Source organism: Hylobates moloch, unplaced genomic scaffold, assembly GCF_009828535.3.
Source record: "Hylobates moloch isolate HMO894 unplaced genomic scaffold, HMol_V3 SCAFFOLD_1, whole genome shotgun sequence".
NCBI classification, from domain to species: Eukaryota; Metazoa; Chordata; class Mammalia; order Primates; family Hylobatidae; genus Hylobates; species Hylobates moloch.
In genome coordinates, this window is record NW_026652276.1 from 142,829,762 (window position 1) to 142,973,940 (window position 144,179).

General features: G+C 43.0%; 3 protein-coding genes and 1 long non-coding RNA gene across 9 annotated transcripts; 2 read left to right on the forward strand and 2 right to left on the reverse strand.

Moving 5' to 3' along the window:
* Positions 1-3,170: 3,170 nt before the first annotated feature.
* CBX3 (chromobox 3) lies at positions 3,171-14,685 on the reverse strand. 3 transcript variants are annotated; one of them, XM_032758980.2, is made up of 6 exons: positions 14,544-14,679; positions 13,111-13,163; positions 9,646-9,788; positions 7,941-8,103; positions 4,763-4,857; positions 3,171-4,429 (listed from the first exon to the last, which is right to left on the reverse strand). In XM_032758980.2, exons 2-6 carry the CDS (start codon positions 13,132-13,134, stop codon positions 4,303-4,305), a joined length of 552 nt encoding a protein of 183 aa, XP_032614871.1. In that variant the 5' UTR covers positions 13,135-13,163; positions 14,544-14,679; the 3' UTR covers positions 3,171-4,302. The 3 variants fall into 3 exon arrangements, with proteins under 3 accessions (XP_032614871.1, XP_032614863.1, XP_032614881.1); XM_032758972.2 differs by lacking the exon at positions 14,544-14,679 and adding an exon at positions 14,281-14,405; XM_032758990.2 differs by lacking the exon at positions 13,111-13,163 and having other exon boundaries at positions 14,544-14,685.
* Positions 14,686-15,136: 451 nt separating this feature from the next.
* Positions 15,137-25,982, forward strand: HNRNPA2B1 (heterogeneous nuclear ribonucleoprotein A2/B1). Of its 4 annotated transcripts, XR_004370850.2 has the most exons (13): positions 15,137-15,531; positions 18,254-18,289; positions 18,388-18,498; positions 18,657-18,803; positions 19,102-19,312; positions 19,459-19,560; positions 19,636-19,716; positions 20,214-20,276; positions 22,417-22,536; positions 22,738-22,860; positions 23,530-23,612; positions 24,980-25,113; positions 25,647-25,982. XR_004370850.2 is itself a non-coding variant. In XM_032759015.2 (12 exons), exons 1-11 carry the CDS (start codon positions 15,526-15,528, stop codon positions 23,589-23,591), a joined length of 1,062 nt encoding a protein of 353 aa, XP_032614906.1. In that variant the 5' UTR covers positions 15,137-15,525; the 3' UTR covers positions 23,592-23,612; positions 23,769-24,264. The 4 variants fall into 4 exon arrangements, 3 of the variants coding, with proteins under 3 accessions (XP_032614906.1, XP_058302263.1, XP_032614920.1); XM_032759015.2 differs by lacking the exons at positions 24,980-25,113; positions 25,647-25,982 and adding an exon at positions 23,769-24,264; XM_058446280.1 differs by lacking the exons at positions 22,417-22,536; positions 24,980-25,113; positions 25,647-25,982 and adding an exon at positions 23,769-24,264.
* Positions 25,983-28,914: 2,932 nt separating this feature from the next.
* On the reverse strand, positions 28,915-62,098 carry NFE2L3 (NFE2 like bZIP transcription factor 3). Its single transcript, XM_032759005.2, has 4 exons — positions 61,228-62,098; positions 37,938-38,117; positions 32,285-32,368; positions 28,915-31,507 (listed from the first exon to the last, which is right to left on the reverse strand). The coding sequence occupies exons 1-4, from the start codon at positions 61,795-61,797 to the stop codon at positions 30,248-30,250; spliced, it is 2,094 nt and encodes a 697-aa protein (XP_032614896.1). The 5' UTR covers positions 61,798-62,098; the 3' UTR covers positions 28,915-30,247.
* Positions 41,940-44,622, forward strand: LOC131384560 (uncharacterized). The gene is made up of 2 exons (XR_009215534.1): positions 41,940-42,522; positions 43,953-44,622. It is a non-coding gene; the product is annotated as an uncharacterized LOC131384560 (long non-coding RNA).
* Positions 62,099-144,179: the final 82,081 nt, after the last annotated feature.

Below are 144,179 nucleotides of genomic sequence, written 5' to 3' on the forward strand. Positions count from 1 at the left end.
ACCATCTAAGTACTCATACCCAGCAATTGGTTAAGTTGGGGAGCTGCCATATGATACCCTACTATGTTCCTATTAAAAAAGATATAACATATCTTGATTACTAAACAAACACAAGGCACTGTTCTGTTTCACATGCATACATTTCACCCTTATAGGAGCCCATGAATAACAGATGAGGAAACTCAGACACAGAGAGGTGAAGTACATTAATTTGTTCAGAATCAAATAGCAGATTCCCACCCAGGTAACTTCTCTGGAGTGGCTAGCAGCTATGCTAGAATAGAGTATATTTTAGTGTATTTATTAAGTAAGATGACCCAAGATAAGAATTGGGTGAAATATAAGTTGCAAAATATATTTTCTGTTAAAAACTGTATTTTTTTTGAGAGAGTTTCACTCGTCGCCCAGGATGGAGTGCAATGGTGCAATCTTGGCTCACTGCAACCCCCGCTGCCCGAGTTCAAGCAATTCTCCTGCCTCAGCCTCCACAGCAGCTGAGATTACAGGCACACACCCCCATGCCTGGCTAATTTTTGTATTTTTAGTAGAGAGGAGGTTTTGTTATGTTGGCCAGGCTGGTCTTGAAATCTAGAGATATGAATATCAATTGAACTTTGGGTTTGAAGCAAGTAAATTGATGAGGCGGCCTTACTTCTGTAGCATCTGAGTTGTTACAAGAAGCCTATTACATAGACATCAGAGGGTAGAAATGATAGAAAAAGGGTTTTCTCTTCAGCTGAAGATCTAAGCTCCAGGAATTCAAGAACTTGAATGAATGGTTTGGCTCAATCCTTCCATAATACACCGTGGTAGACAGGAGAGATGGAAAGAGGAAGAGGGAACGGGGGAGAAAGATGATGCAAGATGCTCTATGCTTGCTGATTCTGAAGATGGAAAGGGCCAGGAACCAAAGAATATAGGTGGCCTTTTGAAATGGAAGAGAGAAGGAAAGATTCTGCCATCAAAGCCTCCAGAAGGAATTCCCCTGATAATCTGACTTCAGCTTGCTGAATTTTGGACTTCTGACCTACAGAACTATTTTAAGCCATAAATGGGTTAAATTTGTGGTAATTTGTTAAAGCACCAATAAGAAACTAATACAAACCCTAGAGAGTATAAAAGAACAGTATTTTTTTGTCAAAGTATAAATTCATATTTTGTAGGAAATGTAGTTTACAAAACAGTATCAATCACTACCCCCAATCCAGATGACCCACTTTCCCCCAAAGGGGGACGTTTCGGTCCTATTCCACTGGGCAAGGGTAAAATGATTCAGTAGTCTTCCAGGTTAACAGTAAATTCTTCTCCCAAGGCTGGGGCCGTCAAGGCACAGTCTATATGAGGCTCACCCTGTCTGACCCTGGGCTCGGGCTGCTTGCTCAGTAGGCAGGAATTGGGGTGGGGGTGGGGGTGGGGGCTGAGGGAAGGGTCTAGACCGAGACTTCTGCTTACAGGAGGGTGCTGGGAAAACCCTGCCTTGGGCTGGGGAATCTCCTCTTTCCCACCTTTGGGGAACAGGGTGGGGAGGATAAGTGGGACACTGCTGCCTGGAGGGCTCAGGTCTGAGCAGCAGGGAGCCCTCAGTGCCCATTCCAGCAGACCTATTGGGAATTTACTACCTGAAGACAAATTATAGGTCTAGGGTCTTCTTTGTGATTTTGGGGGAGTCGAAGCATTGGGGGGTGAGAGGTTTGGTCTTAAGGTCACAGTGTGGGAGACGAGTCCTCGGGATCAGAGGTTGTGCAGAAGCACCTTCCCCACCTCCTGCCTCATGAGATAAGGTTGCCAGGATTCCATTATCACGCTGAATTTCTCTGGGCTCACGGGTTAGAGGTCATAGTGGAGCCACCAAGGTAGAAATCACAAATGGGTTGCATGTGTGTTAACTGACAGTGGCCTGGCCAGAGGTCAGGGGGCACTAGATCCTTGGCAAGAAAGCTAAGGGATCAACAGGTGAGATGTGAGACGCCAGGCACGTGGCAGCACACATGTACATGGCCCGGGACATGACAAAGCCTTTGCCCTGGTAGGAATCAGAGGGGCTGCTGTAGGACAGAGCATAATAGATGGGGTTGATTTTGTCCAGATACTCTTCCTCCTCCTCCCCCTCCTCATCCTCTAGATCCAGGGAAACGTCTTAAACAGCAGGTGGCCCCGGAGGCACCGGGATGGGGGACCCCAGGCTTGTGGCTCCAGGGTGCAAGGGTCCTGACCGTTCTTCCAAGGTGGGCAGCTCATGGTATCGAGGCATTTCATGCTCAGTGCATGAGGCGCCAGCGTCAAAGTAGGGGGTCTTGAGTGGGCTGTGCTCCGAGGCCCCCCGAGTGAACAGCTGGGAGGGCTGTAGTGGGAGAGGGGCAGGGAGGTCAAGAACAGTATTTTAAAAATTTTTTGAGAAACAGAGTCCGTCATCCAGGCTGGAGCATAGTGGCCTGGATATATAGCTCACTGTAACCTAAACTCCTAGGCTTAAGGGATCTTCCCAAGTAGCAAGGACTACAGGTGCAAGCCACCACATCCAGCTAATTTTAAAATTTCTTGTAGAGGTGGGGGTCTCACTATGTTGCCTGGGCTGATCTCAAACTTCTGGGATTCAAGTAGTCTTCCTGCGTTGGCCTCCCCAAATTTTGGGATTACAGGTGTGTGCCACCATGCATGGCCAAAGGACAATATATTGTTTTCAGAAATGCCCTTACTAAAATTGAAGTAGGGCCACCAACTACTAATATGAATAGAAGGTTCTCCATCATCTGTGAACCCACCACTGAGAGCAGTGGTAGGTATATAAGGAGGTACTTAATAAACATCAGTTATTTCCCTTTTTCCGTATGGATTTTGGAAATCAATTAAAACGTGTCTATCATCACACTGAGCCCTATCAGAATACTTTATGTTCTTTAGAAGACCGTTACAACAAACCAGATTTTAAAACCTCATTTTAATAAGACAATTGCCCTTAGGGATCACATGAAACTTTTATCTCCCAACTGTGGAAACATTCCTGTGGAAATACATATTCAAGTTCAAAACTCGTAACCTCAAAAGATCTAGGATATGTACTCTAATGCCTTACTGGTATCATCTAACTTATAAACAAAGACAATCCAATGAGTGTGGGCATTTCTATTTCTACTGTAAAGGCATATCAAATAAAGAAAAAAGTCTAATAATTGGATAAAGGAATATAAAACTATTTATTAACCACTGTTCACCAGTATTTACAATAAAGTAAACAATATACAGTTGGATAACATTCTGATTACTACAAAGTTGTTCTTCCTGGCTTTTGCTGAACCAGTAAAGCAAACTGAAGATTGAGCCTACATGTAAGGAATGAATTGGGGTAAAGAAAAAACATGCAGGTCAATGTTAGATTACAAAAGGTTGTTCACACATTTATGACAGCAGGTCCGTAAACTGCCAACATCTCTAACCATCTGATTAGGTTTCTATGAGCCAGGTCTTACACATTCCATTCATCATGACCTTTTAGTCAATGTAGCAACAGGGATTTCAACATTTTGCTAACGAATGGCCCACTAGGGAAATTTTTAAATGTTCATTTAACTTAGTTTTGTTTAGCTAGTTAAAACACACTGGCATTTGTCTAGTTTCCTCATCTGGATGAAGAACTCTGCTGTGATGGCAGCGATAAAACTTTTCCTTTTAGGAATTTTGCAAATAAACCACTGCAATTATAGATGCTTTAAAATTATCCAATTTAAATAGTCCTATTTAGAATTGCTTATTTCACTTCAAATGTATGGCTTCAGGAAAATTTTCAATTTAACTTGAAGTGATTATCTCTTATTTTGCTCGAAATAATGACATCTCAGAAACATGGGTTTACCTGTGATGTTTTGTTTGGGTGAATGCTTAAAAACAAAAAAAATTTACATATGCATTTTATGGATACACACACACACACACAAAAACATGTAAAAAGTCTAGAATGGTCCTTAGGCTTATGAGAACACAAGTTTTGATTGAGTAATGACTATGGACATTTCCCCCAACATTTAGAAAAGCTGTTCTTTAATGAAGAGGAAATAATATACCATGGCATCAAATGTTCTTTTCTGATAAAGGAAGCAACTACAGAAAGCTTTTATTTATTTGTTCAAAGTAACCAGTGCTATGGATGCAAAAAAACCCCCAACAACTCTTCCAACGCTACTTTCAAAACAAACATATCAAACTTGATTTTCATTAGGATGTAGTTATTTCGTCACACTAGTAAATCAAAATCCAAGACCCAAATTTTATATATATATATAAATATATATAAAAAAATGTGAACAATTATTGAGCTTCATCTTCTGGACAAGAATGCCAAGTTAGTCTCTCTTCATAAAAAGCAATTACAATTTGAGGACACTTCATATTTGCCTCTTTTGCCAGAACCAAGTCTGCCTCATCTGAATCTTTCCTGTTTTAAGAAAAAGAAAAATTCAGTTACAAGTCTAAGTTGTTCATGTCAACTGACAGCCATTCATTTAAGAAATAATAGTCCAAACAAAAGGTATTGAAGTGCTCCAGGAGGGTTATATGTTACTTGTTGCTATGTTCTAATAAACTTTATTTTCAAAACAGGCCACAGTTTGCTGACCCTTGCTTTAAAACACTACTAGTAAAAGTAACCAGAATCATCCTCTCAGCAGATAGTTTTTCCCTACCTAATGACGAAAACCATTTCACAAATTAAAAAAAAAAAAAAAAAGGCTACTCTTACTTTCAAATGTAACAATCCCTGCATACTCACCATTTCATGAGAAACATCAATTCTCCACTGCTGTCTGTGGCACCAATTATTCTTTCAGGATCAAGACCTCTGGCAAATCCTCTTGGTTTGTCAGCCTGTTTAGAAGACATTTTTTCATACAGCAAACTCAGAGTATTAAATTTTTTTCATGGCGTATTTTAAATAAAAATGTTCCAGTAGTGAGACGGAAATGACTAGGGCAAGAACTCATATTTGGTAATTAAAAACATCTGATTTCCATTAACTTCACAAGCAGAAAACCAACCTTAGTTTGATACTCAACGTAGAATACTTAAAATTTCCGAAAACATTCAGAATAAAAAGTCAAGAAAATTACTGCGTTCAAGGACACCAAAGTCAGAGTTGTGTGGGCATACAGAAAAACTAACCTCTTTATTTCTGGTAATAATAAAGTCTTGAAAGTTAATATATTTCAAATTACTTCCAGGAATTAGTCTGAATTACTGATACATTTTACAAGCATAAACAAAATACAAACAGTAAGAAATATTAAAAATGTTAAAGCTCATACCAACTATCTATAATCATTCTAAATGATAGGAAATGTTAGAACAAACTTGTCCAACCTGTGGCCCAGGATGGCTTTGAAGGAGGCCGAACACAAATTTGTAAACTTTCTTAAAACATTGAAAGTTTCTTTCTTGCGATTTTTTTTTTTTTTTAAAGCTCATCAGCTATGGTTGGTGTTAAGTCTATTTTATGTGTAGCCCTAGACAATTCTCCTAATGTGGCCCAGGGCCGCCAAAAGATTGGACACCCTGCATTAGAAAGTACTTAATATAAACCAGTGGCTCTCAAAATGTGGTCTACGGATTCACTGGGGATTCCAGAGTCCTTTTTGGGAGGGGGTTGTGTAAGGCCCCCTTTTTTCATCTATTTGTGACTTTGGATTGTCTTCATATACCTCCACCAAAACGATACACCACAGCAATCAAATGTGTTTAAGTAAAATTGCCTTAAGACACACGTTGAAGATCTGTAAAATGTAAAAAGGTACTCAACTTTTTTAGAAAAGTCATTTTAGAAATTTATTTTAATTTCTACTATGTTAGTATTGATAGTTATAACCCATATAAACAAAAGCTCTCTGGGGATCCTCAATAATTTTTTTAGAGTATAAAGAGGCCTTGAGACCAAAAAAAGTTTGAGAACCAATGATATCAATAAATCCTTTATTCCTGTAAGAGTTTTACATCAATGTCACAGGCTGTGGAGTCACACTGCCTGGGTGAGAATGATGGACCTATCCCACTTACGAGCTGTGTGGCTTTGGGCAAGTTAATTAACCTCTTTGTGATTTAGGTTAATAAAACAGAATTTTAGTATCTACTGCATAGATATTTCACAGCACATTAAAAGCAAATGATTTGGCACACAGTATGGCACATGCTAAGGCTCAATAAGTATTGTTAAAGTTGTGCCTGATTTATTTATTAATAATTTTTTGAGACAAGATCTTGCTTGGTTGCCTTGGTCAAAGTGCACTGGCATGATCACAGCCCACTGCACCTTGAACTCCCAGGCTCAAGCAATCCTTCTGCCTCAGCCTCCCAAGTAGCTGAGACTACAGGAGGTGTCCACCACGTCTTGCTGATTCTTTTTTTTTCTTTGTAGAGATGGGGTCTCACTATGTTGCCCAAACTGGCCTCCAACTCCTGGGCTCAAGCGATGTTCCTGCTTTGGTTTCCCAAGGTGCTGGGATTATAGGCGCAAGCCACCGTGCCTGGCCAAAACTACTGCTGTTGAGCATGTGATTTATTTTCAAAACCAAATTTGTAGTCAATCTCTTTATTTCTTCATCTGTAAAATAGTGATTATACCTATGACCTTATACAGAGTTGTCTTGAAGGTTGTACTTCTTGCTTCTAGTTAAATGATCAAGTTTTGAATCATGTTTAGTGCCTGAGCCTAGAACCTAATTTAGCACCAAGATGTTTCCCCAAATTGCCACACTAGGTCAGTACGCAAGACAAGTATAATCTGTTTTAGAGGGTGTAAGAAAGAAGTTACCTCATTTGCCTGACGCCACAGAGACGTAAGTAAAGCAAAGACTAGACCAAAACACATGTATATAGTGAATGAACTGAATGTCTCAATTCAAGCCAAGAAAAGTGTATAACTATTATCAAAGATTATAGACTTCAAAATCAAGGTATTGTATGGCAATACAAAGATGACATGCAAGTACTTTTTGGTGGTCAATGCCATTGATGGACTATAATCAGAAAGTTCTATTTGCGTTGTTCTTACTATAGTGCAAAGGCTTTCAATAATCCAATCTTAGTATTGTTTGTACTTAAGGTTGCTAGCCTTGGATCACAGGTAATTGGTCTGATCAGGGATCAAATCCACGAAACTAAGAAAAACTGCACTAGCACAATCTAAGTGGCATAAGCACTTACTGCACATTTACACAAAGTAGGCTAAACCACGCCCATCCTTACTGTCCTAAGTATTAAAATATTTAAAATACGATTAAAAGACCTTTTATAAAAGTATCTGAATTTTAAAAAAGCAAGCCGTCAAAGCTGGGCTTGGTGTGGTGGCTCATGCCTGTAATCCCAGCACTCTGGGAGGCCAAGGCGGGTGGATCACCTGATGTCAGGAGTTTGAGATCAGTCTGGCCAACATGGTGAAACCCTGTGTCTACTAAATATACAAAAATCAGCTGGGCCTGGTGGCGCACACTTGTAATCCCAGCTACTCTGGAGGCGGAGGTTGCAGTGAGCCTCTGCATCACTGCACTCCAGCCTGGGTGACAGAGGGGACTCTGTCTCCAAAAAAAAAAAAAAAAAAAAAAGCCATGGTGGCTCACTCCTGCAATCCCAACACTTTGGGAGGCCGAGGTGGGAGGATCACAAGGTCAGGAGTTCAAGACCAGCCTGGCCAACATGGCAAAACCCCATCTCTACTAAAAGTACCAAAATTAGCCGGGCATGGTGGTGGGCGCCTATAATCCCAGCTACTTGGGAGGCTCAGGCAGGAGAATCGTTTGAACCCAGGAGGCGGCAGTTGCAGCGAGCCAAGATCATGCCATTGCACTCCAGCCTGGGTGACACGAGCAAGACTCCATCTCTAAAAAACAAACAAACAAAAAGAAATCAAGCCATCAACCTTTTACAAAAGGACAAGCTGGTGGGCAATATTTTACACTTACAGCATCTCTTTTCTTCTTTGATTTGCTGTCATCAGATTCACTGTCAGATAAAGATTTTCTTTTTGTACCATCTTTTTCTTTGCCAGCTTTCTGAGAGTTAAGAAACGCTTCAATCAATTCTGGACAATCTAAATTTTCTTCAGGTTCCCAAGTATTGTCAGCACTGTGTTTAAAAAAAAAGAAAAAAAAAAGTTGATTGAATTAAGTATGATTCATCACCATTATCCATTTTAATAGACACCTGGGGGAATAAAAAGTCCTCTGTACTGCAGATACTAATCATTTCCTCCTTCCCTACATTATCCCACCCCCCAGCCTGCCTCCGCCAGAGACAGGGTCTTGCTTTGTCGCCCAGGCGAGAGTGCAGTAGTGGAATCATAGCTCACTGAAGATTCCAACTCCCGGCTCAAGGGATCCTCCACCTCAGCCCAAGTAGCTGGGACTACAGGCATGCACCACCATGCCCAGCTAACTTAAAACACACACACTTCCTGGCCAACATGGTGAAACCCAGTCTCTGCTAAAATACAAAAATTAGCCGGGCATAGTGGCAGGCGCCCGCAGTCCCAGCTACTCGGGAGGCTGAGGCAGGAAAATCGCCTGAACTCGGAAGGCAGAGGTTGCAGTGAGCTGAGATCATGCCACTGCACTCCAGCCTGGGCAACGGGGAGACTCCATCTCAAAAAAAAAAAAAAAAAAAGTCTTCTACATTACCTATTACACTGCACATGGCAAATGCAGTATAATCATGCTAGTGGCCTTAAGTTTTGGGAGAAGAGGGAGCAGCCCATTCATTTCCTAGTGTTTTGATGGGTAAAAGTAATTTTTCATGTTTCATGGGCTTAATAAAGTATGGACTTATGACACATACTTAATTTCAACTAAGAATACTGAAGAATGAAACAGGCAAATGTAAATCTCCCATTTAACTCAAAATTCCTAAACTGCTATGAATTAAATGTGACGAGCAGGGGAAGGAGATAACAGATATGTGAAGCCCAATCATTCGACTATCATATGCTCCATCACCAGCATGCTCAGGAAATTGATCTCTACCTATCCATTTTTAATTGTCACTGCCTATGGAGCTTTGTGGTGTAAGGGGGAAGAATCAAAGCAGATAAGCACAACGAACAGCAAGCGTTAAAGTATGTAATTGTTGCATGTTCAAGTTATTCACATTTTGTGAATAGCATTATCAAGAATAATGAGAGCAATCCATACCAAAGAACACAAGGAACCAGAGAGCTTAAAACATGCCCAGGCACTACTTCTTAGGTATTACGATATAATAAACCTAGTATAAAACCTAGATTATATGTAATCCTGTATGAGACCCACTAGTCTATATCGTAAAGCTTCAATGTTTTTAGTACCCTCTGTGTGAAGGAAAATAAGGCAGATTAGTCTAATTAGTATAATATCTAACCACATTAAAATATATTACATAGTAAACTACACTCCATAATTTTATAAATTTGACTCCCCAGGGTAATAAACTAGTCTCTAGTCTGCTCAGCTTCGACTGTACAATAAAGTCTTGGTTCTTTTTAAATAGTCCTCAAATAAGACACCTAAAATTCAAGGTGTCTTTATATTTAAAGACACCTATGGAAAAGCAGGTAAAAGAGCCAGGTTAAAAACCAATTCTAAAACCACTTAGCTGCAGTTAAACATATAGTAAAGATGCACTAAAGTTTCTTACTCTGTAAATCCCTTCCACTTCAGGAAATATTCTACTTTCCCATTCACTACACGTCGATCTAGTACTTTTTCCACCACAAATTCTTCAGGCTCTGCCTCTTCAACTTTTTTACTCTTTCCATTCTGTTTTTTTCCCATTTTTTGCTAAAATAAAACAAAAGAGAAGTTAAGAAATATTCTTCTTGAATTTTGAGCACATTTTCAAGGCTCAATTGCTTATATTATTATCACATTCGACATAAATTTTTACTTCAATATCCCAGGGCAGACACCTTCTGGAAAGATTAAAAGTCAACAGACAATAAAATAAAAGAATGCTTTATCTTGTTGATTTAGCTCAAACTTACGACCCACCACCAAAATAATACAATAAAAAACACTATCTGGAAACAGTTATTTTTTTCCAGTCTTTTTTTTTTTTTTGAGACAGGGTCTCACTCTGTCGCCCAGGCTGGAGTGCAATGGCGCGATCTCAGCTCACTGCACCCTCCGCCTCCCCCGGTTCAAGCAGTTCTCATGCCTCAGCCTCCAGAGTAGCTGGGATTACAGGCGGATGCCACCATGCCGGGCTAATTTTTTTTGTATTTTATTAGAAACGGGGTTTCACCATGTTAACCAGGCTGGTCTCAAACTCCTGACCTCAAGTGATTCACCAGCCTCGGCCTCCCAAAGTGCTGGCATTACAGGCGTGAGCCACTGCGCCCAGCCCTGTAGTCTTAAAAGACCAAGTTTACTAGTTTTCACTCATTTTAACAACACAGCCACAAACAACTATGCAGGAAGTACTTAAAGGATGATACAGAGAAGAAAGTAGTAGTGACAGGTCTTAGGTGAACCTATGACAGACTTTGTAGCCACCCCCAGATGGTAAGAGCCCCCCTTTCTCAAATATTAATATCAAAAGCGTCAATGATACAGAGAAAAGATATATGCAGAATGAAAACATGGTTCAAAATCCTGATACCAACTGCAGGGTCAACTATGGAGACCACTAGGAGGTTCAATTAAAGGACAAGATTGTTTTTCCATAATCTCTGTAGATATTTCCTACCACTTAGAAGAAACCTATAAAGCTGTCACTTCAAGAGGCCAAAATGGCAAATTTATTTTAATTCCCTAAGGTGAAAAAAATCCTTCCTTCCTGGTTTCTCAAGAAAGTCTATACTGGTAGCCAAATTCACTTTAAACAGGCATTTTTTTGGTACGACACTATTTAAGAGAAGCAGGAAACCAACCTGAACCAGCTCTTTCCAATGCCTCAAAATTTGCTATGAGAGGATTAAAAATGGGGAAAATTTTTGAGAGGATTAAAAATAGGGGAAAAAAACCCTGAAATGGTTAATCAGAAGATCCTATGGGCTGAGAAGGAATCCATCTTAACATTTCATCTTAAAGCAAATGCTATTGCCGGGCAAGGTGGCTCATGCCTGTAATCCCAGCACTTTGTAAGGCTGAGGTGGGCAGATCACCTGAGGTCGGGAGTTCGAGACCAGCCTGACCAACATGGAGAAACCCTGTTTCTACTAAAAATACAAAATTAGCCAGGCATGGTGGTGCATGCTTGTAATCCCAGCTACTTGGGAAGCTGAGGCAGGAGAACTGCTTGAACCCAGGAGGCTGAAGTTGCAGTGAGCCAAGATCACACCATTACACTCTAGGCTGGACAACAAGAGCAAAACTGTCTCAAAAAAACAAACACAAAAACAAAAAACCCAAATACTATTTAAAAAAGATAAACCTTAATTGCCCAGTCATTAAAGCCATCCCACGAGTAAAGCAGCAAGCATCAAAAAGTTAACACCACCACCTCAAGGCTACAAAAGGACATTTCAAGCTATGCAGGCATATGAAGCGTGCAGTCACATATTTAAGAAAGGCCTCAAGACTGCAAAAGGACATTTCAAGCTGTGCAAGCATATAGGTAACACACACACACACACACACACACACACACACACACACACACACAAAATCCCCTGGAATACAAAAACATGCAGCAAACACCTGACGTTTTTGGATACCATTTCTAAGTCAGGTGTTATGATTCTCATTAGTCAAGATACTTGAGTACTGGGCCCAAATAGCTTTCTGCCACTGTACGGTACAAGAAGGCAGGAATAATGGTGGGAGGAGCAAAGACAAACTGGAATAGACAGAAGTGTATTAGATACCTATACTACATGAAAAAACAGCTACTGCCACAAAGGGAGAAGGCTAACAAAGAGAAAGTCAAAAAGAAATACAGAAAATGAAAAGGATACACACTAAGGTTTACCAAAAAAAAAAAAAAAAAGGCAGACAAAATGCCATACAGTATTTATGCACTACTATGGCATTCATAAGCTAGTTTCAAGTGCTCACCATTTTCTTTTATAGTATATGTTTGGCTTAACCCAGCACTTTTTTCCAAAGGTGGATTTGAGTCAAAATAAATTTCCCATTTATTTAAGTGAAATTACAGCACACATCTCTCACAACACTAATGAATTTTTAAAATGGAAAGTTAAAAACTTTTAAAGTGGCCAACCTGTGATCCTTCACAAAATAAACTAAATACAGTAACAGACCCCAAAGACTATCAATTGCGTGCAAAAACAACTTCTGTTTTCCAGGATATCTGACTTAATGCAGAATCTAATGATGGCACAAATTAAAAATCACCAACGTGCCTTTTTAGTGTGAAACCCAGAGAGAGCATATACAGGCCAAAAACAAATGCTCTACTTTACCTAGGAGACATTGACATTCGCCTTTACATGCTTAAGATTAATGCAATATGTTCAATATTGTGAAAACTGTAACTTTGAATTTCATGATTTTTATGTGAATATTCCAGGGTTTAAAAAAACTTGTAACATGACACGGCTGAATAAGATACAGAAAATCTAGCCTTTTCTCCCTTCTGGCTCATATTTGCGATTTCGATCATTTTGTTTAAAAAACAAAACACTGCAATGAATTAAATTTAATATTCTTCCATATTTTAAAGTTAAAACAAGACAAAGTGACCAAAGTAATTTGAAAGATTCAATGACTTTTCCTCCAACCTAGGTGCACAAGGTACCTTGTTCTTTAAATTGGGCTTTAATGAAAATACTTCTCCAGAATTCTGGGGATTTCAGAAAAATTATGCCAACCAACAAGGGCTTTACCATTTTATGTTAACATTTTTCAACGTTGCAAAAATGTGTGTATTTCTATTTGAAGATAAATATCCTCAGCAAAATCCACATTGCACTGTCCTTCAAAGACTAGCCTTCTTTAAACTAGTTAAGACACTATTAAGCCAAGTCAGTATCTCCATGTAATGAATTCGTTTTGCTTTTAATTTTCCCCTATAATTTAAACCGGGAGAACTGGGAAATACGTGGATGTAAATTTCTCAACCACAGAGATGCAAAGTTACACTGTGGGGGAAAAAAACTTGAGTTAAATCCTTATATACTTTAGGTTTTCATTAACTTACCAATGTAGTTTTATTGGAGGCCATTTTTTTATTGCAGACTTGAAGAGCTTTTACTAGAAAAATGCATGACAGTTAAGATAAGTTTGCACGACACAAAAAAGGTAACTAAATACAAGTTCTGTTTGGATTCCAACCCCCAAGTAGGGAGCGCACATTTCAAACGTGAATACAAATCCAGAGTAGATCTGCCCTCCTACCTACATTGCTTATGATGCACATCAAGTACGTGTCCTAACCATGTGAGTCTAGAAAGACTTTACTGGGCATCTTGGTACCTAAAACAGCTTCACATGGCTTAAAATAGGGGACAAATGTCTTTTCCAATCTAAATCCCATTTATAGTAAAGTCCATGTTCCATCTTTAAAGGACAATCCTTTCGGTTTAAAACCAGGCACAATTACCCAAACAACTCACAACGGTAAACCACTGTGAATCTTCCCTGTTCTGCAATCCTAACTTGGTTTCTGCTCAGAAACCTTCCCTCTTTCCAATCCGTAGTTAAATAACAAAAGGAAAAAACTTAAGATGCTTCAACCCCGTTTCGTGACACTTTGAAAAAAAGAATCACCTCTTGCATACACCCGCTCCCGACCCCCGCCGCTGGAGCCCCGTGTCCCGAGGCCTAAGCGCGGGTGCCCGCCCCCACCCGAGAGCGCGGGCCTCGTGGCCAGCGCATCCGCGGGGAGAAACAAAGGCCGCGGCACGGGGGCTCAAGGGCACTGCGCCACACCGCACGCGCCTACCCCCGCAGCCTCGGGACAGCGGGCCGCGCGCCGCCAGGCCTCGCGGACGCAGGACCACGCGCCGCCCTCCCGGAGGCCCAAGTCTCGACCCAGCCTCGCGTGGCGGCTGGGGGAGGGGGCGCCTCCGCCGGAACGCGGGTGGGGGAGGGGAAGGGAAAATGCGCTTTGTCTCGAAATGGGGCGACCGTCGCCACAGCTCCCTACCCCCTCGAGGGCAGAGCACTCTACCCACTAACTGCCGGCGCTGACCCCGCGCCAGGCCAGCCGCGAGGCCACCGCCCGACCCTCCACTCCTTCCCGCAGCTCCCGGCGCGGGGTCCGGCGAGCAAGGGTGGGGAGGGGAGAGGAGAACCGGGCCCCCGGGACGCGTGTGGCAACTGAGCCACCACCAGCGAGCGAGAGCTAGAGAGAAGGAAAGCCACCGACTTCACCGCCTCCGAGCTGCTCCGGGTCGCGGGTCTGCAGCGTCTCCGGCCCTGCGCGCCTACAGCTCGAGCCACATCCGAAGGGGGAGGGAGCCGAGAACTGCGCGCGGGGCCGCCGAGGGGAGGGGTGGCACCGCCCACGCCGGGCGGCCACGAAGGGCGGGGCAGCGGGCGCGCGCCCGGCGGGGGGGAGGGGCCGCGCGCCGCGCCCGCTGGGAATTGGGGCCCTAGGGGGAGGGCGGCAGCGACGACCCCAGCACTTACCGTTCGCGGCGTGGAGCCCAATGGTCCCCAAAGGGAGGAAGGGGGAGGCGGGGCGAGGACGGTGACCGGAGTCTCCTCAGCGGTGGCTTTTCTGCTTGGCAGCCTCAGCGGCTGGCGCCAAAACCGGACTCCGCCCACTTCCTCGCCCCTGCGGTGCGAGGCTGCGGAATCCTCCAGACGCTGGGGGAGAGGGAGTTGGGAGCTTAAAAACTAGTAGCCCTTTGGGACCACTTTCAGCAGAGAACTCTCCTGTACACCAGGGGTCAGCTCCATAGACGCGGGCCAGGGTTAGGTCATTGCGGCCTGAACAATAATTTGACTAGAAGTTGATTCGGGTGTTTCCGGAAGGGGCCGAGTCAATCCGCCGAGTTGGGGCACAGAAAACGAAAAGGGAAGGCCACTAAGATTTTTCTGGTGGGGGTTATCATAGGCGTAACTGCAGGGACCACCTCCCGGGTTGAGGGGGCTGGATCTCCGGGCTGCGGATTAAGCTCCTCCCGTCGGCGTTAATTTCAAACTGCGCGACCGTTTCTCACCTGCCTTGCGCCAAGGCGGGGGGCGGGACCGTATTCCGAGAGGTAGTAACACGCAAGACTCGAGCCTTCCGCAATTCACTGAGCGCATTTACGGAAGTAACGTCGGGTACTGTCGCTGGCCGCAAGGGAGGGAGGAGTACGCATTTGACGTAAGGGGGGCGTAGAGCCTTCCCGCCATTGGCGGCGGTTAGGACGTTTACGCGACGGCCTGACGTAGAGGAAGACGCGTTAGTGGGGGGGAAGGTTCTAGAAAAGCGGCGGCAGCGGCTGTAGCGGCAGTAGCAGCAGCGCCGGGTCCCGTGCGGAGGTGCTCCTCGCAGTGTTGTTTCTCGAGCAGCGGCAGTTCTCACTACAGCGCCAGGACGAGTCCGGTTCGTGTTCGTCCGCGGAGATCTCTCTCATCTCGCTCGGCTGCGGGAAATCGGGCTGAAGCGACTGAGTCCGCGATGGAGGTAACGGGTTTGAAATCAATGAGTTATTGGAAAGGGCATGGCGAGGCCGTTGGCGCCTCAGTGGAAGTCGGCCAGCCGCCTCCGTGGGAGAGCGGCAGGAAATGGGACCGGTTCAGTAGCAGTGGTGCTTGAGGTTTATGAACGGGGTCTTGGCCGGAGGCCTGAGCGTACAAACAGCTTCCCCACCCTCAGCCTCTCGGCGCCATTTCCCTTCACTGGGGGTGGGGGATGGGGAGCTTTCACATGGCGGACGCTGCCCCGCTGGAGTGAAAGTGGGGCGCGGAGGCGGGAATTCTTATTCCCTTTCTAAAGCACGCTGTTTCGGGGGCCACGGCGTCTCCGCGGCGAGCGTTTCGGCGGGCAGCGGGTCCTCGTGAGCGAGGCTGCGGAGCTTCCCCTCCCCCTCTTTCCCGGGAACCGGATTTGGCGGCCGCCATTTTCATGGCTCGCCTTCCTCTCAGCGTTTCCCTTATAACTCTTTTACTCTCCTAGTGTGTTTCCTCTATCAAGGTATAGAAGTGGTTAACTATTTTTCTTTTTTCTCGGGCTGTTTTCATATCGTTTCGAGGTGGATTTGGAGTGTTTTGTGAGCTTGGATCTTTAGAGTCCTGCGCACCTCATTAAAGGCGCTCAGCCTTCCCCTCGATGAAATGGCGCCATTGCGTTCGGAAGCCACACCGAAGAGCGGGGCGGGGGGGTGCTCCGGGTTTGCGGGCCCGGTTTCAGAGAAGATATCACCACAGGGCGTCGGGCCTTGTTCAGTGCGAGCCATAGGACAAAGAAACCATTTTATATTTTTCCTTTTTTTTCCTTTGAGTAACGGTTTTATCTGGGTCTGCAGTCACTAAAACGGCAGATGAAACGCAGCAAAATAAACAAATTGGAAGCCATTGGCCACGAGGGGCAGGGACGAAGGTGGTTTTCTGGGCGGGGGAGGGATATTCGCGTCAGAATCCTTTACTGTTCTTAAGGATTCCGTTTAAGTTGTAGAGCTCACTTATTTTAAGTAATGTTTTTACTGAGAAGTTTAATCCTTACGGGACAGATCCATGGACCTTTATAGATGATTAGTTAGAAATTACGAGGACAGTGAAATAACGATTTTGTCCTTCGTTGTACTTCGATTAAAACATGGCTTCAGAGGCTCCTTCCTGTAATGCGTGTGGATTGATGTGCAGAATTGTTTTGGGCCTGGGCCGCTCTGTATTTGAACTTTGTTACTTTTCTCATTTTGTTTGCAATCTTGGTTGAACATTACATTGATAAGCATAAGGTCTCAAGCGAAGGGGGTCTACCTGGTTATTTTCTTTGACCCTAAGCACGTTTATAAAATAACATTGTTTAAAATCGATAGTGGACATCGGGTAAGTTTGGAAAAATTGTGAGGTAAGTAATGAGTTTTTGCTTTTTGTTAGTGATTTGTAAGACTTGTTATAATTGTACATTATCTGTAATCTTATTTAGAGAAACCTATGTGCTGACGACAATTAATAAAAACTAGCTGAAAAAATGAAAATATCTATCTTGACAAGTAACCATTTCAAAAGACTGCTTTGTGTCTCATAGGGGCTAGTTTGATCATTTCAGTTATTTTTTTATTTTTATTTTTTTTTAACTTTTACGAGCCTGAAAACTACAGGAAAAAAAATGTGAACTGGCTTTTACCACTATTTTTTAGCAGTTGGGAGCATGTGAATGGAGGGAGAGCTCCGTAGAACTGGGATGAGAGCAGCAATTAGTGCTGCTTGCTAGGAACAAAAAATAATTCTTGATTGAAAATTACGTGTGACTTTTTAGCTTGCCTTATGCAGTTGTAGAAGTTGATCCTGGATATCAGTTCCTCTCGTTTGAGGTTTTTTAACCTAGTTACCTTTTAAGACAGGTTTACTTAACATTCTTAAGTGCCCAAAATACAGCTTTGTAGTACAGCCTATAAAGATTTCAGCTCTGAGGTTTTTCCTATTGATTTGGAAAACTGTGCCTGTCGCTTGCCACGTGGCCGCCAATCAAGTAAGCTTCAGCTTTCAGTAATTGTTATCTTAGAGATTATGCCACGTGAATATTTTATTTATTGTACATATGGTTAAGCTGAGTAATTCATATTCTGTATTGTCGTATATCAAATATAGACATGTCCACCAAAAATCAGCTAAACTTTTTAAGCTTCGAGTGCTGCTGGTCATAAAAATTAATTTGTCATGGTTAAAAGAGTAATTTTAAGGTTATTTCTAATGCTTTAAATATTTTCGTAACTGAGAGTCATGGAGAAACAGTATTTGTTTTAAAAAAATTTTTTTTTTTTGGCTGAGATACTTAGAATCACCACCAGAGGGAGCAATTAAGGGAAAATAAATGATACTTTTCAGATACTGAATCTTGAAATAAAAACTTTGGGTCATAAGCAACGAACCAAGAGTTATTTTCTGATGCTTAAAAATAGAAATCTGCGTTTTTAGGTTATAGGGTTGAAATTTTTGGTAAAGATTCTTTAGTAATCCTTTTGATAACCACGGTCTGCATTTGTTCATTTTTCCTTAGAAAGTTTTTTTTAATTAAGTAATAATTTGTTTAAGATAATCTAATGTTGAGTAAATTTAGAGCAAGCATTAATGACTTTGAAACTTGTGTAGATCAGCTGAGGCAATTTTTTGGTGTAACACAACTAATAATGCAGTTTAACATATGGTTTAAATTTGATGTAAGTTTTTTTTTTCCCCCCCAGAAAACTTTAGAAACTGTTCCTTTGGAGAGGAAAAAGGTACTCTGCCAGCAGGTCACCTCATATTTAAGAATTTAATTTCCTGCATACAAAGAGGAAAATGTAAATAAAAATTGAAATGGTATTTTCCTTTGCAGAGAGAAAAGGAACAGTTCCGTAAGCTCTTTATTGGTGGCTTAAGCTTTGAAACCACAGAAGAAAGTTTGAGGAACTACTACGAACAATGGGGAAAGCTTACAGACTGTGTGGTACGTAAATTACTGAATTGTTACTGGATATTAGTCTTAGCTGTATGTTAAGTGAATCATGGAGGAAATAACTATCAGCAGAGTGAAAAATTCTATTATGACTTTACTTATAAGCTATAATAAGATTAAATGCTAAAGTTTCCCCTTTGGTTTGAAAGGTAATGAGGGATCCTGCAAGCAAAAGATCAAGAGGATTTGGTTTTGTAACTTTCTCATCCATGGCTGAGGTTGATGCTGCTATGGCTGCAAGACCTCATTCAATTGATGGGAGAGTAGTTGAGCCAAAACGTGCTGTAGCAAGAGAGGTAAGCAAACCATGACTGTCTTGTGCAATTAACATGAAGAATGCTGCCCTGCTGAACGTCAGAAAGTATTTCTGAAGTTAGTTTTAACTCAAGATTTTTTCCCTTATTAAAGGTGTGTTGGGTTTCTGGACCATTTTCTTAAGCTAACTTATTTTTCAAAAGCTAGGTCCCTAAAAGCTATTTTATATCTGGTAGTTTTAAGGTGGGTACAAGCCAAGTATGATACTACGGTCGGGTGCTTTGAATCATGCTTGTGTTTTTTTCTGTCGGGATGACTTTTACCCCACCACTATTTTAGGAATCTGGAAAACCAGGGGCTCATGTAACTGTGAAGAAGCTGTTTGTTGGCGGAATTAAAGAAGATACTGAGGAACATCACCTTAGAGATTACTTTGAGGAATATGGAAAAATTGATACCATTGAGATAATTACTGATAGGCAGTCTGGAAAGAAAAGAGGCTTTGGCTTTGTTACTTTTGATGACCATGATCCTGTGGATAAAATCGTATGTAAGTGTCTAACCACAAATGTGCTCTTCTTACCATGTATTAAATTTTGTGTATGTTAATATCTGTAACTTTATTGAAAGGTAAACTTTTAAAGTTGCTTAATATTGTTGATTTAATTTAAAAGGAGTCTGAATTTTTCATTTCAGTGCAGAAATACCATACCATCAATGGTCATAATGCAGAAGTAAGAAAGGCTTTGTCTAGACAAGAAATGCAGGAAGTTCAGAGTTCTAGGAGTGGAAGAGGAGGTAATTTTAATTCTGTTTCTTCTTTATTTTTATTCATATATAAGGGCTTGCTTCTAACTGGGGCATTTATTGTAGGCAACTTCGGCTTTGGGGATTCGCGTGGTGGCGGTGGAAATTTCGGACCAGGACCAGGAAGTAACTTTAGAGGAGGATCTGGTAAGTTTCAAGTTCTACGTGTTTAAAGGATGAGTGTGCTTGTATTTTAAATATGATTAGGTTTTCATTAGTAGAATCAAGAAATCCAACCTAAATCAAAATTTTTCGTAAGGCTTCAAATAGGTTATATCCTAGCAAGCTCTTGTGATTTGGCCAGACAAGAAGTTAATAGGGTTGTATTAATAACAGTTGTATTTATCTGGATTAATAATGTAAAATGAAGTGTCAACAGGAAAGTTTTGACCCCATCGTCATTCTTATGTATAAATAGAACGGAATCTCTAAAATTAAGACTTGTTAAGAGTCCAGAATTTAGGCAGTAATGAGATTTTAATTATGTGCTTTCATGTTTTGTGAGTAAACTGGTAGCACTAGTGTGTGCTTTTCTGAGGTTCTTAACTATTGTGCTGAGGTATTAAGAGAACTGCAAAAATGAGTATTAGCAATAATGCTGAACAGTTTATAGTAAACGTAACGTTTTTTTTGGCCCCTAACAGATGGATATGGCAGTGGACGTGGATTTGGGGATGGCTATAATGGGTATGGAGGAGGACCTGGAGGTCAGTTTCCTCTACGTTTTGGTTTGTTTCTGGGACTAATACTTAACCATATCGTATATTTAGTTTTTTTATATTTTGAGAGATTTTATATTACCCTTTATAAATGGCTTGGGTGATAGTGATCCAGTTATTTCTTTTATAAGTAATTTGCCACCTTAGCTGTTACAGCCTAAGGAATAGGGTGCCATTTTAAATGAAAATGTAGAGATAACCATAGTATCTTTTCTCAAGCAAAATGATTGGATCTAGATACATTTTTGTACTATGCTTCTCTGGAAAATACAGAATATTGGATTTAACAGTAAAACGTAAGGGGGTGGTATATGTAGGAAAAGATGTGAAATATGTCTAAACCTTTAGATGGTAAGCATCCTAGAATAAGTTTCAAAAAGTATAACCTAAGGAGATTTTCCAAAATGTTTAGTGTGCTTCTGGCTGCAGATACGGTTGTGAACTACCGTTAAACATGAAGTGTGATATATTAAATATATCATTGGCGTACAGAAAAGGCTGATACTGACGGATTTTGTAATAAGGGACATTTAAAACTATGAGCTGGTAACAGACTTGATTTCTGGTGTTGCCACTCAATAGGCATGACTAAATAGTGAATCTCACTGTTCTACCTTTTATAATTAAAATTTTAGAGGAAGCTGAGTTCTTGTATTTAAGTACAAGTTAATTTGAGACTCAGCCCACAAGCTGTTTTTTTTTTTGTTGTTGTTTTTTTTTTTTTTTTAATAATGTGATTTCTTTTTTGAGACGGAGCCTTGCTCTGTCACCCAGAGTGACAGTGGTGCGTCTCTGCTCACTGCAACCTCTGCCTTCCCGGTCCAAGTGATTCTCCTGCCTCAGTCTCCTGAGTAGCTGGGATTACCGGCGTGCACCACCACACCCAGCTAATTTTTGTATTTTTGGAAGAGATGGGGTTTCCCCATGTTGGTCAGGCTGGTCTTGAACTCCTGACCTCGTGATCCGCCCACCTTGGCCTCCCAAAAGCGCTGGGATTACAGGCGTGAGCCACCATGCCCGGCCTTTTTTGGTTTTTGCAATATGTGAAAGTGTAAATTTTTGTTTATGTCCCCACTTCTATTTACAGTAGAGAACATACTGTGTGGAGTGTTGGGTCTGTTTTTTTTTTTGAGATGGGGTCTGGCTTTGTTGCTCAGACTGGAGTGCATGGTGTGATCTTGGCTTACTGCAACCTTAGCCTCAAGCCATCCTCCCACCTCAGCCTCCTGGGTAGCTGGAACTACAGGGTGCGCCACCATGACCGGCTAATTTTGTGTGTTTTTTTGTAGAGGTATGGGGATTTTGTTGTGTTGCCCTGGTTGGTCTTGAATTCCTGGGCTCAAGCAATCTGCCCGCCTCAACTTCACGTACTGTTGGAATTAACAGGTGTGAGCTGCTGCACCCGGCCAAGAACATTGTTTTGGTTTTTTGAGGGGGAGTCTCCCTCTCTCACCCAGGCTGGAGTGCAGTGGTGTGATCTCAGCTCACTGCAACCTCCGCCTCCCAGGTTCACGCCATTCTCCTGCCTCAGCCTCCCGAGTACCTAGGACTACAGGTGCCTGCCAGCATGCCCAGCTAATGTTTTGTATTTTTAGTAGAGATGGGGTTTCACCGGGTTAGCCAGGATGGTCTCAATCTCTTGACCTCTTGATCTGCCCGCCTCGGCCTCCCCAAAGTGCTGGGATTACAGGCATGAGCCACTGTGCCCACCTGAGAACATTGTTTTAAGACATGTAATTCGTAGGGAGACATAATAGAAACTTATCTTTTGGGCCAGTAGGGGGAAATGCTGTTTTACTTTCTCTCTAGTCCACACTACTACTCTAGTCTCACAATTCTTACCCACAATATACATGAAGTATTTCAAGATACTTAAGATTTTTAGTTTTGAGGGAAAGCTGTGGCATTACAGGTATTTAAGTGTGCACATGGTGTTATCCATTTGGCTGGGTAACCCGAGCCACCAAATGTTTACTAAGGATAGGTATTCGGTCCTTGAAGCTATTTTAGAGGAATTTCATTAAATATTTCACGTGCAAACTTAGAAAGCTGGAAATGGATGTGAGGAGGCAGTACAAAATGGCATTGAAAATATTAAGTGATTACTTAAAGGCTTATTTTATAATAGGTGGCAATTTTGGAGGTAGCCCCGGTTATGGAGGAGGAAGAGGAGGATATGGTGGTGGAGGACCTGGATATGGCAACCAGGGTGGGGGCTACGGAGGTGGTTATGACAACTATGGAGGAGGTAATAAATTCACCTGCAACCTTTATGTGGGAATTTGGAATTAATGTCTTTGTAACACTTGATCTTTTGTTTCAATGTTTTTCACTAGATGCCCTTAAAATTTGTGGATGAGTGTTTGCTTTTATTTGTTTTTATGGGAGCTTTGTCGTAAATCCTTGGTTTAATGTTCGTATTGTTCTGAGTATTCCAATTTTTTAATAGGAAATTATGGAAGTGGAAATTATAATGATTTTGGAAATTATAACCAGCAACCTTCTAACTACGGTCCAATGAAGAGTGGAAACTTTGGTGGTAGCAGGAACATGGGGGGACCATATGGTGGAGGTAATTTATAAACATTGAGGTTATTTAGGTTTTTGTGATTAAAGGATTAGCCTTTTGTGACTTAAAGGGAAGGTAACATACTAAGTAGTTTGTACTATGGGCAGTGCTCCATGTACAGTCTTAGTGAAAATAAATTTTGCATAAATCTCCTCAGAAGTACTCAGCAAGCAGTTACGTCATCAAATTGGGATTAGGGGTGTTGGAGGTGGGGGTGTTCAGTAGTTTATTTCTGGTGGGGGCTCATGAACAGCTAAATACAGTTGTAACCCACATTGCAAGTGGTATACATTGGAATGAGGGTCTTTGAAGTTAAATCCTTAAACCATGATTCAAACCATTGCTTAGCTTATTTTTGAGGTTTTTAGCAGGAGTAAACATTTTTCTGTGTCTTGGGCTTTTGCTGTACTTTAAAAAAAATCCCTTAGTCCAAATGAGGATGAGGGTGAAAGGACCCTTCATCTAAAAGAATAGGGTCAGCCATGAAATAAAAATGTCTATGAACCTGAGTAATTTTTCTCCCAAGTAACTCTGCTAACTGCTGCAAAGGATTAGGTAGGATCTGCTTGTTTAAAAGACTGGATGGATATAAAATAGAATCAACTGTAGTGTTAGGCTGATCATGGGAAATCAAATTAAGTTTGTTTTTTCTTGCTGTTCCAACAATTACAGGAAACTATGGTCCAGGAGGCAGTGGAGGAAGTGGGGGTTATGGTGGGAGGAGCCGATACTGAGCTTCTTCCTATTTGCCATGGGTAAGTAGCTTTTGAGTTTTACAATTATTATTATCTTGGGAGACATAGCTGCAGGAGTAAAAGCTTTTTAGGATCATGTTATCTTTCCTTAAAATCTGGTTAGATGGATAATTTCATAACCTATTTTTTTTTTACTCTTTACTTCTGTTGAAACAGGCTTCACTGTATAAATAGGAGAGGATGAGAGCCCAGAGGTAACAGAACAGCTTCAGGTTATCGAAATAACAATGTTAAGGAAACTCTTATCTCAGTCATGCATAAATATGCAGTGATATGGCAGAAGACACCAGAGCAGATGCAGAGAGCCATTTTGTGAATGGATTGGATTATTTAATAACATTACCTTACTGTGGAGGAAGGATTGTAAAAAAAAAAATGCCTTTGAGACAGTTTCTTAGCTTTTTAATTGTTGTTTCTTTCTAGTGGTCTTTGTAAGAGTGTAGAAGCATTCCTTCTTTGATAATGTTAAATTTGTAAGTTTCAGGTGACATGTGAAACCTTTTTTAAGATTTTTCTCAAAGTTTTGAAAAGCTATTAGCCAGGATCATGGTGTAATAAGACTTAACGTTTTTCCTTTAAAAAATTTAAGTGCGTGTGTAGAGTTAAGAAGCTGTTGTACATTTATGATTTAATAAAATAATTCTAAAGGAAATTGTGTAATTATAGACTTTTTATTTTAAATAAGTTAAGGAGTGGGTAGTATAATTAAGGTCCGTTGCAAAGCTGTTGTTATATTTGTATAAGATAAATGCTGGTCAGATGTAAGTGTGTTGTCTGCAATTCATCAGGATAAAATTATGTAGATAACTTAAGGGATATCTCTGCAAGGAGAAACACCTTTTTAGATCTTTTAGATGCTGCTTCTTCAATGCAAGGAAAGGAAATAACCCCAGCGAGGTACTCTTCAGGGACACAGGTCTAGTACAAGAGAACTCTTGACGGCTACTAAGTTCAGCCAGTCTTAAAAAACTGTGCTGTTTCTACAAAACTTTAACTACAGTAGTTTATAAGGATGCCAACGAAAGCTGAGGGTGTAGAGCAAAATAGTTCTAAGCTTCAGTTAAACTTCTTTAGGTAAGATCTTATTTACTTTTCCTTTCTTAATTTTCCTCCCTAAAAGATAAACTAATACTCTTAAATGGTCTTTCAGTATAGTGGTTCTTACGTAGTTTAACATAGCTGTAAATTGAGTTTAACAATTTATAAACTCAAGAGAATAATTTTTATAAACCCTGTTTTCCAATCTGTCATTTACTTAAATTATTTTGGTTGTTTTTCCCTTCTTTTCCTTCTTTTCCCACCCCCTCCCCCTCCATGTGAAGATTTGGGTGCTTAACATATCATTTTTTTCCCTGCTGGAATTTTAGCATTGATATGAACCATGGACAAGTATATTCTGCTGCCACAAAGACTAAAGTGCTTCATTTCAACAGCTGAGGCAAGCCAAGTGATCATTAATAAAGCTTTTCTTGGTTCCTTCAGTGGTGTTGGTAGTAAAATGGTAGGTAAAAGTTAGGCTGCAAGTTCAATAAATCATGAGATTTCCCATCGTTACACCCTTGTGTATTCACATTTCTTGGATCAAACATTTTGAGTGAACTAGGGGTTTTTATTAAAGACATTTGTTGTATTACTTTATGGTTGTAACTGTACATGCTTATCAGGATGAGACTGAAGGTAGGGCAAAAATGGTTGAATCTATTTTCAGATAGTAGTTCACTGAGTGAAGTGTCTTGTCTACGTTATGAAGCTTGTATGTATCCAGTACTAAATAGGTGGGTTAAATGTGGTAATTCTAGTTTAGTGCCTTACCCTGAAGAGAAAGTTGCAGGTTGGCTGTTGAAATTCATTCCTTAGATATCATCAGTTTGATTGCCCGGCTTTATTGCCTTTACAGGAATGTGATACTCAGGGCTTACTCTACTATATGCACCAGTGAGTCTTCTTTGATCCTAAGACCACCACTGAAGTTGTTTAGGTTCTTTTGGACAAACATGATAAACTTCTTCAGATACTTTTTTTTTCCTTTGGCAGGAAGGTGTCTTGCTGCAGGTAACTAATGAAGAAGTGGTCAACCACAGAGTCTTCAAGAAATAAGAAATTCTGTACCATCTGAAAGTAGTTCTTGTTGGTGCCTTCATTTAAAAAGCACTCTTTAAAACAAAAGGGAAATGTTTTCTGATAAAACAAACATTTAGTTGAGGTTCTTGATATAAAACAATTACAAAATGAGTGTTGTTTGTAAAACAGTAACATCAAATTGGCTAGAGAGATAAATGTATCATGTTTTAAATTAGGTTTTGTGAGTAGACAGATTACAATTCTATTTTAAATATAAAGTTTATAAAATAAATACTTTTTGTATCCAAATACTTGGTGTAATGTTTACACATAAAATGTGTGAATCTTGTTTCATAAACATTCGGTTGTCTAAAAGATCACCATCCCCTAAATTTTTTAAAGCAGTTTCACAAAGCTATGCATATTTTAATATTAACAGATAAATGAGAAGAGCATTGTGGACATTATTGGCTGTCCCCAATAAAATGCTGTTCATTGTGCACTGTATATTCAGCGTTTGAGTGCTCCTAAAGTTTCTGGCTTTACCTTGTATGTTTAGAAATACTGGTGGCATTTTGAAAATCATGGATTTTAAACGTTAACTGGCTGGAGTGGTCCAGATTAAGTGGCTTTGCAGAAGCACTGAGGCTTAAAATATGTACTGGGTTGTCAAATGTCAATTAGTTTTATTGTGGTTTACACTGAGTAAATGAATATCAGTGTTTTTTTAAATGTGTTTATTTGGACATTTATCTGAATTCAGAAAACCAAAAAAAAGGCCAAGTTTATTGATTGTATGATGTTTTGGTTTTGGTAATGTGAGGTATCTAACAGGTAAGTCAGACTAACAGCAGGTAACACATAGAAAGCAGCTTTCTGTTTGAAATAGCTGAGTTCATCAATTATAGACTTGTACAAATATCCCAACTTCAAGAAAATTTTGAAGGTTTAAAAATGTGTGGATGTACAAAGACGTTGAACTTTGAAATACATCAGGTTGATATGTATAACCTCAAAATAACTCCTATCCAGCAAGGTCAAGGGAATATCACACAAATAGGGGAGAATTAGGTAATTGCACAATAGACTGAAAAGAACTGATTGAAAGAGGGTTTATTGAAGCATGGGGTAATGATGGATATTCAACATAGGCTTATTTCCTGTGTGTATATATTGTGTTGAGCTGTTTTTCTTGTAGAAATTGAAGTTTAAGGTAGTTCTTGGGTTGCTTTGAGACAGTTCCCTAAATGAAGAAAGGTTGCATTTTGCCCAAGGCTTTGTTGTTGCTGTGTAACAACTTACCTCGGTACTTAGAGCAGTTTAGAGAAATAAACTTCAGCATCTATGGGTCAGCAATTGGGAGCAACTTAACTGATTCTGGGTAAAGCTCAAGGTTCCAATCACCGAAAAGTAGGATTGGGGAATTTTATATCCAGAGTGGCATACTAACAGAGCTGTAAAGTTAATGCTGGTTGTCATCTTCCCTCGGTGAGTGATTTGAGCAAGAAAAGCTGTAAAATGAACACACTGTACAAAGTAGTTGTGCCATCTTGCATCCTTTATGGTCACAGAATGTGGTGGGAGGGTTCTATTCCCTGGTACAATTACCAAGCAGGCAAGGATCATTGGGAACTGTCTTAGATGCCAGCTGTCACACTCAAGGGGGTGCCCTTAGTTTATGCAGTAGTGTGAAACCAGATTTCTCTGTATGTGTAAGGTTTTCCATGTAGCCTAATTTGGTAGATGCCAAATTGCTTGACCTAATAAATACTAGTTAGGTATCGGGAGCTAACAATGTAAGGCAACACGTCTCTTCATCACTGATGGTTGCAAAAAGGTAGAAAACACCTATCAGGACACCTGGACTGCATGTTATTTAAATTCACTTTCTTTAAGGTTTGGAACTAATATACTGAGATGTTGACAGGTCCTATATAATTTTGACATTTCCACTATTTAGTAATGCACTAACACTGGCTTGTTTCGGGGTGGTGGAGGGGAATTGGTAACAAATCAGTGAGTTGCATGGACTTATCAGAGAACAAATAGTTCAAAGACTGAGATGGGGAAAGAATTCGTTTAAAGAAGTTAATATCACAGAAAACCCTGTATACTGGTTCTGAAGCTCTGCTGAACCGAAGCCTGCCTTGAGAGACCAGGGGACTCCTAGAAATCTAGATGGTCTTTTTTTGCTTGGAGTTTACATACAACTGGCCTAAAATCTGATCACACTTGTAAAGATGCTCAAGTGAGAGTTTTAATTGGAAAAGGAGATGTCCAACCCACTTGGGTTGTCTTTATCCTTGTCTTCCTCATTCTGATTAAGACGTTAGATGTTGCAATCAAGACTGCTCAACTAGGTAGGTAATGTGGAGGGTCCTAGGCAATGGTCAGCTTTTGGGCATTAGCTTTGTAATCTAGTTGGTTTGCACTGGAAACCGAATGTGGAATTCCCTTCTGCCTTTAAAACTGGACTGCAAGAAAAGCAGTTCCAGTTTATATGCCTTGAATCCAGCATGTTAAGGTGGAGGCAGGGTTATGTCAGGAAGCCAGCCCATAGCCAATTAGATCTTGTGAAGCTGGCTGCTTAATACCCCGATTAAAAGTCCCTTGGTATGGGAGAGGGGGCCATCAGTTTCCGGAACTTCCACAATACCAATATGTGGATGCTGTAGCCCCGTTATATGAAACGTGCATTTGCACATGACCTAAGCACATCCCATACACTTGAGTTGTCTAGGTTACTCAATATTTAATCCAAGGTAGAAGCTAGGTAAATAGTATGCTGCGTTATGTATGGGGAATAAAGTTCAATACAGACACTACCATCTTTAAGTATATTCAGTTTGCAGTTTCTAGATCTGTGTGTGCTATATTTAAGGTTTTTTATAGTTTAAACTTGGGCCAGGCATGGCGGTGCATAATCCGCAGCTCGGGAGGCTGAGGCAGTCCAGGAGTTTGAGGCTGGATCTTTTATTGGGGCCACTGCACTTCAGCCTGGGTAACGAGTCACCATGATTACCGATTCTGCTCTCCACTGTCTTTTCCTTGACTTTTAGAGGTTCGAAAAGAATGCTATCTGATAAGCAGGCCCTCGTGTGAGTGTACTTAGTAGGATTTCCTACTGAAATGTTTTATGTGTTCTTAAACTATCAAAAGCTTAAGACATTTGAAATACTCCTTCTAAAAAGCAACAGACTAAAATGATCACTTGAACACCATGAGTCATTGAAAGGGCAATAATTTTATCTAGAAGCATTTCTGGCAAAATAACAGGCCTTGGGGAAAAAAACTTTATTATAAAAATCCGACGGTATATATAAACTGCATTTCTCTAGCCCAAGATATTTATGTGATAGTTTACACTGTAGCTCCTGTGGCAGAAACTTCATTTTGAAAATTTGGACACATTAAGCATTATAGTACACATCAAAATCTTGATGTTCCCCAAACTTGACAGGCATCTAGGTGAGGTCATTGCTGTCTTCAGAAAATTCAATCTGTTACTGTTCCAGTGAACTTAAGTGAGGTTTTCATTTCAAATGCCATTATTTCTAGAATTTACCTTACCCTGGTTTATTTTCAAATTCACCTGTTTTTTTCCCCTAATCGCTTTTGCCCATTTTAAACACCGTTACTGACTCTTCCCTTACTGTTTGTTTATATGGCTTACAATGTTCTGGTGAGATATCAGTATTCTAAGATGGTGAGGCCATCCCTTCAGGCTGGCTTTACTGCCAGAGATTTTATGGATTTTAATATACACACAAGGAGTTATATTTTTGCAAGTAGCCCATTCTGTCTCTGGTCACATGAGGAAGGCCTGTGGCTTAAACTACCAGTTTAAGTGACCGTAGGTCTTCAATGCATTCTATATCACATAGTATTCTGAGTGTTAAGTATTGGGGTAGGGGGGTGGATTTGCCTTATTTTGGCATACTATGTTAACCTCAATTTGGCTTGAGTCTGAGGAATTTGCTATGCTGCTCTATTTGTTATTCACCTATATTCCTGAATGTGGATATTTTGGAAGGAAAGGTAAATTTGGTTGAGATTTCTGTATAAAAGGGAAAAGTTAATTTTTAATACAAATACAAAATTTATTTCCATAGAAAGCAAAATTTATAAGTTAAATATAAAGATTAAAATAGTGTTTGAAAAGCTCACTATAGTGCTAACAAACTAGATGAAAATAAGGCTATTTTGCATTTAAAACTGAAATACCTCTTAAAATAATTTGATCCCCAGTGTTTGCTCTTTTTGAAGTAGCCGACTTACTCTTAAAAAGGATGGCTACCAAGATGGAAGGTCTTATTGGGTTTTCATGTTAACCTATTCTTCGGACATAACTATGAATTTTGTATACAATGCATTTCATGAAAAGTTGTGGCTCCCCCAGATTTCCCACAAGTGTGATCTTGAAGTCCTAAACATTTGTCCACATAAGCTTCAAAACAGAGCCTTAACTGAGTTATTCAAGTAGCAGTACTTAAAGATATAATTCTTGAAGCAGTTTCAATGGTTTCTGATCCAAATAATCAGTTTCTGAACATTACACGTAATATAGTCCATCCTCAGTTTCTTCTCACTTTTTTTCCCTTTTGGGTTTCCTTTTTGTGGCCTGAGGCCACCAGTTCTTTGGGTACTATCAAGATACTTCCATCATGGGTACACTGAAGAGCATAGTGGTTTGGATTGACTGGCCTACCTTGGTCATCTCTTAATCTACTAAAAATATCATGATAAAGGTCATGCAGTTTCTGTTTCATTATGTTAATAGCTTTGTTACATTGTGCTTGCTCTCTCTTAAGAGTTTCCTTCTTTGCTTGCAAGTTACATACATCATCTTCTAGATTCAAAATTATGTCCAATTTGCGTTTACGACAGTTCTGCGCAGCAACTTTATTTTTCCCTCTTCGTCTGATATCACGGATAAGTGAGACTTGTAGGTCTGTCAGATAATACCTACTTAACATGCTATTGAAAGAATCAACAGGCATGCCGACAATTTCATCTACAGAAAAAGGGATATGCAAAGCTTTAGCACGCTGTTCATCACGGCTCAGGTTTCTATCTGTGTCTTCAAGGTACCTACTCCTTATCTTCTGTGACTTCCCAGGCCACGAAAAAGGTTCAGAAGTAGATTCTGGTGCACTTGGCTGTAAGTGGTAAGTGTGGTTATGAAATATGTGTTGAAACGTAAGATCCCCATGGGAACCAGAATCACTCTGATCCAAGTGACAAAGCTTATTGGGTTCTGGGTAGTAGCCGCCTACAGCACCTTCTAAGTCATGATGGGAACTAGATTCATGGTCAGTACAATAACCTATAGCACCTTCATCACACACACAGTGAGAGGAATTAGACTTGATGACAGAGGTACTATTATGACTGGAATCTAAAGAAAGGCCAGAATCAGAATCTGGTTCATCAAAAAGCTGAGAAACATCGATTGGATCAAAGTTGTCTTCTGTGGCCAATGACATTAAGTTTATCTCATCAAATATATTTACGTCAAGGTCATACAGTAGGTCTTGGCTTGTTAGATTCCTCATATGATTGTCAACCGGTGAAAGAAATCCTGTCAAATTATTTCCAGGAAGGGTTTGCTCAGGATTGGTGGTAGGAGAACTTAACTGCAGAAATGGTTCTTGTGACTGTGAAGTCCTTGCTATTGGATCTCTTCTAAATGTATTGTTGGGACAAAGCAAGATGGCCTCATGAAGATTCACATCCTGACTTATAGCCTGGCTAAAGTTTACATGATAATGTGGTGAAGAATTCATGCCATCATTGATACTGCCTGGAAGAGGAATATCTCCCAATGAGATGCCCTGAAAAACGAAGGAAAAACACTTTAAACATATATAGCCCTATTTCTGAAGCAGTTCTATTATCTAACACAACTTTACTTTCCCCTCTTTTGTTAATTCCTCTGTATTTAATAGCGATAGATGCTGTTGGCAGTAACTTCCCAGTTAAAATACAGGCAATACAATACGAGATGTAAGTCCAAATCAGAATACCTGGAATTCTGAGTAACCTAGACATTAAGATTGATTAGTATAAAAGCTGACTGCACTTTCTTCTTAAAAAGTCTAATGTTACAATCTTGTAATTCACTACTTTATAATAAGATGCAACTCATCCTAGCGGTTGGTAATCACATTGTGGAGGGTCAGGGATAATAAACTACAGTGAAGTAGTAGTCTGGAGGAGAGAGGTTGTTTAAATGCCTCTAAGCACTAAAACTATAAGGCTATTGTGAATATTGCTGCAATAAACATGGGAGTGCAGGTGTCCCTCTGATACACTGATTTCTTTTCCTTTGGATAAATACCTGATAGTGGGATCACACGGTAGTTCAATTTTTAGTTTTTTGAGAAACCTCCATGCTGTTTTCCATGACCAGTCTAAATTTGATTATACCTTTGGGATTGCTTGGAAAGAGGAATGCTATACATATTTGGTTAATTCTAAGCTGAAGTGCTTCTGTAAAAATAAGCATTACTTTAAACTGCTGTGTCATCCAAGTAAAGGAGTTGTATTTATTCACCAAAAGGTCAGTGCAGATACGTTCCTGCAAGGATAAAAGCCAAAGTTCCAATTACCTCCAGTGAATTTTCAGGCTGTGATGAAAGCAACTGGAATAAGTCTTCCAGAGAGAAAGAAGTATCTGTCCCATTCAGATGTCTCTGTAGAGAAACAAAAGGTGCATCCTTCACATAAAAGACTGAACTGGTGAGGGCTTTAGGCTTTATCTTTAAAGGATCACCAGGTCTTATCTCCACACTGGATTTTTATCCTATTATGTTCCTCGGTTGGAAGTTTTACTTTTTATTTATTGTATTTTGAGACGGAGTCTCACTCTGTCACCCAGAATGGAGTGCAGTGGTGCAATCTCGGCTCACTACAACCTCTGCCTCCCAGGTTCAAAGGATTCTCCTGCCTTAGCCTCCGGAGTAGCTGGGATTACAGCTGTGCACCACATCTGGCTAATTTTTGTATTTTTAGTAGAGACAGGGTTTCACCATGTTGGCCAAGTTGGTCTCGAACTTCTGACCGCAAATGATCCACCCACCTAGGGCTCCCAAAGTGCTGGGATTACAGACATGAGCCACTGCAGCTGGCCTATTTCTCTTCTTACAGTACTCAATATTTCAACACGCATACTTAAAAGTCCAAAGTTAATCAGTATTTCTATTCCTACCATAAACAACTTCCACATAATTTTTGGCTAATTCTTAGTTTCAGCTTATTTTGCCCTTCCATAGCCAGCTCTCCCAGTTGGTTACACAATTATATAATTTTGGCCAGGTGTGGTGGCTCACGCTTGTAATCCCAGCACTTTGGGAGGCCAAAGCAGACAGATTGCCTGAGCCCAAGAGTTGGAGACCAGCTTGGGCACCATAATGACAGTTTCTACAAATTAAATTAGCTGGGTTGTGGTGGTGTGCACCTGTGGTCCCAGCTACTCCGGGATGCTGAGGCAGGAGGACTGCCTGAGTCCAGGAGGTTGAGGCTGCAGTGAGTTGTGACAGCGCTGCCACACTCCGGCCTAACAGAATGAAATCTCGTCTCAAAAAATGTAATTTTTACAGTCAATACTTATTTACATTTACTCCAATTTGTTTTTTTAAAACCAACTTATTGATGCTTCATCTCACTCCTGGTCTTTATGCTTTAGCCTCTTTCTAGTTGAAAGAACTCTTCAGAGTTCTTTTTAGAGAAGACCTGAGCAGTAAACTCAGTTTTTGTTACATGGAATTATTTTGAGACAGTCTTGCCCTGTCGCCCAGGCTGGAGTGCACTCGTGAGATCTCAGCTCACTGCAATCTCCGCCTCCCGGGTTCAAGTGATTCTTGTGTCTCAGCCTCCGGAATAGCTGGGACTACAGGCATGTGTCACTGCGCCTGGCTAATTTTTATATTTTTAGTAGAGATGGGGTTTTGCCGTGTTGGCCAGGCTTGTCTTGAACTACTGACCACAGGTGATCCACCCGCCTTGGCCTCACAGAGTTGGGATTACAGGCATGAGCCACCGTGCCCGGCCTACATGCAATTATTTTGCCTTCATGCTTAAATGATGAGTTAACTGGTAAAAATATAAGGTTTAATGTTTTCCCTCAGTACTCTGTCTTATGGCATTTATTACTACTGGTAAGTTTGCTCTCAGTGTTATTTATAATGAACCTTTTCTATATCAGGTAATTAAAAAAAATTTTCTTCTTAGTTCTTGATGTTCTGTTTCAATCTGGTATGTCTGGGACTTAATTAGTTTTCGTTAGGAGCTCTGTGTACTCCTTTAATCTGAGGACTTTTCTGGAAATATTTTGCCATAAACTCATGTTAAATATTGCTTCTCTTTCATATTTTATAGTTTCTTCTGGGACTCCTATTAGAAGTAACTTAGATTTTTCTCTTCTATCATTGTCTCAATTTTGCTTTCATATTTTGCATCTTCTCTGTGGTATATTCTAGATAATTTTCTTAGATCTTTCTTCCAACTTACCCTTTTCTTTAGCTGTTCACACCACTTCCACTGAATTTTCAATGAAAATTGCTTTTTCATATCTAGAATTTCATTTGGGCTCTTTTCTAGATCTTTTTCTTTTTTTCATGATAGTCTGTTCTTGCCTTATAGATTCTGTTCCTATGAACAATTTAAACACTGATTTAGAGTCTTTTTCAGAGGACTAGGAATCCTGACTTTTGCATATGTTGACTCATGGCTATTTATGTCATATTTAGTTCTTAAAAGGTGAGCATTTTAGGGAGCAATTTTGCATTTTTCTCAAGATCCAGTGTTTAGATCATTTTCCAGACTGTACTTCTCTTGGCTGAGGATTCTTGATGGTGATGGTAGTGTGCATTCAGATCTTATATCTAGCTTTGGGGCCCCCACTGGGGTTCTGATTTCTAAAGGGTAGCTGAAAATTGTACCAGTCCCCATTTCCTAGATATTCTTCCAGAGTTGTCATCTGGAAGAATGGAAATGCCAGTGATTCACTGGTCTAACTCATTTCTGTTTTATTTCAACAAGCTTTTAAAGCACCTACAAAGTAATAGCCCAATAAAAGAACAGAAATATATTGTCAGAGCTACTATAAGAAATGTGGCTGGGTGCAGTGGCTCACACCTGTAATCCCAGCACTTTGGGAGGCCAAAGTGGGCAGATTGCTTGAGCCCAGGAGTTTGAGACCAGCCCACTTCTACTGAAAATACAAAAAATTAGCTGGGCATGGTGGTGTGCACCTATAGCCCCAGTTACTTGGGAGGCTGAAGTGGGAGATCACCTGAGCCCGGGAGGTTTCCGCTGCAGTGAGCCATGACAACACCACTGCACTTTAGCCTGGGTGACAGATGAGATCCTGCTTCCCCTGCTGCCTTCCTCAAAAAACAAAAAAAAAAGTGTTAAGTACACAAAGATGTGATGTAAATGCTCAGGCTAGGAACATGGAAATAACACAATGAGGAACCAAGCCTGATAAGAATTAGGCACAAATGCCTGGCTTTGAATGATTAATATGTTTCTGAAAAGTTTTGTCCAAATTGATGTTTATCCTATGTCAAATTACATTTTAAATTATCTCCAAGGAAGCTCCCTACTTCATTTGTCTCCTCATTAATATTTAGTAAGTGCCTAGTCTGTGCCTAGCAGTGAATTAGTTTGTTACAGGTAGAAGTAAACAGTTCTTGCTTTTCTGGGAAGCCCAGTGAGGGAGTAAAGACGAAGACATACCTGGGAGAAAGGCAATATACAATTCAGTGTTAAATAAGTGAAAGACTAGTGAAAACATCTTTTCCCTCAAAGAGAGCTGTGAATACTCAGGCAAGTGGGCAGAAATGTTGTCCCCTTCAACATATATATGGTTCTGTTAGTATTTTAATATAAAAGTCCATGGGTATTGATTTGACAATACAGTATGTATGCTGTGGGGAGAGTGGTAAAACCATACAATGCATCCATGAAGTAAGAAATAGATAAGTCAGAGGAGCTGGGGAGAATACCAGCTGGGAAAAAAGAACAGGCAGTTGCCAAATGCCAGGCTGCAACTGAGGGTTACAAAAGGGTTAAAGCTCCACTGGTCAGAGTGAAAATGGGAGGGTTCCTTGGGGTGTGCTCTCTACCCCTCCCCTTCATCAGAAGAATGGCAAAAAGGGCCTCAAGGAGACCACTTAGAACTTGGTGTGTGTTCTTCGCAGTTTGGGGACACAGAAGCTTAGTGTCCCACTTTTGCCTAAGAAATATAAAGGATGAGAAACCATGCAAGAGCCATAGTTAGGGAACTGAAAAAGGGTCTAAGGGCATGTTTCCAGGTGCTAGGCGGCCAGCAAATGGTTGAGAGGGCCACCTGGAGAGGTGAAATGCATGTATACCACGGAACATTCAGGGAAGAGTCCTAAAGGACCAGCTGCAGTGGAGATGCATTTGCCCCTGTCAAGAGGAAGACTCCCAGCTGTGGGGCCAGGGGTCTCCAAAGAACCTATACACGAAAAAGTGCCCACGTGACAAAGAGTTGTATAATATTTAAATGTATCGCGTGGTCAAGAGAAGCAATTTCCTATGTTCTTAGCACCCCACACCCTCAACCCCAGAGAAATCAGTAGGGCAGGCCACACAAAACTGAGGGAAGATGCTGAATTTTAGCCCAGTGTGTTTTGGATTTTTCTTTTTTGAGACAGGGTCCTGCTCTGTCACCCCGTCTGAAGTGCAGTGGCGTGATGACGGCTCACTGCAGCCTCAACTTCCCAGGCTCAAGTGATCCACCTCAGCCTGCCAAGCAGCTGGGACCACAGGCACACACCACCACGCCCAGCTAACTTTTGGTTCAGCGTTCTTGAAAATTACATTGCGTTATACTTTTTTTTTTTTTTTCTTGGGACAGGGTCTCACTTTGTTGCCCAGGTTGGAGTGCACTGGTGTGATCACAGCTCACTGCAGCCTCGACCTCCCAGGCTCGGGTGATCCTCCCACCTCAGCCTCCTGGGTAGCTAGGACTACAGGAACACATCACCACACCAACTAATTTTTGTAATTTTTGTGGAGATGGGGTTTTGCCATGTTGCTCAGGCTGATCTCCAACTCCTGGGCTCAAGTGATCTGCATGCTTTGGCTTCCCAAAGTGCTGGGATTATAGGTGTGAGCAACTGTACATGGCCACACTGGGTTATTCTTATCAATTGCTGCACTGGGATGGCCAGAGGGATTTTCATGAGTATCTAGAATTTATGGGACCTGCCCTAGATTTCACCAAGGGGCTCTAGGTGGAACCTAGAGGGGCAAGGGAGTGGTAGGCAGGCAAAGAGAACAAACCTGTTTTCTGATTTCATGCAAAATAATCAAGTAATTTTCCATGTTATATTACATGGCCAGGGCTACCGTGATGACAGCTGTCTGAGAAGGGTCAGGGCATGGTACTCTCCATCCTCCAAGGTATTCAAAACACAGCCCTAAACTCCACCTTCTGGGAAGGGGACATGCTAAAGCAGGTAATGGCTAAGAGAACCGTCAGGGCAAGACCTGTGAGGGTATGCCTTCCAGGTAGAAGTGCCACGTGGTTATTAAATATCTCTGGAGCACCTGTTTTGCCATGCTTGTGGGCAGGACCTCAGCAGGGCTGAAGAGAAACCAGAGTACAGCCCAAATGAAAGGAGGAGGAAGCACAGATCGCAGGAAGCATCCATCCCTTCAGCCTGGCTCTGGGAGTTCATCTTTGTACACCTCTTCTCACAGCTAAAGAGTAAGGTTAGGCAATGAGGAGTTAAGAAGGTGGTCCTACTGGACCATGGATGCCCAACGGTTCAGCCAGGCATGCCAGGAGACTGAACAAAGATTTCAGCCCAAGCCTTAGCTGACATCATGGGTGATTGGCTGTAGGGTTGGTCCTCGGCTTGCTCTCCTGGACTAGGCCAGCCTGGCTACCTGTTCATGTGGCTGGTTGAGGACTCCTAGGTTCACCATTTCTTCATCCCTTGCCTTGGCAAACATAACTAGCAAAACCTGCTAGCAAGGTCCTGGAAGGGGGTGTGTGCACATACACACAAAATCTTGAGTTTAACCAGAGAAAACAATTGTATGGCTAATTCATTTATAAATCAAATTACTACTCACATAACTTAAAGACACAGGTATTTTCATATATGATATTTGTTAATAGTAGAGCATACTGTTTTACATGCTCATTCTTGACACAAACTGTCAATGCCACAAAATCTACATTAAAACCAAAATGGCAAGGCTTGAATATTCTGAAAGGCTTACCTCATTTCTAGATTCACTGGTCTTTTCTGCCTCCCAATCAGGTTTCTCTGCTGTTTTGTTTTCATCATCATTATTCTGCTGAAGTGAGTTCTCCTTCTGGGCTGACACCCTTTCTTCATTTTCCTCACGCTGGGAACTATGATCCACAGCTTCGTGCTTTTCTCTTAGCACCTCGTTCTCCTATAAAAGTACCAAATTTCATCAAATAAGCAAACAGTCTTTAAAACTGCATTGTGCTTTATTGTTCAGGGACCATGAAAACCCACAAGTCAAAAGCCAAGACTAGCATTTCATTATTTCAGCATCAAATAAACATTTAATTCAGAAACAAAGGTCAGTGTTATATCCTGTCCTGAGACAGGCTGTTCTAATCTGTGCAATTTAAATTAACATGCACTTATAAAGCCGCTGAATTTAAAATACTCATGAGTTAGATTAGATATGGAAATTAATGTTGCCAGCAGGCAGTTTTAATTTTCTGTTGAAAATTGATCAAACAGCTAAGTTGGAAGCAAACACTGATCAAATATGGAAACTATTATTATAAACTATTAATTGTGGTTGTCTCTGGAAGGTTGGCAACAGGGTGGGAAAGAGTTTACTTCACTTTATACATGTCTGTAACCGTGAATATTTTACAACAAACACATATTGCTTTATTTATTTGTTTATTTATTGAGTCTCGCTCTGTCGCCCAGGCTGGAGCGCAGTGGCGAGATCTCGGCTCACTGCAAGCTCCGCCTCCCGGGTTCACGCCATTCTCCTGCCTCAGCCTCCTGAGTATCTGGGACTACAGAAGCCTGCCACCACGCCCAGCTTTTTTTTTTTTTTTTTTTTTGGTATTTTTAGTAGAGACGGGGTTTCACCGTGTTAGCCAGAATGGTCTCAATCTCCTGACCTCATGATCCATCCGCCTCCGCCTCCACCTCCCAAAGTGCTGGGATTACAGGCATGAGCCACCAAGCCCAGCCATATTCCTTTTATAATCAGGAAAATGACAAATGTAAAACATCTCCACAGATCTACACTTATTTGCCCAGATAAGTCCTTCTACCTTAATTTGCTTTATAAATAAGGAGGCCTAAATAATTAAAAGGCTAGAGAATTCTTCTAAACATTCAAATATGGTTACCATTTAGAGTGTACTGCATATTCAGATAGTTTCAACTATCATGTTAAAAGCTCTCTGGATGTATTTTTTCCCCTATAACATTAAAGCTTGTCAAACTTTTTCACAATTTCTGTTTCTTCCAGGAACAGGACACACTGGCACACCCTTTTCCCACCAAACCACAGAAAAAACATTTTTAAATGAAGGTTGAAGAAATGGAAATTTACAGATGCCAGAAGAAAGGAGAAAAATCAGGCAAGATAAGAAAAAAGGAGGCTGATGTTCTGCTGGTCCACTTGGTTTACTGGCTCCTCTGTCTGACTGTGCCTTCCCTCTAGACACTGTAGATGATGTTTAGTCCTAGCTCAATCAGTCTCTCCCTTTGCACATTCCGTTACAACCCTGCTCATGTGCCCAAGATATTGCTCCTGCTACTCTCCCCTCTCTTCTGCATCAATAGTTCTTTCTCATCTACTGGACAATTTCCATTAGCCCACTATCATACATGAATACCCCCACCTTTAAAAACCCCTCCCTTGGTCGCACACTAGTCTTTAGATCCCATCCCATTTTTCTGCTCCCCTTTAGAGCAAAAACCTCCAGTTATCTGTACTCAGTGTATTTTCTCTTCACCTATCAGCAAAATTTGGATTAGTTACCATCTCCTCCCGGAAACAGCTTCTTCACCTGGCATCCAAGTATTTCTCTATTCTCCTACCTCATCAAGAACTTCTGCTTTGCTGATTCTTCATCCCCTTGATATCTAAACTAGCAATGTCCCAAGGCTCAGTCCTCAGGTCCACCAAGCACTCTCCCACTTCACAGCCCTTCTACTTGGAGCCCTTTCTGCCTATAAGCTCTCTCAACCCCGTTATCCTCCTGACCCCAGGTCTCTTCAAATATTTACCATCTCAGTTTTCTTTCTTAATCTCTGTATATAAAAAACTACATCAAAATCTTTTTCCCTTATCTTGCTTTATTTTTTCTCCATAGCATTTAGCACCAGCTGATATACTACCATGTTTATTTGTTTGCTGTTTGTCCTACTAGAATGCTAGTTTTTTGAAGGCAAGGGCTCTGTCTGCTTGGTTCCTGCTGTTGGCCACTTCCTATCCCAGATTCTGACACATAACAGACCCTTACTACATATTTGCTGAATAGCTGAACTCTTAGACACAATATTCTAAGACTTTGATAGAGATCTTACTTCTGATAGATTGTTCTTTCCTGCAACAATACTGATTCCTATATAAATCTGGGGAAGGAAGAAAAGGTGACTGATGACTTTTTACCTCTCAGCTTTTGCCAAGGTAAGGTTTTTTGTGGTTGTTAAATCTGAATATAATTAAATTAAAAACTTTGGATACCCGAGGCAGCTAACTTTGTTCAAAAACTTGCTGGTGGTAGAGAGAGAAACTTCTAATCTCGAAATCAAATGATCTATTTTAGAACCATGAAGCAAAGTCCCCTGAATCTGTAATATGTGCATTAATACAACACACATGGACACACACAAACATGCAAACACAAGAATGTCACCTATATTACATAAATAATAACAGGGAAACAAGTGTTTGATGTAGATCAAGCCCATAGAGGAACTGATCAAGCAAACTTTAGTCTGGGAAGGATTTTTTTGTGGGGGAAACTTTTTGAGTGTAATGAATTGGTAACAAAGGTATGTAAGACGTCTTGTCTGAAAACTCAGGAAGAGGACTGGAGGCAGAGAAATTCTATATGATCAAAATTCACACTACAGGAAGCCAAAATTAGGTATAACATAATAATGGATCATAACTCATTGAATAAAATGAGTTGAATAAAAGAATCAATGAGTGCACTCAAATATAAACAAATAAATGAAGGAAAAAGGAAATCTCTTATAGTAGAATACAAATAATAAATATAAAAGGAGAATGATGAATTAGAAAACCATCAATGGATGCTTAATTTAAGGAGTGAAAATTTTATGAGAAATAAGATACTTAAATAGTCTCAAAGTATCGCTCTGCAGATTACTTGTTAATTACAAAAAGAAAAATAATAACACTACAGGAGAAATCTGGCAGACACCACCTAAATCAAATGTTCAACTCTATCATCAAAATACGGAGTTAAACCAACATCGTGGTCTCCTGATATGGAGGACACAATACCATTTCTGTGGTTTTCTCACCAAAAATTCATAATCTCAATCTAATCATTGAGGAAACATCAGATAAATCAACATTGGGGGTCATTTTTACAAACTAACTGACTGATGCCCTTCAACAATCTAAAGGTGAAGAAACAGAGAGAGGAGTGTTTCCACATTACAGGTGACTAAAGAGACTCGGCAAATACATACTGACAGATTCTGAAAACGGACTGTAGATTAGATAGTAGCCTTACATTCAGATTAAATGTCCTGATTTCATAACTGGGTATAGAAAAGAAAATCACTGTTCTTAGGACATATACACTAATAAGTATCTGGGTGATGAGGGATGCAATGGTTTCAATTCACATATGTATACAGAGAGACATCGTTATTAATATAGCTAAATAAGGCAAGACATAAATAGGTAAATCTGGGTAAAGGGTATATATATGCCATTTTTTAAAAGTTTGAAATTATATTTAGCTAAAAGATTCACCTAAAAATGCCTACATAGCAAAATCACTTTGGCTAAGGCAACAGCAAAGGGTTATCCCAGAATAATTCTCCCATTAAATTTTCTGTTTATTTGTATTTTGCCCCCAAGTGTATAGACATAAAAACTTTAGTATTTTCAACTCTTCTAACATTTAAATTTCTTATTTCATTTTCTTGTCTAACTGCTTTGGCTATGCTTCCCAAATAATGCTAAATAATAATGGTGATACCTGATATTCTTGCTGATGAATTTAATGAGAATGCTTCACCAATAAGGATGACTTGTATTTGAGATACAGTCAGTCATTTTAAATTGAGTATCAAATACAACACTAGTACTGGGAATACGATAGTAAAAAATACAATCAGACCCTGCCCCCTTCACATCTTACATTCTATTTTTGTTTTTTTGTAGAGATGGGGTCTTGCTATGTTGCCCAGGCTAGTCAAACAATTCTTCCTCCTTGGCCTCCCAAAACACTGGGATTATAGGTGTGGGTCATCACTCCTGGCCAGATCTCACATTCTAAAGAGAGAGGGAACCAAAAATACAAGTGAACTAATGAAATAAATGCAAGTTATGGTGAGTGAAAGAGCTAGCTAGCTATGTGAAAGAAGGAGACAAAGGAATTCAAGGCATAGATAATATCCAAACAGTATACTCATTTGCCTCTTACCACAGTTTATTTAACTGGCTTTTTTTTTTCTCTTTTCAGAAAGAGTTTTGATCTTGTTGCCCAGGCTGGAGTGCAATGGCGTGATCTCAGCTCACTGCAACCTCCACCTGCAGGGTTCCAGCGATTCTCCTGCCTCAGCCTCCCAAGTAGCTGGGATTACAGGTGCCTGCCACCGCACCCAGACAATTTTTGTATTTTTAGTAGAAACGAGGTTTTGCCATGTTGACTAGGTTGGTCTCGAACTCCTGACTTCAGGTGATCCACCTGCCAGCCTCCCAAAGTACTGGGATTACAGGCATGAACCACCACGCCCAGCCTAACTGGCTTCTTAATGGTGGATAGTTGTTTCTAATCTTTTCTTATAACAGATATTAAAATCTCCTCACCCATACTTCTTTGCACATGTGTGCAAGTAGGATACATTCCTGGAATTTATGCTGGGTCAATGGATATGTGTATTTTTTATTTGATGGATTCTACTGAAAAGCCCTTCAAAAAAGTTTGTGCCAATTAAAATTCCTACCAACAATGGATAAAAGTGCCAATCTGATAGATGAAAACTGGTGAAGATGGCTTACTGCAGCCTCAAACTCTTGGGCTCAAGTGATCCTCTCACCTCTCAGCTTCCCCAGTAGCTGGGACTACAGAAACATGCCACCATGCCTGGCTAATGTTTGCTTTTTGTAGCGATAAGGGTCTTGCTGTTTTGCCCAGGCTGGTTTCAAAACTTCTAGGCTCAAGTGATCCTCTCCACTCAGCCTTCCAAAAGGACTGAGGCATGCAGGCCAAGAGTGATTCAGGGTCTTCTTTGATGTGCTTTTTTAGGCCTTGGTATCATTGTTATCCTGGTTTTGAAAAAAGAATTGGGAAGCTTTATTTAACATTGGAATTCCTTATACTTGGAATATTTGAAAGAAATCCCCTTGAATTCTGTCTGTGCCAGGAGTTTTTTGTTTTTCTGAAGAAACTATTCTGACAACTTTTTAAACTGTTCCAGCCTACACTGCCATCTGGTATGTGAGCAAACCCATTTCCTCACACTCCACCTACCTTGGGTTTGTTTCTTAATATTCGCTAATTAAAAGGTGAGAAACACAGCTCATTAGCAGGACAGTCTCGCAGGTATCAGCGTACATAGGAAACGAGGGGTGAATATGAAGATAGTAGGGGCACAACTCTGGACTGAGGTGGGGACAGATTCGAAATGTTAGAGTGCCTGCCTGCTCTTAAAGATGAGCAACTGAAAGAGCCAAGGGAAGGAAGGTAGTGGCTACGTGGATATTTCTTCTTTAGCTGGGTAGAGAGAGGCAGGAGAGGAAGACAGCAAGACCTGGGGGCCATGTCACATCAGTGTTGAAAACCTGGTTTCCTGAGAGGGTCCCTTCCAGCTCTGACACTCCAAAGGTCTATGAATAAGTGACCATATAATTTATCACCAAACCCGTCCACTTTTGAGAGGGTAAGAGGGTACTATTAACAATTAGGCTGGGCAACAAGCATAAACCAGGACTATCCCATATGGTGACCCACCTGAGGCCACAGGGGAAGAAGAGACTACATAGTTCTTAATAAGCATTTTTTTTTTTTGGTAGAGACGGGGTCTCGCCATGTTGCCCAGGCTGGTCTTGAACTTCTGAGCTCAAGCAATCCTCCCACCTCAGCCTCCCAAAGGGCTGGGATTACAGGCGTGAGCCACTGCGCCTGGCGACTCTCAAGAATCCGGATGGCAGACTGAATTCCACAGACTGAGGGAAGAAAAAAACTTTAACCTGCACAGACTTAGGTATTGAATAAGTATCTTCTTGGATGGTCCTTCCTGTATTCATTCAACTTGTCTTTCTTGAGAGCCTATTATGAAGCACGTATAATAAACACAACAAGCATCATAAGTGATAAATGAGAGGAAGCATTTCCCCCAGGGCTAGTGGGATGCATGTGGAGACGTGCAGCCCAGGTCCCCTTCAAAGGAGGACTTGTGGCTATTCCCACATACCTGTGGGCAGCCAGCCTCCAGCAGCCAAAAGTCGCCTCCCCTAAGGTCACACCTGTCCCAGTGTGCCCACATCCCATGACCCGTCACCCGTCAAGATGGCCACAAGGCCATCTTGGCCCAATGTGGAACAAGTCTGATGCATCCATGTCAGCCCAGGTGCTGGGTTCTGCCAGCCTGCATCACAGTTCGACTTCTGCTTCTGTCTAATCCTGCCTGTCTCCAGTTATTGATCCCAATGGCTCCCCCTAATAAACCTCCTTCACACTAAAGGCAGTCTCAGAGTCTGCTTCCCAGAGAACCCAACTTGTAACAGTTAGCAATTATTCTACCTTGAGGGAGAGAGAGGGAGAATCTCAAGGCAGGGAGGGGTGGAGGATTCGCTACTGTAATATTTACAAAGTAAAAAAGGCCTATGGAATTTGTAATATAATTTGCAATTGCTTCTCGGCCTTTTGGCTAGAATCAAGTGTAATATAATGTGCGGTCTGCAAAGCCCAAAACAGCCTAGTGGCTAGGAAGTCCCAAGTTCAAAACAGCTGAGTAAAAAGACCTATCCTACCCAATAGCTGGGTAACATTGGGCCAGTTGCTAAACCTCTTTGACCCTCAGTTTCCCCCTGTGTGAAATGAGAAGATAATATCTAATTCATATTTTAAGGAATTAGTTGAAAACAGCCCCTTCAGGAACACTTCTACACTGCTGGTGGGAATGTAAACCACTATGGAAAACAGTATGGAGATTCCTTAAAGAACTAAGAGTAGAACTACCATTTGATCCAGCAATCCCACTACTGGGCATCTACCCAGAGGAAATGAAGTCATTATACAAAAAAGATACTTGCATACGCATGTTTATAGCAGCACAATTCGCAATTCCAAAAATGTGGAATCAGCACAAATGCCCATCAATCAATGAGTGGATAAAGAAATTGTGAGATAGAAATATATCTATAATCTCTCTCTATATAGATTATATATATAATCTCTATATTATATATATAATCATATTATATATATATATATATATATGATGGAATACTACTCAGCCATAAAAAAGAACGAATTAATGGCATTCACAGCAACCTGGATGGAAATGGAGACTATTATTCTAAGTGAAGTAACTCAGGAATAGAACACCAAACATCGTATGTTCTCACTCATAAATGGGAGCTAAGCTATGAGGATACAAAGGCATAAGAATGACAAGAATGGCCGCGCACAGTGGCTCACGCCTATAATCCCACCATTTTGGGAGGCTGAGGCAGGTGGATCACCTGAGGTCAGGAGTTTGAGACCAGTCTGGGCAACATGGTGAAACCCTGTCTCTACTAAAAATACAAAAATTAGCCAGGCGTGGTGGCGTGTGCCTGTAGTCCCAGCTACTTGGGAGGCTGAGGCAGGAGAATCACTTCAACCCGGGAGGTGGAGGTTGCAGTGAGCCGAGATCACACCGTTGCACTCCAGTCTGGGTGACAGAGCGAGACTCTTGTCTCAAAAAAAAAAAAAAAAAAGACAAGAATGACACAATGGACTTCAAGGACTTGGGAGGGAGGAAGGGCGGGGGGGGCAGTGAGGGATAAAAGACTACAAACTGGGTTCAGTGTATACTACTTGGGTGACGGGTGCACCAAAATCTCACAAATCGCCACTAAAGAACTCACTCATGTAACCACACACCATCTGTTTGGAAATAAAAAATTTAAAATAATTTAAAAATTAAAAAATCAGATATTCATTTTAAAAATAGCCCCTTCATATGTGTAAGCTGCTATATAAACACAAATCGCTCCTTTCTACTGCTTTTTGATTCTGAAGATTTGCAACGAATGATTAACTGCCAATAACTCAATCCGGATTTCAAGAGAAAGCGAAACCAGCTAGCCCTGGTAGCCAGTAATTATTATCTCTGCTTTCTTTTTCTGTTTTTCTTCTCAACTCAGTGACATGGAGCTGAGATACAGAGTATGTTTTACTAGTTCTGTTGTGTATTCTTGAGGTTTATAGTTCATGCTCTTTATTTAAAGAATAGACAAGTTAAACCCATCATTAAGTTACTTTTTATTTGTGAGCAGGTGACTTTTACCCTTGTGGGGCTGGGACAATTAAAAAACAAAAAGTACATTTTCACACCTGTCACACAGGAAGCTATCGTAAACTTGTGAGCTGGGGCCCTTAGTCACAACTAAACACCTACTGACTTGTACAGAACTGGCACCTGCTGGAAAGGCCTGCCCTACCACATCCCTCTGTGCTGGTAACTGACCCATCCATGCTCTATAAGGATCCGGAATGTTCTCAGTTTGGGCCCTTTCACCAAAACTGGGTGCTCCTGTCTCTAAAATCCCATGTCTTCTAGGTTTTCTCTTGTGGCACTTATCCTGTTCTATCTAAAATCACAAATTATATGGGTCTTTTCTTTCCTACTGGCTGTAAACATGATACCTGCCCTCCAGCCATTCACCTTTGCCACCCGCATAAGGATCAGAGCAGAAGAGTCTTGCGCAAAGGTTTTCTGAATCAGTAATGTAGTGGAAAGGGGAAGAAAGGAGCAAAGCTGGGCTTTTCTTTTCTCCTTGCAAAGTCTCTGAAGCCCCTGTCAACTGGCAAGTGTGCCGTTTATGCTGTACTGGGATCTGAGTCATGTGGTAGAGGGTTTGCCCCTGAAAATACCCTTTGTGAACAGCCTCGGCTGCTTTAGCTAGGCCTTTCATTTATTCATCTGGAGGAGGAGGGATGGAGACCTGCTTTTACCTCTAGGGTTGGAAGAACCTTCAAAGAGAAAGAACAGTGTGGTGCCTATGAGAAGGATGACGTCAGAGGGAGAGTGGTAAGGCCAAAGCACTCTGAGGCCTGTCTCTAGGCTGGAGGCAAGCTGGAGTCATCAGGGCTAGAGAGAAACATGGAGCCAGATAAAGAGAGACTGTGTCCTGTTAGGCCTGGGTGGTTTTTAATAGCGGTTTGTAATAATTCCAGCTTGTGTTGATTGAGCACTGGCTGTAGGCTAGGCCCTATGTACATTATCTCATTTAAGCTGCTCGGCATCCCTGTAAGGTAGGTATTGTTATTACAGAGGAGGAAACTGAGACACAGAGAGGTTAAACAGCTTGCCTTAAGTCACACAGCTAGTAAATGACAGAAACAGGATTTGGCAGCAGGCATTTTTATCTCACAGCCAGCTCTTGGCCACAGTACTGGTTCTTGTTTGCCCTTCCAGGTCCATGTGTGTCCCTGAGCAACTCTAGGGCTCCTGTGCTGGCTGGCTTCCAGCTGGGTTCACCAAGGGAAGGCTAGAGCAGAACACAGGTGTAGCCAAGGGGGAGGTCAGAGCATTTCCTTCATGATCCACGATGACAGCCCCTCATCCTGGGCTCCAGCAATTCCTTCCATCCCTTCTCACCGGGAGCCTCTGGGCACTCCAATGTCCCTGTCTGCCCCTGACCACATGGCTGTAAGAAGTCATTCATTTAAGTCTCTTCCTTTGAGCCATCCAGGGTGAATTCTTCCCCCCACCCCCACCACCCGCTCACTTCACACTGCATCACACAGATTACAATAGCAGTGCTGGCAGGAGCTGACTGCATACAAATCCAGTGGAACACCTGTCTGCTTGAATATTACTTTATCATGCAAAAACAGCTGGATACAATGCAAGGTATGGATCTCGTTGGATTGTGATTCAAACAAACCAACTATGAAAAATTACTCATGAGATAACAGGAAAGTTGAACAGTGACTAGATATGTGATGATTATTAAAGAATCCTGGCCGGCTTTGACAAAATTCAACAACCCTTCATGCTAAAAACTCTCAATAAATTAGGTATTGATGGGAAGTATCTCAAACTAATAAGAGCTATCTATGACAAACCCACAGCCAATATCATACTGAATGGGCAAAAACTGGAAGCATTCCCTTTGAAAACTAAGCACAAGACAGGGATGCCCTCTCTCACCACTCCTATTCAACATAGTGTTGGAAGTTCTGGCCAGGGCAATCAGGCAGGAGAAGGAAATAAAGGGTATTCAATTAGGAAAAGAGGAAGTCAAATTGTCCCTGTTTGCAGATAACATGATTGTATATCTAGAAAACCCCATCGTCTCAGCCCAAAATCTCCTTAAGCTGATAAGCAACTTCAGCAAAGTCTCAGGATACAAAATCAATGTGCAAAAATCACAAGCATTCTTATACACCAATCACAGACAAACAGAGAGCCAAATCATGAGTGAACTCCCATTCGCAACTGCTTCAAAGAGAATAAAATACCTAGGAATCCAACTTACAAGGGATGTGAAGGACCTCTTCAAGGAGAACTACAAACCACTGCTCAACGAAATAAAAGAGGATACAAACAAATGGAAGAACATTCCATGCTCATGGGTAGGAAGAATCAATATCGTGAAAATGGCCATACTGCCCAAGGTAATTTATAGATTCAATGCCATCCCCATCAAGCTACCAATGACTTTCTTCACAGAATTGGAAAAAACTACTTTAAAGTTCATATGGAACCAAAAAAGAGCCCGTATTACCAAGTCAATCCTAAGCCAAAAGAACAAAGCTGGAGGCATCACACCACCTGACTTCAAACTATACTACAAGGCTACAGTAACCAAAACAGCATGGTACTGGTACCAAAACAGAGATACAGACCAATGGAACAGAACAGAGCCCTCAGAAATAATGCCACATATCTACAACTATCTGATCTTTGACAAACCTGACAAAAACAAGAAATGGGGAAAGGATTCCCTATTTAATAAATGGTGCTGGGAAAACTGGCCAGCCATATGTAGAAAGCTAACACTGGATCCCTTCCTTACACCTTACACAAAAATTAATTCAATATGGATTAAAGACTTAAATGTTAGACCTAAAACCATAAAAACCCTAGAAGAAAACCTAGGCAATACCATTCAGGACATAGGCATGGGCAAGGACTTCATGTCTAAAACACCAAAAGCAATGGCAACAAAAGCCAAAATTGACAAATGGGATCTAACTGAACTAAAGAGCTTCTGCACAGCAAAAGAAACTACCATCAGAGTGAACAGGCAACCTATAAAATGGGAGAAAATTTTCACAATCTACTCATCTGACAAAGGGCTAATATCCAAAATCTACAAAGAACTTCAACAAATTTACAAGAAAAAAAAAACCCATCAACAAGTGGGCAAAGGATATGAATAGACACTTCTTAAAAGAAGACATTTATGCAGCCAAAAGACACATGAAAAAATGCTCATCATCACTGGCCATCAGAGAAATGCAAATCAAAACCACAATGAGATACCATCTCACACCAGTTAGAATGGTGATCATTAAAAAGTCAGGAAACAACAGGTGCTGGAGAGGATGTGGAGAAATAGGAATGCTTTTACACTGTTGGTGGGACTGTAAACTAGTTCAACCATTGTGGAAGTCAGTGTGGCGATTCCTCAGGGATCTAGAACTAGAAATACCATTTGACCCAGCCATCCCATTACTGGGTATATACCCAAAGGATTATACATCATGCTGCTATAAAGACACATGCACATGTATGTTTATTATGGCACTATTCACAATAGCAAAGACTTGGAACCAACCCAAATGTCCAACAACGATAGACTGGATTAAGAAAATGTGGCACATATACAACATGGAATACTATGCAGCCATAAAAAATGATGAGTTCATGTCCTTTGTAGGGACATGGATGAAGCTGGAAACCATCATTCTCAGCAAACTATCACAAGGACAAAAAACCAAACACTGCATGTTCTCACTCATAGGTGAGAATTGAACAATGAGAACACTTGGACACAGGAAGGGTAACATCACACACCGGGGCCTGTTGTGGGGTCGGGGGAGGAGGGAGGGATAGCATTAGGAGATATACCTAATGTAAATGACGAGTTAATGGGTGCAGCACACCAACATGGCACATGTATACATATGTAACAAACCTGCACGTTGTGCACATGTACCCTAAAACTTAAAAGTATAATAAAATAAATAAATAAATAAAGAATCCTGGCCAGGTGTGGTAGCTCATGCCTTTAATCCCAGCACTTTGGGAGGCTGAGGCAGGCGGATCACCTGAGGTCAGGAGTTCAAGACCAGCCTGGTCAACGTGGTGAAACTCCGTCTCTACTAAAAATACCAAAATTAGCTGGGCTTGGTAGCGCCTGCTTGTAATCTTAGCTACTTGGGAGGCTGAGGCAGGAGAATTGCTTGAACCCGGTAGGCGGAGGTTGCAGTGAGCTGAGATCGCGCCATTGCACTCCAGCCTGGGCAACAAGAGCAAAACTCCGTTTCAAAAAAACAAAAAAGAATCCTTGTGAATTTCTTTTAGGTGCGCTAATGGCATTGTGGTTATGTTTAGAAGAGTCCTTATGATTTGGGGATATATACTGAAATATTTACAGAAGGTTTTTCAGTTAATGGAGGTAGTGGAAGAGTAAGAAAGGAACAATGCTTGGTTTTTCTCTTCTCCTTGCTAAGAAATGTCTGGGATTTGTTTCAAAACAATAGAGGGGCGGACAGAGAGGGCGAGAGTTAAAGATGAAACACGACCAGCCATGAATTGGTAACTGTTGAAGCTACATGATGGGGAGGGGGGCATTATCCATCTCCATTTTCTCCACTAGTAATAAATACTTGATATTTTCCATAATAAAATGTGATATGGACCTGTAATCCCAGCACTTTGGGAGGCCAAGTCAGGTGGATCACTTGAGCCCAGGAGTTTGAGACCACCCAGGGCAACATGGTGAAACCCATCACTACAAAAATACCAGAAATTCGCCAGATGTGGTGGTACGCACCTGTAATCCCAGATACTCAGGAGGCTGAGGTGGGAGGATCACCTGAGCCTGGGAGGTCAAGGCTGCAGTGAGCCCTGATTATGCCACTGCACTCCAGCCTGGGCAACAGAGTTAGACCCTGTCTCAAAAAAAAAAAAAAAAAAAAAGTGAAATAGTCTAAACTTACTTCTAAAGTTCCCTGGAGAAGGCAGAGAAACAGCTGAAAAACTTGGCAGACATCCTCTAGGTAGCTGAAGCTAAGACAGAAGAGGCCCATGTTCCATGGGGGCGGCAGTAAAGAGTATCATTTATGATTCATTTATTTAGTGTTAAATTATCCCAGCAGGCAGAATAGGCCAACTGGTCCTCAAAATACATGATGTTTTTGTATTTCTCCTTATTATGGAAAATTTCAAACAGATGTAAACAGAATACAGAAATCATACAGTGCACTCTCCATGTAACTATTACCCAGTTTCAACAATGATCAGCACTCTTTTATCATCAATACCTTCACCCCTCCCCACTCAATTCTTCTTTAATTGTTTTTAGGTAGGATTTATACACGCAGAAATGCAGAAACCTTACGTGCATACTTTGACAAATGGAGGCACCCATGTAACTGACACCCCAACCATGATACAGAACTTTTCAGAAAGTTCTCCCCGCTGATATTTTTAGCTCAGCTTTGCCTGTTCTAGAACTGAAGAACGATTTTTTTTTTTTTTTTTGAGATGGAGGCCAGCTCTGTCACCCAGGCTGGAGTGCAGTGGTGTGATCTCGGCTCACTGCAACCTCCACCTCCCGGGTTCAAGCGATTCTCGTGCCTCAGCCTCCCAAGTAGCTGGGATTACATGTGTGTGCCACCATGCCCAGCTAATTTTTGTATTTTTAGTAGAGATGGGGTTTTGCCATGTTGGCCAGGCTGGTCTCAAACTCCTGACCTCAAGTGATCTTCCTGTCTTGGCCTCCCAAAGTGCTGGGATTATAGGCAAGAGCCACTGCCCCTGGCATTATGCATGAATTTTAAACTGCACTTATGTGCAAGCTAATTCTGCATTCATTGTTTTTGCATGCTAGATCCCCATTCCCCAATCTACCTCCACCCCCATCCAGAGAGATGTTCTTTAGAATATATTAGGAAATAATAAAAGGAGCTAGGGAAATTGGGCTTTGACTTTTAAGTACCTGGTAAGTCACTTTGGCCCAGTTTTTTAACTGCTCTGGGCCTTAAAGTCATAGAAGGGCTTTCAGCCAGACTCTCCTTCCATTCAGGTATTGCTGGACACTGAGGAGCCCTGGGGAAGGAGCACCAAGGCAGAGGACCTTAAGCTTGGGATGGCACAAGAACCACATGGGGGTATGGAAAACTCCAGAGGTATTCATTCAGCCTGGTGGTAGATGGGTGGGCCTGGCAATGTGCATTTTAACTAGTGCCCCAGGAGGCTCTCATTTAGTCACTAGATTGCCCTTAGACCCTTGGAGAAACTCTAAAGAAAGGCAAGGACAAAAAAAAAAAAGAGAAAAGCTAAGAAATTAAGTTCTTCCTGCAGTTGAGCTTTAGCAGAACTTCAGTTGGCATTTAGAGTTCTGCCTCCTCAACAAGTCCAAGGCCTCCTTCACATGACAGCTCTTCAAATATTTGAAGTTGATGATCATGATCCTTCCTCAGTCTGATCTTCTCAGCATGGAACTGCCCCAATTCATTCAACCATTTCCAGTATGTCCTCCCCCTTGGGGAGGGAAGGGTTCCTTTCATGCTGAAGTGGATTCCAGTCTTTGGTAATTTCCTCTAGAAGACAAGGGGTGTCCTGGAGGTTTGACCTGGAGCTCAGAAGCAATAAAAGCGAATCATCTGTTGACGATCTATTATTATGCCAGGAACTGTACCAGCCCTTAAACATACAGTGTCATTTAATCCTCACAAGAACTCTTCAAGAAAGATGTTAATTTTCTCCATTTACCAATTTGGAAACCATGGTTTCCCAGGAAGAGGTGGAGCTGGATGGTGTGATGGTCAGTTTTAAATGTCAAGGAGCTAGGCTATTGTTCTTAAGTCATTCTATTAAGTGCTAACCTATGTGTTGCTCTGAAGGTATTCTGTACGTGTGGTTAGCATCTATAATCAACCAGCTGACTTTAAGTAAAGGAGATTATCTTCAATAATCTGGGTGGGTCTCATCCAATTAATTGGAGAGCTTTAAGAGCAAAACTGAGGTTTCCTTGAGAAAGAAGAAATTCTCCCTGAAGCCTGTAGCATTGCAGCTCCTGCGGAGCTTCCAGAGTTTCTGGGTGCCCTGGAGAGTTTGAATTTGCCAGCCTTCCCAATTATATCATCCAATTCCTTGAAATAAATCTGTGTGTATGTGTGTATTTATTTATTCACATTCTACTTGTTCTGTTTTTCTGGAGAACTCTGACAGATAAAGACAGGAACCCAATTCTCCCCAATTTCAAAAGATCATGTCTTGCCTCTGTGACTTGCCCACATTCTGCCAACCACCACCTGCAACTCCACCAAAAACAACTCAGGGATGTACCTCAGCCTAGGCAGGCTTCAGCTGCCCAGAATTGTATTTGAATATTAACACAGATCCAGCTGGGTGCGGTGGCTCACACCTGTAATCCCAGCACTTTAGGAGGAGAGGCAGGAGGATAGCTTGAGCCCAGGAGTTTGAGAGCAGTCTAAGCAGCATGGCAAGACCTTGTCTCTGCAAACAAATTTTTAAAAAATTAGCCAGGTACAGTGGTGCATGCTTGTGGTCCCAGCCACCTGGGAGACTAAGGCAGGAGGATGGCTTGTGCCCAGAAGGTTGAGGCTGCAGTAAGATATGACTACACCACTGCACTCCAGCCTGGGTGACAGAGCAAGACCCTATCTCTCAAAAAAAAAAAAAAGCAACAAGATTTTAAGAATAAACTCTTCCTATCAGAAGGCTGCCACGAATGAAACAGACTTTTGTTTTTACCTTTGAAATTTTATAGTGAGCAGGACGTATGGTTTACTCAGTGCTTAAGAACAGTGACCTGTTCTATTCCTAGCAAGGTCACTAACTTGCTATATAACTTTAGGCAATCCCAAGTTTCACCACTTGATTAATTATAATGCCAGCCTGAAAGTCTGCTTTCCACTGCCCCCATCCACTCAGTCAGTTGGCATTAAATAGTCAGATGGCCCATCAGGATTTCAGATCTGACCTACTTTCTAGTTGAGACTCGGGCCTTGAAGGACCCTAGACACCTTCACACCCGTGGTATCTTTGAAGTTCTGCAAACTCAATGTCATGAATGGTAAGTGCTCAACAGACAGACACTGGCTGAACTGACCTCTGCTCCTAACCCTGTCCCTGGGTGCTATTTCAGGTGAAAGCCAAGACCCAGTCTCCACACTCCAGCCACTGCAGTTCAAAGGAGAGGACACCAAGTCCTATAGAAGAAATGTTACAGAGTGCAATAGGGCTCAAAGGGAAGAACAGGAAATGTTTTATGGATAAGGTGATGGTCGAGCTGCGTTTGAGAATTTAACCATAAAAGACTTGAGAGGAATGAAAGGAAGGCATTCCGGGCACAGGTAAGAACAGAGTAAAGGGCAGGAGATCATGGGGTTGCTTGGGGAAAGGGATGGAGAAAGTTTTCTCCTGGAAAGAAGGCTACATGGAGAGGCCCAGCAAGAGCAGCTGGGGGCTGGGTCACATAAGCCACAAGGGCAGCCCTGAATGACAAAATACTGAATAAGCAGGCAATGGCGAGCTAGAGGAGGCATCCCACAAAAAGCAGAGAGATGAACCAAGGTGTGCTTTGGAAACCTGCACTTGACAACACAATGGATGGGAGTAAATTGGGGAAGAAGTGGTACAAGCCCCACCTGAATTATTAATACTGTATCAACCCTGCTCAACTTGCACTATCTCATTCAATCCTCACCACCACTTCCTAAGGTGCTCTTACTATTCCATTTTACAGATAAGGGAACCAAGGCTCAGAGCACTTAAGAAGTGTGCCCCAGATCACACAGCCAGTGTGGCACTGGTATCTTCCCCAGCTGGTCTGACTCCAGGGCCAGCACACAAGACCCCTAGACCAGCCTGCCTCAAGTCAGGGCTTGGGTCCTGCATGCTAATTTCCCACTGTCTGGGTTGAGAGGTAGGGGTCATGCAAAGAAGGAGAATGATACAAGAGACTTGGCAAAGATGATTTCTCCGTAACCTACTAATGGAGGGGAAATACTGACTGGAAAAAGATGGTTTGAGCCAAGCTTCCCCAGGGTTGCACATCAAGCCAGCAAAACCCCAGATTTTCTCAGGAGCACACACCAAGTCCTATGCAAATGATCCTCCATATAGACCAGCTGCTTTCAGAAACAGCTCAGTTAGCTTTTAATCCTAAGCAAGCTGAACACCCTAAGAATTGACAGAAGGAAGATGGTGATTGTTATAGATTGAACTGTATCCCCAAAATTCATGTTGAACTCCCAACCCCCATACTTTGGAAACTGGGTCCATTGCAGATGTAACTAGGTAAGTTAAGATAGGAAGGAAGGTAGACCCTTATCCAATGACTGACTGATGTCCTTATAAAAAGGGAAATTTGGTCAGCCTGGGCAACATAGCAAAACCCTCGTCTCTACAAAATTAAAAAATTAGCTGGGCGTTGGCCGGGCGCAGTGGCTCACGCTTGTAATCCCAGCACTTTGGGAGGCCGAGGTGGGCGGATCACGAGGTCAGGAGATCGAGACCACGGTGAAACCCCGTCTCTACTAAAAAATAACAAAAAAATTAGCCGGGCGTGGTGGCGGGCGCCTGTAGTCCCAGCTACTCGGAGAGGCTGAGGCAGGAGAATGGCGTGAACCCGGGAGGCGGAGCTTGCAGTGAGCCGAGATTGCGCCACTGCACTCCAGCCTGGGCGACAGAGCAAGACTCCGTCTCAAAAAAAAAAAAAAAAAAAAAAAAAATTAGCTGGGCGTGGTGGCAGGCATCTGTAATCCCAGCTACTTGGGAGGCTGAGGCAGGAGAATCGCTTGATCCTGGGAGGCAGAGGTTGCAGTGAGCCGAGATTGCGCCATTGAATTCCAGCCTGGGAGACAGAGCATGATTCCATCTAAAAAATAAAAAACAAAACAAAACAAAAAAACCCCAACAACAAAAAAGGGAAATTTGGATACAGACATGCACGTAGGGAGAATGCCATGTGAAGATGAAGGCAGAGCTCAGGTGATGGAGAAGAAACCAAGGAATGCCAAAGATTGCCAGCAAACCACCAAAAGGCAGGAGAGAGCTGTAGAAAACTTTCTCTGTCACAGCCTGCAGAAGGGCCAATCTGCTGACACCTTGATCTTGGACTTCTTGCCTCCAGAACTGTTAGAGAATAAATTTCTGTTTAAGCCACCCAGTCTGTGGTATTTGTTATGGCAGCCCTAGCAAACTCATACAGTAACTTATGACATCCTTTCCCATACAAAGACAATAGTGCACCTTTACAACTTCCTTTAGTAAACAAAATGAAAATCCCACTGTGAACGCTTGCCATAAACGCAATGTATGTAATTATTACAAGACTATTTCCGTAACATAGCTGTGAGTTAAAAATGGGCAAATGTCTGAAATTTCATCTCTTGTCCATTGCCCAGGAGTTAGGGACTATTTTTTATTCTGAAATGAAAAACAATTTTTACTTTAACAATCAAGGACCTTCTTTCTCTTTCCTTTACTCTTAGAATTAAATATTGAGGCCGGGTGCAGTGGCTCATGCCTGTACTTGAGCCCAGGAGTTTGAGACCAGCCTGGGCAACATAGAAAGACCTTATTTCTACTAAAAAAAAAAAAAAAAATTAGCCAGAAGCAGTGGTGCACATCTGTAGTCCCAGCTACTTGGGAGGCTGAGGTGGGAGAATCGTTTGAGCCCAGGACGTTGAGGCAGCAGTGAGCTGTGATGGTACTACTATACTCCAGCCTGGGAGGCAAAGTGACCCTGTCTCAAAAAAAAAATTAAATATTGACTGGATCAGATTCTCTCTGTGCCCTGAAGAAACCAGCCCAACAGTTTCTTTTCTTTTTTTTTCTTTTGAGATGGAGTCTCGCTTTGTCACCCAGGCTGGAGTGCGGTAGAGCGATCTCGGCTCACTGCAACCTCCGCCTCCCAGGTTCAAGCTAGTCTCTTGCCTCAGGCTCCCGAGTAGCTGGGACTACAGGCACGTGCCACCATGCCCGGCTAATTTTTAGTATTTTTAGTAGAGACGCGGTTTCACTGTGTTAGCTAGGATGGTCTCGATGTCCTGACCTCGTAATCCTCCTGCCTCGGCCTCCCAAAGTGTTGGATTACAGGCGTGAGCCACCACACCCAGCCCAGCCCAACAGTTTCTTCAAACTGTTAATCAAGAGGTCTTACCAGACCCCTCACCCAGCAGAGGGTCTCTGTACCAGGATAGGAAACCACATCAAAATGATCACAAGCCCTCTCAGTTTCAAAGTGGCAACAGCTCTCTGAAATACTGAAGCTGGCTGTAGGCAGCTGTTCCATACGTTTACCCATTCAATTCTACAAAAACTGTTCATTTCTTTGTTTAACCTGTGTGTTATTTGGAAGAATGCATGCTTCATCTGTTGTGAATGACTGTGGTTATGAAGGGAAGCATGTCAGCCCTGGGGAATTCCAGAGTCAGTTTTCAGATAATGATAAGCCCCAGTAAGAAGTTGAAACCAAAACAGTACTCCTTTTGATACTTGGAAAATCCCCTACTCCAAAATGTTTTTGCATATGTACATAAATTATGGAAAATTATACTATAAAACTCCTGCAACTCAAATGTAAGCCACTGGAATTATCTATTTTTTAAAATTAAAAATTACGTTCCCATGGGACAAAGCACTTCATCTCTTTGAAGTTAACAGTAGCTAACATTTACTAAGCACTTAAGTGACAGGCAAGTTCTAAGCCCTTTACATGGAATGAACTTTTTAATTCTCACATCAACCCTCTGAGGTAAGCACCCTTCTGATTCCCATTGTGCAGGGGGAGAGAATGAAGCACAGAAAGGATAAGCAACTTGTCCAAGGTCACAGACGTGGTAGAGCTGGGATTCAAAACCGGGCAGTCTGGGTCTAGCATACCCCACTTCTTTAATAACCAACCAAACTAGATATGCAGACATAAAAGCCAAAAGGAATCCAGTGAGTGGGGACAGGTGAAGGAGGGTGGGTTAAGGACGGAGGGCAGAAGAGAGCAGCTACAATCCAGGCACCATGCTGCCCTTCCCATGGGCTTTTCCCACTTAATCAGCACACCTCCCTCTGGAGTACACATTCCTCTCCCACTTGACATGAGACACTGAGGCTTGGAGTGATTCAAGCAGCTTATGGGAGGGCATACTAGCAGGTGATACTCCCAAACCCAGGTCTAGCTGACTGCAAAGACCAGTGTTGTTTTTCCAGCCCATTTTCTCCCCAAAGTCATGGTTCCAAATTGCAACCTCTTCATTATGAATGGCACAATCTAGCACTGGAGAGTGATTAGCCTGGGCAGTGGGAGGCTGAGTCACCCCATCCCAGATGCACTGAGATGTCCCAGATGTCCCAAGAGCCTGAGTACAGTGTAGGTACTTAATTAATGTGCCAGTTTGAGAGTCAAGAGACTCAGGCTCTGGTCCCTGTTTTTGCACTGACATGTGGCTTTAGCCAAATCCCTAACCTGGGCTTCTAGTTTTCTTCTTCTTCTTCTTTTTTTTCTTTTTGAGACAGAGTCTCACTCCGTCACCCAGGCTGGAGTTCAGTGGCACAATCTCGGCTCACTGCAACCTCCATCTCCCAGATTCAAGTGATTCTCGTGCCTCAGCCTCCCGAGTAGCTGGGACTACAGGCACGTGCAATCACGCCCACCTAATTTTTTTATTTTTAGTAAAGATGGGGTTTCACCATGTTGCCCAGTCTGGTCTCGAACTCCTGACCTCAAGTGATCTGCCCGCCTCAGCCTCCCAAAGTGCTGGGATAACAGGTGTGAGCCACCGCACTCAGCCCTATTTTTCTTAAGTACAAATTGTATATAAGGGTGCCTGGCCAGTGCACCACACAAGGTTGATGTAAAAGGCAACAAAAGTGAACTGGCCGTGACAACTGTAAGGCTGATTTTTGCCAGACTGAATGTAACCAGGTCATCCCAGCAGTGAACATGGTGCACACATGCCAGCCCAGCCAGGAAGGCACTGCCAGGAGAATGGTTCTTGGGGAACTTCACTCTCTCCCCTAGGAAAGCTGGATTCAGAGCCTCCACAGCGGTTTGGCTGGCCCAGGCTCAATAGCTGACTCCAAGGCAGGCCTGCCAGTCTAGGCCACCCACAGTGGCTCATGCCTGTAAACCCAGCACTTTGGGAGGCTGAGATGGGATGGGTACTTGAGCCAAGGAGTTCGAGACCAGCCTAGGCAACATGGCGAGACCTGTCTCTACAAAAAATCAGCCAGTATGGTGGTGCACGCCAGTTATCCTAGCTACTTGGGAGATTGAAGTGGAAAGATTGCTGGAGCCGGGGAGGTTGAGGCTGCAGTGAGTCGTCATTGCACCTTTGCACTCCAGCCTGGGCGACAGAGCAAGACCCTGTCTTTAAAACAAAACAAACAAAAAAACAGCCAAGGGAAGGCCACTTTGTCTCCCAGGTGATGCCGGGAGGTAAGTTTCTGAGGACTGAACAGCTTCCTCTCTCCTCCCTCCAGGTCCCTGTGCACTTTGCACACAGGTTGGCATTCAGGTGTGGGTGGCAGAGTGCCATCTGGTACAGCATCCAGCACTAGGTTTCAACTCTGTGTTACAGAACCAGGAATGGTGGTAGTGCAGCAAGTACTCACTTATTAGAGGGCAGAGCATTTAGGTGAGACAGACCCCATGGGGCCCAGATTGGATGAGTGAGCGGGGAAGAACCTCCCACAGTATATCCTGAACACAGAAGGATCCCTCCAAGACTCTCACTGGCCCCCACCCCAGTGGTTCCGGTCCCCAGGAAGAGGAAGGGCTCAGATCAGCATAACAGTGAATCACCGAGCACTTCCACACAATGATCCCTCCAGGAGGGTGGAGAAGCTTGTCTGGCAACTGCCTACACAAACGGCAATTCTGAAGAGCAACAAACAAACCAGTTTAGCCCCAATTCCCATTTTGCATAAGAATGCGCCCCACAAAAACAACACCTGAAGAACACTAGTTGATCACCACTGGTTGATCGATACCAGTTGCAAACACTAAAGTTTGAGCCGAGACAGAATTTTAAAAGTCCCCTGGAAGGAACTTTGGGTAAAGTGGTTTTGTGGAAACTGGTGTTAAAGTGTCGTTGGACTGAACTCAAACGTTCCATGGGGAGCACCAGATACTTCAAGCAACAGATCTTGGTAAACTTGGTTTCAGAAAGAAGTTAAGCCAGAGAAGGGTTTGGGCCCATAAACCAAAGGGAACTTGTTAGTCACTAAGTGACTGTCAAGGTACCTGTTTTCTTTATGCTAATAAGAGGTTACACAAATTCCAGGAAGGAGGATTGCTAGGTGCAGGGGATGGTTAGGTCACAGGGGGACCGCCTGCCAGCTGGCCTCTGAATAGACCCTGACCATGGCTCCTTAATCCAGGGAAGCAGCAAAAACGAACAGGAATTGGGTTGAAATCAGGGCGAAGGCCCTTGCGTTAGGCCGGGAGAGTCGTTCTTAAAAACGTGCATCCTCCCAGAGGTCACAGCCTCCTTCACATAGTCCAGGTCGGGCACGGGTCCCAGAGAACGACATCCCAGTGTACATGAGGTACTGAGCGAAGACAGTGGGCATTGCTTCTCCCCTCCCCATCCCCGAACTACTCTTGCCAGCCATCAAAGACAAGGAAAGGTGTTCTCTACAACCAAACGGATGATTTCGTCCAATTCTTCTTTAAACACCTAAAAACCACAGCGACAGCACTAGTAGCCCTTTATTCGGAATCAGAGCAGCATCATCTGCGAACCTGCAAAGCCCAGGGGCTAAGGGTGCCAGGACACAGCGAGAGTGGCCCCTGCCCAGATCCTACACAAGCCTCGGGGCTCCGGGCGGCGTAGACGCCGCACTTCACTCGCTTGCCGCTCTGCACCTACCTCGCTCGCACATCCGGCAGCGCCCGGCACCTGAGCCGTCGGTTCCGCGGGTGCCTTCTCCTCTTCCCCGGCGTCCAAGGGGCCACTCCGAGCCGCTCGGGGGTCCCCGCCACCCCCCTGCACAGCCTGGCTGCCGCCGTCCACGCTGGCGCCGGCTCCTCCGGTGGAAGAGGCGGCGGCGGCGCCGAGCAGCCCGTGGGCCTCGTCCGCGCTCCCGGCAGCCACGCTGTGCACCAGCCACGCATCCACCCTGGTGCGAGGGATGAAGGGGACCCCGAGCGCGCACACCTTCCGGAGCAGCTGGCCCTCGGGCGGCGCGGCAGGGTCCAGCTCCCGGCCCTTGGGGTGCAACTGGCCCGCGCGCCCCCACCCTCCCGAGGCCGAGAAGGGGCTGAGCGCGTAGGCGGAGCTGGCCGGGCTGCCCAGGAACAGCAGCTCGTCCTGGAGCAGGGTGGGCGGCGGCAGCAGCAGGTAAAGATCTAGGTCTACGCGGAGCCCCGCCAAGCTCAGCAGGAGGGTGAGGTGCAGGAGGCCGCCGCCGGCCGACCACCACCGCTTCAGGTGCTTCATCGTAGCCGCGCGCCCGGGAACGCCCCTGCCGGCGCCCGCGGGTCCCGGCGCCCCAGCCGCCGGGGTGACACGTGCGGACCCCGCGCGCCGCCCGCACCTGCCTGGAACCCAGAGAAGCGAAACAATGGACCGGGGCGCGCGGCGGCCGTCGCGGGTTCCCGGGACCGGGCACAAAGGCGTTCCCTCGGCAGCCGGCACCGTGCCTGGCACCGCCGGGGATCGGGAGAAGCGAAGGAGGAGCCACCTGCGCGCCGAGCCCGTTCGCCCGGCCGCCTGCAGCCAGGCGCTGTGGCCAAGCTCCGCCCCGGGCCGCGGGCGCAGCCGACGGGAACACGCCCCCTGCCGCCCCGGGCCCGCGCCCGTGGGAGGGGCCGCGCGGGGCGGGGCTCCTCGAGCTCAAAGCCTCTTTATGTCCGGGGAACGCAAGGCTTTCTGGGAGCAGAAGTTGTTCTGGGCACCAAGTGGCCCCTTGCCACCCTGTGGCCGTGAGCTGGGTCATCCTCGCTGAAAGCCAAGGGCGGGAGTTGGGGTGGAGGGCTAGGTGGTGGGTAGCTGGGTGGGAAGGGACAGGATGTGTACACTGGGCGGAGAGTGACTGGGCAGCTGCGAGGTGCCTGGCAGCTTGCAAAGGGCTTCCACCCCAACGTGAGGACACTTGGCGGGCAGAGTGGGCAAGAGTAACCTCTCTGTCTCAGTTCCGCTATCTGTAAAATGGGGATGATAGCGCCTGTCAAACAGGGATGTGTTGAGGTCAGATGAAATATTTTGTGTAAAGTTCGGAGTTTCACATGTAAATTCCACCGTTGCCATTGGGATCAGTCATCCCACCACTCTGCACACCCCAGTCCCAGCCTCACAGACCCCTCTCTCTTCTCTGGGCGTGCTCTGCATAGTGCTAGACCTCCTCTCTTGGTATCCTTTGCTCCGTATCCATTGTTTCCTTGAGGGTTGACAGCACCAGCTCCACAGTTACCTGAGTGAGTTCAGGTTCCCCCTCCACTTGAGGGGCGACCTTGGACAAATCTCTCCTTTTCTCTGGGCCTCAGTTTTCTCACTGTAAAATGAGACTAATAATAGCACCTCCCCAGCAGACCTTTTGTGAGCCCCAAATGAGATAATGCATGTAAACCACCGACCACAGCGCTGCATAGGTAGGAAGTGCTCCCTGCTACCCGTTGTTTGTATTACTCACCCTGAAGGCTTAGCTCCAAAGCTACATCCTCTGAATTTTCACCAGTTGGCATTAATCTCTCCCCCATCTGTTCCACCGTGCTTTCTCCGTTTGCCAACATTGTAACAGTTGGCCCATTCAACTCTGTGTTGTAGATGAGAATCGGTCTGATTTGCCCATTGTAAATTCTTGAGGACAAGGAACCTGTTTGGTTCACCTTTGTCCATGCACACTACCCAGCACTGGGCCTTGCAAGGGTAGGTTTTACTAACCTTAGCTCCCTTCCTTGGAAGAAAAGGGGACAGGAGGGGATGCCCAACTGAGAATGGGCAGTTGTGTAAAAAGTTGAGCAAGACTTGTTTTAAAAGGCTCCTCCCTCCACCTGGCTTTCTCATCTCTCTCCTGGGCTAGTGTCGTAAGAAGAGAAAAGAATGGGGACCAGGGGAGCAGAAACAGACTTCTTAAAGTTGCTTCCTCTGTGTTAAGCCTTGGAGGATGGGTTGGGGTGACAAAGAGGATGAAGAAAGGTGATTTCCAGGTTATCAATGAGACCCCGTTCACAGCATTTAGTCTCTGAACAGCGGGTTTAGAGTCTCAGCTTAGTAAATGCTGCCTTCAGCTTTTTACTGAGAACCTACTAACTGCCTGAGGCTGTGCTGGAGGCATGAAGGATATGAAATGGAGTACTTTCCTTCCGTAAGTTTATGGTTTTACTAGGGAGATGAGATAAAAATTTGTGAGACACTAGGAAACAAGAGAAATAATGTACTCAATTGCCAAAATACTTACATGTAAATTACTTCAAAGTTTATATAGGGAGCTCTAAAACTATTGAGAGTAGAGGCGGTGCCTTCTTCAAGGTGGTGCCCTCTAGAATCTTACACACAGTTGATGCTCAAAAAAAATATTTATTAGTTGAATTGAGGAGGTCACACTTGAGATGTATTTTGAGAAATCTGAATAGACTAGGAACAGGAAGCGCATTCAAACTTCTAACATTTGTTGGGAAGTGGGCTGACCCCTCACCATTTTACAATGTGAATTGATAATCATAGTGTTAAATATCTTTCAGACTACACACTTCAAAAGCATGGCTTAACTCTGGCTCTTGACTGGTGGGAACAAGGGTACCTAGAACACCTTGCAGTAAAGTGTTAACCAGGAGACAATCCTACATACCCTTGACTTTACCCACAATAAAAAGTCCCATTTTTAGGAGCATGGAGAGAATGGAATGAAATTAGAAGGAAAAACTTCTCTTTAGGTTTATTTCTAGAATCCTCCATCTAGGAACAGCCAAGTGAAAAGTCCAAACCATTGTCTTGTAAAAGCCTTGAAAAGTCATCTGCATTCATAAAATCCTGAAATCAGTGCTACTCAAAGGTTGACCTTAAACTGATGCTCGTATGTAAACTATTTGCTTCTGATCCAAATGAGATAAGTAATAGAATTGAGAATTTAAAGAAAAAAAATTTTTTGTGTGTGGAGATGGAGTCTTGCTGTGTTGCCCAGGCCTGTCTTGAACTCCTGGGCTCAAGCGATCCTCCTGCCTCAGCCTCCCTAAGTGCTGCAATTACAGGTGTGAGCCACCATGCTTGGCCTAAAGACATTTTTATAGCAATTTGACATCATTACAACATCAACAGATGAGCGGAGGTTTTGGGTTTTTTAAATGCCTGTGTAATTTCATTTTTCTAGAAATGAATTTCTATTTTATTTGACAAAAGTGCTGACTTGCAACAAATTGAAAAATTTTTTTTAAAGTTGATTCTTCACCAGGGTTAGTTTGAGAAGCACTGCCTTAAATGGCATCCTGGTAGGGTAGGAAACTCCTAAGATAATGTCCAGTGATTATTCCCTTCCCTCGAGTGTGGGCTAGACCTGGTGATGTGCTTCTAATAAACAAAATATGGCAAAAATGGTGGGCTTTCATTTCTGAGTTTAGATTACAAAAAGATGGAGTGGCTTTTATCTTGCTTACCCTCTCTCCCACTTTCTCCGTCTTAGAGCCCTCACTCTGGGGGAAAGAAGCTACCATGGTTGTTTTTTTTTTTTTTTTTTTTTTTGAGATGAGGTTTTGCTCTTGTTGCCCAGGCTGGAGTGCAATGGCGCGATCTCAGCTGACTGCAGCCTCTGCCTCCCAGGTTCAAGCAATTCTCCTGCCTCAGCCTCCTGAGTAGATGGGATTACAGGCGCCCACCAACACGCCCAGCTAATGTTTTGTATTTTTAGTAGAGATGGAGTTTCACCATGTTGGCCAAGCTGGTCTCGAACTCTTGACCTCAGGTGATCCACCCACCTTGGCCTCCCAAAGTCCTGGGATTGCAGGCATGAGCCACCATGCCCAGCAGGGAAGCTACCATGTTTTAAGGAGTCCTATGTAGAGGCTCATGTGGCAAGGCCAATATCCACTGAGAGAGAAGCTGAGGCCTGCCAACAGCCACTTGAGTGGACTTAGAAGCTGATCCTTCTCCAGTTGAGGCTTGAAGTGACTAAGTTGGCTTGTAGCCCATGCCAACTCCTTGACTGTAGCTTTCTGAAAGGCCTCGAGCAAGAGAACTACACTGCACATGGATTCCTGACCCAGAAATAAATCTAAGATACTAAATGTTGTTTGAAGTCAATACATTTTTGAGTAATTTGCTACATAGTCATAGATAACTTGTATACCTTGTGTAAGAGGTGGACATCGCCGGGTGCAGTGGCTCATGCCTGTAATCCTAGCACTTTGGGAGGCTGAGGCAGGTGGATTGCCTGAGCTCAGGAGTTCGAGACTAGCCTGGGCAACACGGTGAAACCCCGTCTCTACTAAAATACAAAAAATTAGCCAGGCGTGGTGGCATGTGCCTGTAGTCGCAGCTACTCGGGAGGCTGAGGCAGGAGAATTGCTTGAACCCGGGAGGTGGAGGTTGCAGTAAGCCAAGATTGCACCACTGCACTCCAGCCTGGGTGACAGAGCGAGACTCCGTCTCCAAAAATAAAAAAGAGGTGGACCTCCAGTCTTGAGTCCAGGAGTTCAAGACCAGCCTGGGCAACATAGTGAGATCCTGTTTCTATTTAAAAAAGAAAAAGAGGTAGACATCAGTCAAGTAGAAGGAAAAGCTGAAAATGTAACTGCAGTTGTGCCATACAATTAATGATATAGTCAATGAATAATTTATAACTAGGAAGTAACTTTACGGTAGTACATTCTAGTCCCTAGACGTATTTAAAGGACTTAACCCTTTAAACGTAAAATTATAACTTGCCATGAAAGATAGTAACCACTAAAATATGGCCACCCTTACCTGGTATGAGATGAATACAACATGGCAATTTCTTGTAGACGTCTAAATAGAAAAATCTTTTTTCCTCCTCTCTATACTCTCACACAACACTTCTGACAACCAATGTGTGGGTTTTTGATACCAAACAATTCTTTGATTCCAATTCTCTGGGGTCATCAACAGGGTGTCCTCCAACTCAATTCAATTCTGACACTATCTGCCTGGGGTTAGCATCAGACCTCACTTCAGATGCCAATCTCATCTGTGCCTTCTGAACTTCTGACTGACAGGCTATACACTGGGAGTTCCCACAACCCCCTTCTCAGGTTCGATAATTTGCTAGCATGGCTCACAACACTCAGAAACATTTACTCATGTTACAGGTTTGTTATAAAAGATACAATACATGGAAGAGACACATAGGGCAAGGTATGGGGAAGGGGCACGGAGCTTCCATAACTTCTCCAGGTGCACCACTCTCCCAGCATCTCTATGAGTGCATCAACCAGATGGTCTCCAAATCCTGTCCTTTTATTTGTCTATTTATTTATTTATTTATTTTTTATGAAGTCTTCATTATGTAGGCATGATTTTTTTTTTTTAAACAGAGTCTTGCTCTATTGTCCAGGCTGGAGTGCAGTGGTGCAATCTTGGCTCACTGTAACCTCCACCTCCTGGGTTCAAGTGATTCTCTCATGCCTCAGCCTCCCCTAGTAGCTGGAACTACAGGCATGTACCACCATGCCAGGCTAATTTTTTTGTGTGTGTGTATTTTTAGTAGAGATAGGGTTTTGCCACATTGGCAAGGCTGGTCTCGAACTCCTGGCCTCAAGTGATTTGCTTGTCTTGGCCTTCAAAAGTGCTGGGATTAGAGGTGTGAGCCACCACACCAGTCTTGTAGGCATGATTGATTAACTCATTAGCCTTTGGGGACTGAACTCAACCTCTAGCCCCTTTCCTCTCCCACTCTTATCACATTGTAAGTTATAAGGGTTTTAGGCGCTCTGGCCAGAAGCCAGAGACAAAGACCAAAGACCTATGTATATATGGTTGGTTTGGAGTTTTTCTTTTTTCTTTTCTTTTCTTTTTTTTTTTATTGAGACAGTTTCTCTCTGTCACTCAGGCTGGAGTGCAGTGGTGCAGTCTTGACTCACTGCACCCCCTGCTTCCCGGGCTGAAGAGACCCTCCCAAAGAGATCCTCCCACCTCAGTCTCCTGAGTAGCTGGGACCACACGAGGCTAATTTTTGTAGTTTTTGTGGAGACAGGGTCTCTCTGCATTGCCAAGATTGGTCTTGAACTCCTGGACTCAAGCGATCCACCCACCTCAGCCTCCCAAAGTGCAGGGATTATGGGCTTGAGCCATGGCACCCAGCCAAAGATGTATTTCTCATTATATCACAAGATCACAGCATCTATCCAAAATCAGCAAGAAAGAAAACAGGTCAAAACCTTGACATCCTTCTTTTAGAAATTGTCTGTTAATATTAGCCACAGGAAATTTAAATTTGTGGTAGAAATTCCATGATTAAGCAAAATAGCCTGTTAAAGTCCAAGACATAAATTAAGATATACATTGTATCATCTAGGAGGGAGAATTAAGTATAGCTAATTTTAAAACAGGCATAATCACTAGAATTAAAATTCTTGGGACATTTTGCCAAAGGTTTTTGCAAGAGAATAGCTTTATGAATGAACTGATTTGCTATGTAATACCAATCTTGGTGATGAAGAATCAACTGATACTTAATGTAGAGGATGAGTTTATGCTTTTTTCTGGTTAGTTTATAATCTTCCGAAAGTTTGACTTTAAAGTTGCTTTGGACATTATGATGACGATGATCACTAAGTGCTTGCACATAGTATTCACAATAGCAGCTACAACGTACTGAACCCTGCTCTGCGCTGGCCCCTTTTTGTGCATTTATTCCTTACAGCGTCTTTGTGAAGTAGGGTAGCCAGGGGCAAGGACTTCATGTCTAAAACACCAAAAGCAATGGCAACAAAAGCAAAAATCGACAAATGGGATCTCATTAAACTAAAGAGCTTCTGCACAGCAAAAGAAACTATCATCAGAGTGAACAGGCAACCTACAGAATGGGAGAAAATTTTTGCAACCTACTCATCTGACAAAGGGCTAATATCCAGAATCTACAATGAACTCAAACAAATTTACAAGAAAAAAACAAACAACCCCATCAAAAAGTGGGCAAAGGACATGAACAGACACTTCTCAAAAGAAGACATTTATGCAGCCAAAAAACACATGAAGAAATGCTCATCATCACTGGCCATCAGAGAAATGCAAATCAAAACCACAGTGAGATACCATCTCACACCAGTTAGAATGGCCATCATTAAAAAATCAGGAAACAATAGGTGCTGGAGAGGATGTGGAGAAATAGGAACACTTTTACACTGTTGGTGGGACTGTAAACTAGTTCAACCATTGTGGAAGTCAGTGTGGCGATTCCTCAGGGATCTTGAACTAGAAATACCATTTGACCCAGCCATCCCATTACTGGGTATATACCCAAAGGACTATAAATCATGCTGCTATAAAGACACATGCACATGTTTATTGCGGCACTATTCACAATAGCAAAGAGTTGGAACCAACCCAAATGTCCAACAACGATAGACTGGATTAAGAAAATGTGGCACATATACACCATGGAATACTATGCAGCCATAAAAAATGATGAGTTCGTGTCCTTTGTAGGGACATGGATGAAACTGGAAAACATCATTCTCAGTAAACTATCGCAAGGACAAAAAACCAAACACCGCATGTTCTCACTCATAGGTGGGAATTGAACAATGAGAACTCATGGACACAGGAAGGGGAACATCACACTCCGGGGACTGTTGTGGGGTGGGGGGAGGGGGGAGGGACAGCATTAGGAGATACACCTAATGCTAAATGACGAGTTAATGGGTGCAGGAAATCAACATGGCACATGGATACATATGTAACAAACCTGCACATTGTGCACATGTACCCTAAAACCCTAAAGTACAATTAAAAAAATAAAAATAAAAAAATAAAAATAAAAATAAAAAAAAGAAAGTGGGCTTGGGGGGAGATGAGAATAGCTACTGGGTACAAAAATAATAGTTAGAAAAAATTAATAAGACAGTATTTGATAGCACCACGTGGTAACTACAGTTAATAATAATTGAATTGTATATTTTTAAATAACTAAAAGAGTACAATTGAATTGTTTTTAACAAAAAGGATATATGCTTGAGGGAATGGATACCCCATTTTTCATGATGTGATTATTACCCATTGCATGCCTATATCAAAATATGTCATGTACCCTGTAAATATATACACCTACTATGTACCCAAAACAATTAAAAATGGAAAGTTCAAAAAAAAAATAAAATAAAATAAAATAAAATAAAAATCTAAAAAAAAAAAAAAAACCAAATATCATAACAAAAGATGCTTTTATCACTTTATTTATTTATTTATTTATTTTTTATTTTTATTTTTTGAGACAGAGTCTCGCTCTGTCACCCAGGCTGGAGTGCAGTGGCACGATCTCAGCTCACTGCAACCTCTGCCTCCTGGGTTCAAGCGATTCTTCTGCGTCAGCCTCCTGAGTAGCTGAGACTACAGGCGCCTGCCACCACGCCTGGCTAATTTTTGTATTTTTAGTAGAGACAGAGTTTCACCATATTGACCAGGCTGGTTTCAAACTCCTGACCTCCTGATCCACCCACCTCAGCCTCCCAAAGTGCTGGGATTACAGGCATGAACCACCGCGCCTGGCCACTTTTATCACTCTTATCACTTAGGAAGTTACAAGGGTTTTGGAGCTCTGGCCAGAGTTCCTAAAATTATCTCCATTTCATATAGTCTAGATGAGGACACTGAGGCTCAGGGACACACCACCCTCTGCCTAAGGAAATGCCCTCAATAAACGGCAGAGTCAGAATTGAAATTCACAATCTGTCAACTTTCTGCTGCCGTCCGCCACTCCTCTGCACTGTTTTGCTTGTTTATTCATGACTCAGCCTCCTCCTTTTGCAAGAGGGAATGCCCTTCTTCAACTAAGCATTCTTTCCACAGCTTTGGAAAGTGTAAAATCTGCCAAAATCTCTTCTCTGCAAAGTGTCAGAAGAAATGAAGTATTGGATTTTGCCCCTTCATATGATGCCTTTCTTGATCTTTTACACAAAAACAACTAACTATTTAAAGCACTTTATCTTGTTGCTTGGCTCTTTGGTGATTCCTGCATGCTTTTGATTCCTATTGATTCATGCCAGCCTTGTTTACTCTCAAAGACATATTTTAAGCATCCATTGGTGACAGTCCCTGGGATACAAAGACTGTCAAGGCAAGAGCTTGTGGTCTTATTAGGGAAGCAGGATGTGTACAGGGTGAAATGCATGCCACTGATTGAAGAGTCTGGGACTCCTCATATGAGAAACATTTAGGACCAGGCTTGTCCCAGGGAAATCACAAGCTGAGTAGGCTTGCTGACTCCCACCTAGTCTCTTTGGTGTGAACTGGAGTTCTTACACTCAGGTTAAGGTTCCAGGATTTGCGATTGCACTCTCTCTCTCTCTCTTCTCTCTCTCTGTGTGTGTGTGTGTGTGTGTGTGTGTGTGTGTGTGTGCAGAGGATGGAAAGGGAATTAAGAAAAGGGGTCTAGGGGACCTCAGAGTCAGGCTGATCAGTGGGGGTTACAGCATACATCATTTGGAAGCAAAGGGGAACTACCATTGGCAACTTTTGTCCTGTCCATCAGATCCAAAGTGCTGGATCTGGTTCTGTTTAACAACCCATACAAGTGTAGTGCACTAATCAGAATGGGATAGCCACTATAACAATCCCCAAATCTCAGTGCTTTAGCCCAACAGGGTCTGGCTCTGTCACCCAGGCTGGAATGCAGTGGCACAATCTTGGCTCATTCTAACCTCTGCCTTGCGGGCTCGAGCCATGCCCCCCCACCTTAGCCCCCCGAGAAGCTGGGACTATAGGTGCACACCACCGCACCCAGCTAATTTTTGTTTTCAATAGAGACAAGGTCTTGCTGTGTTGCCCTGGCTGGTCTTGAATTCCTGGGCTCAAGTGATCCTCCAGCCTTGGCCTCCCAAAAGTGCTGGGATTACAAGCTCACATGAGCCACTGCACCTGGCCTCTTGCTTATTTTATGGCTCAGAAAAAGGGTGTAAGATAAAGGGAGACCGTATCCTTTAAAGTCGTTTGAGGACAGAGCCTCTTTTTTTATTGTGGCTCTGGGCTCCTCTGGATCCTCAGAGTCCTGTCCATTCAGCCAGTGGATGAAGCGAGTGAAAATCAAGCACGCGATGTTTGTATGGGCCAGGCTGGGAAGTGGTGTCCATGACTTCCGCTTCATACTTCATTGGCCAGAACCAGGCCACAGGGCCACACCTAAGTGGTGAGGTGTTACAGTAGGTAGCTAGTCAGACATGAACAGGGCAGGAGAGGGCTTCCCTTTCCCCACGAGGAATGTCAGGTGACCATCAGGTGATGGTTAACTGTCTCTCTAAAATAATAATTGGTCACAGCCGACACCAGGGAAAGGCCATCTCCCAACAGACAGGAAAACCTGAAACTAGTGATCAGCAGCTTCCCAATACGATCTCAGGAGTCGAGTGAGTGGGCTCACGCATGCACATTGAGAGGCAAAATGGCAGCATTTAATTGCTATATGATCTTCCTCTAGGAAGGCCTCAAGTGAGCATGCATACAACTTCAGTAAACACACTGCTCCCGCAGCCCCTCCCAAGCGCTGGCAGACCACTGCACATGCTGACAGCCCACCTCAAGGGAATAATCAAGGGAGAAGTACCAGCAAGACCAACACAAAAAACTTGAAGTCAAAGGTCAAACCATGCACTTGATCTCTCAAGTTGTCTGCTTGGCCCTCTTCCAAGTATACTTTATGTCCTTGCATTCCTGCCCCAAAACTTTTTAATAAACTTTCATTCCTTCTCTAAAACTTGCCTCAGTCTCTCACTCTGTCTTACTCCCCCTTGTTTGCATTCTTTCTTCTGAGGAGGCAAGAATTGAGGTTGCTGCAGACCCTTATGGATTCACTCATGGATGGCTATCTTTGCCACATGTGGCAAGTTACTGTCCTTGGGTTTTATTCTGTATTCCATTCATTTGAAAACCACTTATTCAACACCTACTGGGTATCTTGCTCTTTTTTGACTAAACATATTCTTTTAGCCACTCATAGTGAATTAATACACTAACACAAACCTCAATGACTTGTTCATGGTAGAGCAGCACTTTGCCCTGACAGCCTAGGTGTTTAGGAAATGCTGCCTGGTGAGAATGGTCAAAGTGGGGCATATCGTGGAAAGAGCTTGGGATTTAGGTCTCATCATAGTTTGGCACAAGCAAGTCATTTTAGAAGGAACACCTACTACATCTCTGGACCTCAGAGCCACTCACCTTCACAGTGAGGACTTGAACTGGACAGATTTCTAAGTTCCCTTTGCACCTTGAGTGTCTCTGAAAGCCCTGGTAACAAGTGAAGAATTATGCTAGATAATGACCAAACTCTGGTGTTCTTGCTTAACTCTGTGGCTTTCAGCCCTAAAAGCACTACCAAATAGATTTGGAAAAGAAAGCAGAAGATATTTCACTGTACTCTTGATTAAATCTCCATCTGGAGGAAGAATCTGAAAGGTCTCTCTCTGGCTTTGGGATGCATCTTACTCTTTTTGTCAGTACATGTATCTGCTGGATGACATTGTGAACGTGTGACACTCATATTGATCTGCATTCCCTAATTGCACACTACTTGATGGTAGGAAAGCTGCACATAAGTAAGTTGGACTGTGGGCAAAGTCACTGATTATTGACAAAGTAGAAAACCCAAGCACGCTTAACTGAAAATTAACACAAGCACAGTTGGCAGAGGGCCTAATTATTGCTCCTTTGCTAGAAAAAAACTTTAGTTTTGAGGCCAGTGACCCTGATCAGTATTTAATAAAGTTGATAGGTTTTTATATTTGAACTGACCATTAGTTTAGCACCTGAATTCTCTCAATTGTTTAATCATCTCCCTTAAGCACATTTATATTTTTGGTAGCAGCTGTAATACTCTCTTTAGTAATTCACATCATTAAACAATTCCTTTTCAACTGTTTCTTTGTCCTTGCTGGCTTTATCTAATTCCTAGTTTTGTGATCAGCTCTGTGGACTCTCTATCTGATCTTAACCAGGCGGCAGCCTTCTGATTGTCAGAAGGCAGGAACAGAACAGAAGGTGAGACTCCCCAGCCATCTAGGCCCACTTCTGAGCCCCCTCAACCTCTGCCTGCCTTCTATCTGCTTTCTAAAAAGGTCAATGCTAGTTATAATTTAAGTTTGCTGAACAAATGTGTCTATGCTATTGTAGTGGGTTGAATATACCTCCCATCCTCAAATTCACATTCACCTCAACCTCAAAATATGACCTTATTTGGAAATAGGGTCTTTGCAGACATAACCCTAAGGTAAGGATGGAGATAAAATCATACTGGATTAGTATGGGTCACAAATCTAATGAGAGTGCCTTATAAGAGACAGAAAACTCACACAAAGACACAGAGAAGCAGGTGATATGAAGACAGAGGCAGAGATTGGAGTGATGCTGTCCCAAGCCAAGGAATGCCAGGAGCCACCAGACGCTGGAAGAGGCAAGCAAGGATCCTCCCTTAGAGCCTTCAGAGGGAGGTGCCCTGCTGGCACCTTAATTTCAGACTTCTGGGCCCTGGAACTACGAGAGAATACATTTCTGTTGTCTTTTTTTTTTTTTTTTTCTTCTGAGACAGAGTCTTGCTCTGTTGCCCGGGCTGGAGTGCAGTGGCACTATCTCGGCCCACTGCAACCTCTACTTCTCTGGTTCAAGCAATTCTCCTGTCTCAGCCTTCCAAGTAGCTGGGATTACAGGGTCATGCCACCATGCCCAGCTAATTTTTGTATTTTTAATAGAGACAGGATTTCACCATGTTGGCCAGGCTGGCCTGGAACTCCTGACCTCAGGTGATCTACCTGCCTTGGCATCCCACAGTGCTTGGATTACAGGCATGGGCCACCACACCCGGCTCATTTCTGTTATCTTAAGCAACCAAGTTTGTGGTCATTTGTTGTGGCATTCCAGGGAAACTAATACAGATATGTTTTTTATTTTCTTTCCCTTTTTGTTTTGTTCCTGTTATTACATAAGAACTATTTCCTTTTTTTTTTTTTTTTTTTTTGAGACAGAGTCTTGTACTGTCACCCAGGCTGGAGTGCAGTGGTGCTATCTCGGCTCACTGCAACCTCCGCCTCCCGGGTTCAAGCGATTCTCCTGCCTCAGCCTCCTGAGTAGCTGGGATTATAGGCGCGCGCCACCATGCCCGGCTAATTTTTTTGTATTTTTAGTAGAGATGGGGTTTCACCATGTTAGCTAGGCTGGTCTCAAACTTCTGACCTCGTGATTCGCCCACCTCGGCCTCCCAAAGTGCTGGGATTACAGGCGTGAGCCACTATGCCCAGCCTACATAAGAACTATTTCTATGGAATATGTGTGTGTGTGTGTGTGTGTGTGTATCCATATCTATATATATATATTTTTTTCTTTTGAGACAGGGTCTGGCTCTGTCACCTAGACTGGAGTGCAATGGAGCAATCTCCATTGTTCACAGTAACATCTGCCTCCTGGGCCCACCTGAGCCCCCAAGTAGCTGGGACTATAGGTGCACACCACCATGCCTGGCTAATTTTCGTATTTTTGGTAGAGACAAAGTTTCGCCATGTTGCCCAGGCTGGTCTCCAATCCTGGGCTCAAACAATCCTCCTGCCTCAGCTTCCCAAAGTGCTAGGATTACAGGCATGAGCCACCATGTCCAGTCTTGGAATATTATTCAGCCATGAAAAAGAAGGAAGTCCTGTTATTTGGCACAACATGGATGAATCTGGAGGACATCATGCCAAGTGAAATAAGCCAAACACAGAAAGACAGATACTGTATGATTTCACTTACCTGTAGAATCTTTAAAATTTTTTTAATTAAAAATTTTTTTTTAGTGACAGGGTCTTACTCTGTTGCCCAGGCTGGAGTGCAGTGGTGCAGTCATAGCTTACTGCAGCCTCAAATGCCTGGGCCCAAAGCGATCCTCCTGCCTCAGCTTCCCGAGTAGCTAGGACTACAGGTGTGCACCACCACACCCAGCTAAATGTGTTGAATCGTTAAAAAAAAAAAAAAGTTAAACTCTTAGAAGCAGAGAGTGGATTGGTGGTTTCCAGGGGCTAGGAGGTTGGTTAAAGGGTACAAACTTTGTTATAGGATGAGTAAGTTCTGAGAATCTAATGTACAGCATGATGATAATAGTTAATAATACTGTATTGTTTACTTGAAATTTGCATTGAGAATAGATTTTAAGTGTCTTCACTACACTCACACACGTAAATGGTAACTAATTGCATTAGGTGATGGATATGTTCATTCATTTGATGTGGTAGTCATCTCACAATGTATATCATATATCAAGTCATCATATTGTATACCTTCAATATATATAATTTTAATTTGTCAATTACACCTCAATAAAGCTGGGAAAAAAATGAACTCTTTCCCTGAGTAAAAACTGGGGGACTCTGGGTGCTGCTGAGTTCAAGGCAGCCTTGGAGCAAAGGTACAGGAGGGAGTACTGCTGAAGCAGGGCGTTGAGATACTGCTGCTCTGGGCCAGCACTTGTCCAGCATGATGGAGTATGAACACAGGAGACGGTTTGGCACTGACAGTGGGTTCTTGTCTGAGAAGACCACTTGAATCCTTTCTTCTGTCCCTGTCTCACCTTCAAGGTTGATCTGTACCATCTTCATTTTATCCTTCTCCTCTCACCCCCAACAAGGCTGCAGCAAAACACAAACCTAAGGCTTTTATAAGAGAAGTTATTGGGTCAGGCATGGTGCCTCACGCCTGTAATCTCAGCACTCTAGGAGGTTGAGGCAGGCAGATCACTTGAGGTCAGGAGTTCGAGACCAGCCTGACCAACATGGTGAAACCCCATCTCTACTAAAACTACAAACATTAGCCGGGGTGGTGGCACACGCCTGTAATCCCAGCTACTCAGGAGGCTGAGTCAGGAGAATCACTTGAACCCAGGAAGCAGACATTGCAGTGAGCCGAGATTGCATCACTGCACTCCAGCCTAGGCGACAAGGCAAGACTCCATCTCAAAAACAAACAAACAAGAAAAACAGTATATACGAATTTTGAATTACAGATAAATATTCCCTGATTTTCTAGGCACACTACCGTAACCTTGCTATTACTAACATCTAGGTTGGAAAGGGTCTTTTAAAAAAAAGTTTCAGGCTGGGCGTAGTGGCTCACGCCTGTAATCCCAGCACTTTGGGAGGCTAAGGTGGGCAGATCACTTGAGTCCAGGAGTTCAAGACCAGTCTGGGCAATATGGCAAAACCCCATCTCTACAAAAAATACAAAAATTAGCCGGGTGTGGTGGTGCGCACCTGTAGTTCCAGCTACTCAGAAGGCTGAGGTGGCAGGATCACTTAAGCCCGGGAGGCAGAAGTTGCAGTGAGCTGAGATTGTGCCACTGCACTCCCGCCTCGGTGACAGAGCCGATCTTGTCTCAAAAACAATAAAAATAAAAAATTTAAAAAGTTTCATATAGCAATTTGAATTTTTAGGAAGCATTTTTCTTCTGTCCTCTCCTCTCTCCCTTTCTTTTCTGTCTCATTTCCGCTTGAAAGTGCTTTGTGATCACAGTGTCCCAGTATTATTTATTACTTTGTGACTTTTACAAGCAGCAATTAACCAAGAACATTATTCTTCAAGATATATGTCTTTTTATAATTCAATGGTAAGTGCATTTTCACAATTCTATTGAACTACACCTCTTCAAACCTTCAAGATTGCCAAGATGAGTTAGGAAGAAACAGGATCTGGATCAGTTTCCTACAAAAGTGTCAATATTTGTTAAAACAAAGAGTACCCCCAATAGAATGCCATCTGTCCTTGTCTTTGAGGGCCTGCTGAAAAATTTTTTCCCAGCCAAGAGATGATTATTTGGCATAACTGACACACATTCAGCAAGATGGCTTACAGATCAGAAACTGGCTTAAATAGGCCGAGTGCAGTGGCTCACGTCTATAATCCGAGCACTTTGGGAGGCTGAGGCGGGTGGATCACCTGAGGTCAGGAGTTCGAGACCAGCATGGGCAACATGGTGAAACCCCGTCTCTACAAAAAATACAAATAATTAGCCAGGCGTGGTAGTGGACGACTGTAATCCCAGCTACTCGGAAGGCTGAGGCAGAAGAATCGCTGGAACTTGGGAGGTGGAGGTTGCAATGAGCCAAGATTATACCACAGCACTCCAGCCTGGGTGACGGAGCGAGATTCCATCTAAAATAAATAAATAAATAAAGAGTTGCTTTGTTATGTGAAAACTGGAAGTGTAGTAATGTGTTTCATTTTTGAAAGTATAAATTAGAGATTGTTTACCAAAGTATTTCCCATAGGAAGCTTTTAAACAGCAGGATACCTAATTGATTTAACATTCAATTCATTAACAGGTTATTTTGTTGTACAGCATTTTAGAAAGTAAGCAATTGATAGGTAAAACACAAGGCCCTTCTCATGGTTTTATTGTTTCAACTCTATGCTGTCTCTGAAGCAAATAAACTCACTACTTTCTCCTATTACAGATGGAAACACAGTTTTGTTGCAGTTTTCAGGCTGAAGCATAACACACAAAGTCTAGCACCTCAGTGTTACAGTTCTCAGGTCTATGCTGGTACCTCACCCCCATCATCAATAGCCTTTCTTTTTAGGAGGCAAGTGTGTTCAACAGGCTTTTGAGTATAGTCAGTTATCTGATTTGAGTTCCAAAGGAGGGTCTTAGCTACCTGAATTCCTTTGGAGAAAACTCAAGATTCCTTCAAATAGTAACCTGAAGAGTAATTCAAAAGGTCATCTCAGGTAGGAGTTGTGAAAGTTGATCAATAAATTGGGTCATCTTTGCTCTACCCAACTAAAACAGTTGAGAGGCCAGCGGGAGAAGGCCCTCAGGGCACATAACATTGCTCCAAGAATGTAATTCTCTGCAGGCCTGGCTGCTGAAACTGCCTGCTATAGCCTAAAGCCAGTTTTATCTACTAGCTACCGAAACTACCTCCTGTGACTCTAAGAATTATTTTACCCATTGCCGTCATTTACCAAGCAAAACTTGCCAGCTTCCTAAAACCTTACTAGTGCCAATGAACTTTCTCAAAGAGCAATATGTAACATTTCTTCTTTTAAAGAAAACTTCTGACCTTCTCTTTGTTCTTCAGACATACTGAAGACCACCTGGTCTGTGTGTATGGCCCAAATTGCAATTCTTTCTTCCCAAATAAAACATTTTAATTTCAGAGATTTGTCTGTATATTTCATTTGAGTTCAACAGAGTGAAATTCTTCAAAATGCATTAGACAGTTTTCAGGGCCCATTTCTCCTACAGTGGATTGCTCAGTGGGATGTTTGCCACTCAGAATTTCTATCCATCTGTGTCTCTTCTAACTCTCCCTGAAAATGAATTAATTTGGAAACCTCAAACCATCTGTAGAGTCTGACTCCACAACATTCTTGCAGCCCCCAAACACTCCATCCAGCTATGCTATTCCTTCCCAATTTATTTTCTACAGATACTGCCACCCTTTATTTAGACCTTCATCGAATCTCACTTTTCCCAAGAAAAGAACAGTCATCCCAGCCTCAGCTGGGGCCCTAGGCCAGTTGTTCCTCCCTTAGGTTGGAGTAGACCAGGAGTGTGGTCTTCTTCCACTGCAAGGCATTCAGCTGCTCTGCAGACATCTTAGTACAGTTTAACTAGACACAGCTAATCTAGGAGGACCTTGGCCACCATGGAAACACATAATTCCAGCCTCCAAAGATACATGGGCATGTTTACCAAATAGGTTTTCGTATGTGCTAAGTTAATTAATTAATTCAATAAATATTTCATGAGCACCTGCTATATTTAAGGCATTGATCTAAGAACATTGTTCAATGAATAAAACAAAGCCCCAGATCTAATGGAACTTGCAATCCACTTGGGAGAGACAGACAACAGATTTTTTTTCAGTGGATACCAAGTGCTAAGAAGAAAAATAAAACAGGGGCAAAAGAATGAAGGGAAGGAGAGTGATGGTATGTAGATGGGATCATCTACCTGTGTTACATAAGGAGGTGGGCAGGGAAAGTCTGACCTGAAAGAGGGAGAAAGCCACACAGTTATTGGTGGTTGGGAAAGAGTATTTCAAGCAGTGTGAATAGCAAGTACAAAGACCCTGAGGCAGAGAGTACCAACCATGTTTGAGGAATGGAGAGAGGCCAATGTAGGAGGAAGGAAAAGCTGTATTATGTACCAAGTCATATTGAACATCACAGACTATGGTGAAGAATTTGTATTTCATTCTGAGAAGGGCGGGAAGCTATTAGAGGATTTTGATTTTATTTATTTATTTTTATTGAGATGCAGTCTTGCTCTGCCACTCAGGCTGGAGTGCAGTGGCGTGATCTTGGCTTACTGCAAACTCCGCCTTCCTGGTTCACACGGTTCTCCTGCCTCAGTCTCTTGAGTATCTGGCACTACAGATATGTACCACCACAACTGGTTAATTTTATTTTTTATTTTTAGTAGAGACAGGGTTTCACCATGTTGGCCAGGCTGGTCTCAAATTCCTGACCTCAAGTGATCCTCCTGCCTGGGCCTCCCAAAATGCTGGGATTATAGGCGTGAGCCACTGTCCCCAGCCTATTAGAGGATTTTGAACAGGAAATTAATACATACAAAACACAATACGTCACACATAGTGAGTACTGAGAAAAGCCTATCCTTAATTTTTACTTTTCCTTGACTCTAAAGGAGCTCTCTATTCTGCTTTATGAAAATGGTATTGTCGTTTTCTAATGGTATTGTCTTTTCTAAAATTGACAGAAAAGATGGAAAGCAAATATAAAAATCCTGTTCTTGTACTCTCTAGGTGAAATTTCCACATCCTACATCTACAAAAGTTTGGATTATTAGAAAATTAAGGCCCCATGTCCAAGGCTTTAGGTCCTTCTCTACATTTTGCTGCTTAGCAATGTATTTTTTTTTTTAAACTTCTTCTTATGGAAAATTTCAAATTCAATACAAAATTAGATAGAACAGCCATCTCCAAGCAATTATGAATTCAAGGCTATTCTTGTTTCTTCTATTCTGCCATCCATTTTCTTTCCCTTCCTTACACTGAATTATTTTGAGGCAAATCCCAGACATATCTTTTCATCCATGAATGCTTCAGTATGTATCTCTAAAAATAAAATCTTTTCTTTTTGCATTGCCACAATACCATAATCACACCTAAAAGTTTAACTATAATTTCTTAATACAATAAAAAATCCATCCAGTTATGACATTTCCCTGGTTGTTTCATTAATGTGTTTTTAAAAATAGTTGATTTGTTTAAATCAAGATTCAAATACTGCATTTGGTTGATAGGTCTTATAAATCTAAAAAGACTAAATCTGATTATTTACCTTACCGTCCTTTTTGTTTGTTTGTTTTGAGACAAGGTCTCACTCTGTCACCTAGGCTGGAGAGCAATGGCACGATCTTGGCTCACTGCAACCTCCCTCTCCTGGGTTCAAGCAATTCTTGGGTCTCAGACTCCCAAGTAGCTGGGACTACAGGCACACACCACCACACCCAGCAAATTTTTGTATTTTTTGGTAGAGAAAGGGTTTCACCATGTTGGCCAGGCTGCCTTTTTTTTTTTTTCTTTCTTTCTTGTCATTTATTTGTTGAAGAAACTTGGCCATTTGCTCCTTAGATGTCCCTGATTTTGGATTTTGTTGGATGCATTCCCATGACATTGGTGAATATGTTTCACTTCCCTCTCTATTTCCTAGAGATAGTAGTCAGCTCTAGAGGCATAATCAGGTGGGATTTTTTGGCAAGAAAACCTCATAGGAGGTGCCGGGAACTTCCCATTTCATCCCATCAGGAGGCATCCTGCCTCGCTCCCTCTCTTTTTGTGGTGACGGGTGGGTTCAGTTGGCATCAGCCTGATTCATTTATTATTAAGTTCCCTGTGAGACTTTTCATCTAACAGCTTTAGCTGCAATTGACAGTCACTGCCTACTGCAGTAGGGTTCTTACAGTGTGCTTTTCATAGAGGTGAGGTGCTCTGACCATTTTGCTTTTAGTTAACGTTAAAGTAACTCTGTTTTGGGCAACCAAGTTCATGGGACTCTCTGAGGGGAAAAAAATGGGGGTGGAAGTGAAGGAGGGATTGGTGACCAAAAAGTGAGGAAAAAGCTGCTTCTGATGGCCTCCTCTTGCCACAGACTCCAATGCCACTTCCCCTGGGAAGTTCTGCAGGAAAGAAGCCTATTTAGCTTTCTTTGATTCAGTATTTTCCAAGTTCACTTAACTACGAACATTTTATTCTATGTGGAGTCCTAATAAGGGAAAGGGAGTTAGGCTGGTGGGAGCAGGGGAAAGCAAAAAGAAAAAGAAGATAAGCTTTAAGGCTGCCTTTCTTCATGGTCCAGGACATGTAGCCCTCCTGCACAAATAACTCACAATCTTCCTGCACTGACTTATCACCAGATCCTCAGCTGATAGAAAAATGCAAGTTAGCTCACTGCAATCTTGGTGTTATCAGTACAGCACATAGCCCTCTCTAGCACAAGCACCATCTTATAAAATCCCCAGCAAACTTTTGTCTCCTCACAGTCAGCTCCTCTCTTGCTGATCTGCCCATTGCACCCTTGCAACATATTTTCATACTTTCTCCTATAGATCTGCCTTTTTTTTTTTTTTACTTACAATTGTCTTGGTAAATTCCTTTACCCATGTGCCACCAGCCCCAGCTAGTCACTACCTGCAACATTCTTTATCATGTTTTTTAGTACCCTTTGGAGTAAGCTTTGGAGAATACTATTTTAGTGTCCAGGTTACTTAAAATAATGGCACTTATTAATATATGCATGTGTTCCTTAGCTGTCTGGAACCAATCTGACAGTCTTCTGAAGGCTGTGTTCACTAGTGGCCATAAGCTGAATGCGTTCTTATAAAAGCCAAGGATGGCAGCATTGGCAATATTTCTGGCAAAGCTTCACCTGGAAACTCTGAATTGACATTGTATCCCTGGGAATGAATGCCTGAGGCAAAGAAGAAAATATCAATTTCACGTATCACCTCAATCTTACAGTGCTTGCTGGTAGCCCCTGTGATAAACTTTCAAGAAATGCCACATTGGGGTGCACCCAGGGATGCTAGTACTAGGTATAGTTACTGTCTGTCTTCGTTGCTTTCCTCCACACAATCTCCAAACCACACCTAGGGGACCATTCCTCTTCTGTTTCCCTGAGTCACACTGCTGTCATCTCTGTCACTGCTTGCACAGAGTGGTTAGCTGATAGCAAATGAGATATTGGAGAGGTGATATAGCAGAGGCCTTGACTGACTTTCTTTTATTTATTTATTTATTTTTTAGAAGAAGTCTCGCCCTGTCCCCCAGGCTGGGATGCAATTGTGCAATCTCTGCTCACTGAAACCTCCGCCTTCCATGTTCAAATGATTCTCCTGCCTCAGCCTCCTAAGTAGCTGGGATTACATGCGCCTGCCACCACACCCAACTAATTTTTGTATTTTTAGTAGAGATGGGGTTTCACCATGTTGGCCAGGCTGCTCTCGAACTCCTGACCTCATGATCTGCCTGCCTCGGCCTCCCAAAGTGCTGGGATTACAGGCGTGAGTCACCGCATCTGGCCCTTGACTGACTTTCTGAAGGCAGGGATTTCATAGTGCTCCTTTCATGTGGCCTTTAGTAAGAAGCGTCCACTCTCATTGTGTTTCGTTTACCAGCTTGCTTTTAAAGAGCCAGGACCAGTCCACTAGCTGTGCTGACCTCTTGGATGAGAGCCTTGCCATCATAGGATATCTGAGCTTGTCATAATTCAGGTGGGCTCTGTAGGGAAGCAGGGGTTCATGGGGAACAGGAGGAAGCTGGGGAGAAGATGAGTTGTGAGCAGTCTAGTGTGAGGGAAAGTGGGGATCCTGGGCCAACTTACCATTAAAAGTGTCCAGTCCTGTGACTGCTGTGAAGTAACCAGGATTCCACATAGAGATGGGACTCAAAGTCAGCCCAGGTGCAGCATGGTGGTCCCAGGTAAGAGGTTTGCTTTGATAGGACCCCAGCCAGGAGCTGGAGATACAGAGTTATGGCCAAGCCCCTGGGGAAGGGACCTAGTAAGAGCTGGGCAGGGTGCCAGGATCCCAGCCATGAACTGCCTTGGTTCTGATGGGCTCAGAAATTAGGCAGGGTTGAGTATGCTTGTGGGAGGCTTCTGTGGCTAAAACAGTAGGACCCGGCCTAGCGTGATGTCTCATGCCTGTAATCCCAGCACTTTGGGAGGCCCAGATGGGCGGATCACATGAGGTCACGAGTTCGAGACCAGCCTGGCCAAGATAGCGAAACCCCGTCTCTACTAAAAATACAAAAATTAACGTGATGGTGGGTGCCTATAACCCCAGCTACTTGGGAGGCTGAGGCAGGAAAATCGTTTGAACCCGAGAAGCAGAAGTTGCAGTGACCCAAGATCGCGCCACTGCATTCCAGCCTGGGCAATAGAGTGAGACACTGTCTTAAAAAAAAAAAAGAAAGAAATAGCAGGGCCTAAACATTAACTGACACATCCTAATATCTAACACTATAGGACAGGTTGGACTTGAGAGTCAGGATAATGGAGTGATTAAAACTATAGATGCTGATACCAGCCTTCCAGGGTTCAAATCCTAGCCCAGTTGTGTGACCTCAGGCAAGTTGCTCCACCTCCCTGTGTCCCAGGCTCCCCATCTATAAAGTGAAGGCAAATACTTCCCTCATAGTGTTGTTATGAGGATTAAAGGAGTTGAGATACGTAGAAGTACTTAGAACAGTGCCTGGCACAAGGTCAAACGCTGAGTGTTACCTGTTATTATTAAATTGTGGGCTTAGAGGACAGATCAGTGATTTTAGCCTGGTGCACTCTGAGGAAAGGACCGTAACTTCAATAATGTGTCTGAGAGCTGAGTGCAAGCTGGATAAGCCACGGTAAGGAGGGGGTGCTCCAGGGCAGGTGGACAGGAGCCGAGGCAGGGAGGGAGCAGACATAGCCGCCAGTGAGAGAGTGAGGGAAAGCTGTGGTCCTTGTCCCCACAGACACAGCTATTTCGAGGATAAGGAGGGTCATAGGCCCCCTTCCCAGGCTCATGGGCCCCGGTCATGGTTTACTGCTCTCTCCTGGATAAGAAGGGGGTGATGGCCGGGCTCAAATCTGTGTCCCTAGGTTACTTGATTTCCCCTGGTGGCCTCCTTTCTAGAGGCCCTCATGTATCTCCCAACCTGTTCTCTTCAGGTCACTCACAAAAGTTTCAAACTTAATGTCAGGTTGTAATTTCTCATTTTCTGATCACTCAGCTTGCTCTTGCTTTTTCTTTTTTACACAAGAAAAGAAGATTTGGCTCATTCTGGAGTTTTCTTGGGATTCTGAAGTGCATTTTTCCTTCCTCTTGATAATAGTTCAATGAAAGTGGGGTGGGGAGAGTGCCAAGTGCCTCAAAGTCGCAGGGGTTCAGAAGCTTCTGTGGCAGCCAGCTGCCTGGCCTGTCTGCACCAGGGTCTCTGTGCAGTCACTGCCCCAGCTTTTCAGGGCAGGAATCCGGCCTTCTGTGCCAGCCCTATGCCAGCTGCCTAGCACAGTGTCTCCAGCCCCACTTTCTTCCCCTCCCATGGTGATCTGGGGCTCTAATGCCAGGCCAAGCAACTACTATTGCCCCCCTCCTGATACCATTCATTTTCATTTTTGTCTTGGAAAAATCTGGCCCCTTACACTTGTGGCTCTAGAAATATACTGATGATTTTTGTTTAAAAATTTTTTTTTTTTTAGCTGGGTGTTGTAGCTCATGCCTGTAATCCCAGCAGTTTGGGAGGCCAAGGTGGGAGGATTACTTGAGCCCAGGAGTTTGAGACCTCATCTCTCAAAAAATTTTTAAAAAGTCAGTTGGACATGGTGGTGTGCACCTGTGGTCCCAGCTACTTATGAGGCTGAGGCGGGAGGATGGCTTGAGGCCAGGAATTCAAGGCTGCAGTGAACTATGATTGTGCCTCTGCACTCCTTATTTTTATTTTTAGAGACAGGGTCTCACATCCTCTGGGTCATTCCTCAGCTCTATGCTTCTGCACAAAATCATCATGGATATTGGGCTTCTAGTTCTTCCCACCTCTCACTTCTATGTCCCTCTGTCTTCTCTCAGCAGCACCTCTGGGCCAGTCCAGCCAGGTGTAGCATGAAGCTGAGCCCTCGATTCATCCTTGGTTCCATTGTGAAGTCACACAGCAGCTTGGTGTGTTGAAGGCAAACCTCATGGCTGTCTAGTAAGCCTTGACTGTTTCTAACAGACTGCTCTGGCAATCTCTAATTAGCAGCCTCAGTCCCTGTGTCAGTCTGAGAGCCACCTCCCAATTCATAATCATTGTTAACCTTAAAAAGTAGGTACAAGTCAGACAAAGTGGTGGCACATGTCTGTGGACCCAGCTACTTGAGAGGCTGAGGCAGAAGAATTGCTTGAGCCCAGGAGTTTGAGGCTGCAGTGAGCTATGATTGCACCACTCCACTCCAGCCTGGGCAACATAGAAAGACCCCTGTCTCTAAAAACAAAAAAAGTGGTATAGTATCTACTTGGTCCTGCCCATTTAGCAAGCATGAGATGCTGAAGCTCTCATTATTTGTTGCTAAGTTCTTTGTGAATCTGAGTCTGCTGGTTATTTTCCCTATTCACAGAGGAGGTATGTGCTTCTCTGTGCTTGGCAGTCTGGGTGAGGAGCAAGGTGGCGAAGTGCTACTAAGGCCAAATACAAGGCCTGCCTCCCTTCCATGACAGTCTGCAGACATGGTTTCAGGGCCAGGTCTGGGTTCTGCTTGAAACAGTACTTTCTAAAGGAAAGTATCACAGAAGGAAATTGCCTCGTAAGAATTAAAGGAGAACTTCAAACATGCTGTCAATATTTGATGAAGCAACCAGTTCAGGTCACGCTGGGTAGTCAACTGCTCTTGGGTTGAGAAAACCATGGCTAATGAGAAGAGGACGCACACCTGAGCCAACTTGCTCATGAGCTGAAATATTCAAATGTGGGCACAAAGCAGTTACCTAAGTCTTGCACCTGCTGTGACTCAGCGCACACCAGAGTGTCAAATTGAGATTTAACAGGACGGCAGTACCAGCGGCAGAAAGAGCATTTCACAATGATGCCACCTAAATGGTGCCAGGGAAGGGAGGAGAGAGCCCACTACGTCCTGCCATCAGCTATGCAAGACTTTCTGGAGCCTTTCGTCTAACAGCAGGGGACGGGTTGATATCTGGCTTCCTTGGAGTAGCTTGCAAAATAAATTAGCATGGATCTGACATTTCAAATTTGCCAATTGTAGATTTTTTAAATGTATTGAGCGGTGTGGTGGGGGGGGCGGGGGTTGGTTTCATGGTTGCTGCTAAAAATTTTTGCCACTCACATGACTATATACAATTTTCACTGATTTAATTACTGCTTAGAAAAGAAGTTGCCAGATTGAGGTGCTCAGGAAAAGACATGAGCAGCGTGCATCACATTACTCATGGTGTCCACGGCAGAATCAGTATTGATCAAAACCTTTCAGCAGCCTTTAGTCTACATCCAGTGGTTTTAAAGTGACATGTAGTTAGCTGACTTATTTTGTGGTCCCTTCCTCATGATTGTGCCTTGGACAAGTTCAAAGGAGGTTTGCCTGCAGGTGTTTACATAAATCTTTCAATTCAGTATCTTGGGGGCTTACGGAAGTGCTTTCAAGTGCTTATGGGAGAAAATCTTGAAAAGATGGTAGACCCATTTGTAGGAGATGTGGCAAACTATGAACTTTTTAGAATATGGAAAAAAACGATGTATGTATCCGCTTTAAGCATCGTTTTATTAGAACGCAAGGCTTACTCCATAAGTAGTCAAACCTAAGGCTTGGCAGCATTTTCAATACTCCAGGGACTGCAGCTAATGTGAAAAGGGCTAATTTGGTTCATGGCAAGATCCAAATGAGTTCTAGAATAATCAGAAAATCCAACTCAAAATGAGTGTTGACTGAGTGGTTCCAAGACTGACAGCTGTTCCTGGCAGGTGGGGCATCTACCACCTGGATGCATTTGAATCATTGTCACAGAGCAGGCAAGGACCTTAGCTGGCATCTCCTCCAGCTTCCCCTGCTTCCAGTCCTGCAATTGATTCTTTGACAATCTAGATGGTTGAACATGTCCAGGACTTTACAGGCAGCCTAGCTCATGGGTGCTTGCCCTGCTCGAAGTTTGTAAAGTCCTCCTGTGGCTTCTAACCATGAGGCTGATCTCTGGAACTTCTCACAGTGAATCTCACTTCTATAAAACAGGCTTTCTAAGATTTGAAATTAGGTCTTATGTTTCCCATACTCTCCCTTTTCCTTTTCAAGGCCAGTTCTGTAGATCTGGGTGCTTCTGAAGTGGCTCACTTAATCAAAGAGGGTGAACTTCCCATAGAGCAGTGCTTCAGCCAAGCAATGGCAGTAGCTGTGCTTCTGAACCAGGTTCTCCAAAAGGCCCACATGCACTTTTCCAGACCAGCACCCCTTACTCCCTGGCAGAGTTTCCAGACCTTTCACTATCCTGCAGGACAGTTCTCTGGGTGGCCTTGGACTGGCCCAGTTCTCTCCCTCTTTCTTGCTTGCAGTTCTCAAGAATAACTGTAGAATGTGCTGGGAGTGCAACATCCCGAGATAGGGAGGGACTGACTGGAACAGCCTGAATTCTCTCCAGCCACCACCTAGAAACAGGATGTCCTTCAATGCTTTATCCCAGCAACTCATGTTCCCTGGGATATAAAACCCAGGTAGGTCGATTTTTGGGGGATCTTCAGCTGCTGTGCAAGTGAAGCACATGTGGAAGACTCCATTCACTCGGGTAGCTTTCCTGAGCCCTGGGGAACCAGCTCACCGTGAATCCTGGGCTTCTGTTGTCTCTTGTTGCCTGTCTGAAGTAATAAATCCCCTTCGTGTAACTTGTGTGTGGGTGTTCAGTCTCATCCGACTCAAACAAGTTAATTACCAGTGTTCTGTGAATCTGTTTACACATTCTGGAGGTCCACCATGAGATGGGCATCAATTAGCCAATGGTCTTAAAATGGATACCCAGCAAAGAAATGAAATTTGGCGGGTGTAGTCTGGTCAAAGCCCCCTTTTCTGGGCAATGTAATTCTAAATGGTTGGACAGGTTGAGAGATTCACATATCTCCTTTTGGCTGTATTTAACATTTCCTGAATATCTTTTACAAATTATTGTTTGTATGATGCAAATTATTTAACTTAATGTGACCATTTTGGAAAACAATTTGGCATAGTAAAGTTGACCCAGCAATTCCATTTGTAGTCATATACTCTACAGAATCTCTTGCACATATGTACCAGGAGACATGTAAAGACTGTGCATGGTAGCATTGTCTGCAATAACAAAAACAAGCAAACCAAACTGAACGTATCCCAAATGTTCATTGATAGGAGAATGAGTATATTGTTCATTCATTTTTTTTCTATTTTTTTATTGTGGTAAAATATACGCAACCTAAAAGTTACAATTTTAACCATTTTTAAGCGTCCAGTTTAGTGGCATTAAGTATATTCACATTGTTGTGTAACCATCACCACCATCCATTTCCAGGATGTTTTCATCTTCCCCACCTGAAACTCTGTACCCATCTGTATTAGTCAGGGTTCTCTAGAGGGACAGAACTAATAGGATAGACTCATATATATATATATATATATATATGAGTTTATTAAGTATTAACTCACATGACCACAAGGTCCCATGATAGGCCATCTGCAAGCTGAGGAGCAAGGAGAGCCAGTCCGAGTATGAAAACTGAAGAACTTGGAGTCCAATGTTTGAGGGGAGGAAGCATCCAGCATGGGAGAAAGATGTAGTCTGGGAGGCTAGGCTAGTCTAGTCCTTTCATATTTTTTCTGCCGACTTTATATTCTAACTGTGCTGGCAGCTGATTAGATGGTGCCCACCCAGATTAAGGGTGGGTCTGCCTTTCCCAGCCCACTGACTCGAATGTTAATCTCCTTGGCAACACCCTCACAGACACACCCAGGACCAATACTTTGTATCCTTTCAATCCAATCAAGTGGACACTCAGTATTAACCATCACAAGTCCACCCCTTGTCAACTTGAACCCATACACATCTCCTGAGATCATACATAGTCTTCAAATAAAGACAATAATAAGGTCAAAGTTATGCCTAACATAATACAACTATCCTTCATACAACCAGAAACACACCAATCCCCAACCCAAATATTATTACATAAAATTAACAATACTTAAATGCTGATATGAGGTCAACAAATCTTATGTCACATGATAAAGGAAATAGGAAATAAAGTGAAATAAAATTAGTATAAGTGTATACATGCACAAACATGTTTTTAACAAAAGAAGGAGGAAATACTCATGACAATTACAGTCCTTGTTCCTGCAGCTGATCACGTGGTCATAGCTGGTATTGATGACTACCTTCTTTACTACTCATTCTGTATTCCCTTTGCCTTCAGCAAGCATCTCGGCAGGTCATGTTTTTTTTTTTTTCCTCCTGGTGGAGTGACCCAAACCTTCATTCCTGAAGGGTCTAGGCCATTTGTAGCCCTACCTGGCTTGGGCTGTTGTAGTTTCCCATTGACCTTAATCACAGGGCATGGTAATACTAAGAGACGCCCTAATGGATCTTCTGTATTCCATGCATACTCTTCCTTACCTCTGCTGTGGAGTAGTAGACTGATTTCATCTTGATAATTGGGGTCAATCACCCCAGCCAACACTAACTCCCTTAGCCTGTTGACTTAAAGACAGGAGGATCCCAAAGTGTCCAGGTGGCACTTGTAACTTTCCAGTTTAATGGAATCGTTGTTGTATCTCCTGGTGGCAGCGTTCCTCCCTCTGGAACTAAGACCTGTAGGCCAGCAGAATGTAATGTTGTGGGAACAGGAGGCACAAATTTTGCTAGTGGATCACTTGAGGTAATGGTGAGTGGTGCCACTTCCACTTCCACCTCTTGATTCCTGGATCCATGAATCCTGGCTATGGGAGAAGCAGTACAGTATACTGGACGTTGATTCAGGGCATACGTGGCCTTCTGGAGAACTTTGCCCCAGCCCTGCAAAGTATTGTCACGTAGTTGGCATTGTAATTGTGACTTCAAAAGGCCATTCCATCGTTCTATCATTCCAGCTGCTTCAGGATGATGGGAAACATGGTGAGACCGGTAAATTCCATGAGCATGAGCACACTGCTGTACTTCTTTAGCTGTAAAGTGAGTGCCTTGGTCAGAGGCAATGCTGTGTGGAACACCATGATGGTGGATAAAGCATTCTGTAAGTCCATGGAAGGTAGTCTTGGCAGAAGCATTGCGTGCAGAATAGGCAAACTCATATCTGGAGTAAGTATCTATTCCAGTGAAGACAAACCTCTGCCCTTTCCATGATGGAAGAGGTCCAATGTAATCAACCTGCCACCAGGTAGCTGGCTGATTACCCCGAGGAATGGTGCCTTATCGAGGGCTCAGTGTTGGTCTCTGCTGCTGGCAAATTGGGCACTCAGCAGTGGCCATAGCCAGGTTAGCCTTGGTGAGTGGAAGTCCATGTTGCTGAGCCCATGCTTAACCTCCATCCCTGCCACCATGGCCACTTCGTTCATGGGCCCATTGGGCGATGACAGGGGTGGCTGGGGAATGCGGCTGAGTGGTGTTCACAGAACGGTCATCAATTCACTTGATTATTAAAATCCTCCTCTGCTGAGGTCACCCGTTGGTGGGCACTTACATGGGATACAAATATCTTCACAGTTTTTGACCACTTGATAAGTCCATCCACACATCTCTTCCCCAAATTTCTTTATCACCAACTTTCCAATTATGTTTCTTCCAAGTCCATGACCATCCAGCCAAACCACTGGCTACAGCGCATGAATCAGTATATAAATCGCACATCTAGTCATTTCTCCTTCCATGCAAAGTGCACAGTCAGGTGCACTGCTCAAAGTTCTGCCCACTGGGAAGATTTCCCTTCACCGCTGTGCTTCAGGGATGTCCTAGAAAGGGGCTGTAATGCTGCAGCTGTCCCCTTTCGGGTGGTGCCTGCATATCATGCAGAACCATCTGTGAACCAGGCCCTAGTCTTCTCTTCCTCTGTCAACTGATCGTAGGGAACTCCCCATGAGGCCATCGGTGCAGGCTCGGGGAGAGAAGGCAGAGTGGCAGGAGTGGAGACCATGGGCATTTGAGCCACTTCCTCATGTAACTTACTTGTGCCTTCAGGACCTGCTCGAGCCCATATATACCACTTCCATTTGATGATGGAATGCTGCTGTGCACGACCCACTTTATGGCTAGATGGGTCAGAAAGCACCCACTTCATGACAGGCAGTTCAGGTTTACATGGTGACTTGATGACCCATAGTCAATGTTCAGTTTCCACCAAAGCCCAGTAACAGGCCAAGAGCTGTCACTCAAAAGGAGAGTAGTTATCTGCAGAAGAAAACTCTCCATTCTCCTCTTCCCCCAGCCCCTAGCAACGTCTATTCTACTTTCTGTCTCTATGAATTTCCCTATTCTAGGTACCTCATATAAAATACTTGTCCTTTTGTGACTGACTTATCTTACTTAGCATAATGTCCTTAGGTTTATCCATTTAACTTAAGGCTGAATAATATTCCATTATACACACACACACACACACACACACACACACACACACACCACAACACATTTCGTTTATCCATTCATCCATTGATGGACACTTGGTTTGCTCCCACCTTATGGCTATTGTGAATAATGCTATGATATAAGTGTACAAATATACATTCTTATCCCTGCTTTCACTTCTTTTGGGTATATACCCAGACATGGAATTGTATGGTAATTCTATGTTTAAAATTTTGAAGACTCATACTATTTTCAATAGCAGCTGTACCTGTTAATTCATTTTTTGCTACATATATTTTATAGTATAAATATAATTCTTTAGATATTGCCAAACTTTTTTCTAAAGTGGTTTGCTAATATATATATAACCATCAACAGTGGATTAAGAATTCCTAGTGATCCATATTTTTGCCAATACTGAGTATTATGAGATTTCTTTATTTTTGCCAATTCAGTGGCTTTAAAATGAATATCTTATGATAGCCTTGATTTTAATTTCCTTGATTATCATTGTGATCACTCCTCATTTTATATGTTTGAAAGTTTTATTTTTCACATGGAAGTCTTTAGTCCATTTAGAATTATTTTTGAGATGGAGTTTCCCTCTTGTAGCCTAGGCTGGAGTGCAATGGTGCAATCTGGGCTCACTGCAACCTCCTCCTCCTGGGTTCAAGCGATTCTCCTGCCTCAGCCTTCCCAGTAGCTGGGATTACAGGTGCCAGCCACCACACCCTGCTAATTTTGTATTTTTAGTAGAGACAGGTTTCACCATGTAAGTCTCGAATTCATGACCTCAAGTGATCTGCCCGCCTCGGCTTCCCGGAGTGCTGGGGTCACAGGCGTAAACCGCAGCACCAGGCCCATTTAGAATTATTTTTTATGTATCATGTATGATACGGGGTCTAATTTCATTCCTTTGTTACACGGACCACTGAGTGTGCTGGCTCCATCCTTTTCCCAGTGCACCTCTTACATGCCAGGTTTCCGTATCTGGTGGGTCTGCCTCTGTGCTGTCCATCTGTTCCCTTAGTCAATTTGTCCACTTAGGTTAATGGCATCTCTCTCCATAGTGATGGATGAAGAGAGACTGATACTGGGTTAATCAGGCACTTATCCCGTACTGTAATTGCACCTGCATATGGACTGTGTGGTTAGAATTGGCCCGCTGGTTTAATAAAACATGGTCCATGCACTCATGGAGCTCCTAGACACATATTTAAATCCTGATGCAATGTAATAGTGTGGCAATGGAAGAATATTTGAAATGTTATGAGAAAAAAACAGTGGAGGAAACAATTAATTCTAGGAAGAGGGTGTCCAAGAAGGTAACAGTTATGGAAGCTGACTATGTCAAACAGTAGGTGTATAATATCATGGGTGAGAGCCGAGATCTAGAGGTAGACAAACTCATATTTGAATCCAAGCACCCACACTCATTAGCTGTGTGACCCTGACAAATCCCTGAGACCTCGATGAGCCTTGACATCCTTACCTATCCAACAGGGGTAATAATAGTGCCTACCTCAGAAGGTTGTTGGGAAAATTAAAATACATCATGTGTCAAGAGCACATAGCAGTACCTGACATATTGTTAGGTGCTCAGTAAACATAAGCCTCTGAATTCATCCAATAATACTGAGTACCTACTATGTGCCAGACGTAGTAATATGCTATAAATACAAGTCTGAGCAAAGCAAATGGTCTCAGCCCTCATGTAGTTTTCAGTGGGATAGATAGGTGCTCATCAAATACTGACACAATTAGATCATGAAAGACTTTGATGAGAACTATAAAGGGAAATTATATAGTAAGCTAAGACAGAGTTGAATAGGGAAATGTGATTTATGATTATTATTTTCACTACTTCTGAGCTGAAACTTGAAGGATGATTAGGAGTTTCTGGGGGAGTGGCAGGAGGGGAAGGTCATTCAGGCATTCTGAGCTTCAGAGGAAAAGGCATGGAACGGGGAAACTCTTCCTAAAGTCAGGGGCAAGGGCGAGGTACTCCTCACTGCCCAGAGGCTTCGGGGGATTTTTCTTACCCACCTTTCCCAGGAGACAGGAAGGAAAAGGAAGCCAAGTGACTGCCTGTGGCCTGCAAAACATGTCTTGGCACTCAGTGAACCCCAGTTTTTGGTCAGTGTGAAAAATTCTCAACACCACTGGTCAGCTCCTTGTTAATAACAGGCTGAACATGAACGGCGAAAATGGCTCAAATTGAATTGCAGTGAAGTCTTTTTGATGTAAGTGTTGATTAGAAAAGGATTTAGGACTGACTTTAATTCAGTGCTCCAAAGCTCAAAGATCAGAAAAAAAAGCACTCAGAGAAAAGAAAGTTGTGATTAAAGGTTTTCCTAAGACATATGTGAAGTATTTTTACAGGCTGACAGTGAATACTATTTCTCATTTAGAGTAAATGTGATTAAGAGTTATATTTGCAAGAAGGGAAAACTAGGTGAGTATGAGGGATTTTTTCTGGAATGAGTACAGTCCAATAGCTCTCAAATTTTAGTGGAGCCTGCTAACAAATTTAGGCCCCTTGGCCATCCCCTAGACTCAGTGGGAGTGCTGTGGGCCCAGGGCTCTGCATTTTTAATAAGTGCCCCGTGCCACCCCACCCCCAATCTGCCCAAGGGAATTCTGATGCTGGAGAATTCACTGTGAAAATCCTTGTAGACTTAAGTCTTTAACTCTTTCCTTTCTTTGTCTTTGCTTTCAAATTCCTTTTTTAGAAGGATCTCAAGAATGGGCTCTGGCAGGGTGTGATGGTTTATGCCTATAATCCCAGCACTTTGGGAGGCCGAGGCCGGCGGATCACCTGAGGTCAGAAGTTTGAGACCAGCCTGACCAACATAGTGAAAACCCATCTCTACTAAGAAAAATACAAAAATTAGCCAGGCGTGGTGGCGGGCACCTGTAATCACAGCTACTTGGGAGACTGAGGCAGGAGAATTGCTTGAACCTGTGAGGCGGAGGTTGCAGTGAGCCAAGGTTGTGCCACTGCACTCCAGCCTGGGCAACAGAGTGAGACTCTGTCTCAAAAAAAAAAAAAGGATGGACTCTTTCTTTTCCATTTCCCCTCACCTGCCTCAGTGTCAACTGGGCACCTTAGGCAGGATTTCCTAGACAGGTAGCGTGAGAATGTGAAACTGGGGGGTGGGAAACAGGAATTAAACTGATCGGGGAGCCAGCCTATCCCAGCCAAGTCAATCTGCTTTTCTACACATTGTTCTGGCCAAAAACACGTATCTTTAAGCTTTATGCTGCTCACTGCTGCCAACTGGCCACCCAACCATGGATTCATATAAAAGTGTTGGAGTTAACAGTATAGGCTCTGGACTTGGTTGACTTCAGTTAGAGTCCTAGCTCTGCCACTTACTAACATACAACTTTGGACAAATTACTGAACCCTTCTGAGCCCTTCCTTCCCCTCTGGTGTGGAAAGGCTTCTGTGAGGATGTAACAGGATAATAAGTGAGTGTGTCTGGCACAGGGGCTGGCATATAGTGAGCAGGCAACATGGGGCACACTCCTACCCATCGCATGGAAGGTGGACAGCGCCAGGCAGAGATCTGGTCCTGCACACAGCCCCTCTTGTTCTGACCTCTGAACTTTTGCTGTTACTTCTCCTCGGATAAATTTCCATCTCATTTTCATATTCATTTTTTTTTTTTTTTTGAGACAGGGTCTCACTCTGTCACCCAAGCTGGAGTGCAGTGGTGTGATCACAGCTCACTTCAGCCTTGACTTCCCAGGCTCAAGCAATCCACCCACCTCAGCCTCTGCCTCCCACAGTGCTGGGATTACAGGCATAAACTGCTGTGCCCAGCCATAGTTCCCATATACATTTAACTAAATTATTTTCAGAGCTCAACTGAAGTCCCACTTCTATGAAATCTTTCACTGTAGCAGTAGCTTTGGCTTCCAGAGATGTTTTCTTTCTCTAGATTACTGGTATGGCTTTAATCTACACCTGTCCCATTCAGGTTCTGGTTACATTCTGCTTTATACTGATCTTTAATCATTATGTGGGCATTTTGTCATCTCATCTAAAATAAAACTCTTGGAGGTCAGGGTAAATATTTTGCTTCTAGTAACTGCAGGAAAAACCTGTATATGTGAAAAGGAGGTAGAAGTTTTGCATTGCCAAGCTGGGCGTGGTGGCTCACACCTGTAATCCCAGCACTTTGGGAGGCCAAGGTGGACAGATTGCTTGAGCCGTGGAGTTTGAGACCAGCCTGGGTAGTGTGGTGAAACCCTACAAAAACTACAAAAAATAAATCAGGCATGTTGGTAGGTGCCTGTAGTGCCAGCTACTTCAGGAAGCTGAGCCCAGGAAGTCGAGGCTACAATGAGCTGTGATAGAGCCACTGCACTCCAGCCTGGGTGACAGAGTGAGACCTGTCTCAAAAAAAAAAAAAAAAAGACAACAACAACAAAAAGGAGTTTGCATTGACTAGCTTGAGGTACTCTCTTCTTCTTTCTTTTTCTTTCAAGATGGGGTCTTGCTCTGTTGTCCAGGTTGGAGTGCAGTATCATGATTATACTTCACTGCAGCTGTGATCTCCTGGGTTCACACAAACCTCCCACCTCAGCCTCCCGAGTAGCTGAGACTACAGTTGTGCACTACCCACCATGTCTGGTTAATTTTATTTTTATTTGTTATTATTATTTTTTTAGAGACAGGGTCTCACTATGTTGCCCAGGCTGGTCTTGAATTCCTGGGCTCGAGCGATTCTTCTGCCTCAGCCTCCCGAGTAGCTGAGAGTACAGTCTCGAGCCACCATACCCAGCGGATGTAATTTTTCTTGCTTAGTAAAGAGCTAAGGCTCTGAATTTTCATAATTTTCACATATAAATTCTTACATAATTTTCAAAGAATCATGCATTCTTTATATTCGATTATGTATTCCTGTCCATTATAAATATAGAAATATGAGAAATTCATTAGCAAACTATATCTATCTACCCCTTTCTCCTCAACACACGCACACTCCAAAGGAGGGACAGTTGGAGGCCAAGATTATCATACATAAGATGTTGGTACTGGGATGCTAAACTCTGCAGTTTCCACTGGGGGCTGGTGTCCTCTCCTCTTATGTGCACACATGCTGATGGCGGGGTTGTCATCCTCAGTCCCAACCCCTTCCTGGTTGGTTGTGAATGGGTCTGGAGGCTTCTGGTGGCTGTCCCTGTCACTGCCCCACTCTGGCTGTACTCTGAGGCAGAGGCTCTGCATCACTGCTCTTCAAATGTTTTGCTTAGACACTGTTCTCTTCCCATCCCCAAAAAGGACACCCTCTTCAAGCAAAATGCCCTCGGCCAGCAGTGGACAGTCTGCACTGAATGTTATCACAGCTGCCCAGAAGCAGGTTGGCAGCTCCCGGGAGGCTGGGCTGGGGGCATTCGCATGACACATCCCTGTGTGGCAGTCTTCACCTTTGGTCTTGAAATAAAGCATGCAACTTTTGGATTTCCTCTACCTTAGTTTTCTCTTTTCTGGGGATGTTGTTTCCAAAAGGGCGGCTTTCAGGGGTCTCACCCTCATGGTCTGGGAGCTTGATCTTTCATCCCCAGCCCTTTCCCTTTTCCTCCTGGGAAGCCCAACGTCTTTCCTGCAATGCGACTTCTACAGGCCTGCTGTGGCATTCCAGTGACATCCAGGAAAGGCCCCCCTTCATCTTGACACCAAATGTAAGCATCCAAGGTAAGCATCCTGCCATGAAGTGGGTCTGGAAATGGGTGAAAGAATCTTTTTAAAAAGTTACCATTTCTCTTAGAAGAAAAACTCAGTTTAAACTCTGACAACCAGTTTCTCTGGTCAACTCTTGTTTCTCTAGTACATTTTCACATGAAGTTGGGCAGACTTGTCCTCCCACTTTTGAGAACAGAGAACACCTAATTTTCACAGTCCAGATTCCCTATTTGTATTAAAAGAATCTCTCCATATGTTTGTCAAACCCCGAAGGCTTTCTTGGCTTGTATGATTTTATCCTTTACAAAACATCTTACTCAATTTAGGATGAGAAAACAAACCCATGACAAACTTTCACTGCCTGTGGGTGTTTACCATAAACTCCCCTACTGCCTGCAGAGACTTTTTGTTGTGGTCCTGTAAGTTGACGAATGAAAAGAACCTACTTTTCCAACTTTCTTTGGCTTTACTTTGTAATGAGGTTTTGCAAGGTTCTCAGCAGGAGGAAATTAAGGAAGACCAGAACCAGACATCTATAGATCTGTCCGTTTCTAGAGAACAAGTACATTTTACAGGACTCTACAAAAGACAGTTTGCAGCACTGTACTTCAGAGCGGAGTCAAAAGACCAAGCCATGTGAAGTGCCTTACAGTGAGGAGAAAAAATGACCTGGTGTCTTTTAGTTATGAAGTTGCTAATACTCATCTTGAGGGAGAAATTCACATGAGTTTCACCAACACCATAAGCTTCCAATTCAATTCAAAAACCCTGATGTTGCCAAATAGAAACGTACACCCTTATTCATTCTCAAGTAGAATGAAATAAAATTGATTGTATATAAAATATTTATCAGCTCTAGGCTAGTGTTTGAATTATAATATCTCCTGCAGGCTTTAAAATGTCCTGTCTCTGCTTATTTCATTATTGAGTAGGCAGACAAAATTTTTTACTTAATGCTGTGACTATAATGTGTTTACTGGGATTAATTTACACACTCTTGAGGATTAATTTAATTCCTTTATGATAGCAATTTTTCCCCCAAGGGGTCACATTCAAATTTATTAGACTGTTATATGGGCCACAATTATTTGGGTGTAACTGAATAATTTATATCCATGTTTGCCAAGCCTGGTTGCCTATCAGAGTTACCTGGGGAATGTCTTAAAAATATAGATTTCCAGGTCCTTCCCCAGATCCAGTGAAGCAGAGTACAGCCCGAGAATTCTTGCATTTAAAGGTGCTCCCCAGTGATTCAGGTGTAGCAGCCTAGTTAGTGGATGAGGGTTTGGGAACTGATCAATATAGTTTAGTTTCATGTGATTTTAAGGTAAAATGTTATTGCTATTAGCTGTAGAATTTTCTGTTGCTAACATCACATGCCCTTGTCTCTTTTCCTCCTGCCACTCACCAGAATTGCCCAAGCTTCCCTGCCTGTATCAGAAGTAGAAATGAGAGGAGGAGAACACGTGAGATGAAAAAGTTTTGGAGTGGAACTGTGTTGTCACTGATGGTGGTCACTGTGACCAGAGGAGCCAGCAGGAGCAAACAGAACAGACCCCAGATAAGGTTCTCACTCTCCTCCCTGCTGGCCTGGCCTGTCCCAAGCTTTTTGAGTCAGTGTTGCCCTATTCGACTGGGTCACTGTAAGCCCTCAAAAAAGCAAGGTTGGTCCTGGGTTATGTCCCAACCTGAATTCACCTTGCTCAGTGATATGCATTGGTATCTGGGCACAGGACTTGAAAAACACTGACCAGTAAAGTTGATTGATAAGTAGAGATAGTTACACCATTTCAAAGCCATCAAGTCTAAAACAACCACAACAAAAAACACTAAAAAAAATCCTTAGGTGTTGTTTCCCTCTTCTTAATGCCAATGAAAGGCTTTTCTGTGCTGCACGAAGGACATCCATCTATTTTATTTATTTATTTATTTATTTATTTATTTATTTATTTATGAGATGGAGTCTTGCTCTGTCGCTCAGGCTGGAGCGCAGTGACACGATCTCAGCTCACTGCAGCCTCTGCCTCCTGGGTTCAAGCGATTCTCGTGTCTCAGCCTCCCGAGCAGCTGGGATTACAGGTGTCCACCACTAAGCCTGGTTAATTTTTGTATTTTTAGTAGAGACGGGGTTTTGCCATGTTGACCAGGCTAGTCTTGAACTCCTGACCTCAGGTGATCCACCTACCTCCGCCTCCCAAAGTGCCTGGGGTTACAGGCGTGAGTCACCACTCCCAGTCTAGATCCATCTATTTTGAACTAAAAATTAATCTTCTGGTTTAATCTAGGATTTTATGAAAATAAATTTATCTATTAGAAAAGTCTTACCTGTGCTACAAAAACATTTTAAGGCATGCGTTTTGGGAGCACATGACTAGTTCCAACCATACAAAAGGCATATGGTAAAAAACAAGCTCCTTCTCATCCTTTCTAGGTTTTATTCCTTAGAGACACACACTGATACCACTTTCTTGGCTATTCTTTGAAAGATGTTTTGTGCTCATATCAAATACTAGCTCATACATATATAGGCATCCCCTTATAAAACCAGTTGTTTCCAGCCTTTTTGCTATTATAAAAAATGCTCTAATGAACATGTATACGTATACATACCTGTATTTGTGTCTCTGAACCATGGGGCAGTATAGCTGAAGGAGAAATTTTGGGAAGTAAGGTTACAGGCTCTATGAGTTTTGATAGATAGTCCAAATTGCTTCCAAGGGCTTATGCCAGTTTACCACTCATCAATGGTGTGAAAGACATTTTGCTGTATGTTCTTATTGTTTCTAAAAGCATTTTGTTTTTTGAGATGGAGTTTTGCACTGTGGCCCAGCTGGAGTGCAGTGGTGTGATCTTGGCCCACTGCAACCTCCCCCTCCCAGGTTCAAGTGGTTCTCCTGCCTCAGCCTCCCAAGTAGCTGGGATTACAGGCATGAGCCACTGTGCCGGACTCTTTTTTTTTTTTTTTTTTTGAGTCAGGGTCTCACTCTGACACCCAGGTTGGAATGCAATGGTATGATCAAGGCTCACTGCAGCCTTGAACTTCTGGGGTCAAGCAATCCTCCTACCTCAGCCTCCCAGGTAGCTGGGACTGCATGTGCACGCCACCACACAGAGCTAATTTCTGGGCTCAAACGATCCTCTCATTTTAGCTTCCCAAAGTGCTGGGATTACAGGCATGAGCCACCACACCTGGCCCTCTAAAAGCTTTTCTGTTGTTTTTGTGTGTTTTTCATGATATATAATAGTCATCTGCAGATCAAGATAATTTTACCTCCTTATTTTCTATTTTAATACCTCTATTTCTTTCTTTTGCATTAGTAATTCTAGAGCAATTTAACCAATAATGGTGAGAATGGGTGTCTTTGTCTTTTTCCTGCCCGTAATGGAAAAGCTTCCATTATTTCCCCATTAAGCATAAAAATTAAAAAAAGAATTTTTTCTTTACTGAAATTTCTTTTTAAAAAATCAGGAATAAAACGTTAAGTTTTATCAAATGCTTTTTTGGAATCTATATAAATTATTCTATTAAAAATCATTTATTACATTAATTTAAGACTGTTCAGGAAATCCAGGACTTTTGATTGCCTTGAATCTGTCAAAAAACGTTATGGTTACAACATTATTTTTAATATGAAAAAACCCTAGAAACTATGAAAATATCTCACACTAGGGAAATGGTTATAGCACTTCCATGTAGTGAAAAACTATGCAGCTCTTACAAAAAATAATGAAGCAGATTATCTATGCCAAGATGAATCAATCTGAGACCTGAGGTCAAATAAAAATGGCAAGTGCAATACAGTGCGTGTCCTTATTTGTGTAAACAAAAAGGGACATCACATGTAAATATACACATATATACAAAGAAAAATTCAAGAAGGGTAGAGGTCGAGATCTGAGACAATATACTGTGTCTAGATTAAAAAAAACTTGTGCATTTATTCCTTTTCCAATGAAAAAAAGAATATCAAAAAAAGTAACGTAATCATTATGTGGGTGAGGTGGCTCACACCCATAATCCCAGCACTTTGGGAGGCCGAGGCAAGAAGATTGCTTGAGCCCAGGAGTTCGAGACCAGCCCGGGCAACATGGCAAAACCTGATCTCCACCAAAAATACAAAGATTAGCTGGGCATGGTGGTGTGAGCCTGTAGTACCAGCTACTCAGGAGGCTGAGGTAGGAGGATCATATGAGTCTGGGAGGTTGAGGCTGCAGCGAACTGTGATCAGATTTGGTGACAGAGTGAGACCCTGCCTCAAAAAAAAAAAAAAGTAATGATTAAAGTTTTTTTGTTGTTGTTGTTCCTGTTAGAAGTTTATATGCCAGTAACTAAAAGGAGAAAAACAAGCAATATTCAACACAACTAATTATGGGTAAAATTTTCGTTCTTTGGTGTGGCTTTCTTGTTTTGTTTTTCGTTTTGTCCCTGAGGTGGGAACCTCATCCTTTCATGCTAGTGCTAGCTCTATGATGAATCACCAGATTCTGGAATTTTTCCCCTACCTCTCTGTAGTAGGAGCTTATCCCAGCTGAGCTGGCCTCACTCTTGCATCTGAAGGAGTCATGTAGAGCTTTTTCATAGTAGTTGTTCTCCGAATAGAGTTCCCAACTCAAAACTTAATAGCAAATGGAAGCTTCTTTGGTCTTGTGCTGATAAAGACTCTTTCAGCCTGGATGAACAATAGGGAAATGATTTACTAAATTAGGGCCAACAATATGCTGATATACTCTTTGTAAAAAATTGTGATTATGAAATTTATAGAGAAAATACCTGTCATAATCATAAGTGAAAGCAGCAGATGAACAGATCACATATACATTATGAATCTAATTTTGCAGAAACAAAAGGGGACATACTGATTAGCTAGTTTTAGAGTGATTTGGTAAATTGGGTATTTGGGTTTTTCCCAAACATTATCTTAATTTTGGCATTACATGAATGTATTGTATTAAAAAGTTAACAAGGAAGCAGTAAAAACTGTGAGATCCTAATATGAAAAAAGAAAATATATTTTCTTGTTTCCCTTCAATGTCCTGATACGAAGAAGGGAAGTGCTCAGGCTCAAGGTCACACATAGCTAAGAAATTCAAGACAGGATCATAGTGCAAGGATGACTGCTTGATTGCACTTCTGGGCACACAAATGGGGATTCTGCTGCGGCAAGGTTAGGCACAACTATGAGCATAAAATGCCATTATGGAGGGATTCCACTTGGAACTTCCTAATGGGAGGTGGCCACCACAGTTTGAGTTTATATCAGCGTGACTGGCCCTGCTGCTCATTCATCATTTACAAGTGCTCTGCCTCACTGTATATTGATACAAGGCCCAATTATTCTCTAGGTTGATATAAATTATTTGTTACTGGGGGGACAATGGTTTAGCAACTTAGGGAAAGCTTTTGAAAATTCTCCTTGAATGTCCAAAGAGCTTGGACTCTGGGAAATCTGACTGGTGACCATTGTTGGGAGCAGATTTGCCTCCTTTCATTCCCTTACACATTTTATCTCTCAGCTAAAATGGTAACCAGCACTGCTCTCTGCTCATTAATTGCCAGGCATATCAGGTAAGGCCCAGTCTTCCTCAATTTCTTTCTTCCTATTCTAAAATAAATAATGCCCAGGGGTTATTCTATTTCTGCCTCTTTCCAGGTATGACTTTGTCTATGTAGGTAGATAAAGCACTATCATCCTTTTGGCTAGTGCTAAACTACTCTGCTGCTTTGCTGACTGCTGCAGAAGCCTTGCCTCGACTAGAATAAATCCTCTTGTCTCTCCTGTACAGTGTACTTTGGGAAAAGTGGGTCTTCATAAGATGATGCTTGAAACCTTCCTAGTTTGGTCAGTTCAGAGAATGACTAGATGGGGAGAGAAGTCACCAACTCTGAGGTTTTGTGAATTAGCAACTGAGAGATTACTTATATTGCAGGGAAAAGTAAAATCATGAAGGTTGAATTGGAAAAAGAGCAGAACTTTGGGAAAATGTGATATGTAGGGACATTTTTTGCAACCAACTTTTAGTCACATAATCAACCGTCAGCAAAAAGCTGAGACTAGCAATGAAAGGCATCAATGGAGAAATTCCAGGAAATGATTGTCAAGGAAAAATCTCAGTAAAAGCAGTAAAGAGCACTTGTCTGAAATTTGAAAACTTTGAATTTTCTTTTTCTTTCTTTTTTTTTTTTTCTCGGAAGAAAGGGATTATAAAATTAAACCAGTTAGGCAGGGCTCGGTGGCTCATGCCTGTAATCCCAGCACTTTGGGAGGCCGAGGTGGGTGGATCACATGAGGTCAGGAGTTCGAGACCAGCCTGAACAACATGGAGAAACCCTGTCTATACTAAAAATACAAAAATTAGCCAGGCATGGTGGTATGTGCCTGTAGTCCCAGCTATTTGGGAGGCTGAAGCATGAGAATGGCTTGAACCCAGGAGATGGAGGTTGCAGTGACCCAAGATTGTACCACTGTACTCCAGCCTGGGAGACAGAGTCGAGATCCTGTCTCAAAAAAAAAAAAAAAAAAAAAGTTCGTGGAAAAGTGGTATTAAAAGATAAAAAATATAAACTTTATAAACTTTATTTCTCAATGTAAGCTCCATCAAATTCAAGACACCTTTGTAAGTGATGACACCAGCCATTTAGTCCATTTCTAAAGAACTGAGGGTCCTGGGAATTTAACCATTTCAATGCTGTTTTTTTTTTTTTCACATTATCAACTGAAGAAAAATGGATGCCCTTTAAATTTTTATTTATTTAATTATTATTTTTTGAGACAGGGTCTCACTCTGTTGCCCAGGCTGGAGTGCTGTGGCATGATCTCTGCTCACTGCAACCTCTGCCTCCCGGGCTTAGGTGATCCTCCCACTTCAGTCTCCTGAATAGCTCCCACCACCACACCCAGCTAATGTTTCTGGTATTTTTTGTAGAGTTGGGGTTTCACCACATTGCCCAAGCTAGTCTCAAACTCCTGGCCTCAAGCAATCCACCTGCCTTGGTCTCCCAAAGTGCTAGGATTACAGCATGAGCCACCACACCTGGCCTAAATTTTTTCTTAAGATTAGAAAATTAAAAAGGTCAGAAGGAGCCAAATCAGCACTGTAAGATGGATGCCTAATGATTTCCCACCAAAACTCTAGAAAAATTGCCCTTGTTTGATGGGAGGAATGAGCAGGAGCATTGTTTTGGTGGAGAAGGACTCTCTGGCGACACTTTTCTGGGTGTTTTTCTGTAGAAGCTTTGGCTAACTTTCTCAAAATACTCTCATAATAAGCAGATGTTATCATTCTTTGGCCCTCCAGAAAGTCAACAAGCAAAATGCCTTCAGCATCCCAAAAAACTGTTGCCATGACCTCTGCTCTTGACTGGTCTGCTTTTGCTTTGACTGGGCTTTTATCTCTTGGTAGTCATTGCTTTGATCGTATTTTGCCTTCAAGATCATACTGGTAAAGCCATGTTTCATCTCCTATTACAATTCTTCAAAGAAATTCTTCAGGATCTTGGTCCCACTTGTTTAAATTTCTGTTGAAAGCTCTGCTCTTGTCTGCAGCTGATCTGGGTGCAATGGTTTTGGCATCCATTGAATAGAAAGTTTGCTCAACTTTAAGTTTTCACTTGGAATTTTCTAGGCTGAACCAGTTGAGATGTCTATAGTGTTGATTATTGTTTCTGCAGTTAATTGTCAGTCCTCTTTAATTAGGCACAAGCAAGATGAATTTTTTTTTTTCAAATTGACGTGGATGGTCTGCTGCTGCGGGCTACATCTTCAACATCATCTCATCCCTTCTTAAAACAAGGCTGGGTGTAGTGGCTTGTATTTGTAATCCCAGCACTTTGGGAGGCTGAGGCAAGAGGATTGCTTGAGCCCACAGGTTCGAGACCAGCCTGGCCAACACAGCGAGACGCCCCCAACCCCACAAATTAAAAAACAAAGAGACAAACAAAAAAACAAAAAACTAAGTTATCTATTTGCAAACTGCTGATTTCTTTGGAGGCATTATTTCCAGAAAGTTTTTGTAAAGCGTCATTGATCTCACCATTCTTCCACCCAAGGTTCACCATAAATTTGATATTTGTCCTTGCTTCAGTTTTAGCAGAATTCATGTTGCTCTGACAGAAGCTCTTTTCAAACTTATGTCTTATCCTTTTTAGTGCCTTAAACTAGATCCTGCTCAGACACATAATGTTAGTCCCATTTATTTTTGAAATCTTTGCATAGTTTTTTCATAATATGCATTTTCCATGTACTTTTTTTTTTTTTTTTGAGACGGAGTCTTGCTCTGTCCGCCAGGCTGGAGTGCAGTGGCGCAATCTCAGCTCACTGCAAGCTCCACCTCCCGGATTCGCGCCATTCTCCTGCCTCAGCCTCCCGAGTAGCTGGGACTACAGGTGCCGGCTACCGCACCCGGCTAATTTTTTGTATTTTCAGTTGAGACAAGGTTTCACCGTGTTAGCCAGGATGGTTTCGATCTCCTGACCTCATGATCTGCCCCCCTCAGCCTCCCAAAGTGCTGGGATTACAGGCGTGAGCCATCGCGCCCCGCTTTCCATGAACTTTTTGCGGCGGGGAGACAGGATCTTGCTCTGTCATCCAGGCTAGAGTGCAGTGGCATGATCATAGTTCACTGTAGCCTCAATCTCCTTGGTTCAAGGGATCCCCCGGCCTCAGCCTCTCGAGTAGCTGAGACTACAGGAACACACCACCATGCCAGGCTAAGTTTTATATTTTTGTAGAGACAGGCCCTCCCCATGTTGCCCAGACTAGTCTCCAACTTCTGGGCTCAAGTGATCCTCCTGCCTTGACCTCCCAAACTGCTGGGATTACAGATATGCACCACTGTGCCTGGCCTCTATGAACTTTTTGAAGACCGTGTGTGTGTGTGTGTGTGTGTGTGTGTGTGTGTGTGTGTGGTAGAGAGAGAGGAGGTATTTTTTATTTTATTCTGGAAAAAGATATTTAAACAAAAACTTAAAATCATTAGATAAGGAGTTGGAGCTACTCAAGTGCACATGAATCCTACCCCTGAAATCAATTTACCAGTCTCCAGGAAACAGAAGAATCCACCAGGTGCCCAGGGATAAATTGTGATTTGGGGTTTTGGCCATCAGGTTTCTCATTTGTCAAAGCAGCAGGCTGTTTCCGGGCATCTCTAAGGCCTTCTCAATTCTAGCTCAAGGACATTCTTTATTTAGTTATGGTGCCAGTATGTGGCAGAAATGCCATCACCAAGCTCTGCCGGGGTTTCAACCAGTGCTCCAAGTGGTCCTCACGGAGTGGGTGGGGGTGTGAGGCTGGCTGAGCGTGGCACCCAGTCATGCTCCTCAGTGTCTTCTCTTTCCTACCTTCCCTTCCAGAGCGCCTGGCTTCCCCCATGGCAGCTTTGAGGCTATGCCCACATTTTACAAAAGTCTTCACATTTCATGAGCCGTCTTCGAGGTCCGTATAAGACAATTTAGTGACTGAATACAGGCAAGTTTCCACTTAACATCTGGGCATTTTTCATTTGTCTATTTGTCCCATGATGCTTTTGAGCAATGGCCAGACTCAGATGAGTTTTGGTACTTGTGGTGGACATCTGTTTTGGTCTGACCAACAACCCTTTCCCTGCCATTGGAAAACAGCAGCCAGCTTTTCCTTTGGGGGAACTACCCTGACTCCACTGCCTGCAGTCTTGAGGGAACTGTCAATCAAGGAGCCTTGGGTAGGTGAGATCTGAGACCCACAGCAGTCCAGTCAGACTCTTCAGGGAATTTGATCACGAGTGGAATGACGTCAGATCGGAAAAATAATTCAAGTCCGACAAAGCACCATTAATTCCTGTTACATCAAGTAGCACAGTGATGAGACTGCAACGAACTGAATGTGTCCTCAAATTTGTATGTTGAAAGACTAACCCATGGTGTGATGGTGTTAGGGTGGGGGCTTTGGGAGGTGATTAAGTTGTTAAGGTGGAGACCTGTTTTTTTGTTTTTTTGAGACGGAGTCTCGTTCCTGTCTCGCAGGCTGGAGTGCAGTGGCGTGATCTCCGCTCACTGCAATCTCTACTTCCCAGGTTTAAGTGATTTTCCTGCTTCAGCCTCCCGAGTAGCTGGGATTACAGGCATGCACCACCACATCTGGCTAATTTTTGTATTTTCAGTAGAGACGGGGTTTCACCATGTTAGCCAGGCGGGTCTCGAACTCCTATACTCAGGTGATAGATGGAGCCGTCTTGAATGGGATTAGTGCTGTTACTAAAGGGACCCCAGAGAGCTCTCTTGCCCTTTTCTGCCATGTGAAGACTCGAGAATTAACCTGGATTCTCAACCCAGAAGAGGGTCTTTGCCAGAACCTAATCATGCTGGCACCCTCATCTTGGACTTCCAGCCTCTGGAGCTATAAGAAATAAATTTCTGTTGTTTCTAAGCCACCTCGCCTGTGGTGCTTTGTTAGAGCAGCCCCAGCTAAGACGGAGGCAGCGAAGCCTTTGGAGTGTGGCCTGTGGAGCTGGACTGGGGTGGATTGAGCCAGAGACCCACTTACTAAAGAAACCGCCACTTACTAAATAAGCCCTGGGGCAACCTTATTAACCTCCTGTGCCTCAGTTTCCTCAGACTGTAAAAGGGAATACTAGTCCTTCCTTCATAGGGTTCTTGTGACATGATTAGTGCAGGTGTATTAGCCAGGGCTCTTAAATAGGATCCATTCAGAGTATTTTAAGCAGAACCAAATTGAGGTATGTAACCAGGAACATAAAAACCAATGGAAGGCTAGAGAAGTGGGTCCCAGGCTGCAGGAATGGGTTCTGGAGCACGCTTCCCAACTGGCCTGCTGGGAGCTGCCTCCTTTGCCATCATTGGGAAGGAAGATTGTGTATAGACCATCACAGGACGATTGACTTCAAGAATGCAATGCCATAGCTGTGATCCAGGGACCAGGAAGCCACTTGGCTGCTACTTAACCACCTCTCATCACTCAAGAAGTTGGATGGAGACTGGGCTGGGGGCAGTGGCTCACCCCTGTGATCCTAGCACTTTGGGAGGCCGAGGCGGGATCACCTGAGGTCTGGAGCTTAAGACTAGCCTGACCAGTGTGGAGAAATCCTGTCTCTATTAAAAATACAAAATTAGCCAGGCATGGTGGTACATGCCAGTAATCCCAGCTACTTAGGAGGCTGAGGCAGGAGAACTGGTTGAACCCAGGAGGTGGAAGTTGCGGTGAGCTGAGATCGTGCCATTGTGCTCCAGCCTGGGGCAACAAGAGCGGAACTCTGTCTCAAAAAAAAAAAAAAAAAAAAGGAAGTTGGAGACTTGACAGTGGACAGTACTCTTCCCAAAAGCATGAAGATTATGGGGGCTCATTTGTTAGTGCTGAAACAATGGTAAAAGTGCTTTTTACCATTGTGCTACAAAAAAGCATTTGTAAACAAGTGATGCAACTTGCAGGGAGTGATCTAACTCTGAGGACCCTCTCAGCTTTATAATTTTATAATTCCCAAGTCACATGCAAAAGTCAGTTCCATTAACTTGTAATTATGCATCATATCTTTTGTGATTATAAAGAGGGAGGATTGCAATTCATGGGCCTTCCAGCAGACTAGAAGCATTTATTACCTGCATCTTACTGGCAAATTTTCAAGGAGTTACTGCCTCATTTCGATGCAGTTACAATAGTGTAATTCACTTTTGTGATACTGGCCTGGTGAACTGGAGTTGGCACCAGGCAGTTGGCAGTGCAATCACATATGCTATTGAGGCTGTCACTGAGCCAAAGGAGAAGGATCTGAACTTGAGTCTGGTAGGGAGAAGGGAGAGAAGGAGGATGAGGAAGCTGGTGCTGATTGGGACCTCACAGTCAGGTGTCAGCTGTGATAGAGAGTTGGGAAACTCACCTGCCCTGCAGAAGGCTGGAGATTGGAGTGGGGTGGGATGAGGAATACTTTGGGTTCAAAGACGGCAATGTCAGCTGCAACTCCAGTTTGCATTCCTAGCAGGAGAGCTGACCTAACAGCAGAACACTTCACGGGAAAACTAGGCTTTGGGAATGCTCAGGGGCTTGACAAGTGGAGATGAGTTCAGGAGTCTCAGTTCTTACCCAACATGCCTTCCCTAGTGAGGAGGTCATGCTGGGCTGTGAGGAGAGGATCAGAAAGGCTTACAGAGCTAAGCCAGGCATCGGAGCCACTTCCTACTTCATGTCACCACTGGGATTTAGAATGGGTCCCAGCCAGGCACGGTGGTTCATGCCTGAAATCCCAGCACTTTGGGATGCTGAGGTGGGTGGATTGCTTGAGACCTGGAGTTTGAGACCAGCCTGGCCACCATGGCTAAACCCCGTTTCTACAAAATACAAAAATTAGCAGGGCTTGGTGGTGTGCACCTGTAGACCCAGCTACTCAGGAGGCTGAGGTGGGAAGGACTGCTTGAGATCAAAGCTGCAGTGAGCTGTGATTGCACCACTGCATTCCAGCCTGGGTAAGAAGAGCCAGACCTTGTCTCAAAAAACAAACAAACAAAAACAAAACAAAACAACAACATCAAAACAAAGAACGGGTCCCAGTTACTCTGAGCAGAAATTCTACTGAAACAGCATTTCTTTCACTTGAATAGTACATAAACCTTTCTTTTTCTTAAATCAGAAAAGAAATTTTTACAAGCTAAATATTGGATTAAGCAGTTTTTATAACTACTTAAATATGTAAAAAAAGTAAAAAATATAAAATGAAATCATGAAATCATATCATTTAATATATAAAGTGATATATAATCATATATATATAAAATGATATAATGATAAACAGTATAGTGTTGCATTAAAAACACAATTTCTGGAGCAAGACCCACTTGGGTTTAAATCCTAGACCTGTCACTTACATGGTGTGTAACCTCAGGTAAGTTCATTTCTCTGTGCCTCAGTTTACTGACTGGTAAGACGCAGGAAATAGTATCTATCTCATAGGATTGTTTTGAGGATTAAAGGGTCAATCCATGAAAAAGGCTCAGCACAGTGCCTGGCATGTGGCAAGCACTAATTAGTACTAGCTATTGTTATAAAAACAAAGCTGATGTATGAATGAAGCCCAAACACCACTGCAAAACCAGTATTTTATAAGTAAAGCAACATTAGTTTAATATGACAGATGATGCTCTTGTCCTGAAACTAATGGTGTAGTTATTGTCTTTGGCCTTTGGGTTCAGTGCTAATGCAAGGAATACCTGTTAGCTTTGCCTTGTATGCTAGCTCAGAATAATCCAACCTCATAGTTAATTAAAACTCTGCCCCTGAGCATTCCTCAAATGCCGATTTTAATGGAAGGCCAGTTGATCACTCTGAGGAACCGTCTTGCTCACTCAAAAGTAAAGTTAGCATTGTCACATGCTGGAAATCTGCCTTTAAGAAGTGTCTAATTGCGTAATGGCTAGAATGAGGAACAGAAAGGTTTTTCATTTTTCATGCAGTGCCACATTCATAACAAACTTTTACAAGATGGTAGGTACAAAATGGGGTCCATGAACACGAGAATGCTGCTTTGATTGCTACAAGTTTCTTTTGAGCTTGGATAACAAAACGTTGGGCACTTTATTTAAATCATTTTGGATCCTTCATGGTTCATCACCACATGGTATCATTTGGCCTTCACTTGAAGAGAATGTTTATGAATATAAATACAGACTGTAAATTATATGGCAGAGACTGGGTGTGGTGGTTCATGCCTGTAATCCTAGCACTTTGGGAGGCCGACGCGGGCGGATCACCTGAGGTCAGGAGTTTGAGACAGACTTGGCCAACATGGTGAAATCCCATCTCTACTAAAAATATAAAAAATCAGCCGGGTGTGGTGGTGGGCACGTGTAGTCCTAGCTACTCGGGAGGCTGAGGCAGGGCGAATTACTTGAACCTGGGAGGCAGAGGTTGCAGTGAGCCAAGATTGCGCCACTGCACTCCAGCCTGGGTGACAGAGCGAGACTCCATCTCAAAAATTAAAAAAAATTATATGGCAGAATATCAATTTTTTAAAAAAAGATTACCATCAGGCTGGGTGCGGTGGCTCACACCTGTAATCCCAACACTCTGGGAGGGCGAGGCAGGTAGATCATGAGGTCAGGAGATCGAGATCATCCTGGCTAACATGGTGAAACCCCGTCTCTACTAAAAATACAAAAAATTAGCCATGCAGTCCCAGCTACTCGGGAGGCTGAGGCAGGAGAATGGTGTGAACCCGGGAGGTGGAGCTTGCAGTGAGCCGAGATCATACCATTGCACTCCAGCCTGGGCAACAGAGCGAGACTCTGTCTCAAAAAAAAAAAAAAAAGATTACCATCAAAATGGAAAAACCAAACCAAACCAATACTCTTGTGGAGAAATGGAGACCCCCAGGAATTCAAATCTTCTCTCACTTTGGTAACCCAGTGCCTGGCATATATACAGTGAGTGCTCAGTACATATTTGTTTCTGAATTAGGGAAAGACTTGAATGAGGGAAGTGAAGGCAGTCACCCATTCCTGTGTGTTAGGTCAGTATGGTGGGGGCAGGTGAGATGCTGGGATCTAGAGGTATTGTGGACCCCCAGGGCTCACCGTGGTACTCCAGCTCTGGGGCACCTTCAGGGAACAATTAGGAGCAGGGATGGTTGGGCCTGGGATGTCAAGTCTGAAATGGATGACCTAATTATCAGCACAGTGGGTAGAGGATAGGGCCGAGATTCCTGCCGTTGGGATTGCACCGGAAACTGGGACTGCCCAGCCCTGCAGCTGGCCCTGTAGGTAAAAACAGATCTGGGCAAACCGGTCCAGTGTGGAGGCAGGGAATGAGATAACCTCCACCTGAAAAATGGGACGAATCACACCAGATACATTCATATGAATACTGTCACTGCCTCTATTTTGCTCAATTGGGGGAAAAATTAATTTTAACCTGAAATTTAAGGCAAAGAGTACCCAATATTATAACAAGTTTCTCCAATAGAACAAGGCTACCCACAGGTACAGCCATGTAGCCCAGTGTTATACAGATTCCTGGGCCCCGGGCCCAAGAGGTTAGGATAAAGTCTCTTTCAGAGCCCTGGTATCTGTATTTTCAACAAGCCCCAATCCCCCACCCCCACCAGGTGATTCTGATGCAGGAGGGCTGCAGCCCTGCCTTAACACTGATCCAGTTTCTTTAAAGACTCAACAGACCTGGCTGAGCTAAATAAGCTGCTGAGTTAGTTAACGAAACAGCCAGACAATCTTTATTGATTTCCTCCCACGTGCAGGACTCTGTGCTGGGTCTTAGCAAGAGAGGCAATTGTCTGCCCCACATTCAGTACCTGCTATCTTTTTCCGGTAATTAAACCTTCCTCTTGTGCCCCAGTTTTACTCACTGGGCACCTGTATTGTTCCCCTCTGCCAGAATCCGCGTTGGTATTTGTCTCTTTGTTCCTCTGGAATCAGACTTCCAGGCTGCACCCAGGACTTGAGTCTCATCTGAGCTCTGCCCGTTTCCTGCTGTCATACTTCCTGAAGCTGCAGGGGTCATGCGGACTGGTGGCCTCTGCCTACCCTCAGCCCCGCTGTCTAAGCAGCCACGCTGGGTCCCTGGGGCACCATTCCTCTCCCTACCCTCGGCCGATTGGATAAGTTTGACCCCAAAACATCCCGCCCTGGTCAGGCTAGAGGCATGTGTTCTGGGAAAGAGGAGCTGATTCCTTCCTTGGGAATTTGGAAATTTGGAGTCCAGCGATGGGTACTGAAAAAGCACGAGGAACTTAGGTGTTAGTTTCATAGTTTTGTTGGGTTTATTACATAGTTGTTAAAAATTAAGTTCCTGTAACAAGTACGTTAAAGGAACATAATAAAAAGTACAGACAGCAGAAAAAGAATGGCCAGTTCTCAACTGCATCAGTTCCTCTTTCCTGAGATCGAGCTGTTTAGCTTACCCTGGGATTCTGAGCCTGTGGTCGTTTCCTTAGGTCTTGTTTTTCCAAGGCGGCAGGTCCTGGCTAGAACAGCTCAACTGCCTGTCTCCACACACTGTGTCCCTCCGCACCTGCCTGGACGACCCCTCGCCCCTGCCAGCACACTCCATATCATGTCATTTCTCTTACTGGGATGGAGTTTCCTCCCCTGTGTGGGATGTGGCCCCAGGGGCTTGGGCACCCTCATTTGGGCATGAGCCCATCCCATGGCCAGCCATGCTCATGATGTGGCCTAATTTTATGCTTGTAAAAAGTTAAGTTTTAATGTCTTAATTTTAAAAATACATTTTAAATGTCATTTTGAAGAGATTGGGGGGGTCTCACTATATTGCTTAGGCTGGTGTTGAACTCCCGGACTCAAGTGATCCTCCCACCTCCGCCTCCCAAAGTGCTGGGATTACAGGCATGAACCACTGCAGTGGGCCCCTTAAGTTTTAATTTCCGATCTGTTCTTATATTTTGGAAAAGCAATTTCACTTCCTAATTTTTTAAAAGACTGGGAACCGTAAATATGAACCTTCTCCATTTCTGTCTTTTAACAAACTTCAGAATTACCCATGGAAATAAGTGTGATTTAAGAGGAAATGACATTTTTCCTCTTCAGGATGCAGAAATTTTTACTTGAAGTCCTGATTATATGGAAATTCCTGCATAACTTTTGGTGGCGAGGCAGAGTAGAAAACAAAAGGGTTCCCTAGTAGATTTGTTATGTAAAAATCGCTAACCTTTATTCTTTCTATACCCTGCCATTATAGAGTGACAATCCATAAAATTATACTTCCTGTCAATGTGCAGGCAGTGCCTGTCATATTTCACCCTCCTAGAAGTCATTAACCGGGTGCAGTGGCTCATGCCTGTAATCCCAGCACTTTGGGAGGCCGAGGCAGGTGGATCACAAGGTCAGGAGTTCGAGACCAGTCTGGCCAATATGGGGAAACCCTGTTTCTACTAAAAATACAAAAATTAGCTGGGCATGGTGGTACGTGCCTGTAGTCCCAGCTACTCAGGAGGCTGAGGCAGGAGAATCACTTGAACCCGGGAGGCAGAGGTTGAAGTGAGCCGAGATTGTGCCACTGCACTCCAGCCTGGGTGACAGAGTGAGACTCAGTCTCAAAAACAAAAACAAAAACAGGAAGTCATTGTTGGTGTGTGATTAGTGCGTACCCGTTTTTCATTCTAGGATCTATCTTTTCCTTCTTTTTTCTCCTTTGCTTTTCCCTTGTGTATTCCTCTCTTTAGCAGTTGAACCAGGTTGTTCTTGAAAAGAGTCTTTTTTTTTTCCTTTTCCTTTTTCTTTTTTTTTTTGAAACAGAGTCTCACTCTGTAGCCCAGGCTGGAGTGGAGTGGTGCGATCTCAGCTCACTGCAACCTCTGCCTCCTGGGTTCAAGCGATTCTCCTACCTCACCCTCCTGAGTAGCTGGGACTACAGGCACGCACCATCATGCCCAGCTAATTTTTTTTGTATTTTTTAGTAGAGACGAGGTTTCACCATATTAGTCAGGCTGGTCTGGAACTCCTGACCTTGTGATCTGCCTGCCTCAGCCTCCCAAAGTGCTGAGATTACAGGCCTGAGCCACCGCACCTGGCCGAAACAGCATCTTATCTCAGGGTCAGACTTTGCATCTGCAGTGGCTGCTGTTGCATCATCGTGGCCTTTACTGGGCTGAGTTCTCTCCAGTTGAAAGGCAAAATTGTTCAAGAGCCCACGCTCTTGCTCTCTGGGACAACCATCCAGCCCTGGGACTTCTGCTTTTGCTGGAGCTGGAAGATGGCACCAATGATGATGTTTGAGTGTGTTCTTGCTGGTATGTTGGAATATAAGACACATTTCTTGGCTGGGCATATGGCTTATGCCTGTAATCCTAGCACTTTGGAAGGCTGAGGCAGGAGGATCGCTTGAGGCCGGGAGTTTGAGACCAGCCTGGGCAACATAGGGAGACCCTGTCTCTACAAAAAATGAAAATTATTAGCTGGGCATGGTGGCACACACCTGTAGTCCCAGCTACTTGGGAGGCTGAAGCAGGCACATTGATTTAGCCTGGGAGGTCGAAGCTGCAGAGAGCTGTAATTGTGCCACAGCACTCCAGCCTGAGTGACAAGTGAGACTGTCTCAAAAAAAAAAAAAAAGAGATAAGAAACATTTATTGACAGTGACCTAACGGTAAGACTCTATGCTGGGTGCTATAAAAAGGTGAAGGACAACTTTTCCTTACAATAATAAAAGAGAAAAACAATTTATAAAAATAATATAACCCAATGCCCAGTGAAGGAAGTCCCACGGGCTCTAGTTACCAAATCTCATGACACGTATAAGAGAAGAAATTATTAGGATGACTTCTGTAGGATACAAAATTCTAGAGCTGGTAGAAAGTTTGGAGATTGTTCCATATATGGACTTTGCAACCCGCACTAAGCACTAGATTTTACACTGAGACCCAGTACACATGGACATAGATATGTAGCTGAACCATATTTTACAAACAATATTTCCTTGCCATGTGCAATGCCCTCTCACATATTCTATTTTATTCTATTATTTTAAAATGCTGTTTGCAAGCCACTACATTAATTTCCTGGCCCATGAAAATCAAACTGTTGTCTGGAGTTTGAAAACACTGATTTGGTGCAGCTCCTCACCTATGCATTATATCTCTGAGGCCCAGGAAGGCAGTGTGGCATAGCTCAAGCTTCACACCACAGTGGGGACCCAGAGCTCACTGTCATTTTCTTCTCTTACCATGTTGGGTCTCAAGCTTGGGAAAGTTCTTGGAGGTGAACACCAGCCAAGTAGAACAAAATGACCTAACGGCTGATGTGAGGATTGCTGGCTTCCATTCTCAATGGGCAGCTGAAATATATCTTATGGCCTCATGTGGGCTTCCTTTTCCTCTGACCAATGGTTTGTTCTGGTTTGCCTGGAACTGAGAGGTTTCCTGGGATGTGGGGCTGCCAGTGCTAAAATCAGGACAGTTCCATGCAAACTGGGACAGTTAGAAGACATTTATGCCCTACTACCCATGGTGAATGAGGGAACACCATTTGACCTCCATGTGCAAACAGCCACAGGCACAAACAGCTATGATTTTTATCTTTGGTATGTATTTTGACAACCACTGGGGAATGAATTGTCTCTGCAAGACAATACAAGCCCAGTGACATAGACTGTTTCCTGTGTGTACCACTCTTTCCTGTGCTACCAGAAAACCCCACTTCGACCCTTCTCTACAATATTTTTCAGAATTGGCTTAGAAGTATTGGCCTAGGAATCCTTCTGGTTGCTTCTGGTTGTCTTAATAGGTTGTAGATATTCTCCCTCCTTCTCTCAACCCCAGGGTTGTAGATATTCTCCCTCTTTCCCTACCCAGGTTCAGTAACTTGCTCAAGGTTGTAGATATTCTGATGCAATGAATGAGTCTAGTGAAAAGGACTAGTCGTAAGAAATGTTAAGAAATGATGACTCGGCCAGGCACGGTGGCTCACGTCTGTAATCCCAGCACTTTGGGAGGCTGAGGGGGGTGGATCACGAGATCAGGAGTTGGAGACCAGCCTGGCCAACATGGTGAAATCTCGTCTCCACTACAAAATACAAAAATTAGCTGGGTGTGGTGATGGGTGCCTGTAATCCCAGCTACTCGGGAGGCTGAGGCAGGAGAATTGCTTTAGCCCGGGAGGCAGAGGTTGCAGTGAGCTGAGATCGCACCATTGCACTCCAGCCTGGGTGACAGAGCAAGACTCCGTCTCAGAAAAAAAAAAAAAAAGAAAAAAATGACTGTAAGGGTAACAACAAAGAACAAAGATATTTGATTTGGATTTAAGATCTCACATTTCTTGTGGCCTTTTAACTTCCTGTTTTCCTCCTTTGCTCTGCTGGTTTAGCCTTTGTATATGATGAGGAGGTTTCACTCACTGCAATGTCACCTAGTTGAAAGATGACTTCTCTGTTCCTGATACAATAGAGGAATATTGATAAATTTTTATTATTGACTATTTAAAAATATATCTTAATTATAGAGTGCTACAAAAAAACTTATTTTTTTTTTTTTGAGACAAAGTCTTGCTCTGTTGCCCATGTTGGAGTGCAGTGGCATGATCTTGGCTCACTGCAGACTCTGCCTTGTAGGTTCAAGTGTTTCCTCTGCCTCAGCCTCCTGAATGGCTGGGATTACAGGTGTGCACCACCAGACCCGGCTAATTTTTGTATTTTTAGTAGAGAGGGAGTTTCACCATGTTGGCCAGGCTGATTTCCGAAAATGCTGGGATTACAGATGTGAACCACCATGCCCGGCCCTCAGTATTGTATTTTGTAGATACCTCTGAGGTTATTTGAACCACGGGTCAGGCCAATGTGGGGGCAGATGAGAACACAAATGAGGCACTATTATGCTAGATGTGGATCCTAACGTACAAGTGTTAGATGTAATGATGCTTATGATGCATTCTTCTTGCTTGTTTTGTCCCCTCTGTGGAGTGGATAGATTTACTAATTCAACCCTCAAAAGTCATTTCTGGAACTATTTCTCTGGATTTGCTTTGAGAGCCAGTGTCAAAGCCATGTAAGAAAATTAATTCTTATTACATGGCAATCACATTTCCCTTTTGGTTTATAATCTAGGATTCTCAATCACCAACCAGTTCCTAATGCCCTTTTGTTATCTACAAGAATCAAATTTCAAATTTACCCTCCAAATATGAAGATTTGCCACAACAGCAGATATTAAAAAGAACAGGCCTCAGGCTCTGTGTAGTGTTTCTAAAGAGGAATTTTAAAATGCTTTGAACAATGATATCATTGTTGGAATAAAGATGTAGCCTCCTGAGGTTTGTACTAATGAGGATGTGTAAGTTCTGATGAATTTGTTTACCAATCTGTCACAGAACTTTAGGGTTTCTCTCTCTATAGATGCAATACTGCAAATAACTTGAACTGTGTGTCAGTTTGCTGTTGTTTGCATGCATAGCCTGCGGAAATATGTGAGTGGCTTTCTAAATGATTCTTAATGGAGCGTGAACATTTTTCATAACTCAAAATCATCATGTCATGTGTTTCATTGGATTCTTCATCTTTTTGTGATATGAAAGTGTTATGTCAATCTTTTTTTTTTTTTGAGATGGAATCTTGCTCTTTCATGCAGGCTGGAGTGCAGTGGCATGATTTTGGCTCACTACAACCTCCGCCTCTTGGGTTCAAGTGATTCTCCTGCCTCAGCCTCCCGAGTAGCTGGGACTACAGGCGCGCACCATCAGGCCCAGCTAATTTTTGTATTTTTAGTAGAGACGGGGTTTCACCATGTTGGCCAGGATTGTCTCGATCTCTTGACCTCGTGATCTGCCCACCTGGGCTTCCCAAAGTGCTGGGATTACAGGTGTGAGCCACCGCACCCAGCTATGTCAATCTTTGGACCTGTTTCTGGACATTGGGCCAGATTTGAGCAAATAATTTATTGGGCCATGGAATAAATCTTTACTGAGCACTTACTATGTGCTTGGCTGTATGGAAAGAGTGATTTGAATGTCGCCATGGTTCTAATGAGTTAGATTTTCATTTGTGTTTGAGGATTTCCTCTAACGTCAAGCATGGAAAGAAATTCAAGCATTGTGAACACCATTCAAAAGAGAACAAAAAAATCCCCACAAGTCCTCTGTAAAGTGAAACCTTGCTTCTCCCAGCAAGCAGGATCATTCTCAGATGACATGGGGTATACTTTTCTTCCTTGAACTCCACTAATCAAAGCATTAACTCATCTTGAACAAGCTTTACCTGGTTCAAATGCCTTTCATCTCAGATGCCGAGGCTCTCCATAAACAGCAATTATGTTTCATAATGTCCTCGTTAGTCCCATTTGATGGAGAAGAAAAGCAAGGTGGAGCAAGAGTCCACGACTTCCAGAGGAGCCACCAAGGAGGAATGATGCCCATGGCCTGCTGAGCCAAGTTGCTCAGTCGGCTCCAGTGTAACAGCTTGGTGAATACAATACTCCAGTTTCTTGATTTGATTTTCTGGCCACCTGGGTTCACAAAGTGAGCTTTTTAACACCCACCTTAGAGAACAGTAGGGAACTGTTATGAGGTCCTGGAAATCTTTCCCTAAACATTCTCTTTCTCTTTGTATGTAAGATATTGAAAAATTGCTCTGGCCTCTTTTGAAATGAGAATAGAAAGACACATAGACCATATTTTCTGAACCCCAAATTGGGACACCTAGTGTGAAAAATTATAAGTTAATTTATAGGAACAATGAAAGAGAAAGTCAAGATTAAGATTGTAGTGGAGAATCCTGAACACTCAGCAACCCTGGGCACAGGAGTGTAAGTGCCTTTAAGAGGGTTATAATAATAGATAATATTTTAGATCAACTGATGTGAACAATACTGCATCCAGCAAAAGTTGGTGGTGATATGGGACGGGGAATAGAAACATGGTGACCTTCAAAGTTTAGACAAAGAGAAGGAATTTGAATACAAATTCATGGTACTCAATGATGGAAACGAGAGGGAGGTTGGGTAATCAGTCTACATATGCATGGACTTTAAGCAAGTATACATAGTAAGCTCATTTTTTGCTGTGGATGATTAAAGATTTTCTGAGTTTCAGCTATCATCAATGCTCAAACATAATTTAAGCATCACTTTTTCTTCAGTTTTGGGTGTTTTGGAAGCCGCTGTGATCATACAGACACACATACTTTTGGAAAGAGCATTTCATTTGGCTCCCCTTTCTTGGAGGCCCTCTGATTTCTTCTTTAACTTAGGTGGTCTCGCTGTAGACTACCACATTTCCCAGAAGAAAACGGCCAAGATGCTTTGGGGAGAGGAGTTGGGGGGAATGGGTAAAGAAAGGTGGAGGAAGAAAGGCAGAGAAAGAAAGGGGAATGGTGAAGAGGGGGTCTAGGGGAGAACTGTAGGATCAGCACAGCCATCATTAATTGCTCCTTTAGGAGAAGCACCTACAGATACTCCTAAGAATATGTTGGGAGGTGCTCTCCTAATATGCCCAAGAGAACAGAGCTGCTTTGGGTTATGTGAGTTATTGTAGTCGTAACAATGATGATGGTAAGGTAATAACTCTCATAGTAATGTCTACCTTTTTTTTTTTTTTGAGATGGAGTCTCACTCTGTCACCCAGGCTGGAATGCAGTGGCTTGAACCTGGGAAGCAGAGGTTGCAGTGACCCGAGATCTTGCCACTGCACTCCAGCCTGGGCGACAGAGCAAGACTCCAAAAACAAACAAACAAACAACACACACACACACACACACAACAAAACAAAAAAACACAGTACTTGTCCTTGGAGGAAGTAGACTGAAGGGAATATTATTTAAATGGACTTTTAAAAAAAAATACAGTGGAATATATATACATATACAACGCTATATGTTTTTTAAAAACATACGATGGAATATATATATACATATACAAGGTGGTATATATTTTTTAAAAAACATACAATGGAATATTGTATAACAATGAGTAGGAACAATCTATTGCTTCTCACAACAACATGGATATTTCTCAGAGAAATATCATGCTGGGTAAAAAAAGCCAGACACAAGGAGTACATACTGTAAGATTCCATTTAGATCAAGTTCAAAGTGAGGCAAAACTAGTCTATCGTGTTAAGTGTCAGGATATGGTTACTCTTGGGAGGCAATGAGGTGCTGGTTACATTGTTTCTTAATCTGGGTGTGTTTGCTGTGAAAATCTATCATTAGTTTATAATTTGTATACATATATATAGACAAGATATTTAGTAAAAAATGCATGCCTTTACTATTTGTAGAAAACTATCCCCATTATACCAGCAAGATGGATTTTGTTATTGCCATTTGATAAATGAAGAAACTGAGATCTAAGAGTTTAAGTGACTTGTTGAAGGCCACATAGTAACAGGTGACAGAGCCAGGCTCTAAGCAGGCCTGTCTGGCCACCAGGACCACGGCTTCACACTCTCCCCCTGGCTTCTGACAGCTCCTCCCTGCCAGGTCTCCAATTCCTCTTCTCTTTGGCCACAAGTGGAGTTTTCCATGGAGAAACTTCTGTTTTTTGATAGGACAGCTACAGAGCTAGAAGGCCTTCCTCCCACCTAGATTACAGCTGGGGAGGATCTGCGGTGCAAAGTTTTCATAGGCCTGATCTAACACTGTGAGCAGCTCGATTGCATTAGCTGTGGCCCTCTCTGTTGCTGGCAACGTCAGCTCCAAATTCCTCTGAAAGCTTCTGTAAGGGGAGCAACATTCAAATAGTTGGATGGTGTTCACCTGTCAGAATCTAGCTAAAAATAAAAAAGAGGTTTTAATGAGATGCCACTGGTGGCATAATATTAGCTGATTGACACGTTCTGGTTATTTCCAGTGAAAAGAAACATCTAAAGCATAGCTGGCCCTGTTGTCCAACATGGCAGTAAATTCTGGTCACTCATTAGTACAGTTCAAGCCAGAACAGGGGGTTATGCAAGGAAATAACACTGATGGCAGCTTCTTCCTTGAATACAAAGGCAAGTGATATACAGTGATTACATGAACTCTAGACATGCTTAGCACAGGAGAATTGGATCAACTGCATCAAGGCTGATGCTCTCTCCCATACACAGGTGAGGTTAGTATGAGAGTCAGGCCAACATTCAGCTGGAAAAACACCAGAGCTATGTTTGGGCTGAGATCCCTAACGTGCCTGTCATTTGAAAATGCATTTTTCAATGTAAGTTGATTCGTTGAACTGAAATAGAATTTTAAGCGCAATATTGAGATCTTCTGAATAAATTTACTGGAAGTTCTTGAGGTTTTATTTCTCTTAGGGTCAGTCTATTCCTAAAGTGCTCCTTTTCATGTGTACGTGTGTTTTTGAGTGTGAAATAGAAATCGATGAGTTTGGCTTAGTGGTCAGGATGTAAAAAGGTGTTGCCATAGAAACCTGAATCTTGACAAGAACACTTTGCCTGGGGCAAGGTTTTAGTTTTTGGCACTTCCTGTTTGGAGGTTCTAGACAAGAAGGTTTCCCTGTTTCCTGAGGGTCCTGCTGGCCGAAAAGGGTTCCTACAGGACTAGGCGTGCTTTGACACAGGGGAGGCATTTCTCAAGGGTCACATGGATTGCTTAGGGAGAAAAAAACTCAGCAAATATTAATTAGTATTTTCTACTTAATTTTTAAATTCAGAGTTATTGAGGAGAAAAGGCATAACAGGAAGAAAGTAACAGAGACTCTGGATCATACACATTTAAATTTTTCATTTAAATGAAAAATGACTTCCATCATAAGGTTAAATTCTTTTTCAGCATCTCTTCTATCACAAAAACTTCCAAAAGGAGATGTTCCATCTCCACTCAAGATGGACTTATTTATTCACAAAATGTGTTCCATTAATAAACTTTTACTTTGAGAGCACAGAATTTAAACTTTTATCGAAATCTACTTTCCTTAAGCTAATTTTGCCAATTCATGAGTGGAATTTACAGTAAGGACTAAAGTTGAGGGTAATATATTCTTTGGTATAAGGTTGGCTTTTTTCTCCCCTCAATTTTTTTTTATTGTGATAAAATACACAAAAGTAAAATTTACCATCTTATCCATTTTTAGTGTACAGTCAGTGGTAGTAAATACATTTATAATGTTGTGCAACTATCACCACCATCAATCTCTACTCTTTTCATCTTATAAAACGGAAACTCTGTATCCACTAAATAATAACTCTCCATTCCTTTCTTCCTCCAGCCCCTGGTAACTACCAGTATAAGCTTGGTTTTATAAGATTTACAAGAAATGGGTATATGAGACTTGAATGCTGATTTTTAGGAGAATGAGAAACTATTCCATTACATTTCTCCATTTTAAAAATTAAGGAGGAAGAAAATTCTTTGCTTTTAAGCATGTTGGGATCTCTGGGGACAATCTGAGAAAGGGTTTTGTTTAATTGGATCTGAAATGGAGTGGCTGAGAACAGAGGGAGCCCTATTCATTTAGGCAAAACAGAGACATGTGCTGGTGGATTGGCAGACTTACTTTTCCACAACTTCCAAAGACCCCTGAAAGGGTAGTATTTGCAAGACAGGGACAAATCTGTCACCGTTTATGCTGTCTCGATTTTTAAAGAGCTGTTGTCTAATCGTGGAATAAGAATGTTCATAAAAGAGAAGAAAATGTACATATGCAATTTACTAAGCTATGTTGTTTTGGTAAGACTTTTCTTGACTACTTTCTTTTCTTGACTATGCCTGCATTGAAGAGCCAGAATTCTTTCAGAAAAGAATCACCAAGCTGTGGATTAAAAGGTGAACTTTTGCCTACACCTTTCAACCCACAGCTTGTGTGTGGCAAAAGGGCCCTCAACTCAAGAGCAGTTCCGTGAGAAGGGCTCACTTGTTCCTAGACGAGCCAAACCGCACCCTGCTGGGTATGGCTTCTCGGGTAGGAAGTGTCTGGCTGGGGTCTAGCCCAGTTTTTCTGTGGGCTAGCTACTTAATGCTCAGCATGTTACTTTTTTTTTTTTTTTTTTTCTTGAGATGGAGTCTCGCTTTCTCAGCCAGGCTGGAGTGCAATGGTACAATCTCGGCTCACTGCAACCTCCGCCTCCCGGGTTCAAGTGATTCTCCTGCCTCAGCCCCTCGAGTAGCTGGGATTACAGGCACTCAACACAACGCCCAGCTAATTTTTGTATTTTCAGTAGAGACAGGGTTTCACCATGTTGGTCAGGCTGGTCTCGAACTCCTGACCTCAGGTAACTGACCTGCCTCGGACTCCCAAAGTGCTGGGATTATAGGCGTGAGCCACTGTGCCCGGCCCAGCATGTTAGCTTTCAAAGGGCCTAAGAAATACCCATTTTATATGGATTAAATGAGATTTGAGATGCAAAGGTCAAGGATGATCGATAAGTGCCAGTTTCTTCCCTTCTCACAGAGCCTTCCTAGCCACAGTCACTATCTCTCAGTTGGGCAGTCTCTTCTAATCTCAGAGATGATGCTGTGAGAATGCTGGCTAGGATTCTCAACTCCCTGAACCAGCGTGTCCCTCTGTTAGCTCAGACACAACAAATGCCAAACAGAATTCATCACCTCTGTATCAGTTCGTTTATTGCGCTGCTGATAAAGGCACACCTGAAACTGGGAATAAAAAGAGGTTTAATTGTGCTTACGGTTCCACGTGGCTGGGGAGGCCTCAGAATCATGGTGGAGGTGAAAGTCACTTTTTACATGGTGGCAGCAAGAGAAAAATGAGGTAGAAGCCAAAGCGGAAACCCTGATAAACCCATCAGATCTTGTGAGACTTATTCACTATCACAAGAACAGCACAGGAAAGACCGGCCCCCATGATTCAGTTACTTCCCCCAGGTCCCTCCCACAACACGTGGGAATTCTGGGAGAAACAATTCAAGTTGAGATTTGGGTGGGGACACAGCCAAACCATATCAACCTCCAACTACCTCCCTGACCTCAAATGGCTTTGAAGAAGCCAAAAGGAGCTATTCTTGAAAAGAAATTGAGGCATCCAATGCATTGCCAGAGCCTGTTTATGTCACTAGAAGCATAGGCGGTGAAGTTGGGGCCTTGGTTTTCTTTTCTTTAGGATGGGGACAATAACACCCCTTCTCCCAGGTTTGCGGTGAGGATGCAGTGAGGTAAGCTCACAGGCTTGGTCTCGAGGTTACCTCGTAGGTATGCTTCCCTTATAGCCCCAACTGGTGAGCTTACCTTGTTGCATCCTCTAGGGCCTGGCCCAGAGGAGGTACTCAGAATGGCTACTGAATTTTTAATAATATATTCTCACAGCTGTGTCTTTTCTCCATTTCTGTTGTCTCCAGGCCTGGATTAATGCAGCCTCTGCCATATTGGTCTCCAGGCCTTCAAGCCGCTGCCCTCTCCCACTGTTCTTACAGGCTGTTGGCCAAGCTAATGCCCCTTAAGTTCACTTCTTGTTGGGCTATTTCCTAGTCAAGAAACCAGACAGGCTTCTTAAACAACCAGCCAAGCTCCCTAGCCTGTGTCTAAGTCCTCTGTACTCTGACTCTACCCCACAGTATCCAAATTTACATCTTGCTAATCCCTGAGGCACAGTTTCCGTTCCAGGCCACAGGTCTCTGGGCACACCTTCTATATTTTGGCCCCAGGCCTTTGTTTTTGCCATTTCCCTTATCCTTCAGTCTTGCCTCTATCTTCAGAAGTAGTTCAAATCCCACCTCCACCGTGACCTTTTCTCTAATTCTACAGCCTAGGATGATTTTTCCCACAGGCTAATTCCTATTGCTTTAATACATCCAAATTCCTATTTGGATAATAAATCCCATGCTGCACCCATCAGTTAGAATTTAATTGTCCTAGAACTTTTCTTATAAGCGTTGTGAAGTAAGGCTCTGTGCTGCTTTACCTCTCTGTGCCTCAGTTTCCTCCTCTGTGAAATGGTGATAATCATAATTCCTGTTTCATAGGATTGTTATAAAGATTAAGTCAACATATGTAAAGCAAGTGCCTAGCCCCTAGTAAGTGTTTAATAGTGTTAGCTATTATTATTGTTCTGGGAACATAAAAAAGGGATCAATACAGCTTGTTTGATTATCAGGCATGTTTTGTGGGGAACATCAGGTGCTGGACTAAGGCTTTCACAGCCATCTGACCCAACATTGTGTATCTTTTAAACAGCACATTAATTCATCTGACAAATATTTATTGACTGCCTACCATGTACCAGGTACATACTGTACTGTAGGTGCTGGTCTTAGCTTTGTTTATTTTTGTATATGTGGCCAGCTAGCTATTCATATCTTGAAAAAACAGTGTAGGTCAAATATAGTCATCAAAGGGGCTTTAAGTTCAAGTCTTGGCTCCATCTGAGTGGCCTTGAACACATAATTGACCACATCTGGGCTTTAATCTCTGCTGCATAATGAGTGCTGAAGTTCAGTTCTCCATCTTAATATTTGTCAAAAGAACTAACGATGCTTTAAGTCACACATTAGCCAGGCAGAGATGGGTCCTCTCTCTGTTCTTGTTCCCAGCAGGCCTGGATATGGGATCTGCTTGTCCGGACCTGCACTCCACATGCTTGTTCTGCGACTATTAGTTAATCACCTTCTGTTTAAAGAAGGGCCTCTGAGGAACTCCCTGGCCTCATTCACATCACTACCCTTTTTGTTATTTTAGGTGAATAGAAGAGAACATGATTTTGCTCCCCAAATGTTATGAGAGAAGAAGGGACGTGTGTACCTTTATCTATTTGTCATCTCCCCCTTTTATTTGCCTATTTTCCTGCCCTTTCATAATTAAATTACACACGTGCAAGCATATACACACAGCTCACTTATATGCTCTTTAACAGAAGGCCCTAAGATATATTTTTAACAAATCCAAAACATTCCTGGCAGCGCCTAGCACACCCCTAGTCCCATATGCTTGCCTAATACATACTTGCTGAGAGATGGAAACTGCCCTAGTTGCCATCATGGAAATGGAATGCTTTGTTTTTTTCCAGTGATATCCAAGTGTGGGTTGGTTGTGAACTCTACCATCTCCTTCTCTCCCCTTCCCAACTGAGTCAGAATTTCTGGAGCCAGGACCAGGGACCCGGATGTTTGACAAGTATCCAGGTGAAGTATCCAGCATACTGAAGTCGGAGGCCCAGGGAGGCTGGCCCAACTGTGTCAAACTCAAATCAACTACAGCTGCCCATGAGCTAGATGAGGCCCCACTGACTGTTGGCTCAGAACTGCAGCTTCACAGAAAGAGGCAGCAGATGCCATTTAGCTCTGGCTTGTCTGGCCTGGGTTGCCAGTGCCTGCTCCCTGTTGCTCAGTCCTGAAGCCTAGTGTTCCCATGCACTCCCTCAGTGGCCTCAGTCACCAATGGCTCCTTTCCCTTCAATTGTCAGCCTTCGTCATGTGTGGCTTCCTGAATGAAGTTCAATTTCCCTTGAATGTGTGATTTGCAAACCTGGGCATGATATAGTTGCTTGGATTTTTCAGGACTAGATTGCTATATTCTGGGGAGTAACATATTCTAGAGCAGCAGATTTAAAACTTTCCGGACCATGACTTAGTTTAAGAACTCCATTTTACTCTGAGACTCAAGCTATATACAGATACACACACACACACACACACACACACACACACACACACACACACACATAAATATGCCCAGTGGCCAGGCACAGTGGTTCACGCTTGTAATCCCAGCACTTTGGGAGGCTAAGGCAGGTGGATCACTTGAGGTCAGGAGTTTGAGACCAGTCTAGCCAACATGATGAAACCCCATCTCTACTAAAAACACAAAAAAATTAGCTGGGTATGGTGGCACATGCCTGTAATCCCAACAACTCAGGAGGCTGAGGTAGGAGAATTGCTTGAACCCAAGGCAGAGGTTGCAGTGAGCCGAAATCACACCACTGCACTCCAGCTTGGGCGACAGAGCGAGACTCTGCCTCAATAAATAAATATATATGCCCAGTGAACAAACATATCCATCATATGTTTGTGCTTTGACATTTTCTATTTCATCAAGAAGACAGTCTTTAGGTGCAAAATCCAAATCTAGAGTCTCTGTAGAGAATGTGATGGAAGCTGTAGCTCTACCCCTCATCATTTTCAAATGATTTCAGGGTCTTCCATTGTTGTGCCAAACCCCTATTAACCTCCGTAGGGAAGGCACCAGGCTCAAGAGGCCAAAGAAGAGACCCAGAGCCAGCAAATGAGACATGGGGCTTTATTAAGGGATTACATACAGGGGAGAGAGTCCATTGGCAGCGGGCTGGGCAGGAAAACCACTGCCGCTTGCAAACAGCTTGCAGCGTATATACCATTTCACTCAACACCCTGCCCCTGAGGACCTCCACCTGGCAACCTTCATCTAACCCAAAACTCAGGGCTTCAGTCCCTGCACAGCTGGTGTTCCATGGGAGAGGCTGAAGGCTCAGATGTTCCTCAAAGACAAGGAATGAATCTCTGGCTTGGCCACACCCGGATTCCCTAGTTCATAACACACATTCAGGTGCGTCTGCAATACAGGGTCATCCTCAGGGTATGCTGAAGTTATTGCTCTCAGGTGCATTTACCATACAGCATCTTCCTAATCCATCTATAGAATCCAGCTGATAATGTACTTGCTTGTCCACTCTGGAAAGCACACCACCCTGCTAGTGAAGAAGGGTGACATTAGGATATACTTTTTAGAATTAGATGTGGAATTATTTTCAAAATATGCTGCTTCCCGTCTCATACACTTTCAGAATGCCTGGGACAGGGTGGGGGTTCTCAGCCCCTGGAAGAGTAGTTGAAAGCGTTTCAAGTGGATTTTCTAACCTCCCCACTGGCCCTGGGGGTGGGCGAGGCACAAACCCTCTGAAAATACCTGTAGCTGGGACCTACTTCCCTAATAGCAGCAGAGCCACCCTTAATATTTTAAAAGTGGACAAAAAGCTGAGAATCTTTCTGCTATTTATAGCAAAGTACTTGTAATATATTCCACAACCAACAGTGTGTGGTCACACCATGGCTCCCTCAGCCCTTAATAAGATTTTATTTTATTTTTTTTGTTAGACAAAGTCTCGCTCTTGTCACCTAGTCTAGAGTGCAATGGCACAATCTCGGCTCACTGCAACGTCCGCCTCCCAGGTTCAAGCAATTTTCCTGCCTCAGTCTCCCGAGTACCTGGGATTACAGGTGCATACCACCACACCCAGCTGATTTTTTTAAATTTTATTTTAAGTAGAGACCGGGTTTCGCCATGTTGGCCAGGCTAGTCTCGAACTCCTGACCTCAGGTGATCAGCTCGTCTCGGCCTCCCAACAGGTGTGAGCCACCACGCCCGGCCCTTAATAAGATTTTTTAGAGACCTTTCTGCATCCGCATATGTAAAGCTGAAACTTCAATCAGACTACCCAGTGTCATCTGAAGCGTCTTTGAGGGACGCCTGCAAAGCTGGTTCCACTTGACCTGGCTACATCTTCCTCATGGGCCTTCCAAACACATCTCCCAGCTGCTGGCTTTCCTTTCCTCATGCCATTCCTTTTCCACCCGGGCTTCCCACCTTCCTTTCTGAACAGTTCTCACCTTCCAAGATTTCTTTCCCTGAACCCCATGGACACTGTCTGTACTGCGCAACTCTCTGCTTGCATGATTGAAATCAGGCCTACGCATCTTAACTCCAAATGAATGGAGGGGAAGGACTAGGTCTCACACCTCTTTGGGTTTACCTCCATGCCCTAAGAAGAGCAGCAGCTCAATGAGAATTCCCCCTTGAAACTTAGCACCAGTGCGTTCTGTTAACCTCCCCACAGGTGTCCAGAGGCGATGTAGCAAAAAGGTTGGGGGTGCCCAGAGGTGATATAGCAAAATGGTTATCAGCACAGTTTCAGTGCTGGGTAGTGTGAATCAAGTTTCAGCTTTACATATGCAGATGCAGAAAGGTCTCTTAAAAATCTTACTAAAGGTTGAAGGGGAGAAACAAGTTACAGGACAGTGTATTTTGCTACCACTTGTGAGTGAAAGAGCATGTACACACATGTTTGTTAATGCATGGAATTTCTTTGGATGAATCCAAGAGAAACTAGTAGTAGCAACTTCCTCCATGGAGAAAGAAAAGGAGATTTATTTGCTTTTTTTTCACTAGAGACCTTTTGAGTTTAGTGTGTGCATGTATTGTCTAGTTTAAAACTTAACATTTCAAAAATTCCAGCTTTTTGCAGCCAGGCGTGGTGGCTCATGCCTGTCATCCCAGCACTTTGGGAGGCCGAAGCGGGCGGATCACCTGAGGTCAGGAGTTCGAGACCAGCTTGGCTAACATGGTGAAACCCCGTCTCTGCTAAAAATATAAAAATTAGATGGGTGCGGTGGCGGGGGCCTGTAATCCCAGCTACTCGGGAGGCTGAAGCAGGATAATCGCTGGAACCCGGGAAGCAGATGTTGCAGTGAGCCGAGATCACCCCACGGCACTCCAGGCTGGGCAACAGAGCAAGACTCCATCTCAAAAATAATAATAATAATAAAAATAAATAAAAACTTACAGCTTTTATGCTCACTAGCTGTGTAAATTGTAGAAAGTTATTTGATTTTCCTAATCCTCAATTTCCCATCTGTAAAATGGAGCTAAGAAACCCAATGTAACTGGATTGGGTAATGCACACAAATTATTTAGCAGACTGCCTGGCTCATTCATTGTATGAATTCATGAGATGGTAGCTATTATTTATTTTGTTGGCCGACCCAGGTACTTAGAAATCTGTTTCTTGCCTTCTTATTTTAACCGAAAGGCTAGAAGCTTGGAAAACAATGATCATTACCTTGTATTTCTCACACGTTGTAGCATTTGGTGACCTGCGCCAGGTCAGCGTCTGGTTGAGGGCAGTATAACCACACCGCCTGTGCTAGGAGCTGACCCTTCCCTTCATTTCTTCCCCTCCATCATCCTCCCTTTCCCTTTTTACCCTTAAGGCACTCTAATCTTTGTTCCTTCCAATGATTATTCCGTAACTTAATCCCTCAAAGACGCCTCAGATGACACTAATGAGCACCTTCAAAAACTGGAAATTCTTGAATCAAAGCACAAGATTCTACCCAAGGTACTTAACTTCCAGTTGGTTGCTTTCGCCACAGTGAGGGAGCTGTATAAGCAGTGATTCATTTCAGCTCCTGTTGCCTGAGCCTATGTAACTTTATCAGCATTATTGTGAGTCACATCAACTCTCTGCCTGAATTAACTTTTTCTGCTAAAGTGGTTTTAAGATAATGTACTTGCTTTTATTTAAATCATGGGAAATAGACCTTCTAGAGGCTAGAGCTTGATGCAAAATGATTGTCAACTCTTGCTATTTAATATTTTTCTGAAATCTTTTGGTAGTTGTGGCCATACCAAAGTGGATTACTTTCCAGTCTTATTCAGGAACAAGACGTATTATTCTAATTTGTAATGGGGGACAGGGAAGTGTGGAAGAATAAGATTATGTGTCAGTGTCTAATCACATTAAAACATAATAACAGCTAATATTTATTGAACACTTACTATGCACCAGACCCTGTGCCAAACATTTATTTATTCAAACACTTATTTAGTTCTCGCCCTAATTCTACAAGGCCTTGTCCTCATTTTACAGATGAAGAAATTAAGGGACTTGCCGGAGGACTTAAGTGGCACCCCTTCCACTCAGAACACTGGCCACAAAGCACATCTTCTTAACCAACATTTTCTTAACTAATATCTAGATCATGGATCCAGATGCTTTTTCTGTGAAGGGCCAGACAGTAAAAATTTTAGGCTTTGTGGAAATACCTTACAGCAGAAGGCAACTACAGACAATATGTAAAAGAATGGGCATGACTCTGTTCCAATAAAACTTTACTTATGGGCAGTGAGATGTGAATTTCACGTAATTTTTTTATGTCATGAAATATTATTTTTCTTTTGATTTCCCATCATTTAAAAAGGTAAAAACCATTTTTAGCTTATAGGTACAAAACAGATGCTGGACCAGACTTGGCTGCAGGCCATAGATTGCCAAGCTCTGATCTAGATCGTTGAAAACAGGACAAATTATGCGAGAATGAAATAATCACTGTAAGAGGACTCCCCATCCTATTCTAGATCCTTCTGGACTTTAGCCAGGGTCTAAGTCTCATGCTGGATGTTCCTTTCTCAAGAAATCACTTTCCACCTCAATCTCCTCTTCAACCTCAGAGTCAGCCTGCTCTCCTGGGTTGCTCAGCGCTGGACCCCTACTTAGACTGCCCCTTCCTAGGCAGTTTTCCTTCCTGCCTCTTCCCCCGGGCTCCTATCTCCTTAGAGAACTGGTAAAAGCTAAAGTGTTTTTTCAAAATCTCTATTATGTGTATTTGCATTTTAAAGGAGGTTTCTGGATAGGGCAATTCAAAGATAGAGCTCTGGAGCATTTAGCCTGGGAAGATGGGTGTGGTGCATTTGGGGGGTGTGGTGCATTTGGGGGGTGTGGTGCATTTGGGGGCTGTGGTGCATTTGGGGGGTGTGGTGCATTTGGGGGGTGTGGTGCATTTGGGGGGTGTGGGAGAAGGAACTTTTGCGCAGAGAGATTCTTATCACCCTTACAGTCATACTGAACAGAGCCTGAGAGGCTTGCCCTGACCAAGAGCCCCAGGGCCTCCAAGATCTCTGGACTAGGCTTGGCTGAGGGTAGGGAAAGGCTATCGCTGTACTGTGGGAACCCCCAGGGGTTCTTTACCTAACAGCTGTGATTAATGTGTTGAACGGAGGAGGGGATGACTTCCTTCTTTGGCCCACTCAGAGTTCCCCGGAGGTGACAGCCACTCCAGGCACTCGTGTCTGTGGCAGGCACCCCGTGGGAAGAGGTTGCAATCAGCTCCAAGGTCTTTCCAGTTGTATCAGGTGGTCCTTAAGAACTGTATGTGGTTGAGACTCCCAACTCTTGGACACAGCAGAGGAGCAGAAAGTTGCCTTCTCAAAGGGGCATGTGCTCCCTGAGCTGTTTTGTGTCCTTGAGCTTTCCTGTGTCTTGTGATTGTTTTCCCTCCGCTCCCTCCCCAAATATACATCACAGACATTTAATCTTATGTTAATTATGTATATGTTTCTGAGCCTACCAAATTCATCTGCATGTAGAAGTTTACTTTTATCCCATGTCATAGTTGTGGGGGCCAAGGCTCTTGGTTCTGTAAAGGTTTGCTGAAAATCACTGAGATGAGGCAGGTTGATTAATTGGAGAAAAGGAATATCCATTTATTTAACGTGCATTCACAGAAGCCTTCAGCATGAAGACTCAGAGATACGGGGGAAATTGTCCATTTTTATGCTTAGGTTCAACAAAGTATGGACAGCCATGTAGGAATACGATTGGAGGAAAAGGGTAGATCTAAGGCTAATAGGATGAGCGGGGAAGCCCAGCAAGAGATGTCTGTCTAGATTCTCCCCGGCCTCTCTGAGTGCGCATTTATTCCTTCTGGGTGTGGGGCAGGACCCTCTCTGGAATGGGCGTCTTATGACCTACTATCAAACAAGGTAGGTCGGATAATTTATTTATGGCCAGTTTTAATTTTTATTATTTATTTATTTGAAACAGAGCCTTGCTCTATTGCCCAGCCTGGAGTGCAGTGGTACCATCTCAGCTCACTGCAACCTCTGCCTCCCGGGTTCAAGCAATTCTCCTGCCTCAACCTCTTCAGTAGCTGGGACTACAGGCATGAGCCACAATGCCTGGCTAATTTTTGTATTTTTAGTAGAGATGGGGTTTCACCATGTTGGCCAGGCTGGTCTTGAACTCCTGACCTCAAGTGATCCTCCTGTCTCGGCCTCCCAAAGTGCTGGGATCACAGGCATGAGCCACTGCGCCCGGCCCATATGGCCAGTTTTTATACAGATAGGGTGAAGGGAAAGTTAAACTAATATTTTTAGGCTTTATGGCTGGCTTTGGAAAAGGCTTCTGGTTTCTATGGCTAGCCTCCGAGGAGAATGGGACTGAGAGACAGGAGGGCAAGAGAAGGTCAGTGAAAATAATTTGCTTCTGAGGCTGCTGCTGAGGGCTTCATTTTGGGGTGTTGTTTTCTGAGCCCTAGCACGGTCTTTCTGGGAAGGTGGGAGGGTACCTGACTCCATTTATTGTAGATCCGGCTAAGACTCCATGGCTGTCCAGAGCTTTCTCCGTGGTTTTCTCATGGTAACTGCAAATGGTGAAAGGAGGATATTTGGCAGGCCTGTGCTCAAGGAATAGCAAGACAAAAGAAATGCCTGACTGCTATCCTCCCAGAGGTAGAATATTCCCAGGGAAATGCCTTTCTTTGTCAAAGTCTATTTTCTTTTCTTTTCTTTTCTTTTTTCTTTTTGCCAGCTAAGTATATGCATGTACTTTTGGACCCAGAGAAACAATAGAATGTACTGTTGTATGTTTATTCTCTTTGATTTTTTAAATTCCAGAATTTTCCTTTCCCTTTTTTGGGGAGGAAAAATAAGTAAAATAAATAGTTAAACTGTGATATGATTTGACATTCCCCCGTAGCTTCAGAAAGGAAATTTATGTAATAAATATCTGTCTTTGGCCCTTTTCTCCCTCCAAGGTCAAGTTTGGTTTTTAGATGTGGCTTATAATATCTTTATATTGTTAGAGGGTTTGAAACTCATCAATATTTGAACAACATCCTGAATTGGATGGTGTGTGGGTAGTGTTATATTTGGCCTCTGTGTCTGCCTCAGAGGTGGGGGTTTTCGGATGGATTGATTAACACAGAATGTTAAGCCTAATAATGAAATTGTGGATGGTTCTGAGCTTGGAGCTCTCTATTCAGACTTTCTGCCACTGAACAGTGTGGTGGCTCCATTCACCCCATGCTGCTTTTTCTAGACTCGTCTTCACTTACTACACTCACAGATTCCAATTTCTATTCTTGCCTGAACAGAGGAAGGGAGCCTTGAATACACAGGCAGGATTAGGCACATGAGTGGATAACCCACTTAGAGTAGCCCACTTCCAGACAGCCCAAATTCTAGAAGAGCGTCTAAAGAGGGATGGGTATTATTTAAATTTGTTTCCATTTAATTCTCTGCATCCTTGGTCTAAGCACAGCTGTGTCGCTGTGGTGATGTCCCTTGCCTATTTGGGATGATGATTAGAGCTGGGATGGCATATGGTAATAACAGATACCGTTTATTATTGAGCAGCAGAACTAAGAAGATGTATATGGGTTCTCTCTTTAGTCCTCACAGTAACTCTGCAAGTGGCATTTTCTTCATGCGGCAGATGGAAAAACCGAGGCTAAGAAGGATTACTCAACTTGCCCCAGACCACACAGCTTGAGTAGCAGGGCTACCCCAGCTAACTCCAGCTGTCTGTGCGCTTTCAACTCTTACCCCGCTACACCTGATCCCGCGGGCACAGGGCATGCGCGGGCGGTGAGGGCGCGTCGGCTCCTTCTCCCTTTGTCTGCAGCGAGTGATTCGCGCGCCCCCTGCCTGAGCCGTCCCGGCTTTGCTTTGTCTGTTGCAATATTGGCGAGACCTCTACTGCCCGAGTAGTTTGTTCAGTGCACAGTAAAGAGCTCTTTAGTTTTATTGAAATTATGTTTATGTTAAAATTATGTTTTCCAAAATCTTGGATTACAGAGCAGCAGAACTGTTTGCAAGGACTACTGTTTGGTGAGTTGTTACAGAAACACCTTGTAAAATAATGAGTTATGTGAGCTGGAAGAATCAAAGACGTGGAACTGGGCAATGTAAACACTTCATTCCCGCCAGTAACAGCTGTAAAATGATGATAGCGCAAGTCTCTTGACTTTATTCCCTTACTCTGATTTTTATTTTACAGTACATTCATTTCTAGATCTTGTTGCTAGTTTTTAAAAAAATTTTAATTTTTTTTTTTTGAGACAGGATCTTGCTCTGTTGCCCTGGCTGGAGTGCAATGGTGAGATCACAGATCACGGAAGCCTGGAACTCCCTGGCTCCAGCAAGCCTCCCACCTTAGCCTCCCAAGTAACTAGGACTGCAGGTGTGTGCCACCATGCCCGGCTACTTGTTTTTTTTTTAGTTGAGATGGGTTGGTGGGGGGGGGGAGCTCTGCCTATATTGCCCAGGCTGGTCTTGAACTCCTGATTGCAGTGGATCCTCCCACCTCGGCCTCCTGGTGTTAGAACTACAGGTGTGAGCCACTGCTCCTGGCCATTGATCTTTTTGCTTTTTTTTTTTAATACCTCACTCAATTTTTTAGAATTTTTTTTTTGGTATCAAACATGATGGATTTCACATTGTTTTAAAAAGTAATTGGGAAGGAATACTGTTTCAGAGGACAGCTTACAGAAATCTCTACTGTATGACACAGTTTCTTGTTGGTAAACACCATTAAAAAAGTTCAGAAGATTCCATGAGAACTTATAGTTCCCCATGGTCTATTTAGAATCCTAAACAAATACACAGTGATTTACAGTGAACTGAGAGAGGAAGATCTAGGAAGAAGAAATTTTAAATTTGCTTGGCTCTTTTCTTTTCCTTTCTTTTCTGAGACAGAGTCTCACTCTGTCACCCAGGCTGGAATGCAGTGGTGCTATCTCGGTTCACTGCAAGCTCTGCCTCCCAGGCTCAAGCAATCCTCATGCCACAGCCCCCAAGTAGCTGGGATTACAGGCGTGCACCACTACGCCCGGCTAATTTTCTTTGTATTTTTTGTAGAGACGAGGTTTTACCCTGTTGTCCAGGCTGGTCTCAAACTCTTGGGCTCCAGCAATCTGCCTTCCTTGGCCTCTCAAAGGGCTGGGATTACAGCTCTGAGCCATTGTGCCCGGCCCCTGATTTTATTTTCAAAAATACATTTAGTGACAAAACATCACTTTCTACCTACATACTTAATTTTGGTTTCTCTCAGTTTTATTTTGTTTTTTTGACACGTTTAAATTCCCTAAATACATTCTAAATACATTCTAAATATTTTAAGCCATTTTTCCCCTCTCTCCCTCCTTCCCTCCCTTCCTCTTTCCTTCCCTTCCTTTCTTTCTTCTTCCTTCGTTCCATCTATCCTTCTCCCTTTCCCTCTCTTCTTCTTCCTTTTAATCACAAGGTGCCTTCCCCTGTTGGGAATGAGACAATCATTTTGTAAACATATTAATTTAAAAAATTTGTTTAGAGATGTCCTTTGAAGTGAAGCTTCCATACTTTTCATACTTTAGAATTTTTCAAAAATATTTGTCTTGAAGGAAGTCTTGTTAAAATCTAAAGGACCAAGAAACATATTTTAGTTCTAAGGTGTTTTTATAGAGACTCTGATAGCTAATGAATTGAAAGAAATACTGCTTTACACATTATGGAAATGCAATGATTATCCTGCTGCCAACGTAACCTGGAGTGATATATAACCACCTCTCCCTGGCCTGGGAGATTAATGAAATGACTCTAATTTTGGCAACCCTTCACACCAAGAGTGGGTAACATAACTCTAAGTTGATTTGAGCAAAGGGCAGAGCAGACTTTAAACAGAGCATCATGGCTTCTACTCACTTTGGTGACATTTGGACTGCTATTTCAGCCCTATTTGATAAAGGTTGTCTGGGACCTCCTTAGCCTCTGTTTCCATGCCTGCGCCAAGATGACACTGTGACTGCAGTCCAACTTGCCTCCTCTGTGAGATGACATGCCCTTCAGATGATTGTGTTTGCCAGTTAATAAACAGTCACTTTTTGAAATGGAATCTCTCTCTGTTGCCCAGGCTGGAGTGGTATGATCTCGGCTTACTGCAACCTCTGCTTCCCAGGTTCAGGCAATTCTTCTGCCTCAGCCTCCCAAGTAGCTAGGACTACAGGCACCTGCCACCACGCCCAGCTAATTTTTGTATTTTTAGTAGAGACGGGGTTAAGCTGTGTTGGCCAGGCTGGTCTCCAACTCCTGACCACAGGTGATCCACCTGCCTCGGCCTCCCAAAGTGCTGGGATTACAAGCATGAGCCACCGCGTCTGGCCCACTTGGTGTTTTGATCAGTCTTATAGGAATGTATACCTTGTGTTTTAAGAGTCAACCTTTTTTTTTTGGTTACTGCTTCACTTCTGCCTCTTTCAGTTATTCATGGTACCTAAGACAAAAGGGGCTTCTCCTTTGCAGCCAGCCCATAAGACTCTCAAGGCAATCTGTTTCTGTGGTAGCTAAGAGAATGAGCTTTGGAGGCTCACTGGCTGGGTTCAAATCCGCTCCCATCAGCATCTCATGAGGGTGTTATAATGATTAAATGAGGCACTATGTGAAGGAAAACACAGTGCCTAGAACAGAGAAAAAGGATTTTAGTGTTTTTTTTTTTTTAAACAAAAGCTTTTGAATGTTTTGATTCAATGGTTTTCTTCTAACAGCTTATATTATATTATCAGAGCCGATTGATCACAATGGCCAATAACATCATGAAAGGAGACATGGCACTTCTGGTGGAGGAACATGACCCCTCCAATAAAGCTGTCCTGTCAAAACATCAAGCCCATATCTATTCAAGCCTCCGTCTAACTACCTCTTCTCAGAAAATAATAGGGCACAGGTGGCACAGCCCAGAACATGGGAACTCCTAGAACAAATGACTCAATGTCTTCAATAATGGAATAGCCAGAAAAAGTGTGTGGGGAGGGAACCTCAGACTAAAAAAATGTCAGTGGGATGGCAGCCAACTGCCACATGTGGACAGGCCCATTTAGGAGACAATTGGGAAAAGTAAACATTGACTGGACCTTTAATACAATTAAAGACTAATGGTTAACTTTTAGTAGCTTTTTTTTTTTTTTTTTTTGAGACAGGACCTCACTCTGTTGCCCAGGGTGGTCTTTGCTCAGGCAATCTGCTTGCCGTGGCCTCCCAAAGTGCGGGGATTACAGTCGTGAGCCACCACACCTGGTCAATTTTTTTAGTAGTGATAATGATTTTGGATTGGTTTTTAAAAGGTCTTTATTTTTAGAAATGTATACATAAATATTTTAGAAATATGCACTTAAATATTTATTTAAAATTTACGGATGAAATGATGTGATGTCTGAGTATAGAAGGAACGAGAGTGGCACTGCCTTGGTAATTGTTGGAGCTCCCTGGTCGGTAGATGGTGGCTTATCATGCTGTTCTGTCTACTTTTATGTATGTTGAGATTTTTCATGAGATGAACTAAAAATGATCAAAACAAAGCAAAATAACTACAACAAAAACAACCGTGCCAAAATCTAGTGGACCCTCAATATAAAGAAGCACATTCCCGCAGTTCCTCCACCTGCTTTCTGCTCAAATCATGGTGCCTGTTTGTAGGTCATTGATTACAAGAGGCTTCCTTACTAGGGCAGGTGATTTCCCCCATCATGGTTTATTATCCTTAACAGAATTTGAGAAAATGGCTGTTTCAGGTTGGTTGCTGTCACCTGCCTCTGAGGTCAAATACTGCTATCAGGAGTTGACAGTTGCTATTTGGCTCAAAGTACTTGAGGTCATGGTCATTCCATTATCTTTCTAAGACCGCAATTTTTGAACCTGCGTTTAACGGATATCAGGTGCTCGGTTGGTTGTCTTTTTATAGATGGCATCAATATCAGGTGGCATATAAAAGCTTTCCCAAACCATGATTGCCTTATTAATCAATTCATAAAACTGATCAGGAAAGTGTTAGGGTATCTGTTAATGTAGTAGTTAGGAAATAAATCTAAACCCTACCTTTGTCTGATAAGTAGGTTTTTAAAAAGGAATGAGGATGAACTTCAAACAAACAAATGCATCTTATTATTTAATTTGCTCTTCTCTCTCTTGACCTATAATTTTTGCTCCATGCAATGTCTTCAGTTAGCAACTAAAAATATTTCTGTTTTCTGAGTGCAGATAGCCGTAATTCGACAGTGTGGGTTCCTTTTGTTATTGCCTTCATCTTGGAGAAACTGGACATATATTTTGGGGTTATTAAAATAAATTTTGAGCTAACAGATTAGATATTTTTGAATTAAAAAAAATCAATTCAAACAGCCAAGCGCGGTGGCTCACGCCTGTAATCTCAGCGCTTTGGGAGGCTGAGGCACGCAGATCACATGAGTCCAGCAGTTCAAGACCAGCCTGGCCAACATGGTGAAACCTCATCTCTACTAAAAATACAAAAATTATCCAGGCACGGTGGCGTGCACTTGTAATCCCAGCTATTGGAGAGGCTGAGGCATGAGAGTCACTTGAACCCAAGAGGTGGAGGTTGCAGTCCTGGGCGACAGAGTGAGTCCGTGTCTCAAAAACAAAACAAAACAAAACAACAAAACAAAAAAACAATTCATTTGGCTTAAATAAAATTCTGTCTTCATGCTATCACATTTAATCAAGATAGGCAGCATGCATCTTTCAGAAATACTAATCAGTTTATCAGGACTCCGGACCAAAACATTTACTGTTTAAGTCAAATAAAATACTTACCTTATTAAAATCACTATGTTGGCTGGGCACGGTGGCTCACTCCTGTAAACCTAGTGTTTTTGGAGCCTGAGGAGGAAGGATCGCTTGAGGCCAGGAATTTGAGACCATCCTGGGCACACGGTGAGACCCCATCTCTACAAACAATTTTTAAACATTAGCCAAGTGTGGTGGCACATGCCTATACTAGCTACTTGGAAGGCAGAGGTGGGAGGGTCACTTGAGCCCAGCAGTTCAAGGCTATGATTGCACCACTGCACTCCAGCCTGGGTGACAGAAGGAGACCCTGTTTTTATAAAATAAATAAGTAAATAAAAATAAAATCACTATATTGGGGATTTATTAAAATTCATGGGCATGCTAAAAGTTAAAAATATTATATTTGATTAGTAAATGACACATTCTATCAGAGAAAGGAGTATAATTGTTATAATTCATTAACAATTCCACATATTTTATGATGGATTCTAAATTTCAAGAATTTAAGAGTTTCTGATCCCCATCGGCCTTGGAAGTTTCTAGACCCGCAGAACATTCTGTCACTCTCCCCCACAAGCTTGACTGTATGTGTGTTTCCGGTTCCTGATATCAAACCGAATGCATGCTGGTAATTTTCCTTTCCTTCTCACGGTGGGCTCAGGGGCAGTTTGGTTCTACATCTGGGTGGACCAGAGGCTTCTTTCTGTTTCTCTAATTCTTCCACATTCTGTAAGAGCTGGTTTAAATGTTATTTCTTCTGTGAAGTTTTCTACTTTGTTACCACAGCCCCCACCCCCCAGCTGAATTAAGCTCACCCTCAGCACTTAATCTGTTGTGTAAACACTGCAGATTTAGAGTTTAGATCATCCTCACACTCAGCCCTGAGCGTCCCAGGACTTGGTGGCTTGCCCCTCTTGGCAACCCTAGGGCCCAGCAGGGTTCCAGGGCCGCCATAAATGTCTGTTGAAGGACGGTGCCTTCCTGCTTCTGCTTTGACCTCCATTTTGTCTTCTGAAGCTTTGTCCTATGCGTTCGAAAGGGCTCTCCTTTCAATTATCCCCTTAACACCTCCGACCAGTCCTGAGATGTGGCTAAAGGAGTTCTAACAACTCTGAGTTTAAAGAGGCAGGCAATTTACCTTACCAAGTCCTACACTCAGTTTCTGGAAGAAATCTGACTACTACCAGGTCTCTCTACTCTCCTAAGACAGGTGCTTTGTTCTGTTTTTTGTTTGTACCAAGCAGTTGTCAAAATAACTTAAATATTAACATTTCTTACATATTCTCCACTCCTGAGAGATAGAGAAGAACTGAACCATCGCTCATTCCTCTATGGCAATCCTAGGGCTGACTTTGGGACTGTATCCAAAACCTCAGGGAGGCGCCTTGTCTCAACTCTCTCCATAGGATTCTGAGGCTCTGGAAAGGGGGCAGCAACCTGACCTGAGTTGGGTGAATCACCCTGGGCTCTCTGAGTTTTCAGGTACTACGTGCTACCTTGATGAGGGGAGTATTTGAACTGAGGAAAGGAAACTATGTCACAATGTCTTACATTTCTTTTTCTGACTGCTGTCATTTTTCCCTAAAGTGTATCACTAAAATATGACACATGGAGCATCTCCATTTCATAAGTTGAAGTGCTGAGACCTGGGCATGGTGGCCATGCCCTTTATGAAGGAGAGCATTGTTCAAAGCCTGACAGTCACTGATACAGGCCTGAAATCCCCAGCCTGCCCTTCCTTTTGGGATACCAATGGGACTGATGTTTCAAGGCTGAAGTTTTAGATGCATTTCCTATGAACATGCTCCCATCCAGCTAAAAAGAATTAGAGCAAGGACTCTGTGTGTAATTCACACATGACTCTGCATACCAGTTTATAATAATTGTGTAATAAAAATGGCTTAGCTGAGAGTTGCTATGCAGTACTATTTAGCAGCTTGCTTCCAATATTGCATTTACAAAAATTACATATTTCATAAAATCAGGCCTGTCTCTTACTTAATCATCCCACACATCATATAAATCTTTAAAATGGACAGGTCTATAAATCACTAGCATTTTTCATTTACCACTTATTCTAAGCCAGGCAGTTTCTTATTTAAATTGCCATACGAATAAATCTAATAATCCTTATTCACTTACATCATCTCAAACTTTAAATCTTATTCCAGCTGAGGTCATAAGTGAAATCAGTATTGAGGGCAGAACTAGCAGCTGTAACAACTATCATAGCTTGCCAAATTATATTAAAGGGGCTAAATAACATTAAAAAAATGAGGAAAAATTGAATTACATGATTAAAGTGTGATGTGCTGAATCAGGCAAATGTGGGGCCTAAACAGAGCTTCTGCCTGGGGTGTCGCTTCCATGTGGGATTGGTGCCAACTGGAAGAGAGAGCCACTTGCCTAAACCCTCTTATCTGCAAACCTTGATTAAAATCTAGATCAGGGTTTCTCAACCTTGGCACTACTGACTTTTTTTACAAGAGATGGAGTCTTGCTTTGTTACTCAGGGTAGCCCCAAACTCTCTGGGCTAAAGTGATCCTCTCACTTCAGCCTCCCAAGTAGCTGGGACTATAGGCGCCCCAGCATTATTCACATAGTCAGATAGTTCTTTGTTATGGGGCCTGTTCTGTGCATAGTAGGATGTTTAGCAGAATCCCTGGTTTCCATCCACTAGATGCCAGTAACGCCCTCTACCCCCAGTTGTAGCAGCTAAAAATGTCTTCAGACATTGCAAATGTTTCCTGGGGGACAGTCACCCCCACTGATAACTACTGCTCTGGATAATGAGACAGGATTGGATTTGGGCCTCTCCCAGCGATGTTGGGACATCTCTGGGTCTTCCAGGGAGACATGTTCTGCACTGTGCCCCTTTCTTTAGCCTTGGTTTTGCGGCATTAGAGGACAAACAAGGAGTTCAGTGTGTATCTCATTCAAACTGTGGTCCAGGAGAAGAAGCAGAGGAGAAGGAACCATGATAAGGAGGGCAGGGAGAACATTCAGTGGACAGGACAACTTTGAACTCAGGGCAAAGCGTCTCTGATGTTGAGGACCCATCATTTCCTTACCCTTTCCCATTGAATTCTCAGCCCGCTCTATGCCCTTTATGAGACTACAGGGGCATCACAGACCTGACATTCACAGCAGCTCACAGCATGACTGTAGAGTAAAAATGATTTTTGTATGCACCATAAGTAGTTCAGAAAGGTGATGTGATTTTTGTAGTGATCAAAAGAAAATGGTGAATGTTTGTATAGGGGACATTTAAATCTCAATAATTGGCTTTTGAGAAACTTAGCATTATCACGCATGTACCAATGTTGAGAATGAGGGATCTGGTTTCCTCTCTTCTTATGGCTGGTAGATTGCATCTTATAATGGCTGGCAGAGATGCCAATAGTTCACCTCCGAGCTGGGGAAGGAACTGGCTGCAATTAGTTTCCCAGAAAGATTCTGCCAGGTCTTTGACAGACTAAGGAGTTATTCCCCATATAAATCATTCTTGCTCTGCCATCTTAAATGCACATGCTATTTTAGAAGGGCATCCATCCTACATCACCTAAGACCAAATAAAGCAAATAGTGCCATTACAATTTGGAGATGAAACTCACTGACAGCTCAATGTAACAGAATGCCGGGGGGAGGCATTTATAATTATGGGTTGGCAGTACCTCATGCCTAACTAATGGGAAT

Excerpts from the sequence above, each read along its gene's own strand:
- CBX3 (XM_032758980.2), bottom strand. The coding sequence starts at position 13,134 with ATGGCCTCCAATAAAACTACATTG. Across the intron at positions 9,789-13,110 it reads CCTCCAATAAAACTACATTG|CAAAAAATGGGAAAAAAACA; the intron begins GTAAGTTAATGA and ends GTTTTATTTTAG. Across the intron at positions 8,104-9,645 it reads AAGTGGAAGGGATTTACAGA|TGCTGACAATACTTGGGAAC; the intron begins GTAAGAAACTTT and ends TTTTAAACACAG.
- HNRNPA2B1 (XM_032759015.2), top strand. Across the intron at positions 20,277-22,416 it reads GTATGGAGGAGGACCTGGAG|GTGGCAATTTTGGAGGTAGC; the intron begins GTCAGTTTCCTC and ends ATTTTATAATAG. Across the intron at positions 22,537-22,737 it reads TTATGACAACTATGGAGGAG|GAAATTATGGAAGTGGAAAT; the intron begins GTAATAAATTCA and ends ATTTTTTAATAG.
- NFE2L3 (XM_032759005.2), bottom strand. The coding sequence starts at position 61,797 with ATGAAGCACCTGAAGCGGTGGTGGTCGGCCGGCGGCGGCCTCCTGCAC. Across the intron at positions 32,369-37,937 it reads CCAGTGAATCTAGAAATGAG|AGACATCTGAATGGGACAGA; the intron begins GTAAGCCTTTCA and ends GTTTCTCTACAG. Across the intron at positions 31,508-32,284 it reads AGCCTGAAAATTCACTGGAG|GGCATCTCATTGGGAGATAT; the intron begins GTAATTGGAACT and ends TTCGTTTTTCAG.